The sequence below is a fragment of the Polyodon spathula genome, chromosome 17 (genome assembly GCF_017654505.1).
Source record: "Polyodon spathula isolate WHYD16114869_AA chromosome 17, ASM1765450v1, whole genome shotgun sequence".
Classification (NCBI taxonomy): domain Eukaryota; kingdom Metazoa; phylum Chordata; class Actinopteri; order Acipenseriformes; family Polyodontidae; genus Polyodon; species Polyodon spathula.
The window spans coordinates 1,685,889-1,815,000 of NC_054550.1; the positions used below are offsets into that span (position 1 = coordinate 1,685,889).

Genomic DNA, 129,112 nt, shown 5'->3' on the forward strand with positions numbered 1-129,112 from the left:
TGTTAGTTAACTGATCAGTAAAGTAAAAACCGTGACCCTTTAAATAAAGCACAACCTTTCTGGAATAGGAAAAATAAAAACTAGAATAAATACAGTAGATACAATTGATTTGTATAATTTTCCACACTGGTCTAACTCGTGGCTAATAAAGACTTTAAACTGGATACTCTTATTTTAATCATCTCATAAATCAGGAGTGGTGCCTGGTTTTAAATCATTTTAAATTGGAACAAGTGATAATAAGGAAGCGAGTTCCACAGGGATCAATCTCCGGTATGTAGCTGTTTTGTTTTATCATGGTTTATTTAAAGTGTGCATCTATAATTTAAAGCAGATTAAAACAGCACCTAATCATTTTATTAAAGAGATACTGTTGTGTTTTTTACAAGATTATAAACTACTACCCATGCTATAAAAATGTAATTTATTTTTACTAAACCATTCCACCAAGATAAGCAGTATACTATGGAAACTACGATACTACACACTGTCACCCTATATATATATAATATATATATCTATATATATTATATATATATATATATATATATATATATATATATATATATATATATATATATATATAGGTATCGCCAGGAAAGCAATCGGTCAGTGGTATATAGCCATGCACAGTCAGGTCAGCAGAGCCCAGGAAAGCAATCACTGTCCAGCCAGTCAACCATATGGATTAATTCTGAGCTGTCAATAGATCTTATATTGAGATCAGATTGGTTCAGTTGGGAAAGCAATTGGCTGCAGTTCAGAAGTTCATGCTTTCATGATTTGATTATTTAAATCTGGCTGCAAATGCAAAACATTCGTGTTTGTGAAAAATGGCAACATAAAATTACACTGCCTTTAAAAAACAAAACCTATTGGTTATAGCCTAACCCTTGTAACCCCATAGTAAAATCATAGCAGTGTGTCATAAAGCACAGGAATAGAAATGACTTCCCTTGCAGAGCACTTTGATCCATTCGTGGTTTTACTAGGACTTGAATAAGACCCCTGGGCATGTTACCTATACCCTGTGGCTAATGATGCTTCTAGTAAAACCTGGAAATGGTGACCGATATGCAATAGAAGTCTTGTTTCTATCCCTGAAAACATGGTAAAGTATAGGTAAGCTTTGTAAAGCACAAAGAGGTATAGTAAAGCACATCAAAAAAACTTCGCAAACTAGGGTAAATCATGTTAAATGCATAGTACAGCCACGGGAAAAATGTTAACAAGTGCAAATATACCATGGTAAAAGGAAAAAGATAAGCTTAACATAATCATTAATGACAGTCAGTGCTGTATAACAGAAAGCATCTCAGGTAATTATTTCTGTAATTAATGACTGTTGTTGCTAGATCAATAAAAAGCGTGACCAAGGTATTTTGAAACAGAATCTAGACACAAAACCTTTTACCATTCACGTTAACAGTGAAAGATTTATATAGAAATATTGAGAGGACAGATTTGGCAGTATGCTTCTGTATGCAAAGGAGGTGTCAAAATTATTCCAGATATGTTTTCATACCTGCAATCTCCTGCTTTGGTGTCCAACTCTTGTTGACAAGGTCATGCTTGATAGCTTCCCTCGTTAATTTAAATTGCAGGGTCTGTGTTTAAAGAGGATCTTGGTTCCTATTTGAGTTTCTGCTTTTAATTAAAGTATAGCCAGAACTGTTTTCCCCAAACTGTTTTACTTCATGCTCAGACTGTGAGCTGAACAATTAAGAAACAAAAACCACTCATTCAGAACACTTATTTGCAACTGCTTGACATCGGCAAAACCAAACAAATTAACACTCCCCTACTATGGGTTGTGACTCATATGAAATTGTATTAATCAGTTGCATATGTTTGGTTGGACCAGGCTACTCGTGGGTTGCTATCCTTCTAATGAGGAAATCAAAGACAACAGACCCTGCTGAGATTAACAGTACATTGAACAGACAATGGGGGAGGAGGTGACATTTTAGTGTTAGTGTAGAACTTTTTGTTCTACTGCATTTGACATTTCTTCCCCCACTTCAATACACTTCAGTTTAGGAAACTTTCCATGAGAAGCATTGGTGGAGAAACAGCAATGAAAATTACCTCAATTACTACTCCCACGCACACAGCTGATTACAAATAAATGATTCAGTTCTGCTCAACAGCCTTACATAAAGTAATGGTAATGTTTAGACGACTCTCGTAAGTATTATAATGTAGCTTTTACTTATTCATTCTAATTTGCCCCTTTGTCTCATTTGCCCCAAGAGCATATTGAAAACTAAAAAAGTATAGTTGCAATACCGATTCTTTATAATTTATCTTTAGCTAAAGTCTCACCAGTAAAGAATGAAGAATCAGGCCAACTCCCTGTCTGCAGAGTAACAAGGATAGCAGCAACTTTTATTGCAAGTATGCTTTATAACATTATAGATGTAGGGAAAGAGAATTTATGGAGTTTTTTTTTCAGCTGGCAGTGATAAAATAATATATCTGAACTTTAAGATTGACAAGCCAGTATTTTTGTTATAGGTGTCCCATGGGTCAGGCTTCTACCAGCTGGCAGGGAAAGTGGAACCATCAGAACGCAATGGCTTTGAAGGCTTCACAGCTGTCATAAACACACTCTAGCCTAGATGTTTCTTCAGGCATTTGAACTTCTGGTCTATATACTGTAGCTGCGACATTTATAGTACTTAGGGAGATTGTGTGGTATTGTCTTGAATCCTTGACTTTGTCCTTGAAAACGATAGCTACAGCTATGGCCTAAAGTGTTGCATCACCCTAAAAAATGAACTAATTCTGCTTCATAAAGTCCAATGAAACGTACTGATTAATGGTACGTTAACATATTGAATTATACCGCTTTGTAAAAAATTGAAAAATCTAACATGAAATACTGTATTACTATTATGGCTTCCGGTAGTTTCTTTGATTACATGATGTTAATTAAAAGATCAAAATTATATTCATATTCAAAATATATATATTTTAAATTATGTATCAATCCTAAAATTCTAGGTGATGCAAAGCTTTTGGACACAGCTGTATAGCCTACGCTTTATGATGTACAAGACCAGTTTCAGCAGGGAAAGTTCACTATCATCCCTAAATGCAATTCTGCAGGATTAAGCTACTTATAGCTATTTTATTGTCACAGTCATTGTCAATTGACACGACAATTAAAATGCTGCAGTCAAACATATTTATTTTTAATCTGTGAAACTATGAACTTCACAAGTAAAGTTGGACCCATGTTTATTTATTGCTGATTTGATTACCATGCAAATGAATATTTCTCCACATTAAAGTGTTGCCAAGATTACTTAAAAGTTCATTTGTCAGCCACCATTTCTGTATAAGCTAGATAAGGAGAAAGCCCGAAGAGGTATACAAATCCATTCGTGTTGGTTACAGAGCAACACTACTGGTTGCACTATAAACAAATCTGAATTCTACATGCATTTTAACAATCCTATTTACAGTTATCTTTCCACAATTGGCAAGCCGTGACCATTTGTTTCATGAAGTGGGAGGAGGCCAGTCTCAGTTTTCTGCTGCTCACCCAAGCCTGATAAGGGTCTTGCATAATGGATCTTTTCTAGAAGTGTAGTCAAGACTGGCATTAGAAGCACACCTGCATGCCAGCATGGACTGTGACTGAAACCTTCCCCTTTGTGTATGTGAAGGGAATAGCGGTTATTCTTGCTACTATGTTACACAAGCCATTTTGTATTGTTGCATAAGAAAGCAAATAATCCATCTGAAAATGAGGGCTTTCATTCTAAGCTACACTATATGTGTGGGTTTGCTGTAAATAGCCGTCTTTTTTTAAACAAAAGCCTATTATGATGCTGATTATTGAGCACTAGCATCGTTTTTCCATTAGCTTCCAACCAACCATGACTTCAAATGCCTCCCAAGTATCTTGATGGCTGAAGTGCTTGACTTCATTGTGCACGTCAGTGGGGTTCCAGGTATGCCAGGTCTGCATCACTGCTTCTGTGGAAAAGCTGAAGGATGCAATATGTCAATAGTCCTGTCACTGCAATACAGTAATGCTGTGTGTGTTTGTTTCGAATTTGATAAGCCTTCTCATAAGACTAATGGCAGTCAATGCATGATATTCCTAAAATGATTTTGCCAACAGTCAAGCTCGAGTTAATTTTCATCCTGGATCCATTACCGAACTCTTCAGTTTCTTAACTACATTTATAAAATTCCATTTGTGAGTAAATGCAGATTTTTTTGACTTGCATAATTTAGGTGTACTAACGTACAGTAAATTAACCTGCAAACATCTACATTAGTTTCACATAGTAGAGCAATTTCCATGGTCCAAAGAACAGGAAGTGGCATTCACAATAGAAATACAACAAACATGGCTTTTATAGAAGAAATCACAGAAAAAAAGGAAGGCAACAAAAGCCCTGGTAACCAAGGTAACAAACATGGTGTTTAAAGTCAGAATATCACTGAGATAATGTGAAAAAAAACGTACTCACAACATCACAAGACCGAACAGAGTTGGAAAATTTGATTTGGCAAATCCTTTCCACCTTCCTGTTATCAATGTACCAGTACTAATTTGTTCAGATAGTGATTGCACTTTCCAACACTCAATATAAAAAAGATTTGCAAAAAAATGTAAACCTGTTGTTTTGTATATATTTCTTCACATATCTACTTATGAAATTTAGGTAACACTTGTCTTTAAATGACTCTAATTACTGTGTATTTACATGCTAGTTACTTAGTAAATACTCAAATACAGTACATTGTTATTATGCATAGTTACAATGCACTTAACTCTAAACCTAACCCTTTTCTGATACAATTGTGTCCTTACATATATCGTGAAAAAAGACATGCATGTTAAGTGCACTGTAACTGTGTATAATAAAATTGTAGTTATGTGTAAGGACACATGTATTTACTAAATAACTACTATGTAGATACACAGTAATTACAGATGCTTAACATAGTGTTACCAAGCCATAGTGTTTCTACAATTCATCAAGTAATTACTAATCTCTTGAAGTAAAACATTGTATAAACAATTGACAGTATACAAGTGACAGTATGAGCGTGCTGATTATTTCTAGACAATAAGATAGCGCACTGTATACAACCATAATAATTACAGTCTCAACTGTAGATGGTAGGGAAATAACAAAAGAAATAACTGCCATATTGTAAGTCTACAGGGAGTCATTTTTTTAGTAGCTGGAAATACATTAAATTGCTGCTATATATATATATATATATATATATATATATATATATATATATATATATATATACACACACACACACACACACACACACACACACACACACACTGCTCTTTCACTCTGTGTTTTTTTGATTGAATATCGATTTCAATAACACAGTGGAACTTATTCACGAAGTTATATTACATCAATAAATATATGATTTTAAAAATAATAAATAAAGTCGCAATGTCACAATACAACACCATTAACATTCCCAGGACATGAGTTTAGTAATTCAACACCACAGAAGAAGAACCACTGTGCCAATTCTATTTTTGTCATTTCTTTTTAATAGTTCCTAATGTTTGCCCAGTGTTGTCCAGGAGATCATCTGCTGTTTTAACTCTCATAATATGAGAAATTCTTAGAGAAAACAGGAACACATGGTGCCCTAAACCCTGGGAGATAATATTCAGCAGCTTTCAACAGTATTCCCAACAGGTATAACAGAAGTCAACATGCATTGAGATTTCCTGTACAGACCTTCTGGCTATTTTTATTAAAATATTAGGAATAGAGGGCACACATGCCATATAAAAACATCTAGCACAGTACGTGCTTCAAAATGTTAACAATAGAGCATCTTTAAAAAGCTTGGCAGGCAGAACAGTCAACGCTGTCATCTTGTTTCAAAGGTATAAGTGAAACCCCTTAAGAAAGAAATGCTTCGGCATTCTGAATAACAGATGAATTTAAATTTTTATCATGACTGGAAGTAAATGAGCAAGGGTGCAGTATGCTACTGCAGAAAGCGATCATTCAAAAGCCCCCAACACTTGGAACCAGGATCCTAGAAACTTGTTTTGATTTAACAAACATCAATAATTACAATAACTGGTCAAGTTCATTTGAATTCGAACATACTTTTAAGACTAATCATTGTTTCAACGTACTGAAATAGAATAAAATCGGCCCATATCCTTGCTGCATAGAAATATACCTTTAAGTCCGGGGTGGATCAAGAATGTGTTTTTAAATTTAAAAACAATTTTTTTACCAGTATTTCTATATTAATGCATATGTATCTGGTACCTCATAATCAAACACTGTGCTTTATATAACTGTTGTACTCTATTGGTGAAATGACCAAGGTGATAACCTAATGTGCAGAAAAGAAAAAAAAAAATGTGCAAAATGAGTACCCCAGACTGTGTGTGTTTGAATGTGTTTGCATGCCATTAAAACTGATTCTCACACTTTGATAAGAAAGGCAAAACAAATTAGTTAGAGCAGCACAGCATTATCTCACTTTGCCATTTGATATAAAACAACTTTTAATGAGTGTTTGAGAATTTTGATCAAATGGGACCTAACATCTTTTTTTCTTTTTTTTTTTAGTCAGACTTTATTTAATTGAAGCTAAAAACTCCCCTGTCTAGATATATATGTGGAAGAAACCCTGGTCTTGATTTGATCAATTCTAAGGTATAGCGCAGGAAATTCACAAAACCTGTTTTCTCCAAAGTGCCATTAGCACCATTTGTTCCTGACAAGAGAACTACATCTGTTATTATTTCAAAATTGGAACAGCCGAACACTACCCAATAGCACTCGTACTGAATTATAATTTTCAATATATTTTTATGAGACAAATCAAATAAATCGCATGCCTATAAAAAGTCGGATTCAATAATCTGTTTCACTGTCAGAATAAAATGACCAGGTGCAAATCAATGCAGCCAGGTGGTTAACGGCTCTTATATGAGAGCACCTGGGCAGTAATCACAGCAGCCTTTTTGGGAGTAGTATATCATCTCATAATTTCCTTCCTACAGCGAAATCTGAATTTGGATGCCTAGTAATCATTCAGTTTGATCTTTCATGTGTATTAAAGGAAGAACTCAACCATATACAAGCTGACAAGTTTGGCCAGACCAGCATATTCATCTGGTAGAACAGCTGCAAGGTGAGTAGGGGGTTCTGAAATCTGTCGATTTGATAGTTTTATTCTGACAGTTTCATTTATTTGTCTTTGTTAATGTTCCCTCAGCTTTAGTGATTTGGTTGTTAACAGGTAAGAAAAAAAAAAGCTTTTAGTTTAAAAGTTTAGTTTATTATTTTGAATCTTCTAGGATGTACAGTGTTACTATACATAATAATCATATATAGAAATATACCATGCAGATTTACTCAAAGGCTGTGTGGATTTGTGTGGGGAGCAAACCTGACTTTGCTACAGTAACTTGCTACATTCTTCCACAATCACCCCATCTCCACAGCAGATTATTATTATATCTTCCAGAATCCATTACTTGCCAATTACAATTGGTTTCTTCTATCGCCCACTACCTCATTTGCTGCAGATGGCCTATATGCCCCTAGATCCATTATGTTCGCATTGTAGTATTGTTATCATGATCTGTTTTTCCTTTATTCAAGGGACTTGGCAAGGCTGTTCCCTATATTTCTTAAAATTAACACACTGTCAGAAAATATTTCTACATTTTGCATTTTGACATTCACAATATTGAAAACAACATGAGTGATGTATTGCAGTAGATATACAATCCTGCCATGATATTATCCATACTTACAGTACCACTTTGAGCTTAAGGCTTCATTTGATTGAAACGCCCAGGACAATATTAAACCCAGTGCTGTATACAGGACCTCAACCGATAAACAAAGTCATACTTGTTTGTGGGGTTTTTCCCCCCCATTAGGAGGAAGGCATAGAAAATATGTCTCTGTGTTTCAGCATGATAACCTTGAGACTTTGCTTTTAATGCTTTACTTCATTAGCAGGACAATCCCACAGTCGTAATCTACAACAATGAAAATGAAATGCTAAGAAAACGTGATTTTCCATGCAGCAGCTCTTTTCTGCCTTGAAAAGCACTTGAACATGTACATTTCAGCAAAAGAAAAGGACTGGAAATGCAGAGGGCTGCCAAAGATTAGCTGCTCATTAAAACGCTGAATGAAAAGCTAGGAATCATACTTCATTATTCTATTGAGATTCTCTTAGGTTGCTTTCTTCTTGTGACAGGTATTGAATGTGATAGCATCAGCTCACTTAAAACTAAGATCGTTAAAAACAGCTTTTAATTAGCAAGGCATTCATTTCCTCCACAACAACACATAAAAACAAAAAAAAAGATGTCATAAAGATATGGGCTGTGAAAACTAGAAGAAGAGTGTTTTATGTGCTGTTGCAAATTGGAAATGGCACCGTGGTGAATACCTGTGCGATGCCATTAGTATGCAAAAATATAAAATATGTTACCACTGTAGCATCAGCCACCTCGCATACCATTTAGCTGCCCTTTTGCTACCTTTGCTTCCTTCGATGCCACTGTAGTGCCACTACACTGCTGTAGAAGACCATTTGGTAAGAAATGGCTCCCAGTTCACAGCATCAACGTTTAAGCCCATCCAGTATTCTCGCAAGATGTTCTTACGAGGCATCCATCATTTAATTCGTGACAAAGCCACCTAGGAAGACACTGCCATTTTCTATTATTGAAAATTATGTGTATATTTCTTGGTTAATGTAATGTCTTTGTGGCAGTTTTACGAGGTCATTGCTTTGCTGTTCCTGTCACCTTGTTTAGATGCAGAATTAATTTACGGTCAGCATTGTAGCTGAGCTTCTGTTTCGGAATTAACGTGTTATGAGACACATGACCAGATCATTAGCCGCTGACTGCACGTTTGTCACTTTGCAAGTGATTAACATGTAAAATCTGTCTATTGAGACTTCCTCTGCCTAGGTATTGGTGCAGAAAACAAGTCATTAGAATCGCCTGAGTAGGTAAATGTGTACATTTTTAATTGAAAATACAATTCCCTGTATGTTTTGTTATGGTTTTACATCTTCTTGTCAGGAAGAGGAAAAAAATGATAAATTAGTGTTTATTTATTTATTTTTTCACTCACTGTAATGTATAGTTGGATAAAACTATGTTAGGTTGATTTATATAAGACACAGCTATACATTCTTTATTTATCAATACAAGATCATTGAATATATGAAAAACGGGCAAAGGTTTTGTAAAAAGTAAATTCATGATTCCGTCAATACATACAGTGTATTAGTAATAAATATCAAGGGTTACTGATGGTATCTTTTCTTTTCATAACCACAAGGAACTATGACAAACTATGTCTTTTCTTCATGAACATGACCATCAATTCTGACTCTACGTGGATTTGCTTTGTATTCATGGATCATCAGTCTAGAAATGTGGCACATATTTCATACACCTGCTTTCACAGTGCTCCTCATTGCGTGTACATTTACATGTGCCAGTGCGTTAAATTGCACACACATACATAGATTCAAAACTTCAATGTTTTTTTTTTTTTTTTAATTACACTGTAACCTGGTTTGGATTTTTGCCTCAAATGCAGGGGAAGTATAAAGCTATTTCCTAAGTAATTAATGATGACCAAAATATTTTTCATGGGTTAAAGGGGGGCCCTGTTGATGATACATACTGTACTTATAACATGATCAGCTCAATATCATCACCGTTTGTATCAAGGATGACTTCTATCAGTAGGATAACCAGTTGGATACTCACCACTTATAGATGGCATCCATCTATTTAGACAGCTCCTAAAGACCATGGCAATACAAACAAAATTGCCAAGTGGCTTTTGACCAACCTTGTATTATCGTTGGATTATTTCTCTAACCATGGCAATGTACAAAATAAGACCCAGAGACACAGTGGACCTGCAATGGTGAAGATCTTTCTGAATCTCCGAAGGATATACGAGTTAACATAGTTTGCAATTTATGTCACAGACTGTTTTCAATTAATAATACAGTAACATTTTCTACAGTACCTAAAAAAGAATTTATATTTAAAACTGCTGAAGTGAAAAATGTCACGTGAACTGACATATGGTGGAGATCAAATTTGTTTCACCTAGGGAGATAAAGGAAATAATTAGAGAGTTCCTTATTAATTCAGTCAAGGTAATTAAACTTGGATTCTTTCCACATTGTATCTATCTGCAGAAAATGTTTGTATGCAAAAAAGACCAAAGACAAAAAAAACTGGAATGACAGCATTGTAATTGGGTTTGATTGACAAGTGATCACTTTGAGACACAAGTGTATTCAGCATCTCTAAGTCTCAAAAGAGAAAGTACAATAACAAAGATCTGAACCCTTCAAACGTATCTGACTATCAATATTGCCATTTCATTAACCTTGAGCTTATGTCCAAGAATGAGCTGTTTATGGAGTATGTCAGTCACAGATGCCAATACAATGTTAATTATATGGTTCTAATTGTTCAAATTATTATCTATCAGGAATACAAATGCATAGTTTTCATGGAAGTCTATTTATTAAATACTTAATGTAAGCTGTAGTACTCTTAACTGAATCCGTTAAGTATAATGTATTCATTTGATATTTACTATTGCTTTTTTTTATAAGATTTATTTAGCTCTTTTGTTCACCCTGTTTTACTTTGCTTTTGCAAAAGGTTAGTTAATAAGTAATTAATACCTCCTTGCTAACCTTCGCTTTTTAGTTCATCAACCTTGAAGTTTGTAGCTTCTTTAATCACCATGGACACCACACTAACAAACTTCAAAAAGAAACAATAAATAAAAGAGTGACAGTTTTCTGTCTGGGAAGCATGCATGTGAAAATAAGTTAACAAGTTGTAAACACTCTGAAAAATTCACTATAGTAACCTACTTAAAACACGACAAAAAGATGAAACCTCAATATTAATTATTTAAACAGCAGTGGATACCATTATATAAGCCTGCTACAGGCAAACCTCCTTTCAGTATGGACACACACACACACACACACACACACACACATATATATATATATATATATATATATATATATATATATATGTTTTTTCTCAAAGAGCCAACTTCCCAACATTTCAGTATGTGTAACATACCTTTGTCAAGGGATAGTGAGTTTGAAAATAAACATTGAAGGTATTTATAGGCTTTTTGATGCCATGGTAACCACACATTTATTTCTCATTATATGTCTTTGTGATGTCATTCACTATATAGCTAATGGTCTACTGTTCCCTTCTATTTAAACCTGCAGGCATCATGGTATGATATTTATCCATTTATTTTCTTTTATATTGTACATTATCACATTTTTTTTTTCTAATACCACAAACTTTAGCTCATCCATGATGTGTCTGTTCCTTGTAAAATGTTGAACTATTGGTTCATTTTCTTTTTTATTTCTTCTATTTGATAGGTGGTTATGTATTATTTTATATAATGATGCACCTGTCTCCCCTACAGATTTTATTTACCAAATATACCATATACAAGGTTGCTATCCTTACATGACTGATTTTTTAAGATTGAATATTTATTCGCAAATTCTTTATTTGTGATTTCACTTTTATCTTTACCAGTGTATTTTCACACTTTACATGTGCTTTTCAGGTTTGCAATGTCCCTTAATGTTTCTATGACCCCTTTATGTTTACTGTGGACTAAAATGTCAGCTAAATTTGCACCCATCTAAAAGCTATGATCTGTGCTTGCAGAAATATTTTTTATTTTTTTTCTGAATTATGAAGTATACATAAATGCTTCAAAACCATTTTTGAAATACTGGGTAACAATTTAGAATATGTACTTATTAATGATACTCTCTTAACTATCTCTTCACTTTTCTTATAATCAAGTAAATTCCTATTGAGTTTGTCAACTTTTCTCAATTCTCTCTCAATCATTTGTTCTATATATCCTATTAAGATTTATTTTGAATTCCTTTCTGTTTTTTGTAGTCATTTTCATCTTTTTATCCTTCTACCCAGTCCTTTAGGAATTGCTATTTTAATATAAATATGATGTACATATGTAGGTACTGATGCATGTCAGTAGGTTTCAAGTGAAGATCTGTTTTAATAGATCCTTGATCAAGTTTACTCAAGGCGTCTAAGAATTCAATTTCAGAATTTGTCCACCTTAAATCCACCGAAATGTTGGGGTGGATATCATTTGCTGTACAAGAGATTCTTCTCATATATATATATTTCTATATATATATATATATATATATATATATATATATATATATATATATATATATATATATATATAAATATACACATTTTAAATTGTGGTTAATGATATCAATGAGGAGGTTACCAGCGAGGTTAATATAGTCCTTAAAAGCGACTGTATTTAGACCGGTCATTGGTTAGTTCATTAAAATATTATTAGCACAGTTTCTTTCTATATTGAGGATTCGTTTCTTCAAAGCATTATCATTGTCATTATTCTGAGTAGCAGTGGGCCTGTGGATTAATTATATAACTGAATAGTTCACTCAGGATCATTAGTTAAGTTAAAGACTTTGCTTTCTAGATTCGGTTTTAATTAGAGTACACCGTAATTGCACATGCTTTATTGTATGTCCTACAGTTGCAGATACTTCTTCAAATGGGTTTTCCACACATTTGGATTAAAGTTATTACTTTTGGAACACTTGTGCAAATAGGTATCCATGTACAAATGTAAACTGTAAAAAGTCAAGTGATGCTGGTACTATGAATTGAATCAATTATAGTAATACAGTACAGTAGTCTGGCACACAACTGTAAAAAAGAGGTGAGGGTGGTAGCTGTTTAAATGGTCCATTATTACCAATGTGTGGCATTGACAACTGCAGTGGATTATGATCAACGAGATACATTTCACATATAGCCTCAACAGATTCCCCCCATTGACAGTTCATTGAGCCACTTAACACATTGCTTGCTCTTCTTTCTAATTGTAAAAGATCCTGGAAGCAATCATTGCTGTTTCAGCAGATTCCTCCATTTTTGTGAAAAGCACTCTCAGCTGTCAAAGATACGTCAAAACAGATGCAAATGAGAAGCTACACATTTTGTTCTGTTAGCTTTATAAGAGTAAAACAGCTACACTTTGCATGTACAATTATAACCTAGTCAAGAAACTTGAAGAAATCACCAGTCCTCGAAATGTTACTTCTACCACTGAAATAATTGACACTTTCGCACTCCACGAAGGTTAGCTACAGTGTAAATCTAGTGCCAAGGATACCTGAAACTATGGTGAATAATCTCTTTTTTTTCCCTTAATTATACTTTATAGAATAGTAGCTAAATTGTAGTAAATGTAGTGCTGAGAGGTACATGTGAAGCCATCTTGAGGCAGAGAATGCAATTTAACAGTTTAAAAAAGTGGTCAAAATGTAATAATAATAAATAATAATAATAATAATAATAATAATAATAATAATAATAAAAATAAAAACAAACCTTATGTAAACAGTTGTAGCAACACATGGAAAGATATAACAATAAAATAAAAAGATCCTTATATAGCCTTATATAAGTTCCAGAGAACAGATTTGCTTTTTTATAGATTATTAACAGTAAGTTTGTGTGATTGATGATTATTGTGTGATTTACATTATTAATAGGCATTATAAGTGTAATTATTAAAAGCCATTATTAGTATAATTAATCAGCTTTGATGTAGTAATTATCGATTATTGATTATTGAATTATTAATTATTGAAACAGGAAGGAAAAACCTTAACTTAGGAAAGAATACAGAGGAATTAAGTCTCCAGTGCAATATATATAATATATCTAATATATAATATATATATTATTCTATATATTTATATATATATATATATATATATATATATATATAATGTATTACCCTACTATATAATTCAAGTTTACTTCCTTTTCATTCAATTGGCATTACTAAGTAGCTATTGAGTAATTGCATTGTTATTAATAGAAGTTAAAAGCACTACCAAAAATCCAAGATGAAGCACACCAACAGCTTAATAGAAAAATAAAAACACTCTTCAATCATGCAATGTACAGTGATATGGTTTTGCCCTATTAGCAATTACTGTATAATAAAAATATAAGCTAGCGAGAGAAGACAGCAACTATGTGAAGTACAGCTAGAATTCATTTCAGTTTGACAGCTTGCACTGGGGACACGCTCTGTTGCTGGTGTTAATGAGAGTGTGTTTCCCGCAGTTATTATGGAAAATATCAACTGGATGAGCCCTTTATAGTGGCTTCTTGAGCACAGGCTTCACTGTAATAGTTTCCTTCCCCATCACATGTGAAACAAGAACTCTGGGAGTTAACAGACAGGAAATTAAAAGGCTTCCCTATGGCTCATATGTGAAAATAATCATGAGAAATGCCTACTGACCTTAAAGGGAACTACTGTATCTCTCCCCATGCTTTTCTATAGCACACAAAATGAAAGAATACCTATAGATTGACAGGACCACCGTGACACGAAACTGCTGCTCCCACACATGTAATTAATACTTATGGTAACACAATCTCTTTTTGTAATTCCTCATAAATGACCCTAAGTCCTCTTGTGTAGATTGAGTTTCTGGGGCATCATTTATTGACATGAAGTGCATGAAGCAGCTAGCGAAGTAGTAGATTAAGAGATTTTTTTTTTTTTAACGCACAACCTGAATCTCACTAGTTTGCTTTACAAGTTAGACAGAGTGAAGACCCATTGCTGAACTGTACAAGGCACAGGGAGCCAACTATTGCAGTTAGTTTTGGTTTGATCTAATTCTGAAGGATGTATACACTACAATGCAGAAAGTATGTGGCCCAGTACATAGTGTATATGTGTTCAATTACCTTAAATGTGTTTTTCAGTGTAACCATACTCTAAGAATCATATGCCATCTTTGTACCACATTCTAAATACCAAAAAAAGGGCAGAAACAGGAGCACAATGACATTTCAGTCCTAAGTCCTATCCATTCTTGAACATTAACCTATGAATCTACTTTCCAGTACCCTGGGATTTGACACTAGAGCGTACTTAGATGTTGTATTGGCTGAAAGAGAAAATGGGATGGGATGGCAAGCACTGATAAATTGCTGATGTGGTAGATCACTGGCAGTCGTACTTTGTATTGATGGGCCATTATGGTTGCACCAATTGTCACGTCGCTTTCTGATGAACACAGTGAGGCTGAGCCTTGTGATTTATGTGGGCTAAACAGGGAATGCAAAATGAAGCCATCGTGCAGTATGTCCCCTGATATAATTTAAATAAGATTTGTGCCTGTTACTCATTTCTGCATCCTCTGCTTCCCCAGTGATTCCAAACAGAATATCTAGATGAGATACAATGATTAAAAATAATATACCATTCATAATGAACCTCTATCAATTAAAGAAAGCACTGCTCAACTAACAGAAGCATTGCAATGACATTTGTTCCCAGAAAACAGATTTGTTCTAAATCATCATTTGAAACCAACAAAGACAAATGCATCGCCATTATGCTCACAATTCAGAAGAAATAATATTTAAGAAGAAAAAATGTGTGTGCATAAAATGCCTCTGTGAGTCTGTGAGGTTAATTAGAAATTGAAATGGATCTAAATTGAATTCCCTAAAGGTTCTTAATTAAACTGTGTAACGAAATGCAGAAGTCAAATAAGCCCCCCAAATATCCTGTTTTGCATAAACTTCCCGACATAAAGCTCTGATTAATAACAACATTAATAAATGCTAAGGTTAGGGGTATACAGAGCCATCTGTCCACCTGTTTGTATTTCATTCTTGCATTTTTATATGTGCATACAGTGGATGGAATCCTTAGGATCTCTTTTTTCGTATTACTGATAGCTCTAATTCTGTATTTACAGTTGCACTGAAAACCTGACCCCTTGGATTACTAGGTTCTCATTATGCAATGCAAAAATGAGAGTCAAGACCATGCAATCACTGTGGCCCCAGAGTCCTGAGAAAGCAGTCGCAACTATATCTGATAAGATATGGAGTTGTTTATTGAAAGAGGCACGCTCAGCCTCTGGAGAAATACACACTAAATTGATTCAAATAAGTCTATTACACTCGAGGTATTGCAGTGCAATAAAAACCAAAGGGTAGGATTAGGTTTAGATAATAAGATTTGAAAAAAGCACAAAGAATAGTGATTCTCATACAATGTAACACATTGCAATATAAAAAGTTTTACAAAATATGTAGTCATCTTTTATAGAATATACTACAATAAACCCACTGGGATAACATTTGCTGTAATGTTCAAGCTGCAATAATAATACAAAAAAAATAATCAAGCAAAATATATGTAATATGAATATCAAAAATATACAGTTCAGAGGTAAGGAATTTGCTGCTCAAAACATCTGTCTAATTTCAACACATGTCACACATTGATTACCACATACTAAAATATGACATGATTTTCTTAAGTAAAAACTGAATCTACATAGTTATCAAGTGTTGCATATTGTTGGAAAAAAATGCATATTTAAATAGAGCCCCATGTCTTTAATGACACATTCTTGATATGGTATTATGCCAAAATATGACAGAATAATTATGTTTGTAAAAACTATTAACAGCCATTCAGCAGCACAGCAAAGTTTCCATTCAAATTTAAAATTCAGTTTCTGGATTGAGCAGCCTGTGAGAATGTTATTTCTGCACAGTTCACATTCTACAGGACAAGAAATAAAACAGACTTGCTGAGCAAATTGGATGAGATTACAAATGTACGCATGTAGAATGTACGCAGGTCAGCGTCTCAAAGACAATTGTCTCTAGACTGAATTCATATTAGTAAAGTAACAATCTCTGATTACAAGCAGTTAACTTGTTTAAAGGAACTAGACATGCAATTAAAGCCCTGATGTAGTTAGTAAATGTTTTATTACTATAACCAGGCAACTAAGTAATTGCCAAACACTTATGGGAATTATCTCCTGGTAAGTTTATTGAACACAGCCAACTGCTTATTAAAAATATAAATCTCAGTAAAATAACGATAGTCTCTGTAACCCCTGATGTAACATCAGATATGAAAATGTCATTACTTAGTTTCTATGTAGGTAAAGTACTTGGTGTCTAGTTAAACCAGTTTATAATTATAGTAACGCATCATATAAATGTACCTTTTCACATTTCTTCCTAGTGGGTGGATGTGTATTTAGAGGTTATAACCTTCCAGTTTTTATTTTAAAAACCAATACCAACTTTCTGTAGCTTTCAGAATGAATCACCCTGCTTAGAATGAAAAAAGAGCAAACATATTAGCTTGTGCAAGTGTGTGGGTTTAATATTACTGACCTTCATGCTTATATTGGAAAACAGAAGAATTTAGATTACCATAAGGGCTACGCTGCTGTGGTGAGTTTATGTTCATGATGGAATCTGCTGGTAAACAAATACAGCAGGGTGTGAAGCAAACACTTAGGAGATGGCTGCAAGGCATACTGGGGGTTTATTATATCCCACCAAGAATTACAGTAATCTGACTTCTGAATCTGAACTACATAAGAACATCTACCATATGCCTGCTGCTATGAGCCTTCTCATAAAGCACAGAAACAGCAAAAGAACAATAAAAAAGAGCGGAAAAACACTTAATCATAAAATTACTGAATAAACACTAGGCAACTGGGCCCAGCGGCAAATATGTTAATATCCAGGTTTATATTTGTATATAATTTGAAATGATCAGATCCATTTATCAAGCCATTTATCTGACTCATTGCCTTGTATAAATGCAAGTGTATGCCTGTTTGTTCTGTTATTTTAATGCAGGTGCTATGGCATTAAGTTATGACTATATACCCTAACTTCAATACTACAATAAAATAGCTGAAATGCATTTTATTTGGATTCATTAACACATCATAAAAAAATGGTGTTTCATTGTTCAGGCAGATTTTTCTGCCCAGTACACAATCCAAAGTGATTTCATCAGTAGCATTTAAGAGATCTCTTGAGATGCTATTTTTAATGATTGCACCTTTTGATATGCAAACCACAGTCTATTATAATATGGACTCTCATCTCTTTTATATCCACGGAAACTTCTTAATTAAGAAATTGAAGGTTGAGCTGCAAGTCCTTTTCATTTGCAGAGCAGCAAACAGACACGTCTCTTAGCATGACCTCTATTTGAAAGACAAGTCGGTTGGAAATTATGGAGAGGAAAGATGCAATAGTATGTCAGGCTTTAGCAGGTATAAAAGATTCCATATAATTTTTTTCCTGGGATTAATAAAAGCCCTTCCTTAATTAAAGTCTACTCGTATTTTTTTTTTTTTTGGATTACCATTTAATTCCAGTCTGCATTTTTGTAATGCAGCCAAGCACATTCTTATTGCAAGCCCCTCAACAGATGAATTGTGGAGCTCCAGTTGTGCCACTAGCCTGCCATAGATCGTTTTCTCTAGTGCGCATAATGCCACTTCAACTCATGCTTGATGACCGACTACAGCGGAACGCGTTGTTTCAAATTTCATACACAGAAGGTCTCTGCTTGTTTGTAATCTGACAGCATTTTAAGTATGACATGCGAGTTTGTAATAGTAGAAAGCAATACAAAAACGCGAAAACACCTGACAGGCATCTGGCACCCATCAAGGTATGCCCTGAACCTGTTGTGTCTTACATTGATGAGCAGATAACATGCAACGCAAATTCCACAGCTGTTTCAAGGCATTCTATTTAATAGGCAAACGCTGAAAATTAAAAACTAACCAAGACTTTACTGAAAGAAAAAATTCCCATGTTGCTGGCTACTGCTGGCTTAGGTTCATTTAAATGAAGTCTGGGAATAAAGGAATGCTGAGGCAGTCTCTGGAGAAAGGACTCCACTGGAAATTTGATATGTTTACTAAATCAGTTTGAAAGCATTGGTATCACATGCTGATATAAACCTTTAGGCTTGATTGTAGTGCACGGTTTAGTAGGAAATTAAGCATTGGCATGTTTTTCACAGTGGCTCAAATTAATGATGCCAGAACAGAGTACCACAGTCCATTTTAGTTGACTTTCTTTTTCTTTCTTGGAGCAAAGGAACTCCTGCTTTGAGGAGGGGCAATGCTTCATTCAGATACCTGCACAGTTTGGGTAATTACATTTTTCTGGGACTGGATGATGTGGGTTATTCTAATAAAAATATTCGAGGACAGGACGTGGTCACGATAGGCAAAATAGGACGCAAGCTACATCACAAGCTAAATTGCTTTCACCACATTTCCGATTAAAACAGACAGGACAAAAAACTAGAGACATTTATTCATAGTCCACAATGTGTATCCCACTGGGACCACATACACTACATTTGTATTCATTGCAGACAAGCTTTACTTTCAATCTCTGATTTTTTTTGTCCAGACAAAGTAGTTCAACGGTTGCTGACAGCAATGATATTTCCCTGCATAATTGCAGCTCTTGTCATTACCAGTGTGTGTTAAACCCAAAGCACACTGAACATTCACTTTAGTAAAGGGCCACATGCTTACAGATTGTACACTAGACACAAAAGCTGCCAACCTTATCTAATATGAAGCAATACCAATCTTTCTGCTGTTTCAAAATGCAAATGTTGCCATTTTCTGTGAAAACCTGTCAAAAGTCTTTCCACTGACATTTCAGACTGATAGTAATCAGATTTTGCAGGATGAAGAGTCTGCTGTAAAGGGGATGAGTATCTGCCTTTTAAACCTTGCTTTATCATCAAAAAGGGTGTTATTAGTTTGGACAATAGGAAATGCAATGTATCACACTGTTTCAGAAGAAATGCACATGTTTAGTAAAAGGCTATAGAGGGACTGAACAGATAACAATTATTATGATGGCTTCAGCTCTGAGCCCTAATCTTTTTGTTTAGATTTTTCATCTTTACATGACCTTTTCTCAAATTTTGCCAAATTCCTTTACTTTATATATATATATATATATATATATATATATATATATATATATATATATATATATATATATATATATATTCAAATTTTTTTTTCAAATATATATTTTTGGAATTGCTTTAGGAAATGCTGTTTGCCTATCACCATCTCAGCACACACAGAGGAAGAATAAAAAGCAACCATAATAACTATTGCAAAGAATCAGCTGTTTTCGTCTGCAGGCAAAAGAAACTTAGCTGTTCTCAGAAAGAATCAATTACACAAGATGCTCCTGTGGTTAAGAGTGGATTATTTTATCAAATGACCTTCAATGCAATCGTACTGTATGAGCATCCACGACAGTGTTATGAGCCACTGGTAGAATGACACCACAGTGAAGCCATTTTCATGCCCACGAAGGCCCTGGCACGCACCACTTCTACTACTCTCCCAGTGTTTCATTGAGAAACACTTCAGAAATGGACTGAAGAGACATAGCATGGAGATATATTTACAAACGTGTCGACATGGTTCTTTAGAAGAGATGGGATCTACATGATTATAACGGGAAAACCTAGCTAAACAAATATTTAAAACACACAGGAAGGCTTGTATAAAATGCACAGTCTGTTTTTCTGTGTTGTTAGAGGCTGTTACTGCCTCTTTGGGATTCTTAAACAGTTTACTGGCAACATCTCTTTCTCGTTCTCAATTACAAGATTATTTTAATAGCAGACTAGTTCCCTTATTCAAACTGTGTGGACTGTTTAAAAACAGTTCCCAAAGAAAACAACAGAAATGTGTATTGACATTTACTCTCTCTCTCTCTCTCTCTCTCTCTCTCTCTCTCTCTCTCTCTCTCTCTCTCTCTCTCTCTCTCTCTCTCTCTATATCTATATATATATATATATATATATATATATATATATATATATATATATTGCATGAACTGCTATTTGTACTATATAATTGCTTCTTAATAAGTTATATATACATTTTGGATGTATTAACAATTTCTAATCTAATTCTACATTGGCATTAATGTATCTTTTTGTCTTTTTTTAAAAAAAAATTAGAGAAGACAGAACAGAAATTTTGCTGGCCTGACATTTTGTACATTTACTGTAATTGAAGCAGCATAATATGTTTTTATATTTTACCAGTGAAATTAACTTAACTTTTCAAGTAGAGGGGCAATTACTACCTAGCAATACTAACAGTGTGAAATTGCACCTGGGTAATAAGAGCACTTATTTTGGATAAAATAAATCATCTGCTTCAGTTTGTATACAGAAGCAATAGCCTCATAAAACATCTATTTCCTGGCCAGCTGCATTTGCTTTGCTTTGCTCTGCATAATACAAGCATCACATTACTTTTAAAAGTGTTTTTACAAACTGTTCTAAACCAACGCAACATTTTTGTTTTTAACACAGTTTATGTCTAAGAAAACATCAGGACTCAAACAAAAACTAAAGACTTATTACAGTTCAAAATATTCCAAATATTACAACTTGTAACCTATCTTTTCTAATCGGCAAACATGAACTATTCTAATTAGAATCTCAATTAGCTACAGCTTTTTAATATTGCTAATATTGACCATGTCTGCAACAGTGGTTTATTGACAGAGTCCGTAGCTTCATTTAGCTGCTCTCCAGGGATCAAGAACTGAGTAGAATTTCTAATACAGAAGGGGATTCAGTGAGCTGGAAAGCATCTGAGCAATGGTACAAACACAATTTATAAAGTCTTCCTTATGGCTTATTGCTTTAGTCTCTGTTCTTCCAATAACTATGTTACTGAACCAGAGACAAAAATAAACCAGATGCTTCATCATGGCAACACATTATGGAAGTGATTCTGGAAAGATAAAGCAGTCAATTCTCCAAGTACCACTCAAACGGTCCCCGTTTTGTATGGGTAGTACAATGCTCCTCAAAAATCAAGCAACAAACAAGAATAGGGCTTATTGAAAAAACACTGCATTTTAGGTTAAAGTGACAATTTCCCAATATGTCCTATTTCATTGACACATAGTTGCTGCACCTCTCCCTCTCATGTAATATTGTGGACTTGGGCTGGGTATTACTGAGTTGTATTATTGTAATATGGGCTAGTTTCCTTTTGCGCCACAGTTTGTGATTCACGAACACTGTATCAAAAACTTGAATACTACTATACATATTTCAGCAGTTGACAGCTTTGTAATAGACTTTTAATAGTAATTGTGAACAAATTTTATAATTGCCTTTTATGTTTGTTTGGAGACATGAGTGCTATTAGCACTACCATATTATTTCCCTTAAGGCCCTCCAACAGGACAGAAGTAATTATACAGGGAAGTCTTGTAGCTTGTTTAAGGCCCTGTATTTGCATTGTGAATGAAGTAAACTAGGCATAAACTCTGTAATTGTTGCCATGATTTCACAGCTGACAAATGAGTTCTGTGTTCCATTTTAATATGCCTTGCTGGTTTCAGTGTATTTAATTGAATTGCTCTATTGGATACAATACTACAGAAAAGAAACACTATCAGTCTATGGCGGATACAGGTAGTGGACAAAAAAAATGGAAACACCTGGGTAAATGAGGGACACCAAGTATATTGAAAGCAAGGGCTTCCACACAGGTGTGGCTCAAGCTCCCAGCATGCTTAGGGTCATGTATAAAAATGCTGGACAGGCCCGGTTGCCTATAATTATGACTAGCATGGCTGCAAGACCTCACTGACTTTGAAAAAGGGGTGATTGTTGGGGCGCATTTAGCAGGAGCTTCAGTGACCAAGACAGTTCAACTTGCTGATGTTTCATGAGCAATGGTGTCTAAGGTGATGTTGTCATGGAACTCCGAGTGAAAGACGTCATCAGCAAAGGGTTACAGTGGGCGATAGTGCATACTCCAGGATTGTGATATCTATGCATTAATTCAAAGTGCAAGGCAAAACAAGCGAGCAACCACAGATCAATTGACTGCAAATTTCAACCTGGGGGCCGAGCAGCCAGTTTCATCAAAAACGGTCCGCCGAGAACTCCACAGAGTGGGATACCATAGTGGGGTTGCAGTGCACAAACCGCTCATCACACCTGGCTATGCACGTTTGCGAGTCCAGTGGTGCAAAGAGCACAGGCAATGGATGACCGAGCAGTGGAGAAATGTGATATGGTCAGATGAATCATCCTTCACCATGTTCTCAACAAAATGGTGTTTCCATTTTTTTGTCCACTACCTGTAGCATGATAGTATGAATAAGAAGGAACCTTCTAAAATTAGTTGCGGTCATTTAAAAATAAAAGTGCTTGGAATGGTTAGTTATGTGTTGAACAGTTTGTAGCTTATGATGCAATATACAATACGCTAGTACAATGCCTCATGTCTTATCCACCAAGATCTCTTGCTATTGCTCCATTTGGCATTTCCATTGTAGTGTATCACTGTATTTCTGATGGGATGGTTTGAATTGCATAAAAGTAGGTCCATGCATCCTAAGCTGAAGATGATATCTAGGCTGCACTACCCTGAATCAGAGACAAAAATCATATCCAAAAGCTTATTCAGAAACAACTGCTGTACCATTGACCATTTGGTTGAGAAGTTTAAAATTACTCAACATACTGTGAAACCATAAGCTCTGAGATGTAGTATCTGAACTTGTTTCGCTGTAAATGACCATTTTATCAAGCAAAAGAATTGGATAAGCTAACAGTGACTCAATGGAACCTGTTATGGATGGTTGCTGAAAGCCATTAAATGACCCTGTGAGACAGCTTGCATCCTGTCACTAATTGGTCCAGTTGACCTGTAACAAGAGCTGTGTTTCTCCTCATCTCTGTTGCTTTCCCAATTAAATACAGCAGAGCCCAAGACTGTTAGATGCATGATTCCTGGATCTTTCATCCATTGGTATTGCCAGCCCAGTTTTCTCAGGGTGATGTCATCAAGCAGTGACGCTTCCAGAACTCTTTGAAAAGTGCAACAAAAAGACAGCTCAGGGTTTCATTATAAATAATGGGCCACACCCCCTGTTTAGCATTTCTTTCTAAAATTCCATCTCTAAGCTATAACTTATTCCATGTCTGATGGACTGAACAGCTCACAGTGTTGGCATTTTAAAATATATCTGTGAGTGAGACCCAAAAATATTATTCAAAGGCTCCTTTGTGAGGTTGCAAATCCCAACAAGAGCCAGTCCTGTACATATGAAAAATATGCCTTAATTCCTCCCACTTCCCATCTCATAGACAGGACTTATTCACTGCTATTGAGCTGAAGTGCCAGACAAAATAAATGGAGCGCCACTGTAACTGCTGTGTGCTCCCTGCCAACCCAGACCTATCAGGGGTATGAGTCACTTGAAAATGATTGGAGGAACTTTTAAAATCTGCCATTCTCTTCTTTCACTTCAGTAATTAGCATGGATTTGTTTTGCAAGTTGTCTGCGGTTGAGCTGATGAAAACAAATTGAAAAGTACTTTTTTTTTTTTTTTAAGTACTCTTTATATTATGTGTTAGCAATTGAAGCACATTAATACACAGAGTGTTAATATTGTATCTACCATTACATTTTAATAAAGTACTTCACTTAAAACAATTAAGTTGTGGCCATTTATTGTTGAGCAATGTTGGTGAAAGAAGAAAACGTAACAGGAGTTGCAAAATTTGCATATGTAATAAAATGACCTGACATTTCTTATATCACATGCAGACTCTCATTATCTTCTGCTTTTTACAATAGGTCCAGGTGACCTTCAGAAGAAACCATTTCTTTCAGTGCTTGAATTCCATCTCCCAGCTGATCTGAAATCGCCACACTTTTTCATTATTATACTAAATAGGCGTATAGTGATTGTAGTGCAGACAGGACATGGAGAAATCAAGGGCTGTGGTCCAAAACTCCTGCATTCCTAGTTGACCAATTCTGTGTTTTTGTAAAACTTGAGTTATAGAATAGACCAAGATATTCTGTTACTTCATGTTTCTGAATGGTCAATTCACCCACTCTATTGACATGTGTAGCGAACTATGGACATAGATCACACAGACAGCTTAAAAACACATTGGTTAAATAAAGAAGCAATCAGAAGTAAAATGCTTCTTAGAACTAGAAACATGTTTGCCCGTGCGCAGACAGCGGCCCGTTTTGAACCAACAGGGAGGTGTTCTATTTCACTATTTCAATGCAGCCTTTGGCAGCTGATACTCTGCATGGGCTAAAATAATACATATTCATGGCAGGGTGTACGATCCTTGTTTCTCCTCTTGCTTTCTACATATTTTTGGAAGATTTTGACTTTAATTTCAAAAGAGTATATATATATTTTGACTCATATAGTTGAAAGCTAACACTTTTTTTTTTTTTACTTTTCACTGTGTTTTGCAGTTTAATGAAGCTTTCTTTTTTCATTATTAGCCCACCTACATGCACATAAATAAATAGGTCGTTTTCCCTCAAGGGCATTGCTTTCAAACCCACTGTGAATTATATCACATTATGCTTTCACTAATGTAAAATGCATTCATGAACCTCACAGCAGAGATGCATACTAAACATGCGTTCTATATTAAAGTTCCCATTTATGGCAACATTTTGCATTGTATAATTAAACCTATAAATTAATAATACTCATGGTGCTATATTTATTGTTGTGACCTGCCTTTGTTAAAAAAAAAAAAAAAGTGACTACCAAACACTGTACTTTTTATATACAGAATTTTAAGTCTTAATAGGAGTTTTACAAACCAAATAGATTTATAGCAGGTAGCTGTTGTATTATTAGCTGCTGTAGCTAAGGAACCTGTTTTGGAAGCTTGTCATGAATTAGGTGAGTTTTTGCTCTCGGTTCCTATCTATACAGTATATTCTTGTTCTTGAAAATGCTTGAAATGCTTGTTCTTGTTATCAAAAATGACAAAGTGACATGCCACGGAATTGTTTGTGTGTGCTCCAGACAGACAATACTGGGACTGGAGCTCCTGTTTAGAAAGACAAATGATGTGTATCCATGACAACTTTGTATATGACTAATTGAATACATACAATAAAATGAACTCCAAGACATGGATGTGTGAAGGTATGCTGTACAGGTTCACAAATAAGTTCATGCAAGGATGTAGGAAAATGAGCTAAGACCTTATATAAAAAAGCATGAGCAAGTCAATAAATCTGTACGACAGCATATGAGTAACTGCTATGAACATGGTACATTCTCAAGAAAGCACCTGGGACCTGTAACAAAGCTGCTATGAAAGCTGTTTTTGTTCTTTTGTATTGTAAAATTTAGCCATCATAGGATATTAAGTTGAGTTATCATAAGTCATTAGCAACAGTACTGATAGAATCATTGCAACTTATATCATGTTGTATTTTCTTGGCTTGTATATAAAATAGAATCCATCCTAATTTTAAAACAGACAAAACAGATGAAAGTTACGGGATTGAGAAAGGGGTAAAGGAGCAGGAAAGCCTTGTACTGTATACCTTGTATTACCTGGTATATAAACCCTGCATTTGGTGTGTACTATCCAACAGCCCCTCTTTTTGGAGAATGCATAACTAGCCAGGCTTGACAGCTCATGTGCAGGGAGCACTGCATTTGACCTTTGAGCTGGTGCACTCCAGGGATCTCATTTTGAAAACATAGTCATTTGTGACGTGTAAAGCGCTGAAACTTCCCAAGCAAATCATGTGTTTGCATATTTATGTTCTGCACAGTGCATGTCTATTTGAATCAAGCTGCGGTAGAGAAGAATCAGGTTTTAAGAATCGAGAGAGCTGGCTGAGGTCTATCTGCTGGACAGTGGCTTAACTTTTGTTTCAAAAGTGTGTTGGGGGTGCGCAGTTTCTGTAGCTGGGGCATGTGTAACACCTCCCCAGTCACGGGAGTGTAAATTGATCAATTATTCAATTAGTCGTTGCCCAATAAGCCAGATAAAGGGAAACTGGTGAAATCATTCAAAACAATAAGTGTGGCAAACAGCTATACAGTAGCTTCCGAATCCTGGAATTAAGAAACCATAGCATTAGTCTTCAAAGAGCACTGAAGCTCCACTCAGATCAAAGCCAGTGCTCTGACAGTCCGCGCTTACCCTCAGAATGCGCTCCCCTGATTGAAGTATAGCAGTAAACTATACCCTGAGAAGATTGCAGTCTATAGTATGTATACTTTTTTTTTTTTAACAAAAAATTGCTTTTTTAAAGGATTTTTAATACTATTAACCAAGTGATACTCTACGATGCGTCTGCGACATTAAAACTGCGCTAACTTTGGAAAACTGTAAACAAACTGTTAGTAATCAACAAGGGTCTATTTCTGAATAACAAAAAGTTAAATGCACAGAAATTTAAACTATAAAAGACAGACCGTATCAAATCAGACACCAAGGATATGTGAAAAGCCCTGTGTTATTACTACAAGGTAAATTTTAATTCTAACCTCTTTGTTACATATGCTGAATCTTTAGCACCACGCAGAGGCAGGTGATGGCTTGTCACAAAGAGAGAGAGAGAGAGAGAGAGAGAGAGAGAGAGAGAGAGAGAGAGAGAGAGAGAGAGAGAGAGAGAGATGGTCCTCATATACTGAGCACAACAACTCCTACGCAATAGTTTAGAAAAGGCAGAAGGTGTTTAGATTCAAAATCAGCTGTTGTCCCTTGTCTTTCTAATGCCACACTAACCATCGCATCTTATTTTTTATTTATTTATTGATAACTACATATGACTCCCTCCTCCGCGAGTAGCAAGCACCACCCAGGGCTAACGTGTGGAGATTTCACTTTTTTTTCCCCCTCCTCGCTATTCAGATGGAAGTCAGGGGAACGCAAGTCAGATGCTTTCCAATGATGTGGTACCGAATCTCTGTCAATCTCTACTACACCCAACTGGGCGGCTGCAGTCTTCTTGCGCAGATCACAAGATCTCCTTTCTGCTACCGAGACAATTGATCTGAAATAAGGCAGGTATAATAATAAGATTGATTTATTTATTTATTTTGATTGATTTATTTATTTATTTATTTATTTATGTATGTATGTATGTATGTATGTATTTATTTATTTAGTCAATAAAAACGATCAGATGTGATTTAGTAATGCTAGTACCAGTTTATGTGTGCATTTGTGTTTGTGATTTGTGTTTGTTATGGATCTGCATTTGTGTCGAATTGAGGGGGGTGTATAAATAATTCCACACAAGTTGATGGCATATTTGAAATGTAACAGATCTTAGCTGATCTTAAGTACCTTCATCAAGATAAGCAAAAGCCAGGCGACTCACTCATGCGATACTCGAGCAGCTATCTGCAGTTTTGCCAACAACAGATGAAAAAGTAGCGAACTTACCGCTGCTTTCCATAGTGGTAGGTGAAGAATTATACACGCAGATCGACCCCAGACAGTGTCTCACAGTCTTCAGAATAAACAGGAATAGCAGAAACTGTTTAAGGATTTTGCAATTCTCACACCGTACTGTGTTGTACAAGGTGGCAGCTACAGCATCGAAACATGTTGGTTAAAATGTTGTCCTTTGAAATAACAGTTTGCACAATGAATTCTACAGTTTTAAGAATACAAAAGTAGAGCCTTTCACCAAATTCATTTGTATAGCAAGGATGATACCCTTAGATTCGTTCTAACGGTAGATACTGTTCTCATTGCTGGCACAGGCTTCAATTCCTAAAAAAATACATCAATACAGCAAACTGTACTTGTAATTGGAGGTAGTTGGGAATATTTTTCAGTAGTCATCGGAACGTTTATTTCGATTCAGGCAGGGGAGACATTATGAACATTAGGTAGAAAGATTATATTTAGGCATGCTTACAATTCAAAGGTAGAACACAACACACGGTCACGATAAAGAATAAAAAAAAGCAGTTAACATACTTGAAAATGCGCATCATGAAAAAAAAAAATCAAAACACATTTGTACGTAAAAAACGCTAAAATAAAAGCCGCTTCCTTTTAAAAAATGTATAAACATTCGGTCCACTAAAGTAAGCGGCATAATCTCTGTAAGTAAGAAATCACAGTGTCCATTGTAGCACTGTTAAATTATAATGTTAAAAAATGCATGCGTTACAAGCTCTTGCAGTGTGTAAAACTAAACACATAATGCAAAATATGGATTGCTGCGTAATAGGAAAGCGTACTCCAATCAGGAGTCTATATTATCTGATCCGAAACCGGCGAACTCCACGACTTCGTCAGCCGAACCTTCATCATTGATAATGCAAGCAATTGTCTGAATCAATAATGCACAGAGCAACTACTGGGCAGCCTTTTCTCCTCAGGCGTTATTTGCCCGTGGTAATTAAAAAAAAAAAAAAAAAAAAAAAAAAAAAAACCAGAAATTAATAATGCCAAGCGTTAGTTTCATAATAGTAATACATGTTACTTTAGTTATCCTATTTAATTTGGTATGGACAGTAGCGGCAATGCGAAGGGCTAGTGTATTAACCGCTGAACCATGTCGCCCTTGGGCAGTTTATTTTTTAAAAGCATTACCCATTGAAGAATCCGACTTGCATTATCCACAGTGATGTGATTAACGCAGATCAGTGCACAAACCATCCGCACTATCTGTACTGGACTTTAGGTTCCCAGAAAACATAAAATGTTGGTCAAAAGCCAAGACCAGCAGTTTAATTTGGACTACTATTTCCTTCTTTATTTTCAATGCTGTTGTGTTAGAAATACGTCATTGTATAGTGCATTTTGTATTAACAATCTGACTGTTTGCCAGCTGCTATAAATAGCCTTTAGTTTTGCCCAATATTTCCATATTGCTGTTATCTGATGGCACCGATCTGAGCTAAATCGAATTTGAATTAATTCATAAGTAACACCAAAAGATAAGCAACATTAGTACTTGTTTATTATCATGGTAAATAGTGCCCAATGATACCCCCTTGTCAGTGAATCCCCGAACAGCTTATCCAAAAATACTTAATCAATAATTGATTAGATTATGCTCATTTATATCAAGGGAGGTGAGAGATTCACTGGCTGCTTTCAATATTTGACAGCATGGGTATGCCCTCCTTAGCCAGCAGTGTACAGTAATGTTTGTCTGTTTCACACACTCACAGGAAAGCAAGTGCCTTAGATTACTATTTGCTTTTAATTACAAAAGTATTTTAGAATTCAGTTTTGTGGTTCTTATTAATATTACATTTACAACTATGGCCAAAAGTTTAGCAACAGCCTATAAAATCAACAGATTTTGTTTCATAAAGTTGAATGAAATCTGCAGAATAATGTTCTGTTAGCATATTGAATTACATCCTGCTTTATAGTTTCCCATATACTTGACGGAAAAATGTGACTGTAAATTTCGAAATCTAACATGAAATAATGTACTACTATTAAGGCTTCCAGTAGATTTTTGCAATATAATTGTGTAGTTTCTCTGATTACATGCTGCTAAATTATATATATATATCCATCAATCAAAAAGGAGCAGGCCATGAAATAGTCCAGACAAGTAAAAAAAATGCCCGCACACTTATAAAGCTCCACATCTTTAATTTAATTTGAAAACATGAGATCAATGATTCCATCGACAACAGATCTTCATCAGGATAGGAGATAATGTTGTCTTAAAAGGACCATTAATTAGTATCCATTAGATACAGGTGAGCAAACACATTATATCAGACAAAGGCAATTTAAATCAACTGCCTTGTTACATTGTTTCAAAGGCAGGTCAACATTGTTAATAATACCCACATATAAAGATATATAAAGATCAATGTTATATAATATTTCATAACATTATTTCTCTTTAGAAATGAACAAGAGCTGTATCTTTATCAGATCGATATCACAAAAAATAACAACATAATCAACATGATAAAAAATAAATAAATTGGTAGCTGTTAACATTATATATCAACTCATTACACATAAATAATCAACAACATCACATCATAATCAAGACCTGGGAGAAAACGACAAGTGTTAATCTCAATATATTTCTCAATAAATAAATCCTCATCTCCATCCCATGTATCTATGAAATACAAGTTTAATAACCCCCCCCCCCCCCCCGAACCTGAAGATGTTCAATATCTATATATTTAAGAGATGAAAGTTATGGTTTTCTTTCAAAAAATGTGCAGCCATCGGACTTTATAAATCTTTTCTATGGATGCAACTGTGTTTACTAATCCTAATTTTTAGGCATCTCAGAGTTTTTCTCACATAGGCTAGGCCAAAAATAGCTGTACAAGTTAGAACTCAAAACATACATTTCTCTAAATGACATAATTTTATGAAGATTAACAGTCTGTGGTAAGAGCTTACTTTTAACACAAACATTATGACAGTTAATTTCTGTTATTCATCTGTGAAGTGGCATCTGTGCTTGATACCTTATAAAGGTTATAGAATGATGTAAAACCTTTTTGTAGAAACAGTTGGGCAGTTTCCATCACTTTTCATTTATGAAGTCATCACAGCAGTTGGCACAGGTTAAACATTTCTGACAGAACCGATTCTGCCTTCTTTTGGGAGAATTAGATGTGTTTTGGAGAGTCTTTGTTTCCAGTTATGCTGGATTACTGCAAAATATTAATAGACTTTCTGTGCAATGTTTATTTGTCTTTTTCTGCAATTCCTCTCCCCCCCCCATTTGCATCACAGATACCACCACAACAGATCGCAGAATCTAAATGAAGGTGTTCAGCCATGCAATGTTCCTGGAAGGCTGTTCTCCTGCTTGCCGTGGCTTCTATAGCGATTCAGTACACAGCAATCAAGACATTTACAGCCAAGCCCTTCCAGATCTGCCCAGTGCCTAATCCACAGAACTGTGGGTTAGGACAAGAAACTGATTCCTTTGACAGACTATGTGATGAGTATCCTTCCTTTACTTACAATATCACCAGGAAGACGCATATTCTAATCCTGGCTACCACCAGAAGTGGTTCTTCTTTTATTGGGCAACTGTTTAATCAACATTCCAATGTGTTTTACTTGTTTGAACCTCTTTACCACGTGCAGACAACACTAATTCCCCGGCTGTCCCACAGCAAAAACACTGCAGATAGAAGGGTCATGCTGGGTGCCAGTCGTGACCTCTTGAGAAGTCTGTACGACTGTGACTTGTACTTTCTGGAAAGCTACATTAAACCTCAACCGGTGAATCACACGACAGACAAACTCTTCAGAAGAGGAGCGAGCAAAGCCTTGTGCTCGCCGCCGGTGTGCGACGCATTCCGTCTCAGCGAGGTCAACATCGAGGAAGGGGATTGCATTAAAAAATGTGCTGCTCTAAACATTACCTTGGCCACGGATTCCTGCAAAGACCGGAGACATGTTGCCATCAAAGTAGTGAGGGTTCCGGAAATCAACGATCTTCGGGCTTTGGTGGAAGACCCTCGGCTAAACCTGAAAATTATACAGCTGGTTCGAGATCCCAGGGGGATCCTGGCCTCCAGGATCGAAACCTTCCGAGATACCTACAGACTGTGGAGGATCTGGAGGGCTAGCGGCAGGAAACCGTACAACTTGGACTTGTCCCAGCTGACGATGGTCTGTGAGGATTTCCTGAATTCCGTCTCCACTGGGCTTAGCAGACCACCTTGGCTGAAAGGGAAGTACATGGTGGTGAGGTACGAGGATCTAGCAAGGAACCCGCTCAAGAAAACAAAGGAGATCTATGAATATGTGGGAATGTCCATGGACAGTAATGTGGTACAGTGGATACAAACCAACACTCGGGGAAACAATGAGTTATCAGCCAAGCATAAATACGGGACAGTAAGGGACTCGGCAGCGAATGCTGAAAGCTGGAGGTTAAAACTCTCTTTCGACATGGTAGACTACACCCAGACCGTTTGTCAACAGATTCTAAACCAACTGGGTTACAGGATCGTAGAATCCCCAGAGGAACTTAAAAACACCTCCCTGACGTTGGTTGAGGAAAGGAATTTTTCACCATTTTTGTAATAAAGGTACTGTAGTTGTGGGATAACTATTTTTGATATATTTATAACTGTTGCCTTATTTTTCAATTTTTGCACTATAATTCCAAACCTTGAAGGCATCTTTTTGGATACCCTTATTTCATACAAACAGCACAAAAATAGATTTGGAACTGTTTAAAGTGAACTGAGCTAAAATTAAACTGGCAATGCCCCATGCTATTTACATTGTGAAAATAGACGAAACGATAACACACAGAAGCAAGCATCCACACCTTGTCTGATGTTTTATAAAAGGACCATAATGTTTACTCAACAATGAAGCAAAACTCAAGCACCATTCTCCTCTAAATGATAACTGTTTGCTGGCTGTTGCATTGACAAAAGTGAATGTCGTTGTTTGTCCATTTTTGAGTAATTGGACCAATATGGTTCTGTGACAAATGTATTAAATACCTGTGGCAGAAATGTTGAACAAACTTTAAAACATGTGCAATAAAAACCAGAATGTCGCAGTTAACCTTTAGTAGAATTTTCGTTCTATAAAGACAATTTTGAGAAAGAAAAATACCCATATATGTCTATGGTAAGCTGCAGCTACATTCCATTACAACTCTCTGGAAGTCTGATTCTGTGAACTTGAAGTATTCATGCAGTTCTCTTAGAACATTATTTGAAAAAAAAAATAAATAAAAAGCTGCAAGTGAATACATGGACACAATAGAAAATCAGCAAGAAAGTTAATTTCTGTGTGAATTCTCTTAGTAGCTAAAAAGCAACCCCTATTTTGTATTTTTATGAATTACAAAGATGTTATTTTTTTTTCACACAGCTTCTTTAATAAAAATGTAGGCCATATTCCAACTTCTATTTAACAGGTGGATTTTTCCTGTGTGCGTACATGCATGTGTCCCCCATGCAATAACAGGCTAAGTACATTGATCAGCCACAAGACAAAAAAAAAAAAAACAACAAAAACAAATACATTCCAATATAAACAGGGCAATGAAAGATAATTGTAATAACAAACGCAAACAAACAAAGCACCCCAGTCACGTCCTTTCCTGGTTTCACCTGTCATGGTTATTATAGTTATGATGTAAATGTTTTAGCCCTGCCTACTTCTTCTAAATATAAAAACAGTAAGTATCTGCTTAAATGGCTTCATTTCAGAAAAAAAACAAACAGAACAAAATGGCCTTAGTCTGCGTCTGAGCATGTTATTCTTGGCATATACAGGTATTGGATTTCATAACAAGGTTGTACAGATCTTACTGAGGTTTTGGAAGACATTTTGGGCAGTGACTATGAAAGGAAAAAAAAATAAACTAAAAACCCAGAAAGCACATATTGCTTGATACAATTTTGTTCGGGCTGTATTGTGTGTACACTTGCATCCATTTTGAAATGCCAGCTGCTATACCTGTTAAAAAGGATCTTGTTAAACAGGGTTCATTTAAGTCTTGTTTTATGTCTTTGTTGGTCCGTAATGATAAACAGTTTTATTTATTAAAGAGTACATGGTTCTGTTTTGTGACTTGTCTTTTTTTACTCCAACAGCTCGGGAATACCTAATGAAATGCATTGTGAACCTTCAATGTTAAGTATTTCTGTGTGATTTGTTTTAGGTTATGTGTACACACACACACACACACACACACATCTTTGTAAATAAAATAAAAAAAGCACTGCACACAATCTTTCTATATTGTATTTCCTGAAGCGCTTTGGTGTTTGTGTTAAAAAAAAAACGAACAAAAAAACACATTCCAAATTGTATAACAGGTTCTTAGCCCAAGTACATGGGACACAGTTGTTATTGAATAATGTGCTCCTTCTTAGGTAAGGATCATCATCAATAACCTTTCAGTGACTTAATTATAAAAAAAAATCAGGAGGATTGGGAATTTGACTCACAGTCTTGTGATATAGTAGGGTTTTTTGCCTACCAATAGTGGAACTAGATGTAAATTCTGCCGTCTTGCAAAGCCATCATTTTAATCAAGGCAGCTGTAAACACAATGGTAATAGCTTCAGTAGGATGAAAAGGTGACATCTGTAATTATTTTCACAGATGCAAATTATGTGTAAATCCTGTTTCAAGCTAGAAGCACTAATTCCTATGCTCAAATTCTAATTCACACAGCTAAGGGGGCTCCAGTCCTTGCATAAACCTTTGACAAATTACTTGCAGTTTAGGACAGGGAACACCGTGTAGGTGGTGCAATTGCACAGCAAGACAAACGCTCAGCGGTGTGAGCATAAACAAGTTTCTTATCTTAACTCCCCAGGAAGGGATTTGTTCAGGGTTTGTTGGCCCTGAAAAGATGTAGGCAATCATCTCTAAATATGGAATAGCGTGGATGCTTAGAGAGCTTCCCCCCCCCCCCCCCACTGTAAATAGTCAACTAAATAAGAATTTGTGTATCCTTAATACTAACATTGGGCACTGCTTGCTGTCTCAGTAAGCCGCCACAAACACAGAATAGATCCAAGACAGACAGAGGACCCACATGTGAGACGCAATGGAGAGCAGAGTAGGAGGGAATTCCTAGCAGTGGCCATAGCAGGTATACTGTGAACAGACTGCAATCTGGCTGATTTGCCTGCTTAAGGGATAAGCAAATCAGACAAAGTCATAACAACATAAACCTGGGTAGGGAAAGATAAAACACAGGGAGGGGAAATAAATATATTTTCTTTAAATACAAGAGGGAAATGAAAAGCAGGCAGGAAGGGAATGGAGCAATCTGGAACGTGATGCAAGAAAACAAAAAAGGGGAAGATTATGGGGAGAGGATTTTTTTTTTTTTTTTTTTTTTTTTTTACTTGGCAGGGAAAAAAAAAACAAAATAAAAAGAAAAAGAAAAGAAATAGATCAGTGGCTTGCAAAACACATCCTCAAGTTAAGCAAGAGTAAAATCAGCAACCCAGGTTTGTCAAATTGTGAAGGGTTAGATGGGACAAGAGAAAGAGGCAAGACTATTATTCTTTAGAAACCCTTATTGAAAAGGTCAGTCCCGTGAACACAGCCTTGTGTGTGCGATCCGAATACAAAACATTCTCCCTTCTCATTTCAGTCCTGAGCCACTGTACTCTGATTCCCCTGTATTGCACAAGGCCACGATTCTATACTGACTGCTTTTCCATATCCACATGAAAGCAAAAAATAACATTATCACTATTATAGTTTTATATACCATTTCAGAAAAACCTGACAAATGAGATGGCCAGTTATCCCATAAGAACCATTTCTGTCTTCATTTGGTCTAGACAAACCCAGGGTTTGGATCACTGGAACATGTATAAACAATAAAAATATAAACAAATACCAGATCATAATTGGAAATGCGACACTTCCAAAGATTGTGCATTAAAAATACAGACTTAAAGTTTATTTCATAGAATACAGTATCAGGTTTGCAAAAATAGTTATATAATTGACAAAATCTAAATGCTCTTTTAGTTTGATTTACAGTACTAGAGTTACCATTACAATATTTCCTACATTGCCTTTATGTGCAGAACAGAGAAAAAAAAAAAAAAAAAAAAAAACCCTGCAAAATCCTGGTCGAAAAAAATGCTATAGAATATATGTGTATATACTTGGCTACAGTCTCAGAAGCATGCAATATTATAATGTACATTACTAACATGCTAAACCAGTGATTTCCATTGCAAATATTACTATCTAATAAAGAAAAGTCACAGTGACTTATTTAGTGACAAAACAAATGAATAATAAAAAATAAACCAAGCATCACATTGTCACCTTTGTCGTATTTTAACAGGACTGAGAAAAGACCATGTTATAGAATAAAAGCTCTTCTAACAATACAGCTAACATTATGGAAAATGAAGATTCTTCAGTTTCAGCAAATTTTACCTCTTTTGAAAGAAAAATGTATTTATATCACTAACACTCGTGCATACCAATTTCTCCAGTTGGAATTGTATTAATTCACCCGAATGTCAAACACTTTTTTTTTTAATTAACCCCAAGGGAAATGTAGTACATTTCACCATTTAGCTGAAATACATAGGCACATTAAAATACATATATGCAAAAACAGTGTACGCATGGTTAACATGAATATTTTTCCATACCCTAAAAACTTGATGCTTTACCCGCACTTAATTATTACGTGTGGCTCTGTTCACCCCTGCGATGCTTAAACAAGTGAAAAGAAAAAACCCATAACAAAGAGAGAGAGATCTCTGGTACTATGAAAACATTTGAATGTTCTAATTGACTACATGAATATGAATATGCTGAGCAATATTACAATTAAGTTTACTAAGATTGTATACAGTGTGTTGAATGCTGTGCCTGGTCCACTTCTACTGGAATGAGGCACAGTGTTAAAAATACATTAGTAGGTACATGAAGATGCATTACATGACAAAGCAAGGTGTCTAGGGCTATAATATATATGTTCGAGGATGCCCGGCCATAAAAGGGATGCATTCTTAGATCAACAGGCACTTGTAAACCGACATATTCACAAGGTTGTTCATTACAACGCCTTGTGAACATGGGAAGGTTTTTTTCAAGGACTGTAGCTCAGTCCCTAGAACAAGGACACTGTGCATAGCATTTCCACAAGTCTCACTTCACTAGCAAGCCTGGCTGTACTGTAGATCAGAGAGCCTTGTCTAGCCCAGGGGTTTTATATTTCAATTTGGTCCGAGGTAAAAGGTCAGTTGGTGGATATTAACGTGCACGAGTTGGCAGTGTCCTACTTTACAATCTATCAAGAACTGGAATTACGACAAGGCATCCTGGGGACAGAGATGGATTAGGAACACTCTTTTCAACATCTCAAAGACCCCCCCCCCCCCCCCCCCCCCCCCCCCCGCCTGCCTGCATCAACACCCAGCCTTAGCAAAATAATTATCTGCAAACTTAGCAAAACTTATGCACTGTGTTGGGCCATTGGGTGTGTCTGCTACAGATTTTATTTTATTTTTGTTTCCATCTGAACATGCTTATAAGCAAGAAAGTAGATCTTGTTTTTTTTTATGGTGAAATGACAAGAGCACTGCAGGGGTGGACTATGTTTAAAGAAAGCTAATACATCCTGCTGGTCACTTTCTCAGTCAGTACCTATCCTGGTACTATCACTGTCAGCTTTACAGAGGTGTATCCAAAATGTAACCAAAAATAAAGAAACACAGATTACAGCACACATGACTTAATCACACTTGTCCTTCTTCTTTGGTGTGAAGGGAACTTTGCTGGCGACAGCGGAGCCCACAGCCCCAACTCCTCCAGTTACCACGGAGACGCTTCCTTTCACCAAACCGACGCCCGCTGCAGGCACGCTCGTCACTGCTGTCTTGGTGAGCTCATAGCTTTTGATGCCAACCCAGGCAACCCCACCTAGAGTGGCTCCCACAGCTCCCCGGGTCATATTGAAGAGGCCTCCCGTTACTCTCCAGATCACTCCAGACTCTGCTTTTGGGTGGTCTTTGTCAGAATCTGTAACATAAGCACACATTTATTATTTTACTTGGTGCAGAATATTGTTCCTTGTAAAACAGCTGCTTCTGAAAGCTGGTAAATACTGGTAATCATTTTGCTGAATAAAAACAAAACTATTTTGGAGTACCTGGAAATAGGAATCTTAGCCAGATGATGAAAACAAAAATATACATGCAGTGGTTAAACGCCCAAGCTGAATTAACAACGAAACAATTTCTGAAAATCCCTTTAATGTGTTACACAATACCCTACAAAGTTTACAAGAAGTGCATTACGTTCCTATTGCTGTGTCCCATGTTGTCTGTATTTGTTGGGATATGGGACAACACCAGATACAGCAAAAACGTAGTAATGTGTTTCTTGCAAACACTGAAGGGGGACCTGAAGAACATATTTAGATATACATTTCCTTACAGTCTATTGAAAGATCCCTTTTAACCTTAATGTTCTTGGGCTACTGTAAAGGAGATGTCTGAAAGGCATGCTTTACCTTGGCTGACCCAGAGAGTACAATGAATAGCCTAGCATTCACTTGCAGGCCTCTGGGGTATGAGGTATTACCGGTCTGTGTGTGCCACTGCATTTTATCAAACAGTAATTCTGTGTTGTACAGACATTACTACTCATACACACAGTTTAAAAAAATATACAGATTTACAATTTGAACCTATTACTATAACAAGATGAGATGTTAGCAACTGAAAAACAGCTTTAAAACCAGTTACTGGAATGAAAGTCTCCCAATCTCCCAATCATCAGGGCAGTATGCACAGATGATCCCCCCTTCACACAGCACACCATCTATATTCTATAAATACTGGAACGTATTTCAGAAAATAAGCATGCATTCATTAATGAGTGAGTGGAATTTAAACCTGATGAGATTCAAATGTTATCCTCTGGAAGACCTTTTTTTCTTGATGTTTACTTATCTTAGCGAGAAACAAAAATGAATGACTATTTAAGATGCCGACAACCCCCCCACCCACACAAGCCTGGATGCACAAGCCTGCTTTACAAATAGAATCATTGATTTCAGATTGTGAAGCTAGCAGTTCATCACACACACACACACCCTCCTCAATTTCCCCATCTGCAAAACTCTAAAAGTAATGATAAATGGGTTCCCTGGGAGAAGCTGCATAATGCGACATAATGTTGCATTTTCACTGTGCCTGTCTGCTATGACCACATCATACATTTATCAGCTACTTTGCCTAGCCAGGCACCATACAAGTTTAAACACTTCACATGACCTATATTAAAAAAATACATCCCCACCCCCAAACACATTTTCAGTTTCTTGACAGCTTCCAAAAAACAGCCAAGCACAGTTTCTGCATGCAAAACAGCAGCTAAGACATACTGCATCTACCACAGTTGGAATGGCCCCATTTGAAAGTAAAACTCAAAAAGGATAACAACATCTGACTCAATTAGTAAAAACATTGAATCCTAAATGATGACAATCCCTACATCACCTTGTGCACATGGCTTTAAACAATCTTATTTTTTTTTTTATTTTGGTATGCTGTTACAACTGCGAAGAAAAAACACTGCAACAGCCATAACATTCTCATACATATTTTAGTTCACAGAGAAATATGAATATTTTGTATTCCTTCTGCGTTTTACAAATAAATAAACACACGTAAGTATTTGTGTACTTTCTCTTTTTTTTTTTTTGAGTAATCGTCTTTGGAAATGTAACAGTAGCTTTGGCACCGTCTCCAGTATTGTTTTAAAACAACAATCATTTCGCACCATGGCTTGCCCAAGAACAAATCTCCTGAGGAAATGTTGATAACATATTGTAATAGGGTCAGTTATATTGAACATGCAAGTGATCAGGCAGAGGATATCAATTCCTCCAGACATGGGCTGTGATCCTGTACAGTGCTTGTGGTGACTATTACTCGTTTGAAAGATTTTGCTGGTAGGGCAGATTTATAAGCCAATCCTGTGAAACAATTTAGCTTAACTGACCTATAAAAGAACTGGGCAGATAAACACACTTTAGGGGAAAGGCATTCGGTTCTACTGCAATGTGAAAGAATTACTGTACTGTAACTAATATTTAACTCACAAGACCAGCCAATGAAATATTACAATTGTGGTTTCACTGTTTAACAAGCTTGGGAGTTCTGCCTTCGATAGATAACACAGCCGTACTGAACTGGAAAGGTCTTCCACTGCAATGTTTAGTTTGCATGCTTCAATAAAATCTATTAACAACATGTTTTCATTCAAATCAGTCCGCTTAAATGTCATGGTTTGCCTTTCACAAGCTTAGGGTGAGTACCTATTGCAGTTATCTTTTCTATAAAGTAAATGCATGATATGTGTTTGTAATTACTGTAATACTTATTATTACTTTAATAATAATAATAATAATAATAATAATAATAATAATAATAATAATAAATACAGTAATGAGGTCCCCAAGGTGATCCAAGTACATTAGGGCTTGAAAATATTGTTTCAACAATAAAAATCTAACCCAATTGAGAACCTGAGGATTGAGGAAGGTTTATTCAGAAACTGTGAAACACAGATTCAAGCACATTAACATTCTTGTTCAGTTCTGTCCTCCAATTTAATCAATGATCTGGCCTTGCACGACCAGTCTTCCTACCACGATCTCTTTCGCAGGTCAATTTTGTGCTTAAGTGCTTCGTTCACCACTTCTTTTCTCCTGTATCAAGTCTAGAAGACAGAAAAAAAGCACAACGGTATACTTGATTTATCCCGGGGAAATTGAGATTGATTTCCTCAAGGGAAGGGAATCAGTATTACAGGGTGCTTCAGAAGAATGGATGAACATCTTACTGTTGTCCGGGGGCTTTCATTTAAAAAGTAATAACGTGCTGTTCATACACAAAAGAAAGATAAAAAAAAGAAACCCTTACATCACCAGTAATACTGAAGTAGTCACTTTGAAGCTGTAGTCAAGTTTTATTTACTGCCGTTTCACAAGATCAGAGGTTGTTAACAGTACTGTCACAGAAGTTTTCAGGCATGACACGCAGATCTGAATTATTATATTTTTTTATAATACATTTTGGTCAGAATGTTAGTGGAGGAATATTCTGTAGCTTTCACCTACAAAGAAAACAAAAACAAAACTGTCCTGAACCAATTAGTTTTGCCCCTCACTAACTAAATGGGAAAGGGAAGTTATTTCATTGGAAATATCATAAATCACAAACATGTGTTAATACCTTCTTTAGATGCCGAGTCAGCAAGCTATGATGCATGTTTCAGTAACTATAGTTACTGATAACAAGGTATTTTTTGCTTGATGAATTATTTAGATACTTATGGGGGGGGGGGGGGGGGGGGTAAGTTGAGTTAATCCACAGTGACAGAGGTATTGTGTGCTACTGCCAACACCGGTAATGTCACAAATATTTAGACTCACTGTCAGTAATTATTTACTTGTCTTTTGTGCCTATCTATGTCACTATTACAGTATTTATAACAGTCTACATTTTTCGTCATATACTCCTTCATGTACTGCTCCAACAGCTTGTCTTCCTCAGGCTTCAGGCACAGAGTTGGTTGTTGTTTTACCTTTATTTTTCATCATTTTGTATCAGTAGTTGAGGCTGGAGAACTGACTGTCTGTAATTTGTGATGTGTGCAGCATTACAAAAGATGGGAGATTGGAAAAGGATACTTGTATTCAATGTTGGGGGTATCCCTCCAGGATCCAATACTCCCTGCAGGTTTTTGTGAAATGTTCTGAAAATTTCTATTGACACTGCTGATAAGATGCTGATAGCTTCTGGATGAAATCTGAGAATAGCCTCCTTCAGGCATATTGCATTCAAAATGGCATTCCTACAGACAATTATAATACTCTGAAGATGTACAGCAGGGACGATCCTTCACAGAAGGTGGCTCTCTTCCTACAATAACATTTTCTGATTGTGTTTCATTACAGTAAAACTCAGAAGAGACTAGTACAGTAACTGGAAAGGATACAAATCTACATACACTTTACCTTGCTATCTTGTAGGTTACATCTCATCATCAGTTCATGGATTGTTCCTAATAGTTCCTGAGTTTGCATGTTACACATTTTTAAGTATTCACATTTTTAACCTCAAGAAGTAATGTGCAGGGAGGAAAAAAGTATTTTGCCAGTTTTTCAAAAATGTTTTTATGATGTCTGGTTCAAGAGTCTCTGTCTAACAAAATAGAAAAATACTTAATCTATACAGAAGTAAATCCTTGATTTGAAATGAATGCATGACTGTAAAAAAACGTTTTATGCGTGAACTTTTCTAGGTCCATACAAACGGGGGAATTTTTCCCCCCCCGGGGGTATGATTTATGGGGGCCTTGACCTTTTTCCCGGGGGGGGGGGGGGGGCATGACTAATATACCGGGGGGGGGGGGGGGGGGGGGGCATGACTAATATACCCCGTACGTACCGGTGCGTCTGTACCAGTGGCACAATGGGATTACTACAGCCATGGTTATGACTCTCAGGATTTTTTCAGGATTTACAGCATTCAGGATATAGCTGCATCACGGGCCCGAGTTAGTTCAGGGATTGCAGCGATGAGTCAGGTTGAATAACAACTGGATTTTTCAAGCATTTTTCCATTGGACAACAAGTTTTCAAAAATGTGTGCAGGTTATAATTTGAAAATTGTGGTACTGCACCTATTACCTAACCCACTGCTGCATGACAAACTCTACCCCTTCGCTCTCACCATCTGATTTTCCTCACAATGTGCCCTTTTGTTAACCTGAAAATATTTTAATGCACACTAGCATTTGAAAACACAAATAGATGACCACAATGGATGCTTATTACAAAAATATGCAAAATTATTTAAATTTAGGAAAGTTTTAAGAATAGTGACAAACTTTGGTAGTTTAATTGAACTGATAAGTCTACCATACAACACCTCTTATTTAGTGACCAGCAGAGTGGTGTGTTGTGTGCACTGTGGTGACATGCTTTCTAAAATACATAATCCACAGCCGTTTGTTGTTGCAGAGTTTTATAAAACTGAACCACAACTTCCTACAGTTGAATGTCAAAAAGCCACTTTACCCAAACGGGATCCCAACATCAAATGGCACTTGAGTGCTCATAGCTATGTCCATTTCAGGGCTCCAACAGCCTGGTTTTCCATCTTTGTGGTATTTCATGACTGTCTTTATCTGAGGCTTGTTTAATGTGATACTTTGTTTGCTGGCCAGCCCAAAATCAAACAGATACTAGGGTTCGGAATTCTGCTGTCCAAATTCTGATAACAAGCCTAGTCTTTACTTGTTGACCCATGCATTGAAGCTCTTAGTTAGAATGCTGTGCCAAGAATTATGGATCACAAAATGTGTCTGTTGGGTTGCCATCAGAGTACCCTCTGACTGCTCCTCTTGGGCTGCCAAAAGCCTAATCTTCAAACCAGCAAGAATTCTCAACAGTCAAAAACAACAAGGCATGGCACCCACAGGGCAATCATGAACAGAAAGAGTCTGGTGCACGGTAGGAAATGTTTTCTTTTTCTTTTTGTCAAACTCGCATATAAAAGGATTACTTATCTGGTTATTAATAAGACCTTAATATACAGTGTTCTATAGAAGTTCACAATCTGGATTTTGTATGTCCTCATTCATGACATGAAACTTTAAGACAAGGCCTCCTATAGATTTTTCAGATTGCATTTGGGTATAATCAGATACACCGCTGATTTAAAAATAAATTAAAAAAAAAAAAAAATTCAAATATTTACAATACGTGAGGACCTTTTCTACAGTGCACAGGTCACAATGAAATGAAAAAGGGAACTTCATGGTTACTGTTATGTTAATTTCGTCAGAGATTACATTTTCGTACATCATAGCATTAATAGACCTGCATGTTATGGAATATTCAGCCCTCACCTTTGCAATGCCAGGATTGGTTTCAGTGCACTTCCTTGTCATTAAGGAATTCTCAGATTTTGCACCTGAATAAAATACCTACAGGCAGAGGTGTCATTGTGCCAGCATTAGATATTTATTATTTTTAAAAAGAAAGGCATTCCATTTTGGTTTAATGCTTTCATAAATGGAAATTCTGAATGGAATTAATTTAAAACACATGCCTTTTGTCCTTAGAGCTTGTTCTGTGATATCTTTTTTTTTTTTTTTTTTGCAAACTGTGGTCCACACAAAAATTACTTTTATATTAAAATTCACGGTAAAAGGAAATTGGAATCCTCATGAGATTATTTATTTAGGAACAATTTATCTGAACTTTTATAATTTGTCATTCCAGTTACTATTTTTTTCGTAATAAACACTTGTTTTTATCGATTTACAGCTAGAAAATGGATTGCACCTCACAATAAAAGTGTGAAATGAATGTGAGTTATTACATCTTCACAGCTACATCGATAATAACTCAGTATTTATTAGGGTATAATACAATGTGATTTCACACTAGGCCAGGCTGTGATAGAACACCTACCTCTTATCAATAGCCAGGTCTTGCATGAATGCTCTGTGATTTTATGGGACGAATAACAATATGCAGGTACAGAAAACAAAAAAAAGGTTACGCCCACCATTTCAGCATGTTGAACATATTACTCATAAGAAATTTAATGTTACTAAAAAAAGATGAACAAACCTGCCAAAGTCCAGTTCAAGGGAGAATGTATTTGTTATTTAAAAAGCAGAATAAAAGTTGTATTTGAAAATACCCACAATTCGTTTAAAATCGTTTGATCCTAATGTTGGTGGATCTAACCACCTTTGAAAGTAAGTAAAATGCCAGGTTTGGCACAATTTTAGATCTGCCACTGTTTACAGCAATTGAACAGACCCAGATATATTGGGGGAGTTGGTCAAGAAAACAAGAGAATATAAATGTATGTATGTATGTATGTATAAGGAGGCCTAGCATACCATTCTGCATATGGCTGTGCATGCACAATCTGTGTTTAAACCAGAAGAGAAATAATCTATTTTTGTGAGGTTTAATGAACCATTACATAATTGCTGATAAAAGTGAGCCATTATTTTTAAATATTCTCTGAGGCAAATTGCTGGATATAAATAAAATAAATACATTTAAAAAAACACATTCCCAAAATGCAAGGCGATTATCATGATTAAAGCAAATGGATTTCCTGCCTGTTTTATGTTTGAATCACACAGGGAGTTTTCTTTGCAGTAGAAAGTACATTTATTTATTTTATTTACTATGTGTTTTTCATCGATCCTTTAAGTTTGTTTTTTTCCCCCTATTTATTCACCTTTTAATAAGGTATGTACGTAAGGGGCCCGAAAAAAGACACAAAACAGTTAATATTATTGATTGACAAAAATATTCCAGGGGAAGGTTACAAACAATAATTTTTTTTTTTTTTTAATAAAATGATTTATCCTTTAATCAATCTTGTGTATGAGCCACCTGTAGTACTGCAGTAAACAGACAACAATGGGCAATCCCACTTTTCTATAACAAGCGTCAGGGAAACTGTTTTGTGGAAAAAGGAAACACTTGAACAGTAGAAAATGATATCTTCTTCTGTGTTGAGGATGTGTGTGAGGAGCTCAATCAATTTAAACAAGGGTTGGAAAATGGCAAAAAATGGCACTGAGGAATCATAAGGATTTGTTTTATTATTATACAAACAATTATTTGCAACTGCTGAATTGCTAGTGCTGCTGCTGTGATTTCCATTCTCTTGTATGTATAGTTTATCTCTGTCCATGCTCATCATCAAGTTCCTGCTTTTATCTTTACAGTACATCACAAGCATGACCCCGGAGCAGTTGTATGACAGTCCCATTTGTTATCTCCGCTGCTGTGCAATGCATCTTCCTGACAGCAGACAAATAGAGCAAGACACAAAAGACATAGTCGGGGTCCTGTTTAACAATTCAAATCCAACAAGGTCTCACTCCTCTTCTTAATTATTAAAGGCATCATTAAGAATGGTAAATGTTAAGGTGATGACTCTTGTTCTTTCAAGCTTCACTCTGCTGTAGTCTATCTGCTTGGTTCCATTTATATAAAAAATACTAGAGGTGTTCAGTCCTGCTGAGGAGGTGCTAATTATTGATTCTTACACAATAACCTCAGATAATTGCAACACTCTTTTCAACCCTTTTAAAAGGACTACTACTGGGCTATCCAAAAACTCCCAAAACACCTGGTCATTGAAGGGTTAAGGGTCTTCTCACTAAAACTTACCAAAGGTTTTTTAATAGTTTGGTACCCCAATGATAATTTCAAGCTATCACTTTGGTTTTCCCATTGTCGACTGTAGACAATAGTATTTCTAATGCATATATGTGAGTGTGTGTGTGTGTATATTTTTTTAAATTAATTTTACACTTTTTTTACACCTTGAGGATTCTAAGATCCTCATGACAGCAATTTATTCAAATGATTACAACACCATTTGTTTTCAAGTCTAGTTTCATTTTAACATGAGGTACAACTGTATCATACCCTATAAAAAAAGCAACATATCATCTTTGAACCCTTTGGAATGAAGTACATGGACTTCCTACCGTATTTCTATTTGATAAACAGCAACGAATCCATGTTTGCTTGGCGCTATCACGGGTTACACAAAACAAGGCTACAGTTAAAAAACGCACCGAAAAAAATGGAAGAAAGCAATCAAAATCTACACTGAACTTTGTGCCCACTTGGAAAATAAAGAGGTGTTGATTACTTCAAAACACACAAACTGGGTCACTTCCCTGGGTCAAGGTCGACTATGAGAAGCAAGCATCGAGATATGAATAAGCTCCCTGGTAAAAAGTTTCCTACTCTCTTGGGAGAATGATAATTTGCAATACAAGTGTGCTTACTGAAAATGGAGAATGACTGTCACCAAGTTTTAGCCATAAAATAAACCTCTGACAGCTCATCTATCAACCAATGACAACAATGTGAAAAGTGCTGCTATTGTTTTACAGCTGTAACACTGCAGATCAAAATCCAACCGTTTATTTCTCGAATCTAAATCCCTTTTGGTTGGCCAAGAGGAAAAAGAGGTAAGAAATTAATTTAACAAATTTGATTAGCACTCCTTTAATGTCATGTTATAAACTATTGTTATTTGTGTATCATTTATTAAAAACATTTTTACAGGTAAAAGCACCTTTCCTGTGCTGCAGCCTCCAAGAATAAAACAATAAAAAGATTGTGACGCACTGTGTATAACTTTGCCATGGCTGTCACCGAAAGCCATTCTCAAAATACATCAAAATAAAAACATAAAGTAGATGATTTTCTGCTCTGCTGCTGCAACATTTATCACTGGATTTGCGCTGCCTCTACTGGGAAGCCCATACAGAGGAAGACTGGCGCTGAGCCTCCCCACGGAGCTCGTGAAAGTGTAATTGCAACGAGCACAAACAAATGTTTGTGGTGTAGGCCTGGCTCATAAGTCAACTGTAATAGCTCCTGACTTGAGCTATGTGACCAAGGAGACGGACAGAGCATCTCCGTGCCTGTACTGCTAACAGGTGAAATGAGCCCCTGATGAATACGGGCCTGCCTTCTGGAGTACAAAAGGTGATTGAGATATGTGCTAACGGGATGTCATCAATTAACTCCCACTGTCTTACTCGATGCCTTTCACCCCATAGGAAGTGCTCTCACCAACCGGGCAAGGGTAATATGAATACCAATGGCCATAATTACAATCATTAAGGAAATGCATCAAGTCTGTTATTAATGATCTTTTCTGCAAAAAAACTGGGGGCCCCCCATGCCGAGAGAATGCATGTCCGAGTGCGTTACTTGGGTTACAAGAACCCGCAGAACATGAATTAAATGAGGGACTACAAGACAGACACACCAGCTAATCTGACATTGCTTGCTTGTCGAATGAGGATTTGCCATTTTCTCCAGTAAAGTTTTACAACAAAAAATGTTGTAAAACTAGTGACATTAGTTTTCAACTAAAAATCCATAAACACGACCCATTCTCTCTGCTGCTGTGATACCCCACTGCTATCCCATATATAATTACCAGTAGATAGAAGACATTCGTGCTTCTTCAAGCCTCTTATTCAAAAGGTAAATCTTGCAGTAGCCTACATTGCCTTTAAACCAACCCCAGAGATTCACTTTCAGGAGCCCTAAATAACAAGCTGTGATTGTACAGAAACAACAGAATGTCTCCAGAACATACTGTAGGTAAATGTTTAGGATGTAGTCTTTTAAACATTATTGTAAAATCTTTATATAGGACAACATATGTAACTAACATATATTATAGCCTGCCAAGCATGTAAATATACTGTGTTCTGGAGACATGCAGGAGCAGTAGCTAAAGTGTTACAATACTTCCCTTACATACTGTAAATTAATAACCAATTGTAATTTATTTTCTACTAAAAAACTACAGTACTGTACATTGTACATTTAAAATATGAATACAACTATCCCCAATATTGCTGGTGACATACTGAAACAAATCAGCTCTTTTGTCTCTACTGTATTTCATTAAGAAGCAGTCAGAAAATATATATATATATATATATATATATATATATATATATATATATTATACATTATATATATAATCATTAATGCAGTTAGTGCCTCCCGGGTGTTGGAGAGGGTCATTGAGTCACTCTTGAGCTGCAATACCCCGAAGCGTGGAACAAAATGAAAATTTCAATAACACCGGTGTCAGCTCCCAGTACGATTCAGCCCCAAGCCCCCTTCGTGTTCCCAGTGATCATCAGTCAAGGCTGGTTAGGGAAGAGCAGGGAGGTATACAGAGGGAATACAGTTCTTTGGGAGTTGCTTGTTGACTAAGGAGAAAAAAATGCATGTTCATCATTCATTTTGACAAGTCACCACCTCCTCTATGTGGAAAATCAGAACTTCTAATGCAGATATCTACCCTGGTGACTACTTGGATCAACTGGGGGAAAAACAGGCAGTATGAAAAAAAAAAAAAATGATGTCAAATTATAAATGCAGCAATGCAGGAATACCTTCACAAAGAAAATGGCTGGGTGAAAAAGTGTTACTTTATAACAGAAGATTCTTAAAAAATGTTTAATAAAAAGCTATATATATATATATATATATATATATATATATATATATATATATATATACACACAACATATATATCTATCTATCTATCTATCTATCTATCCACTACAAGTAAAGATGAACTTCAACACAATAACTTGACTACAGACCCCAAAAGTTTCAGATCTTATAAAAAGGAGAAAACACAATGATGTAATACAAATGTAAAGGCTGCACAACATTATCTGTATTCCAGTTTCATTGCATACTATTTAATTGAAGAACATGGTTCCAGCATCTTGCCGACTACAGTAAAGGGTAGTAATAGCACTACCAGATGTTTGTAGTGCTTGCTTTTGAAATTTGCATTAGTTCATGTGTCTGTATGTCTGAAGAATAAGTATGAAGCATATAACTGCAGATGAACCGCTAAAATCAGGGAACTTTCTGGAGCCTCTGAATCAGCAAGAAGGTGATTGGAAGAAGAAACTGTAAAAGTGGAGAAAAATGCCAACATAAACTTCTGTCAACTATACAAATACTGATTCATAGCAAGAACTCCCTAACTCTACATTTTGGTACATACATTTATGAATTAAACAGCAGAAAGACATCCGCTTACGTTAAAAATATTTTTTGTAATATATTTTAATGTAAATCCACATGCATGCATGTACTGTACACAGTCGTTAGATCTTCAACAGAGACACTGACAGGAATATATTCCAGACATGCAGCGTATAATATCAGTGAAATGGAATGGTGGTCCACAGTATGGTCCCAGATAGAGAGCAAAGTATTTAAAAGCCGGTCTGAATTTTAAGTGTTTGCGTTTGTACTACCAAATGCTCTGAGGATACCTGGGTGGCTTCAAACTGACATGTTGTAGATAGTCATCTATGTAAGGTTTCCTGCCCTTAATTATTAATATTCTCCATGCAAGTATAAATATGTTCCAGTTTGACTAATTCCAATTTTTTTTTTGAAATAAAAAAATACATATATGCACTCTTCGACCGTACTTTATCTACCAAGCATCTTCAAAAGGTCAATTCATTTCACATTGACAAGTATATGCCACTTGTTTTTTTTCTCAAATGCAAGCTGCAGAACAATGACATTTCAAGAATCAAGAAAAAAGTTAAAATATTCATATAAATCTATTCATATCAGTTAAAATATTTCTGTGGACTGCGGAAATGTCATTCTCATGCAGTAGTTATAAGTTGCTGCTAATGGATTTTCCACTCTATATATGAGAATACTCACTCCCCCCAACCTTTTGCTGTGTCGGCACGAGGCTGCAATAATACATGTAATTGCATTCATTTATTCCATGTGAAACTGCAACATCAAGAATACTAAAAAGACCTGGATGTACAATATGAAAAACAAATGCGGGTTAAATAGGTTAGTGCCAGTTGCAACAAACATTAGATACACATTCATGGGTATAAGCAGCTGGGATTTTAAACAATACAACAAAGTTTTTTTTTTTTTTTTTTTTTTTGCGGGGGTGCTATCTTTTAATAGGATGAGCTGAATATCTTATAAAAGCTTTCAAGACCACCAAGGTCACCTATTCATGAGAGAAGTAATGTATTCATATACAGATTTGTCTGCTCCTGTTAAAATCCCACTGTTGTATATTACATGTGGAGCAGTTGGGCTTCTTCTACATTTAAGAAGAAAACTATAAACTAATGAATTCTCCGAGACAAGAGCGAAACGTATTGATTGACTGAAAGCAAAAGGCAACTACTGTGAGCATAAAATGGTTTTCAATAGCCCTACTAACACTGAAAGACTATCCCTACTGTTTACTGAACGATCCATAAGGTACAAAACAGATATTAAAATGTATTACATTCCATATAAAAGAAAGTGAGGGCCACAAAAAAGCAGACATTGTGAATCAACACAGCTGTAAAATAGATGAATTAGATTTCTAGAGATGTTAATAATAATAATAATAATAATAATAATAATAATAATAATAGATGTCAATTATAGTTGAAAGCTAATGTATTCTTCTGTACACAAAAAATATCTGCCTCATTTAAACTCCTGTACAAAGCAAGTTTTTTTTTTTTTTTTGCCTTTAATCTGACTTAATCTAAACATGTTGGTAATTTGCCATTGCAGTACTATATGAGACATTGAAAGATGATGACTTCTGAAGCACACAATACACCCAGAATGTTCTTCCGCTTACTATAGATTCTTATAGCGTGCACAGTATGAATAAAAGGTGAATACATTCCAGTAGAATTCTATTGCACTGGTGACATTTTGACAGTGAAAATAACAGTGATGAAAACTCAATACTGCTAATGTTATAAATATTCAAAAAGTAGGTCCCAAATGGATGAAATCCAACATTCAAGCTAACTGAATGCTATTCTACTAAATTACATTTGCTGGTGCTTTACAGTTAAGAATTGCAAATTTATGGAATAACATTTTTTAAATTCCAAATCCATCTGCAGAGTGCGGCCAGGTGTTGATTGATTGATTGACTGATTGATAGTCAATCAGCCCTGGCCACATCCTGGGAGCAGCAGGATGTACCCCCTGTCTTTGCATCATGACAGCATAGCTTGGGTGCACTGATTTATTCAGTGTTCTTTAACTGTTTATTCTGCCTTCCTGCTGCTAGTCACCCTTGACTGCAACACTACACATACAGTACTACAGCACAAAACTCTTATCTAATGTCCGACAAATAGCACATAGCTTTGTTTACTACAGTAAATAAGATCTACTGTAAGTTTACAATACCAGTTCATTGGAAAATGCATGTGTAACTCCAGCCAGTCAATAGCATGCAGTAATGTTCATGCTAAGGCCCTTGGTGATTCAGGTAGGGTACGTTTGCCATTTTGAGGATTAATGTACTACTATGGAGCAACCCACAGTACTGACTACTGTACTTGAGCAAATATTTCTCCCATTATTGCTGTAATCAATACAGCACGTATATACTGATCACTTTCTTGTACATTTCTGCCCTTGTTGCACACAATCAATAATGTGGCTTATGGTATTCTAGCAGATAATGTGATAAACACACTTACATGCCCAGGGGTGAGTGTTGGGGGTTTGTACCATTATTAATCACTGAGGGACCTTGTTAAATGAAGTACCTGCTTTTGTGTTAGTTCACTGGGTGTTTTATTGGTCACATTAGTGCGAGCACAGAGAATGGCAGAGGAAGCAAAACAGAGCTGGGCTTCTTTGAGCAGTATGTCCCCTCTGTAAAGTAGGGCTTGGATTTCATTTTTCATTAGCAGTACAAAAGGCAGTAGCTGTAAAACAACACATTTCAGCACAGCAGATACAGTAAGCAGGTGTTACTGGTCCACAGGTACAATCTGCATGACTTCAAATACTTCAACAGAGGGTATATATAAATTAAATGTATCATTTAAAAACCATGTATATAGTATAACATTCTAAATGCAACCCCCAAAAAGAAGATTGACTTCATGTTCAAATTAAAATTAGGTCTGAAAACAGCTGGAAACAGAAACTAGAATATTTACCTTTTTCTGTGTGGCCACAAGGACCTCCAGTCATACAATACAGATCCTGGGGAGACTGAGGTCGCTTGCCTGCCTGAAGGCCAATAATAGCTTTATGCCAATTTATTTCTCTCGGGCAGGACACATTAGGTGATAAACCAAAGAGCAGAGCTTGCTTTCTCCTAACCATTTTGATGTGCAGGGGAGATTATCAGTCAGGGTAGATGTTACTGGTCACAGCAATAAGCTGCAGGGGGGGATTGGCCAAAATAAAACGTATCTTAGGACATCCCGGGCAGCTGCAGCAAGGCTGCAATGAAGTCACACACGGCAAGAGATAAATTGCAAAAACCGCCCTTTGAAGTCCCAGAGACTGTCTGTCTGCACGGAGGCTCATGGCGATAAAAATTCAACACGCAAAATGCTAAAGGCAGGAGAAAAGGAACAAAACCGGGCAAAGCTGGACCATCTGCAAACCAGATTGATGTGAAAAGGGTTTTTGAATGTCAATTTCAAGAAGATGCTTTTGTTAAACTTTAGTATTATTTTATTTTTTAATTGCAGCCATAAAACTTAATCCGATGGAGGCTTTTTTATTATTATTATTATTATTATTATTATTATTATTATTATTATTATTATTATAACAACAACAACAACAACAACAACAACAACAAACAATAATATCATCATCATCCTAATAATAAATTACTGTTTTGTAACCATTCAGCGTTATAAATGATAGCAGGTTTTCCATTTTTAAAGCTGAGGGGTTCTTTAACTCTTTCTTCAAATTCAACGGAGTCCAATTCAGCACACAGGCTTTAGTGCACAAAACTTCGTCTATAGGCTTCAGGGAACAGTGCAAGGCTAATATGGTTCCACACCTCACTTATCAATCAGTCTTGACCAGTTTTTAGAAAACCTTTCTATTCAAATGGTTAGTGAGCATGATGATGACCTAAACAGAATTGACAATATGACTTATCATCAGTCTTGACCACTCGTACTAGATATTTATTATTCTAGTTATATATTATTAATCATAATATAATAATAATATAATAATAATATAATAATAATAATACATACATACATACATACATACAGTAATGAGTTTAAACAGGTAAGAAATTCAATATTAGGAAAATGTAGATGATGTGATGTATGCCTTTAAAATCAATAGGTAAACACAAGTATATTTTATATCCTAGCTTTATGCTATGCAATCTAATACATGAGAGAACAGGACAGAAGATGATATAAGGCATGTATACAATGTGTATTTATTAAGCAGCAGAGGTCATAATTTTCACATCCTCAGCAACAGCAGGTAGCTTGCAAAATACTTCCAATTCACTTCTTGCTTGTGAAGAGATGACCCTTTTACTGTAGCTCATTTAGAACGTTAAACACTATATAATACCCATAACCCTGCCGCTGCTTTGCTTCACCTATATGCTTTAGAGTATCTATTCTGTGTGACTCCCAAATTTAATATATTATATATGGAAAATGATACAGTAATGTACACCATGCCCTAATTCCTGCACCAATTCTGAGATCAATCAGTGAACGAGCATTATTTCTCAGCTCCTGTATCAATTTCTATTTTCAATTGAAACCACGTCCTACTTTTTATTTGTTTGTCATTGTGAATAGACTTCCTTGTCTATTAATTTTGGTGACCTGAAAAGTTATTTTGCTTTTGTTAAGTAATCCTTTTGAATCTGTGTCTTTAGCAGTATGCGTTTGTCCAGTTCCAATGAAGTGTATTAAAAGCTTCCTTAAACGTCTTTGATTTCAAACGTTGTAACAGTTCAATGGATAGGTAATCACAACGCTATCATAGTAGAAATATTTTTTCCCAAATACAGTAACAGCTAGAAGCAATTAAATGATGGTCCCCTTGTTATGGCCATTGTGATAGATCAATTTCCACTACCTAGCCATTACCTACCCTTGGGGCATGATCTGTACTTTACATTCTGTAAGAGATCAAGTAACAGCAAGACTTTCAGATTCCAAAAAACAATGCAACTTTTATCAATACTTCCAGTAAGCCACCCCCTCTCTCAGTGCTACTGCTGGCCTCAGATGGAATACTTCCTCACTAAACTAAGATTTTGCACATGAGACTTTCTTCCTTTATCTAGAAATCTAAAGCAAACATGCTCCTACTTTGTGAAATACTCTGGCATGCTATTTGAGTCTTTGCTCAGTTGTGAAGAATAATTTTCCTGATCTTCCCCCTGGTTTATTCAAATACGGTTTAACACATACTCTTGAAATGAAATACCATTATTTTACTGTACTGAATATTAAACCGGTATCAAAATCTTATTTTCTTTTTTCATAAAGATTTTATTCAGCTTTTCCTTAGAATTGCTTCTGCAGTGCTCAGGTAACTGTTTTCCGTACTGTCAATGCTCCATCCGCTTTCAATTCTTTCAGGAAAACTGAGTCTTGGATACGAAAGTACCTACTGCAAACCCTCTATTAATGTCTGTAAGATCTGCTGTGTCCATTGTGACTGCAACAGTTATCAGTGTCTGTTATATGTTAGGGACAGATTTACACAAAGGCGTGTGAATACAATATAGATATTTTTAACAAGATCGGAAAACAGTTGGTGTCATTTATTAGTGAAAGCTTTTTTTTTTTTTTTTTGGAAGCAATATGTTAAGCCCTGAATGAAAATTACAGAAGAAAAAGAAAAGTAATTTGAAAAGGGTGCACGGTTGCAAATGTTGAGGTAAAATTATTACCTTGCAAAAGGGTGAAAAGCAAGACTGTATTCATTACTCTCAAAGAGGAGAATATCTATCCCATGCTGCCACCCAGGGATATTTACATCTGCCAACTCAGACATGTTTGCTGCATTTTCCTTCAGGAAATCGGTAGAATTATGCTGTTTTAAATCTAATTTAAGATTTGCTGAGCACTTGGTGCACTCGACGGCAATTTAATAAAGTCAGAGATTTAGAATAAAAAAAAAGTTAGCAGCTTTTATCTACATTATAGAACACTTTCTGTAGATGCATTTTTTTCTTGAGCAGTTGTCACTGACGTGGTTTCCGATTGAGAGGTTACATACTGTACTTCTGCATCAAACAAAGCAACAAGCATGATAGTTGTATTGCTTTAACTCTTAAGAAGAGTATTTACAGTATATACACATTAAAAATGTCACTTAAGTGCTGAATCCTTTGTAAAAAAGAACAATATGCAAGATTTTTACACTGACAAAAGGCGTTCAACCAATACAAAATAATTATATTAAAATAAAATATTATAGGGTTTTGTTGTTTGATATTTAATAAACAGTAGTAGTTTGTTTTTTGTTGTTTTTTTAACAAATGCAATCTAACAATCTACTCTGATTCATGCTGTACATCTACAGTAGAACCAAAAGGAAGTGATTAGCTCCCCTTTAGGGATATGATCAGGCAGATAAGCAATTCAGGCAAAGCAAGTCTGCACTCTTGTCATTTAGAATTAGCTAATTAAAATGACTTCTTTAGCACATCAAATCAAGCATACAATGATGCAACAAATGCCTTTTCAACACAACGGACGAATGCCTGCATCTATGCTAAAGATCTACAATCTTTTATAAAGCCGTGCTGTCTTCAACACCCCAAGTGATGTAATTACTGTATTTGCAGGAGAATGAAATGGGGCAAGTCTGTTTGCATGTGTGTATGGGGGGAGCTTGTGTCTCTATAGTTGAAACTACATTTGCAGAATATAACTAAATAAACAGCTTATACACTGCAGCTTTAAATTTAGCTCAACAGCAAACCTGCTTGAAGAGGTGGTGTCACAGTAAATACATCACCCCTGTGAGCAGTGGGCAGAATTGTAGAAGGCCATTGGAGAAACTTCAAATAATGTTCTGCCACTGCAGGAGCTATTCCCTCCTGCTAGATACATCAGATATTTCTGCTGCTTTGGATCACAGCTTGGTAGGCATTGATGTGATCTAAATGCATAGCTTTCTTGTGCTAGTTCAGCACATTAGTCCATTTTTTTTTTTCCTTTGGAAAAAAAAGTCGCTATAGGAAAAATAGCGAGATCAAGAAAGGGCTACCCTTTCAAAACACTAAAGGGAAGCTCATTTGGGATTTTTACAAGGACAATGATTTTTAAGTACATGACAGATAGCATATATCCAAGGTGTATTCCAAAGAGTCTGTGGGTTTTTTTGTTTGTTTTTCCCCCCCCAGTGCTTTTTCTAACCGATGTAAAAGCATAGTATTTCAGACTTAGGCAGTAACTGTTAGGATAATGCTTCATGTTACTGTTGCTGCTGTAAAGAGACCATTTTGTTGTGTAAGATCTGGGGAGCTAGTGTATATCTGTTTTTCATTCAATAACCCACCAAAAATTTCTAACCTAAAAATGGTCTTGACAAAAGTCTGCAGCAATAATTCCTCAATATTGGAGCCAATTCAGAAAGGAAATAAGATTGCACAGCGATTTGAGCATTCCAAGATTCACAAGAGAATATATTTAGTCAGCTTGTTGTTACTTAGTCAGCTAGCTTGTTACTTACACAAAGTGGCTAAATAATCTCAAAGTAAAGCCTGGAGTGGATCAAACTGATATGCAATAGGAGTCTTCGTTCAATCCCTACAAATTAAAAACATCTACATAACTGTGGAAGAAATAGTGCATAAAATGACATTAATGAAAAAGGTCTCTGCATATTGATGGGGCACTATATATAGCAGACATGAGTCAGCAGGGGCTGCTAACAACAAAGTCATGGACATGGCAAAATATACAGTATTAGAAAATACTTCCAACAAGGCTACTGCAGCATGCATGCATTTGTATTGATGAGCAAAGGCCTTGGTAAACAACAAGTAGTTGTTCTCAAAACACTCAAACACATGATCATAAGCCCTTAGGGGTACAATGACCAATTTCTTAAATCGAACAGGCAACAAATGACAATAAAATAAAGACGCCCTTACGCCAAGCCTTTTAAAAAAGCATTATATATTTTTTTGTTCGTTTTGCTCCTTCCAAGGTCGTTGTGTGGTTGGTGATAGTTCTGCAACCTAACCCTACCCCTAATCCACCCCTGCAGGAATGTTTTGTTAAGGACTGTCTCTGTGAAGTCCATTTTAATCAACTAAATCAAGTGTGAAGTTCATATGTGAACCTTTTTTTTTTCAAAACTTTTACAAGGGGTTGAAGTGCATTCCATTTTTTTAAATTATTATTATTTTATTTTTTACAAAGTTTTTTGTTACAGTTATAAACTCTTAAAAACAACAATAGAGATTAGGAGATATATTAGTGGACAGTGAAGTATTTTTGCCAAATATGTATGCACTGCAATACAGTTACTATGCATATCTAGTTACGTCCTTCTTTTTAAATATCCTGTTGTCCTACTTAGTAAGATCGCAATCAGTACATTTAATGCAAGTTATATAACATCAAAAAGCTGTTTATCTTGTCAAAAGTAACAAAAGATTCAGGACATCATATTTGTTTGTATAGACAGGAGAAACAGATTTGTGCTAATAAAACTAAAAGGATTTAAAAGTGATCACGATATAGACTTTACCACAAAAGGGCAAAACACCGTAATGCAATTGTAATACACCCAGAAAACACAGAATAAGACAAGCAGCATGCGTCGAGTCCACCACATCTTAAATTGGGAATTTGTAAATATATAAAACTGGACATGTAAAGGCTGTTTTTAAATAAGATCCAAGTAAGTCTCTATGGTCTTGTATAATTATTTTGGGTTATTATTTTTTGATTATTTGGGTATGAAGTAAATGAAAAAGACACAAAACAGCAAATTAAATCAATCCATGCTTGTATCTTTATTTTCTTTCACTTTACAAAGTACTCTTCCATTGGCATCTAACTTGGGGGGGGGGGGGGGGGGGGGGGGGGGGGGGGGGGGGGGGGGAACGGGGGGGGGGGGGGGGGGGGGGGGGGGGGGGAGGACAGGACCTAATCTCTTCAGCAAAATAAAGCTTATCTTTGAACAATCAAATCGTGAAGGGCTACTTCAGATTCTTATAGTGGTCTTCATGACAGACAACAATTGCTCTTGGTCCCTAAACACAGACACAGCCGGTGAAATCAAGGCCAAGTTCTGGCAGACTGATTGTTATCTGCTGTTCGCATAATGCATACCCAGCAGTTTTGAAAGACAGACATATTCCTTGGTCAAACAGAATGTGCGTTTCGCTTTCCCGATTTCCCTCTTATCTTTCTAAATATGTGCTAGCGTTAAAGGACAGCCTTAAATTCACTTGGACTTGTTTCATCATGCTGCAATGCCTTTCACTAAGTTGCTTGGAAGGTTCCAGCATACTAGAAATCCCCAAGTGGTTTTAAAGATTGGACCTTCTTTCTTTAAGCAAACAGTGCCTGAATGACACTGATCATGAAATGTACTTTTTATGCAAGAATAAGCAATCAACAGAAATACTACAGCACTGATAAAAAAAAAAAAAGTGCAGCTCGGTGAATTTACTGCAACAATAGTAACAGTCAATGCTATCTATACCCAAGCACAAGCTCAGTCTGCAGGCTTGTAATCGAGAAATGCCAGCCACATGTCACTCTTCAGCTTCCTGCACTTGTCAATAATTGACATTCCATCTGCAAATTTCCAGTACAGTTGACCAGTTATCCTTAATTCTTTGAAGCTGTACTGGATTACTTATCAATATTTTAATTTATTTTTCTTTGTGGGATTCATAAGTTTACAAAATGGTACTTTTTGGAACTACAACTCTTGTTTTAATCCCCCTGTCACTAAAACCTAACTTCCCTTAGGCTGAGTGACACTAAAGATGACATACACGGCAGGAGTCGGCTACATTGCTTGTGGGTCATGACAGGATCCTTATCTATGGGGATTTTCACCCATCAGGTTTTCTTGCTCTTCAGAACAACCTGCCATTTCATGTAAGGTTTATGCCCAGGGATTTATAAGTAGGATATCCATCCCCATATCTTTTTCTGTGCCTGACACAATCAGTATTACTGGTATGTTTGTGGAATAAATAACAAGTTCAGAGATCTAGTGGGTTGAGGACCTTGAAGAACACTACAATAGAGCTCTGAAGACACTGTTACGAGGTTTCTGAATACTAAAACTGGTCTACTTTGTATAACATTTTTCTCCAAATATAACAGGCATGCTTCTTTTTAAAATGTCTGTTACTTGAAATAGAATTTAAAAATACAGATGTATTTCTCCACTCTACTTTATCATAAAGGCCTTAAAGATAATAGTAGCGCCCACAAAAAAATAAACAAGTACTTTTAGCATACTCTGTTATTGTAAACAGCAAATCTCATTACCTCAGACAAGACTATAACACAGTAACAGTGTAACTGGACTGACCTGGTGACCAAACCTTTGAATGAGACCTCAACATGTTGGCATGTGTTTCAAAGATCACAAAAACAGAAAAGTACAGTAACTGTTTCAACAGTTTTAGATGTCAGGGTTAATTTAAGGTACAAAGAACTGAGCGGTTGTTCAAATGGTTTCTTCTTAAAATACATTTGAGAGTGACTCAAGTATCACAAGGAAACTGACAAGTTGGATGCCCAGATCCTGCCTGAATACATTTTAAACCCTTTTTTGTGCAACTCAATACAAAAATAAAAAAGCTACCATAATTGTATTTGTATGATACATGTCCCTCGTACCTTAAATGGTTAAACACTCAGTTTAAAAAAAAAAAAAAAAAAAAAAAAAAGATTTCTGTATTCTGAAGCAATATTAAGCACAATATTGTACATGACAAATGTAACTTTTTTAATTCTAGGTTAGTGCTTTACTGAACTATGTACTGGATAACTTTATAATGAAGATTAAGCTAGGTACAGTACTATACGTAAAGGCCGAAATGGCTTCAGTTAACTGCTGCGCTGCTGTCTTATTTCAGCAAATGGATACTGAAGGGAAAAGGGCAGATAGCCGGGCAAGGATGTCAACTGACTGACCTAAACATGCTTTAGAAACAATGTTCAATGTTTAGCGAGCCAAAGTGAAGTGCAGCTGGCAGCTGACATACACCTACATGGTCTGTGACTTAAAGCGACACTTGGATTATGGTGTTGGTTCTCCAACAAGTAAAGGTAAATTGTCTTCAGCTGTCAGTTTGGATGAGTTTTGCTTGATTGGGTTTAACACTTTCAACGTACCAGACATGTGTAGGAGGTCTAAGATGACTCCACTTAGAACTGCCTCCCACCATAGTGGTATGGTGGTCTTTTTTACATTATTTTGTATTTTTATTGTTTTTATGTTTAACGCTACTGAACTCTTTCTATACAGAGTCAATTTAAAAGTACACCAGTTAATAACCGGGATTTTACAATCTCTCTCTCTCTCTCTCTCTCTCTTTGGTGTTTTAGTAGGGGCAGGGGCGGGCATCTTTTGTGTTCTTTTCTAATACATGAACAACACTGAGAGACATCACATTTACCATCCTTCATTGTCAACAAAACTACAGTCAGCTCCAATAAAGGTTTCACAGATTTCAGGCTGGGATTGCTTTGTGGGGTCCATAGTTGCCGCATTCACCTGCATCGCTAGCCCAGCTAACGGCAATTACATCTGTGGTTGCGCTGCTCAGGTGCCTTGGACACAGTGAGAGATGTCAAGTTAGAAGCACACGCAGTACGACCTGTCATTGATACAACACACCACTTGCTGAGGGACCACCTGTTTCTTCCTGGGTGGGGGTTCAAAGACTGCTAACTGAAATAAGAAACACACAATTCAAGATGCCTGAATAATCTTATTGTTAAAACTCTTTGTAGACATGATCAAAGATAGGCTTCCTAACACATCTTTGCTAATGCATCTTAACCTTGTCACCATATCTGGGATTCAACCCGAATTTTTTCAATGCTGCCAGTTGCGCCAAACTAAACCGTTCCAGCTGAAGAGTAATTTCGCATTGAACTACACTATCATACAAGACACTTTCCCAAGCAAATATACAAGAACTAATATTGACGAATTGAGAACATTCAATTAATGTATTACTGTCATTAATAAGTCCCAATTAATTTCTCAAAACTGGCCACAGCTAACTAACTAATAGGAAGCCACAGGTTTGTCAGTGATAACATATACACGTTCCTTTATTACTGTACTGATGACAGAGCCACCCTACTACATGAAACATTGCTGAGCCTCGTTTTGCTTTGCTCATTGTTTTTTCCTACTGCATTGATACTGCAGGGTTCAAATTATTTATTATAAATTGTAGCTCTCACAACAGAACAGCAACTCCACCTCACACATGCAGGGCCCATTGGCAACAGCTTGTTTAAATACAGAAAAAAGAGGCTTTATAACAGCAATTATCACCTTTCTCAATAATATACCACAGAAAATAACCTGATTCCCCAAGGAAAGAGCTAGCAATACATGCACTGATTGTACTGTACATCAGTAAGAGATGCACACATTTACAGTACGAAGGTTAGGCTAGCTTTCCCTTTGCAACACAAATAGAAAGGTAATTTGACAGTGTATTATTACACAGTGTACAGCTAGCCATCTGAACGATTGTTCTGAAAAATAGCAATTCAGTTTTCATAAAACAGTCTAATTACTAGATAAGATTATACAAAAAAAATTAAAAGGTGAATAGCATTCAGTATGTAAAAATAACGCTTTTTTCACCTTTTTCCTATTATAATAAATGTGCATTTGGCTTTATTCTTTGACAGTAAAAAATACATTTTCAGAAAACAACCCTTTATAAAAGAAAACGCATAAAAAGCTTAACATTGCTGTAATGTACATAAAATAACATTTATTTGAAAAGAAAATGGACCCAGACCTCTCTTAAGCGAAAAGGCTGCCATAAATGCAAATGCTGGAGGCTTTGAATGCACTAGTTGAGACTAGAAAATGAATTCATATTTCAACCAGAACTAGACTTACAATCAACAAAATCAGAGAAAAATAAAGGATTTTTGTGCTAAACATCAGTTTTCTAATATTGAACGTACCTTTTATAACATACATTAATTCTGAAAGAAATAGGTGTGTGTGTGTGGAAAAACTACAAATTACAGTCATTAACCTAATGTTCTGGTAATCTCTGACTCACTGCTCTCCAGCAGTTAAATGAGAACACAAGCTTCTTTTAAATGCTGTGTCCCAGGGATTTGCATAATGATTAGGAATCCAAATATTTTATATATTTTTAGTTGCCTGAACATTACACTAATATTGCATCCTAAAAGTCTATCAACACAATGAAATATACATCACAAAAAAGTTGTAATACCCTTGAAAAGACAAACTAGTCATAAATGTATTATTTTAATAATCAAAAGAACTGCTCTGAGCCCATCTCAGCTTATATGCTTCTTTCAAGCCATGCTGTACTTTAACATAACTCAGGGTTAATTTGATCAACCAACACCCCTTTGCTATAAACCACATCTCGTTTTTTTTTGAGCATTTTACAGTAGCAGATAATTGCCTTCAGGTAATCCTAGGATACCACTTATAGGTGGTTATTCCAATATAAGGTGATTCCACAGTATTGCAAATAGCTCTAAAAAAATTGACTCTGTTAAAAGCAATGACTACTTGAATTTTGCAATGTATTATACAGTATTAAATATAAGCCTACATAAACCATATCCCATACTGTACATCAGTGGAAAAGCACCCCCACATGTTGTATTTGCTGCCAGTATTCAACTATTTGCTGCTTCTTAAATATTTATTAAGTCACAGGGACTTAAGAAACGTGTCAACTGCTTCAGTATCTCTCTGAAAAATCAAACCCCTGATGCATTCCTGGAAACACAACCCAGGTCAAATATCTGCTAAGTGCTGTTAGAACGACAGATGGCTTACAATATAATAATTTTCCCTCATGCCTGACCAATGCAACCAGAAACAGATTTTGTACTAAAAGTTAATTTCTGTGTTTGTGTGTATATACCACCCACTCGATATATATTGCGGGTGTCGGGGTCCAATATAAATCCACTATATATCGAGGGCTGCGGTATAGACAAACCAATAGAAAAACAAACAGGCTAACTAATAAATACTGTACAACCACTCCCTCGATTTATCGGGTGCGTCAGGGTCCAGTATAAATCCTCTACGCAACCTGCTTTTTCTCATTTTTCGTCTAAAAAGCAGGACATCGTTTTAATTCGTACAGCGGAGGGTAATTGCTTCTCATCAACTTCAGTCTCCAATTAATTTCATGAGTCTTCCTCTTGTTTCTCAAATGCACAAACCCACTGCATTAAAAGAATCCATTCCCCACAACACAGCAGGCTTGTTGCTAGGGAGCTGACGTTGCTGCCACATGTGATGAACTCGTTGGCTAAAATAAAAATCACTTCAGCAAGTGGATATTTAATTTGCTTTGTGTTATTATGCAATATGTGTGTATATGATAACAGTACGATATTAATGCTTTGTTTTTGATTGTTTTGTACATTGTTGATTGTGATGTGCAGTACGAAATAAAATGAACAGTAATTCTAAGTGCCTATGTAGATTGCAGCTAAGGCATCCGCAGTTGGACAGTAAAAATTAGGAGCCAACTACAGGACCGCGATATATCTGAAACCGTAGTATAGCGAGGGGTGATATAAAGACTGTGTGTGTGTGTGTTTATATAAAAAACACACACACAATACTTTATAGTCTGTCATTGAAAAACTACTTCTTTTGGATCCAACAAAAATATCCAGTGTTAATAGAATAGATCCTTTTATTTTTTAAAACTCCCAAATATTTCACGTGTCTTTCTTATTTCACAATCTGTCTTTTGACACCTCTGAAGTTCCATCTGCATGGAAATCAGTATTTATTATAGAATTATTATGAAGAAGCTCTGATCTAAAGTAGAATAAACCAATATCTAATAGATGTGCTTGTTAAGAAAGCCCAAATACATTGTCAATAAATCAACCAAGCCATTATTACTGATACATCAACAGCATGTTTCTGGGAATCACCTTGCTTAGGATAACCCTTCTTACCTTCTCATCTCCAGACTTCTCGAATTGTGTGCACTGTATTCAAGCTGAATATAGTTGTTGAATACAGTGGTAAACCAGTGACAGAGTGTGAATTCAAATACACAAGGCACAATGCTGAAGTTAATAACTGACAGCCAGGAATAAAGTATCAATCAAGGAATCAGGTACAATGGGTGGGTAAAAGCATAAAGCTTTGTGTATTTCTAGTTCATGGGAGTTTAGGCATGATGCTAGTTGTCTCAGTAAACTTTATGGCTCAATTTCTTTATTAACAGCAGGGGCGAATGAGTAATGGTAGAATGGTAGACCTGTATTTATGACTCTCATTAGGAAAATGGCACATCGCAAATCAATTGTCAAGGATCCTGCTAAGCCAAAGCTGCTAATTAGTACATCATTAGAAAGTGAATTTATCACTACAGCTTTGAGCTCACGTTAACCCTAGCCATGTCACTTCCACAACAGCAGGCAAAATTCAAAATGCAATTACAGTATTTCTATATGTTCTCAATATTTCTTGCATTCCCTTTGCTGAATAATTCCTGTGATCTGAAACCAAGTTCTTAAGACCAGTGCTTATTCAAAGTATACAGAGTACCTATCAAACGCTGTCTTTCAACTCGCCGAACCACTTGAGATTTGATTATCAAACGCAGCTCTGTAACGCCAAAAGAGACAGATTGAAAGGGGCCATATCTACAGTAAAACAAAGCCAGCAAATACTGACATTTTCAATGCAACAGTTTTAGTAGCAAGAAAGTTTATAGATTCTATAAGACCACCAGCCAACTGTCTCCATTTGAAACAAGTACTTGTTCAGAAGAGTCCTTCCTTAAAGCTGTCATAAGATTATTATTTTTTCAAACGTGCCTGCTATATATTATTCATCTTCTTGTAATGTATTGCTGACTCTTAGCAACAGCAATAGTTTCTTAGTATTTTGCATGCAGTAACTATATGTCAGAAAACTGAAATTCCCTGTAAGCTATATCATTAATCTTAGAAATATATCTGTTGTTTTAAAACAGACTTCAAGATGTAATACAAATATTTACATGAAATGTTTTTCAGCTATTTTCATTTGCCTCAGGACAAGCGACTGGGATCAACCTGGAAAATCATGTTAATCTGTATTTCTAATTAAAGACAATGTGTTAAAATGCCACTGTAGCTGGGAGGAATATGTGCTGGTATGAGGCCTGCTGGATCTGGAATAAAGGGTCGCTCTATAGAAAAGGAACTAAACACATTAAATAGATTTCTCCTAATGGCAGTCAGGCTGTGATTTGAATGCCTATTTTCAATTGTCACCATAGTAACATTAACAGGTATCATAATACTGTGCACAGCATTGTATTTCCTATGAAATCTGCATGACAGGTTGCATTGTAATTTAAATGTGAAACGAAGAGAACAGACCCATTATACAATATTCTGCCTCGCACTGATTTCTGGCTTTCTCTGTGTCTGACAACTAGAATGAAAACATACTTTAAAATTGAAAACAGCAGCATTTTAAGCAAGCCAATTTTTAAAGTAGGCTTCATTTTCATTACGTTAAAAGTTAAATGGGTAATAAAGTCTTTAAAAAAAAAAAAAAAAAAAAAAAAAAAAACCTTTGCGCAACAGATTCTCAAATTCTTTCCCAATTTGCCTTAGAACATGTTATTTTCCACAATGTATTTACATTTATCCTGCCATTACAACATCATCAATTACCTTCCTGTGCGGCAGGTGTTAGGATGAAAGACTGGTGAGGTCCTAAGACTACATTGTACTGTATTGCACTGTCATCATATTGAAGTCATCAACTAAATGGAAAACTAACACCATTTGTTAAGATGATAGTACTGTGATATATGTCGTTTTAATATAGATATCAGATATTGCCCCTTTTCATTATTTGCATTCCTTCATTCTTGTGTTTTGTTTTCACAAAGATTGTTTGGTTATTAAATTGATGCAGAGTTATGTTCGCTCATGCAAATGCCTTGTCAGACTCAAAGACTGAAATATTTGCGCCTCACGGTTTCCAGTGTCAATATCCATCCCAGGCATCAGGATTAACAGGCAGAACACAGAGCTTTCACATGTCAGTATTTGGACTAGCTGTATTTCAATTAAAGGTTTCATTGGGTGTATACAATTCTGTTAGTGACGTAACAGTATTTAAAAAAAAAAAAAAAAAAGAAGAATACTTACTGCAAGTTCTCTGCAGATTACAGTTTTTGTCCATACTGATGGAAATTGTTCAACTCAAAAGATGCCATAACACAGTATCTGTTTCCCAACAGAGTACATGTTCAGAAAAACGGCACGGCAGCATGAAAGCCTTAAAGGAATCCATTAAACTCAAGTCTACCCTTCCTGAGTCTGTCATAGCGCTGTAGTTCTCTAATTGGGCCCATGTAACAGAGCATGCATTTCAAACAATCTAGAAGCACCTTGTCTCAAAGGATCAAGCCTTTTTGTCACTGCCCCTATTTTTCCTTTACTCTTTTGAAAAACATTTTTGTGGTGTCCATGGGCCTCTACTGCTTGCCCTCACATCATAATGTAGCAGAGAGGAAATCTGAACTAATGAACTGGCCTAATTTACAGATTCATCCAAATGGCACAGTCTCCAAACTGATCTGTCACTGTTCACATGGAAAACGTAGAGATAGATTGCCTCTCCTTTACAAACAGAAACAGTGAAAAAGGAAGATTCTTCAAATCCATTCCTGGTTTACTATGACTTTAATAAGACACACATGAGCTTGTTGTATACTGTGGCTAATCACGCTTGTATTAACACCTGGAATGGGTGAAACCATTATGCAATAGGAACCTTATTTCCATCCCTGGTGTTTTCCAATATACCCCAGAAGAGACTCTAAGTGGATAAGAAAGACAACCTAATTCCAGAGATCTTTACATAACTACCTTAAATTTCTCCTTCATTTGAAGATTTTGTTTTGTCTGGTAATCATTTACCCTCCATTTCCCAACCCAAGAGTAGTTATATTGTTTTATTTACTGTTATGCCCCCCCCCTTTACAATCCAATATGACACTAATTAAAAGATAGAAAAATCACATTTGACTAGATTTAGTGAAGATGAATAATATATAACAGAATGCATTACACATAAGATATTCATGACCACTGGGCCTGATGCATTATGTATACATACTTTAATTTTTTTTTTTTTTTTTTTTTTTTTTTTTTTTTATAAATAAAACAGCTGCATGAGGAATCAGTTAAATCCAAAACCTAGTTCTATTGCAGGCATACCTATACCTGTATTGTAATGAGAGATTACAGTTATACTTATTTGATAAATATAACCACTAAGTTATTTATTCAACACTAAGTTATAAACTACAGCATCACAGGTCATTGCAAAGCAAGGAAGAGCCATGTAAACTAGATTACTGTGCACAGGCCCCACGATAAAGAAAACAAATTCTTAAACTTAAAAGACCCTGTATCATTAAACATGTTTCTTAATATTCAAATTCAAAAAAGCACAGCTACTTTAATACTGTACTATTTATAACCGGTGACTCTGGCATGGTTTAGGGTCATCACTCAATAACTACAGACTCACTTAGTTACATGCCAATAATATTCCACTCCAAATTGGTATTAATCAGCTTAAAATCTATAAAAATGATTAAACATGTCAATGTGGCACTGAGCAACTGAACGTGTTGATTTACTATAATTGTATCGGGGCATACTGTGGTTTACCTTTTGTTTAAAATAAATAAGGTCCAAAGCTATCTATCCTTTTGATTGACAGCTCTGGAATTTGATTTTGACAGAGTTGGACTGACTGACAGTATGAATGACTGACTAAATGACTTTATCTGCCACCCTGTTAAACCCTACAAATGTGAGCTGGGAATAGAATTGCATTGCTATATAATAAAGTTCTAATATCTTAGCCTGTGTACAGGAGGGTGTTCAAAATCACAGATCGACCAGAGAACTCCCACAGTACATACCAACAGCAAACCTGAACTGATCTAAAGCGAACTCCTAATGTCATCCCACGCATAGAACAACTGTTATGTTTCATTTCATTTTTGCAATTTATAGCAAGTTCTTGTTAGGATGACAACCCCTCAGCTGTGTTGAGGTGCTTTTTCTTGAATTCAGAATCACTCTTCAGGTCTAGTTATCTGCACAGACAGATGGCTAAATCATCCAGTGTATTTGTACAGCTATGTATTGGCAGAAACAAAAAAAGGAAACTTGATCCAAAGTAGCTGAACACTAGATGGCGCTGGATCTTTATAAAATCTGGAATGTGAACACTGGTGAAAAACCCTGGGTAAGTTGGTTTTGACAACTATAATAAGCTGGGCATCTTTATTCAAACTAAGAGACAATCATCAGCTATTACAAGTCTCAATGGACAGGTATTAATTATTACATTATTAAAGCCCTGTGCCAGCCATTACATTTCTAATTAACAAGCTCTGGGATACCCTTTATAATGACTTATTTCAATGCAACTGATGCCTGACTGAATAATGTTTGAAGACTCAGGAATTATTCAAGTAAACTAATAAGAACGAATACCACATTAACGTATTAAGCTAATAAAAAAAAAAAAAATCCAATTAGTTAGTATACTGTATAATTGCAGTCCTTATATAGTATACTAAAAACTTGGCAGTCATGGTCATAGCAGAGTAAACTGTAAATGGTTTAGTTAAACATTCATCAGCTAGTTTCATATATCCCGATTAGCAATCATCTTGGACTATCCAATTTTACAGCACGTTAAGGCCGGCGAAATATATCTATTAGTGCAAAATACAGTCTGACCAACAAAGGCTTTTCTTCACCATTCTTAATGCAAAGAGAATAAAGCTGAATAAAGCTACATTTAACGTTAAGAAAGGGGCTTTCATTAGGTTTTGAAATGAGATCAGCATTTACATTACCTTTCAGGTGGTGTCATCTTCAAAAGACTACTAGCTACTGTATTAAAGGTATTTTGGGACCATTATAAAACTGTAAGGAGAAAAGGTTAGAGATGTCAATCTGGAATAACCATTATTCGTTTATATTCTTTAAAATTAAGTAAAAACTCAGATGAAGAGGTTTCAGTGTGGGGCCCCCAAGTAGTTTGTTTTATGTGTCAGCATAGATTCAGCAGAGGGGATACAGCGTAGACAAAGAATATTCACCACTTTTACAGGAATAACTCAATGTTCAGATTTAAATGCAGAACATACAAATCACTTGGCAACATTGTGAAGCAGCTATGCAAAAGGACAGCCTTATTCAAGTATCATTTTACAGAGAAATGTATTTTGGGAAAATCATGGCCTATACGAATTCAGCATTTTACAAATGATGTGACCAACATCTACTGCAGGCTAACTTCTCAGGCTAGATGCAAGGCTCTTTCATAGGGATTTTCATTTCACTGACAACATTAGGGGGCAGGAATGTCAATAACAATGACCAGAGTGATGTAGCTATGTATGTTTGCAGCGTGGAAAGACACCAGTGCGAATTAAGGACTAGCAATAAAACATGTAATGCATCAATAGTATTACCCTCGAATACAGTAACTTGCAAATGCCTTTTGCTGTGCATTGCTCTAAGCATCAATAAGCAGCAATGCAATCCAGCAACTTGCAAACATTTGTGAATACTGTCACTCCCTTCCCTTGATAAATAGACAATATAGTAATGCAACTTCAATATGAAAAAAAGGAAGCATAAAACCAAGTTTGAACAAAACTGACATAACTTCAATTGAATTATTATTATTATTATTATTATTATGATGATGATTTTAAATCACTGCTGAGATCACTAACTCAGGACTGTACTGTGGCATTTGTAACTTTTCCATCAAAGGTTTTAAATCAAACCTGTACCAATGTAACATTAGCTACACCTCTTACTGGAATACCTGCCAAACTGAATAGCCATTATTTATACTCTAGTCCCATCCAGGTGTACTTACAAGCATTCAGTGATCAGTACTTTTCCATTCTTTTCTCCAAAAGGCTTGTTTTTTTTCTCTCTGGCTTATGACTAAGACTTAAGAATTGTCTTCCCAGGAAACACACACATTTCTTGCCTAAAGCTTTGTTAATCTTTTGCACCATCCTTGCGGAAAAAAAAGAAAAGAAAAAGAAGAGAGTGGTAGGTAATTATATTAAATAACATATTCTGTCCCAGAGGATTATGCAGTACTGAAGAAAATATGTTGAAAATGGAAACAGGCAGCCAAGGGGAGAATAGGCTATTATGCGTGCTCTATTGTCACTTTATACATTTTCAGTCGACCAACTAATTTTATTGTATAATTTTTTTTAATCACTCCTCCTATTATCTCCCAAATTTATGCATCCATAATTTTCAAAAGAAGACCTTGGGGTCTGTCTGTCACAAGATGATTGATTATAAAAGTTGCCAAATAATTACACTTATAGTGAGTGGAAGCCATTTGTTGATACTGTAGCTGAACTTTCCGAGTTAAGGAATTAGCTGAGCACAGATATTCCCTTTGTAGTTGTCATATTATGAAATAACCAAGAAGCACCAAAATTGTAGCAACAACAACAAATACTTTAAAAAAAAAAGGTTGTTTGCAATGGACCTTAGACTTCAGAACTTAAAAATGTAGTTTTATTTTGCATGGTGCATTGTGGGATTGAAATTGAGAGGCAGCTTTGAAGCACAATGCTAACTGGGCCCCAATCTGCACCACACAAACTGAAATTCTAATGGGTAAACAATCAATGATATAATTATGATAGGGGTCCATTACATAACAAGAGAAAAGCATTACATTTAAAACATGTTAAAATTTCTCAAATAAGTGAAGAAATGCAACACTAAACTGTCATCAGTGGCACGATGCCCAACATATTTCATAAGTTTTTGAAGATCCTGGGATATGCTTACTTTAAATGTTAATTAATTTGATTTATTTTGATACCAAGCACTGTCCTTCACCGACTCTGGGAAAGGGAAGGAATCCTTCTTTAAATTGCACAAAGTACATTTTTGGGATGCATTTGTTTTAAAACGAGTTCATGCATGTGTCGTGTGAGTCCTATTAGTTCTGCTGACAAAGGGTGAAAAACACAAAGGAATTCTTGGCAGCCTAACTAGACTAACTACAGTAAATGTGTTGGTTGACAGTGCTCAATTGTGACACATGTGCTTCTGATCTTTTTCTGCCAAGGATTTTGCTAAATATTTAATTTTAAACCAAAGCTAAATTAAGCCTAGAATCAAGCTGTTGGCTCTATAGCTGGGGTCGTCTTTTTTTATAAATCACAGAAAAAGATAATCCGTGCCTGCCAGGCAGAAATAGTTCATCTATTTAGAAATAATTAAAATCAAACTGCTTTCAATTCCCAAACGTTTCTGGAAGCGAAAAAGAGAACTACATGATAAGGTACAAACGGCCATGAATTGTAAGGGAAGGAATTAACTAACTTCATGCCTTACTTGAATGACTAAATCTGTGCCCCTCCATCCATTAGGTATCTTTAATGCTGTAGTGTGTGGTGCAGGTTCAACAGGCATTGCAAATTAAATACCAGATCAGTGTGATAATATGTCGCTAAATTGCTACTGCACCACAAGTCCCTGTACAAGTAAAATCAAAATTAATGTACTGTGCAAAAGATACAGATAAAGATTGCCTATGCTGGTCTGAGGACAGAATAAGAAACTAGTAATAAGACACTAAAAAAAGATGATTCTTTATAGGATAGAAATATATCACAAGACAAAAAAAGAAAGTGTTTCTTTCAGCTCTTTGTGAACTTTTATAAGTTTTAAGATAGCAAAAATTGTACATAAAAAAAAAAAAATCTGAAAAGCTACAAAACGACAGTAGGAAACAGCTTTCAGTGGCTAAATTCCAAAATCAAGGCACCACACTCTTCGACAGGCATGAAGTTGGTATGCAAAGCCCTGAACCCTCCATAGTATCACTGCTGCTGTTTCCTCTTTTGAGGATCCCTGGCCATGTTGCACTAGCGAATGTATGACTATCTGTAAAAACACACACACACAAACAACAGCAGAGTATTAGGGACATCTTTACCCCTGGCTGACATTGCTCAAACTCTGTAGTGATAAAGATTTTCCATGTTCTTAAAAAATATATATTATTTTTACCCACTGGCAGGCAGATACATCAGAAACAAGCGCCCACTGACAGGTATAATGTAAAAGGCAAGACTTGCTGTTTTAAATTAACTTCATGGAAACCTGAGGAAGCCTAACATCTTCTGGAAGGTCATCAGGGAATTGAACAGCCCTTGTTTATCTAACTCCTCCCAGGAATTATTTATTGAGGGCAGCGTTATAAAGATCGTTCCATCTATGTTGACTTCTTTAAAAACATGAGGTCTTTGTTTTGTGCTGTAAGTAATCTTCCATGACCTTGTAGATCAGTTGATGTATGTTTCTCTATAAAGGGAAGCGATACATAAAAGACCTTGAACCACTTACAATAGATGAAACAAAACAAACATAAAAGGGCTGCCGGCACTAATGCTCTGCAGTTCAGCAATTTCTGTGAACATTAAGTGACTAAAAGGGCAAAGTAAGATATTTCCCAGTTTTTTCTCCTGTACTGAAGAATTGTCCTGTTTGCATTGATATAATTATAAGAACGGTTAAAACCAATTAGATTACTCGCTTTAAAATAAAAAAAGTCCCCAATACAAAATAAAAGCTCTCAGAATGGCTCCATAACTCTCACCCTCTGCCTCAGCCATCTCCTCTTGGATGCACTCACATCATCTTAAACTCAACATCACCAAGTCAAATCTCTGGGTCACCCTTGACCCCACCGTCTCCTACTCTCAGCACATCTCTACTCTGGCACGCTCCTGACGCTTTTTCCTCAGGACATACGCAGAATTCACCCCTTCCTCACTGACTACTCCACGGAGCTCCTAGTTCAAGCCCTTGTACTGTCCTGCCTTGACTACTGCATCTCCCCCCTGGCCGCCCCCTCCCCGCCTCTACTATCCGTCCACTCCAGCTCATCCAAAACTCTGCTGCTCACCTCATCTTTTCCCTTCCTCGTTTCTCCCACGCTACCCCGCTGCTCAACGCTCTGCACTGGCTCCGTATCATTGCTCGCATCCAATTCAAAATTCTTATACTCGTCTATCGCTGTCTTGACCTTTCTGCTCCCTCCTATCTCCAGATCATTTCTCCCTACTTCCCCTCTCGCCCCCTCCGCTCCTCCACCACAGGCAGATTAGCTGTACCACCCTCCGCTCACCCCGCTTCCGCACCTTCTCCACCCTTGACCCTTGGTGGAACGACCTACCCACGGATATCAGGAATGCTCAGTCCCTGACCACCTTCCGGCTCCTTCGCAAGACACACCTGTTTAGACAGCATCTGTAAACCTCACAACTCTCGACTATACTGGACTAAATGGAACCCAATTGTACCAGTACTTGACTTGCATCAGCTTGTACCTCCACTGAACTGCTCCATACCTTGCCGTATTCTACTACTGTTCTTAATTATAACTACGTCTTGTATCCTTCCTGTATCCTGTATGCTTTTAGTGGAACTTGCTTGAAAATGTAAGTATTTACTGCATTCTTTATTTTGCTCTTGACAATAACAGTATGGCAAGATATAGAAACAAATGTTGTGTACAAATGAAGCTGTATTTTTGTAGATAATGCTTTTATACTGGTTAAAGGGTGATCTACTAGTTGGTGGAGGGAGGTCTATTTTGAAGCATGACACTTGTCTGTTGTTTAGAAATCAGAATTGGTAAGTGACTGTTAATACCAACATTTTAGTGAGACAGTATAAATAAAACTTATTTTCACTGCACTGGATTCATTGTTCTAAACTCACCCACTAGTGTCTACTCATTATTGTCAAAATGGAGATTGCATTATTTGTGGCTCACACATTATATTTTCAGTTTTGTTTTTTTGTATTTCTGAAGGGAAGACTTGTGTCAGACATCAGTTTCTAGAGAATATTCACTCTTCAGGGACACTCTCTCTCTCCCTCCCTCTAGATATATACTGGGAAAGTAGTCTTGCAGCAACTGTACAAAATAAAACTGGACTCCAGAGTGTTAATCTGTGCTAGGTCTCATCTTACGGTCTCTCGAGACAAGATGTTGGAACATTAATCTTGAAAAGGTCAAGTGATTACAAACCTCCTCATAATGACTTTGGCTGCTTTACGGTACAGTTAGCCAGGGGGTGCTTTTATTCTAAGGATATTTACCCTGTCTGTGCTGATCAGCTTGGTTTTCTGTGACGCTGAGATATCCTGTAGAAGTGTGACTTTGTCCTGTGTTATCCAAGCACTTTTGTTGTTGTTGTTGTTTCATTTGTTTTTCTTTTGTTATGCAGCACTCTAAACTGCAGAAATATAATGTTTTTGCTTTGCAGTTCCTGTGATAACTCCTCGTATAAGACAGGACATGATCTGAAATTAGAGTTAAACCCTGCTAAGATACACTTTTCACAGGTCACAAAATGCAAAAGAAATCCTGGTGGGACAGGAAAAAAAAAAACATTCTGTTCCACAAACAAACCATATCAATTGATTAGCTACCAAAAGAAATCTGGGACATGTATTCGAGTTTACTGCTGGGTAACAAAGAAAGACAAACAAGTTTGTCTAGGTGGCTGGTGTACCATTCTGTTAAATACATAAATAAATACTGTATGCTTTAAAATAATTACATATGAATTTCTCGAACCTTTTAATGTTACTGGGTTTGAATTGGAACTTAAAACAACCAACTCTGTTTACTGCAGATTCCAAATGATGAACCTTATTAAATACAGTCTGAATGGCCATGCAAGCCCTTATTGACAACCTAATGCTGTCACGAAGCATCAACTGCAGTAATAAAAGACAAGTTCTGACAATTTCAATTCTGATTTACTCGCATCAACTGCAGTAATAAAAGACAAGTTCTGACAATTTCAATTCTGATTTACTCGCTGCACATGGATGTACAGTCTCCATTACCATTTCAAAATACACAAATAATCTCCTAATAACCAAGGGAAGCATCCAAAAAGGCTGAATTTACTACTTTTTTTTGTAAATAAAAAAGAAAAGCAACTTGACAATTATGACATTTTGTCTGTCCCTCAAAAGACAGAGACGTCTTGAATAAAACTCTATGAAGGAACAGATGCCTACACAGCATTTTCTATTTTAAATAACACTGGAGTACAGATAAAGCAGTTTTGCTTGGCCAGTTTTGTAATCCACTTTACAAGTAAAACAAAAAAGAATGACCAAAAGAAAATAATTTCTACTCTGCAGCCTAGCAGCAAAGAACAGGGGTGCATTTTCACTTGTTCCAAGGGTCCTGTTAAGAAGTGTTGAGACTTGAGACTTCTTTATTGTTCTCCAAAGGAGTCAACAGATTCAAATCAGCCCAATTAAAACTACCAACTAGTTTAATTGCTAGAACACCATTCTGGCTTTAGTATGAATAAATGTGCATGCTGGGAGGCAAGTATTATACCACTGTGGCTATTATCTTTTTGAGGATATTCGTCACTAAAAAACAGTGGTCCCTTAGTCACGCTTTACGAGATTTATTTATAGATGCAATGAGATTCTTAGAAATATGTTTGCATCTTAGACGTGTATATCCAATGTGTCCCAAAATCAATGGAGAGGGGTTTCATCTTTTAAATCCCTTTTGTGTAGCTTTCTTGGTCGCTGGTGGCCCACCACAAAGCGGCCGCAGAAGATAAAAAGATTTAAAACAAATCTACGCTGGACTTAATGCTATGCATTTTAAGAATTTAACAGCTCCGACCAAAAAGGTAATTGTCAATTAATAAGGCCATCGACCGAGGGGAAAAAAAAAAAAGAAAATCAATACAGCTAACCATTATTGTGTTCCTTATCTCCACTGAGGGTTGAATTTGAGCCTGTGAGGCTAAAGAAGTGTGCCAACCCCCTCCTGTAATATATAGCTGTGATATAGTAAAGCTGCAATGACTGGTTCCACTGCATCGATTTTAAGGGCAAGTCAACTGGTACCATACAGTAACACCACCACCACTGGGACCTGCGTATAGAAGAGGAAGAGCAGAATAATTAAATTGTATCCAGGGAAATACAACAATATCAGCACTCAAAAACATTCACAACTGCTTTAATTGCTACAGCCAGGAAAGAAACAAAAGAGGCAGAGAAGATGCCTGCAGTGCTGAAAGCAGCGGTTTCAACGCCCAACTCTGGCCCACCCGCTTTGCTTCTTACACATTTATTTGTAATAATATCAGACGCTCCCTTGGCAGCTACGGCGTTGAGATGCGGTAGTCTTTCAAGTTAACGTCCAAGTAAAAACAGATGGGCTGATTTGCATGATCCGTTTTTTAAGTAGTCCCAGGTACAATTAGTATTGTTATGTATTTGCATACCCGCAGCTTATGAATACAGAAACCTAGACAACAGTTTCTTAGATTCATTTTCCTTAGAAACTGCAGGCACTGAAGGAGTTAAGCTCTCTGTGGCACAGGCTGCTAACTGTACATTTTTACAGCACACAAGAATTACAGCAGGCTCTGACATACCTTCAGACTGAAATTCTGATCAGAGAAGCGTGGGGCAATGTGCTCTCCTTTGGCTCCACTGTCACTTTTTGACAACCCTATTAAAAGCTCAAGATGTTTCTCGGTAACCAATGCTCTGAGCTCATTCCAGCTCATGATATAGAAGTTATACGTAGCTTAGAATGTGAGGCTTTGAATATCACTACAGAGAATGCATTCTGACTGAACTCTACCTGTTAAAATGGCATCTGCAGTTCAAACACAAAACAACGTACCAAAATAAACAACATTACGCTAAAAATATCATTGCAAAAGACAAGACTCACAAAATAGCCCACATTTTCAGGAAAAGGGGTGAAGTTCAATACATACACAGTTTTATAGATGCAAACAGTATGCTACAAGATGTCTTGCTATCTTCATCACAAATGTCTTTGTGTCCTATCATGCCACAATAAACTAAAGATGCAAGTCTGACTTGCACCCACAAACATTTTAGCTCTCAAACGTATCTCCCGAGGCAGTATCATGGAAATGCTAATGCACTGCATATTACATATTATATTAGACAAAGTTGACGGCCCTATATTATCAAGGGGGATGTTCCTTATAAAGTGGCCACATCCTGATTTACTTGGTTAAAATCCAAGTGTAACTCCCAGCAGATGTTACCGACAGCTGTCATAATACCTGATGACATGGAAAGTATTTTTATATTTAGAGCCCGGTTATAGAACACTTTCTATTGATTATCACATGCACAGATTGTTATCTAGTCAATGTGGCACTGTCAACACTACTGCCTCAGCAGCAAACATACAGTTATGTTTATTGGACCATAACAGGAAAGAAAAAAAAAAAAAAATGGTGAGAATCAAGGAATCATTTTTACACTGATTTTCTTGGAGTCATCATTGCTTAACATATTTGGATTTGCTTAATTGCTTCTGAAATCTAACAAGGAATGAATGAATGAATGAATGAATAAATGAATGGAGTTTTGTATAGCCCATAACTTCCAATCAGCTCCTGAGAGCATCAGCTGGTAGCTACTGTACACAGAGTAAGTGTTGTTCAGAGTGAAGACCTACAACACTATGTAACACAATTTTTGTTCCTGGGTAGTAAGTGTTATTTCCTAATTGCTTATGCCTCAAAAGTATAGAAAATGGCTATTATTCCCCACAAACTTTGCTTTTCTGACCAGGACAGTGATATTTCAAAATACTACGGGCAAATGTGTGTCTTTTCGTTCACATGAAGTCAGAAAAAAACAACATATGAATCCAAATTAACATGTATTTATACTAAAGTAATACAAAAATGACTACAAAAGATTTAGAAGTGAGTAGTTTTTCGAGATTTACGATTATACTGTAAATACACTCTAAATACAGTATAATCGTAAATCTCAAAACTACTCACTTCTAAATCTTTTGTAGTCATTTTTGTATTACTTTAGTATAAATACATGTTAATTTGGATTCATATGTTGTTTTTTTCTGACTTCATGTGAACGAAAAGACACACATTTGCCCGTTTTCCCATTGGAAATAGTGATATTTTGAAATATCACTGTCCTGGTCACAAAAGCAAAGTTTGTGGGGAATAATAGCCATTTTCTATACTTTTGAGGCATAAGCAATTAGGAAATAACACTTACTACCCAGGAACAAATAAATAAATAAATAATTGTTACACAGTGCAATCAAATCACAGCTGATGGAGCCTTGAGGTGCTTCTGATTTTCTTTCTTTTTGTTTTTGTCTCTAAGCAATACTGAGAAGCTGTACTTTTGATCTGTCACAAAGTAGTGTTGTACATGAAGATCATTGGTTGCATCTATTGATTGCACCTACAGGTACAGTACAGCGTAGGAATAATATAGGTGCAGGCATGCTGTGTCATGTACCCTCTGTTATAGTCGTAGTGTTAGTTCTGCACATCCCTTCAGTCTAGATCGCCTGATCAAAATGCTTACAATAAAGTTGAAAACTGCTAGCTCGTTTTCCACATGGTAATATACTGTAGTCCAACATGATCTTTAAAAAGGCCGACAGACATGGCCTTTTTTATCTGTTAAACTGAAGATGAATTTTCAGACTCAATTACAAGTTTTAAGCTTTCCTGCCACCTAGTGGTTGCTGTTTGTAAAAGCTGCTCCAGGGTTGCAGAAAAGGTCTGCAAGATAAAGGGTGAACCTGCGCACCACTACTGAAAAATGTTGGGGGACACTCCCCGAATAAGTGAGCAGTTTGGATTAGACTAATTTCTTCTGAACAGTAAAAAATAGCATTTAAGCATTATACACTGAAATACATACAGCCTGTGAGGAGCACAAATCTTGCATTACCGCATCTAATGTTACATTAAGCAGGTCAAGATTCATGCTTTGTGGCCTGGGAAACCAGCAGACAGTGTTTCTAATTATTATCTCTCTCTTCTTTTTTTATACAACCATTAACTGTTTCACTCGTACGCTCCTTTAGTTTTGACTTCCGTTTGACAATGAGGCCCCCTGCTGGAAATGAAATGTCATGTACATGCGTAACCAAGTTCTGTCACCACTAAGACTTTAACTACACTGTCTTACCTGCCATTACTATAACTGTATTTCCACTAGTCAAGTTATAATTAACTGAAGTTCTCAGACTCTTTTCAGGGCACTGATGAGATACTTACAGTCTAGGACTCCTCGTAGGCTCAGGGGAGCTAACATTTGTGTTGTTGTAAAGATTAAACCGAAAGGCTGTAAAATTATGCAAAGCAAAATGACAGGGGACTTGTGAGTGATCTGTTTATCCACTTTTCATTTGTTCTACCCTATTCGAATGTTGCCTCACTCGCAGCAGCCTACTTACCAATCAGGAGGACTAAAGACCAAGAGCTAGCCTCCACTGTTGCTGACAGCAACGAAGCGACTGATGTTACCAAGCTAGTGAACCGTGAGGGCCCCTTCTGAGAGATCTGTGATGCTCCAGTGCATGAAAATCTACTCTGGCCTTCTGCTGTGTGTGATCTGTGTGACTGCAATGGAAGAAGCTGCATGTGGATAGTGCTGTCTGACCAGTCAAACAAAAAAAAACAAGGTTATTTTTGAGACTGTTTGATAAATATGTGATACGTCTGATGAGCGCTGTATTATCCTTTCTGAAGGGTTAAACCTCAGGAGTTTTGATTAGTAAAGAAAATGAAACGATGCAGGACTGACTCCTGTTTCATTACACCGACTCCCACACTGCATTGGACTGTACATGTAATCTCCCATGCTCTTTAATGCAAATGCTAGTTGTGCGTTTCCTATTGATCATTATTGTCTGTCTGCTTTTATCTGGCGTCAGGGAAGACTGTAGCTTTGAAACTAGTTCACAGAAACAGAACAGATTTTATTTTTTTAAACAGGTTATGTGGTCTATTGGTTAAAGAAATAGGCTTGTAACCAGGCAGTACCTGGTTCAAATCCCAGCTCAACCACTGACTCGTTGTGTGACCCCGAGCAAGTCACTTAACCTCCTTGTGCTGCATCTTTGGGGTGAGACGTTGTTGTAAGTAACTCTGCAGCTGATGCATAGTTCACACACCCTAGTCTCGTATTTGTAAAGTGCGTTGTGATGGTGGTCCACAATAAAAGGTGCTATATAAAAATAAAGATTATTGTTATCATTATTATTACTATTAATGTGTGGCTTTTATGCAGAAAGTGCCATCAGGGTCTTGTTATATAGCCCAGAGGTGCGCTGGGTTTGACAGAGGGATACAGAATGAAAGAGAGTTTTACAGTCAATGAAAACTTTGTGGCAATATTATCCACATTTAAAAATCACATACAGTATACATTAACTTAAGTGGTGGTAAAAAAAAAAAAAATCATAGACCACTAGCAGCCTTGTAGTATATTCTTTATTAAGTTTTAACAGTCCTAAGCAATAAAATTTTGCAAGAAATGAAATAAAACTTGTTTTTAACAATTTGTTTTTTAAATAATATTTGTTCTTTATTTTTCAAATTTATTGTGGTCGTTATTTTACACAACAGTTATTAGAGCAACTGAAAACTGAAAGTGTTGAGAAGAATTGAGAAGTAGTACATACACAATGCCATTATACATGGTAATTTTATCATTGTGAATTAGAGCCTTTTGCATTTGGGGCACCTCAGTATAATACACATCTATAACTCGGTTTAGTCAGATCAGGTTGAATTGCTTGTATATAGGATGTACACAATATGGGTCACTTAATTGCAAAGTGGAATTCTCATTATACACCAGAAGTTAAAAAGGAGATACAAAACCAGTCCAGAGCAAAACCAGTAGAGTTCTGTACAGTACCTTCTGGTGGCTCTTCCCTGAGATAAGGTGGCACCTCTTCATTGTTTGTGTTGTCTATTTCTGAACTTGCATCTTCCAGTGTGTCCGATTCGGTGTTGGGTCCCTACAGAGAAACAAAAAGGAGGTGAGCTATAAAAAGGGTCACACTTCGGATGATAACGCTCCTGCTCACACACACACTGTCATTACAACACCTCTATGAAATCTCGGTTCGTTGAAGGTTTGTAATGATACAAGGATGACCCAAATCCATTCTCCTCTCATGCGATTTCGGAATGGATAGAGTGAGTGCTACAATGAAATGACCCCAGCAGTGAACTAATCTATCACATGCGAAATTCATTTGTGACAAACTGGCTGGAGAAGAAAACCTTAACCGATACTTAACAACAGGTACTGTGATGGGCATAAACAAAATCTGGCAGTATTCTCATTTCTGAATGTCCATATCTGCTTTGAGACCAAACCTGATGTCTTAATGATTAATTTTGGTGGGTTCATTACCTTGGAAACAAATGGGAGACCCTTTGAAAGTTTATTGCAATGAAAATAACTTGTTATGAGCTAATCATATTTTTGTAATATTGTGTGGGTCTATTTTATCAAATGGTTACATATCTAAATGTCTCTTGAATAAAGTTTCACGAGGAAGCAGGTCTGTATTTTGGGAGTATTTTACACATTTTATCGTCACTCGTCACAGAACTAGCTTCTGGACAGGGGTGCGCACACACTGGTCTGCAATGGTTTTGAGGAAGGTCCGATATCAAACACTGCTTTTAACTTCAGACAAGCTATGCTTAAAGGTCCGTTTGGATTTCTATAAACAAAAACGTTACAAAGTTACAACATTAAACCAGAATACTATAAAAACAATTGTTCGTTTGCTACAGTAACGAGCTGTCAACTAGAACGTTCTAGAGATATAGGCCTACATTAACTACCCCCACCCCCCTCCCCCCAAAAAAAAAAAACTAAATGCTAATTTACTTTCTAGTGTAATTTATTCTGAAATTAGGCTGTTTACGATTAACATTATTTACTGTTAAGTAAAACACATCGTAATGTATGCAACTGCAAAGACTGAATAAACGTTAATGTCCATATATGGACAAGAGGTACAAAACGGAAACTGCAAATCATGCACAACAAATAAATGCAATATTAACGTAGGCCTCGTCATACATCTTTAACAATGATGCATGCGCTTTTCATTACTTCCAGAAATAACACACTCGCTCACTGTAAACAGCATCAGCAATTTACAAATGCGGATTAGAGCCATGCAGCGGATAACATCTCACCATTAACACGATATCGGCGAGTTAACACATAAAAAAAAAAAAAAAAAAAAAAAAACGTATTAGAAAATAACACTCTAAATCAATATTAATGATGGGGGTACCTAACAATTATGACATTACAACCTTAATTTCAGCAACAACAACAACAACAAACCCACCCTCAACTCACCTTCATCGCTGCAGCTATTATTGCAACAACGCACGGGTATCAGCGATGACTCGATTTTTTTTAAGCAAAGACTGACAGCGAATGCCAATATATTTAATATATAAAAAAAAAAAAAAATCTTATTTGTTTGTTTGAGCTGCTTAAAAATATTTGAGCATTAAGCTCTGCGGTGTTGCTGCTCTGCTTAAATGTAAGCGGACGTGACGTTTGAATGTTTATATTAAAATTGGCTTCAGGCTGTGTTTACAAGTTATATCCGCAAGAGGGCAGCCGCTCCTTACTTTCAGGACTAGCCGTAAACACACCGTACAGTTTTATATTAAGTCTTTCCACAGTTGTAAAGTTTGCAGTTTCTGGTTTCAAGTACATTTTCATTAACTTTATTTTAGCCGTATGCATTTCAGACCTCAAAAGCGAAGCATATTAACTGTAATATTACGTTAGGTCTGTATATCTATACATTTGCACAGTCATTTTGCGCATTACCATGCTTTTCCCTTTATATTTAATATCTATGAGATGTTTGCATTTATTTTGTATATTGTTGTGGCCCTAGACCGACTAATAACACCTATCTGTTGCTAGACTGCTAGCTCTCTCATTATCTATCGATTTAATTTAACCTGATATGTTGTCGGTCAGATTCCCATGGATAAAATGACTCGGCTTTCGAAATAACCTATTCCACATCCCCTGACAGTATAGCCTGGAAATTTGTGTTATACAGGATCAGTGGTGGGAAAAGTTATGTCATTATAAAGGCTGGTGTACAGTGATATACTGTATATACTACATTGCCAACACTTATCAACAAAATTACCAACTGCCCTGAATTAGTTTCTCATGTCTATATCTTTTAAATTCAGTGAGCAACAGTACAGTTCCCCATCAAAGTTCCCCATGATGTTTTTTTTTTTTTTTTTTTGTTCTGTAACAGCCCCTTCCCTTGTAAGGAACATTTTCTCAATTAATACCTAGCCTTATCATAAAATGATATTATTGTATTGTAGAAGTCTCATTATATCTGCTTCTAGATCACATGGTTTAATTTATATGCTCATTTATTAATTAAGCTAATTATTTACAAAGTAATTACTAAAAAATTGCAGCTAGGGAGGATTAACATAAAGTACATATATATATAGAATATTTTAATGAAGTAGAAATTGCTTCTTTATTATTATTATTATTATTATTATTATTATTATTATTATTATTATTATTATTATTATTATTATTATTATTATTAAAATTATAATAGTAATTAGAATAAAACATGCTTAATAACCCTATGGTTCCCCAATGCATTTTTCTTTAAATATCCTGATGTATTACAGTTTCGCAAACGACACAATATAAATCATATCCGTGGTAGCAGAAATCAACATTACACAAATAAATGAAATGGTGGATAATGCATGCCTGATTCAATTAATTCAGTGAAGCTTGTCCACTGTTGGGTATTAGGAAAGAATCTGCAATGTATTCAAAGTTAACACAGTTTCATCTATCTAAAAGACAGAACAGAGCACGGGATACAAAATTCCATCTACTCTATTTAGCAATGTATATACACTTTTGTACAATAGCCTATCTGTATGCATAAACGTGTTTTAATTTTTCTTTTGGGCCACAAAAAAGCAATGTGCTTCTCTCTACACATCCCCAGTTTGAAAAATGTTTATAAAAGGGTTCAAAGATCAACGTTCTTCACTAATACAAGATCTGTCTCAATTGTGTTAATGACTCAATGATGTTTTCTGTTTTCCAGCCCTGCTGATGTGATTAACATGGAAAAAACATTGCCCCCATTTATTATTCTTTTGGTTTGATTGCTCTCCAGACCGATAACGTTGAACCACAACAGAGTAAAGCATACTAACTTGGAAGTAAAAGAAACGTGAACTATTTCTTTGCTAAGGGTTTTGTAGGCAGATGGGTCACTAAGCTATAGTACAAAGTGAAATCCTGCATTTCTGATGCTACTGTTAGAAGCATTTCACACATGTTTCTGCAATTCATAGAGACTGCTTTACGTAAGTATGGCAGAGATATGCATGGAATATTTATTTTGAGCCACTTCTGGTTTTTAAAGCGGGTGTTCACTTCTCTCCAGAGAGATTTACTAAATCATCTGTGAAAAGAAGTGATGAAAAATCACCCAGAAGAACTGGATTTCAGGTGCAGGAATTTCAACTACATACTGATAATTCGTCTGTGTGTTTTTTGTTTGTTTGTTTGTTTTTTTAAGGATTGTTCATTTTTTGACAATAAGAAAAACAAACACGATTGAACATTTCTGTTACAAGACTGAAAAAAACAGGAATGTAATCCAAGGACCATTCTAAAGTTGCTTATATCCAGTTTTGTAACAAAAAATTGTGTTTCGTTATTCTTCTTTCAGAAATGGTGCTAGTGGCAGTTTGAAGTAAAAGGCTTTGCAAATTTCCCCCCACAATTAAATATACTTACTATTATTTTAAAATAAGAATACAAAACATATTTGATCTTACTTTGTGTTCACAGTATAGAGAGCAAGATACTTCAGATACTAGTCTATAGCCTAAATATACTGTTATTTATTTATAAATAGTTAATCAAGTGACAGATCATCGCTGGCAAGGGATTCTGGGTCATCCCTTGTGGGCCTAAAATATACGACGTCTTCACCTTATATTATCTATATAAGCTTGTTTTATGTGAGTTGGTAAACAAGAGAGAAGATTCGAAACACAAACTTAACATACCACGTATTGCATCGCTGCGTCTCTTGTCTCCGTGCATTTCAGCACCAAGGACAGAGAAAGAGCGCGCGGTGGGACCGTCGCAGCAGCACACTCACGCGTGGAAGAGGAGGTCAGTGTAAGCGACCTACAGGAAATGTATAAAAAGTTTCTGGTAGAATATCCACGCTGGGCGTTGTTTTTGCACGAGTTTAAACAGTTGTTTTGCAATGGATGCGAGCGGCGAATCGTACCGCTATGTGGAAAGCATGTTCATAGCATTTGATAAAAAACGGGGTGAGAAATAATTTTTTGTACTGCAAATGACCATGTGGTTGAATAGTTGTACAACTGTTTTTGTAAAAAGAAATTGCAACACGTATATTTGCCCTTTGGCCTATTGATTGCGACCTTTATCTTATACATGTAGATTATTGCTTTATTTTATAAATCTGGATCAGGGCCATTGAGCATTGTAAACTTGCTCTTTGTAGATTTGATTGACTTTTTGTGACAGAATAGGCTACACAGTGATGTGTCGTCGATTTATTTCATATTTCCCTTAATTTTCAATGCAGGGTAACAATCGATGTTTTGTAATGTGTAGCCGTACTGATGACCCTGTCCATAAAACTGTATAGGACCCCATGAATATGCCGGCACAGCAATGGCTTATGAATAATATCCTGAATCTCGTATTGAGAGTGAAACATGAACTGAGATGGCCCTTCCAAGTCTATGATAAAGATAGCAATGGATGCGTGGACAAGGCTGAGCTACTGGAAAGTATCAAGGTAAAGCTATTGCTATAAGGCACTGAAACAATGGGCTCTATTCACTAAACTTTAAAACCGCTTTAGCAAATGTTTTGTTAACTTCTTAAGACAGCCATCCACTGCTACTGAAATCCTCACATACTGCAGCACACATATAGTGTTTCATGCATCCACTAGGGGCACCGTTTTTTGCGGGGGACAGGTGCTTACACACTGGTTTACCAATTGTCCTTGGAGAATCAACATGAGTCTGGCGGGCTTTAAACTTTTAAGTTTTAAAAAGTCGCAGGATGTAATGGCTGAAACAGAAAATAATACAACTTGAATCCACACAACAAGAAAACATATTATTTAAGATAACTCTGTTATCTCAATTCGCACACCAAGTTGTTGTTTTAGGAAACACACACAAAACAAAACAAAACAACAAAACAAAAAAAAAAAAAAAACTACAAGAAACGTTGTATTTTTCAAAGTATTAATGATCTGTTTTTTGAACTTGACAGTACACTTTGTGACTTAGGTTCACAGTGTTTGTACTTATAACAATAGATTGTAACATGCTTTTAAAATTTATACCATGTGTTTTTAATGGGTAACCGTGGTTTTAACAATGCTATACCATACCTAGATTTCAAGGTACTCAAATGTATGTGATATTCATAAAACATTTCTAGACACCCCTGACTTTTCTTGGTGCAGGTATTTTGCAAGCACGTCGAGCCACTCCCCTGACGTTTTGACGTTCAGCCTTGCCTATGCGTGGCGTGGCTCGTCAGCGTGTTCCTCAGCTGTTTGTCCACCTGACCAAAATGGCTGTCGGCTGAAGGATAATGGTTCTCTGCGAACCCAGGAATTTTGAAAACATCAAAAGAAAATATGAATTAGATCGCATTTGCAGACTGATATTCTTGTAAAGCTCTAAACATCACACAGGTCGAGATATAATCAGGTAGGACAACCGGTTAAGATGTTTGCAATATTTTGTTTACGAGGCTGAGCACGGACATCGCCTAAATAAGACGTAAAGCTAAATAAACAATGCGGAGACTTGCATTTAAAAATATAAACATATGTATTTCCTTCACTGCTTTTAATTGTTGCATTAGTTAAACATCTGTATGATATTGTATTATATGTATTTGTTGTTGTGAACAAGTATGGTAAATATAGACAATGTTTGCATACATAGACGCATTAGGTGTTGTGTAGTTTAAATGTCTTGCACTAGTGTATTTCGCTTAAGTTTAGGTCTGTATTTACATTTGAGAACGCGTACATGATATATTTAGAATAGATATACAGATACATCTGGATTTTCCTTGGCTTGACAGAAGTAGTATTTTCGTTTTCGATGATCTGATCGTACTGTTCTCTATTTTGTTATTCAGTACGTTTATCCCCAAGGCCTAGCCCGTGCAGGCTGGCAGAGTTCTGGACTATGTTAATCATATTTCAAAACCATATCCTTTGGCTTTCATGGAACTATACCACAGTATAATTTAAGCGGAAACCATACGGTGTTTAATTGGATGACTTGCATGTATAGTCAAACCTGCTGGTTTAAATCTTTATACAAAAAAAAAATAAAAATAAAAAATAAACACAACCACTAGACGGATGGTGTCCTGCCAGCTTTGCTGCGAGTATAGCAAATGTGCGAATCATTAAAGTCTTTAATCATTCACCCACTGTGTGTTTTTGATTTGACGTGTGTCCTGGTTTCTGTGTTCTCATTTATGTGGATTTTTAGGAGCCCGGTTAATACCATGTGGAAGTGGTACTCGGGAGACGGATCAGGCCCTGCCCAAGGAGTAAGTACTTCTGTTTCTGATGGAAAAACAGTGGTCATTTGTGACAGATTTGGAAGATATTACCCATTCAAGCACATGTATAATTGCATGTGAGTTAGGCCGCCTTATTTCATAAAGCTATTTTTTCACTTTTAATCAAACCCATTTGATTGCATGCAGATAGATGCCAGCATTGGTCACAGAGTGTTATTGCATCAATGGTAATTTCAGTGTTAACGTTGATGTTTGTTAAATATTGGTACATCTGTACTGTATCGCTACACTAATTGCTAGTAAATGAAATATCTGTGTATTAACTACACTGGTTCTTAGCTGCAGTCATTTTCTTGTTATGCTAATCCTCAGGCTCCAGACTCCCAGGAAGGGATGAACCACAAGTCAATGGCTGATGTATGTGAACAGCTGGCACAGACAGAACAACTAGTTGTACAGCTAAAAGAACTGATCCGGGAAAAAGATAATGCCCTCCGTACCAAAGATGAACAGATTAAGGTACTAAATACAAAGTGGTTTACTGTTTTTCTGCAGGCGCCAAAATTCTTTTAACCATTTCATTACATTATCTGTGTAACAACTAAAATTAAGGATACAAAAAATGAATACAAATGTACCTCCGGGAACCTTAAATTGAAATCAAGTGACACAATGAGGATTCGTCTAATGAAAGTTGTAGTTATTTTGTTTTAAGTTGAGATGGTGAAGGTTTTTAATTTTTTTTTTTTTGTAGTCGGAAAAAGAAGCATGTGAAGCCAAACTTTCTAAAGTAAAACTCCAAAATAAAGCCAAAGTCAACTCCTTAAATTCTCAGCTGGATGAACTAAAGAAACAGTTGACACCATCAGGAACAAAAGAAGCAACGGCTGGTCTGAAGAAGGTGGTCTTTTTCTTATGTTTCTTTCTTGTTACAAAAATACCTATTTGAGACAGAAATATCTATTTTTGTTTTATAGGAGATGTTGCATTATAGTATCTATGCCAAGATAAATAAACAACGAATAGCATTGTAGAAATTCTTATGCCACTACCTTTGATAACCTCCAAGCTTGACTGTGTATATGGCGCTGTAGGACTGAATGTTTGCATAATTTGAAGATTTTGCTGTCTGTTTATTGAATTAAAAATGCTAAATGCTTTCAAATGATTTAAACCCAAGCTTCTGGAAACCTCTCTGTAAATCCTTACTAAATATTGTTTTGTGGGGTGGGGTCTGATGCTTTTAGATGACACTTGAAACAAGACTTGTTAAGGGTTACATTTTGTGAGGCTAACAATTTGAAACATTTTGCTGTAGACAACTGGAGATGGTAATCAGGAGAATGCAGCAGCAAGCCGTGGAAAAATCCTAGTGCTTAAGAAGAGAGTGGAAGAACTGGAATCACAACTTTCCCAATGTAAGGCAGAGTTGAAAAACAAGGTAAATCTCAAGTACATTGTGGGCCGCCTTAAACCCTGTGTTCCATTGATAAACGAACATTTGAATAAATCAGGGATGGGTTATTACACTGGTACTCAAAAGGTGTGGAATTATTGTAATAATAAAGGTTCCAATTCATTAACCATTGACATGTAGGTAATAAGTAGTTTTTATTTTCCTACAGAATGCAGAGATTGAGACTCAGAGACAGCGTGGCTCAGAGATGGATGCCATGCTTGCAGAGAAAGATAAGAAACTTTCTGAAAAAGAGGCTTACATCATTGACCTCCAACTGATAGCTTCAGGAGAGAACCCTGCTAGAGCATTGTCTACACCAGCAGAAGAGCCAAAGGTGATTGCCCATGTAGAGTAAGACAGTTAAATAGATTTAGTAGACAATTTCGTTTGACCTGTATGTGTGGCCCACAGCAGTGTTCATGTTTGCAGTAATACTACAACATACAGATATGGACAGGTTTGTAAAGACAGCATTGGAACTCACTTTCCCTCCTTCCTCTTTTGAGAATTTGTATTTGAAAGCATTCACCAACACCTTTTCTTTTCTACTTGAGTTATTTCTTATAGTCTTATACTTGTTCGTTCTACAGGTTCAGATGACAGAGAAAGACACTCCGTTGCAAGACCTTCAAACGCTTGTCAAGAATCTTACAAAGAAAGTGGAGGAAAGTGAGGAGAAATACAGCATTCTAAAGGAGCAGTCAGAAAGTCTGAAGGAACTTCTTGTTACGGAAAAGAAACAGTTTGAGGGGAAAGAAAATATGTACAAGGAAAATGTATGGGTTTTAATGCTTCTATATGAGTTTTGTGTTTAGTAAACAATTTTTGCACTGTATTCAACACTTTTTTGAGTTTATTTCCTATGCATGTTGCCTGCATGTCATAAAATGTTTTGCAGTGAGTGGAATTTAATACAATGCTTTATCACTTCTGTTTGTTTTAGATCCAGACATTCAAAGATATTATTATGGAAAAAGAAAATAATCTTGTTGAACAATACCAGAAGCATGAACATGAGCTCTTTAAGCTGGCAGCAAAATCCGATGCTAGTGCTGAACTGGAACAGGTATAACTCATAATTATTATATTCCAATTCATTGTAATGAATACAAGAAATGTAGCAGCTTGAACATTAGCAGTGATGTACTGTAATTATATTTCTCTAGCTCTTTTAGGTTATATATTAAAAACCTTGGTGTTGTATACGTCCTATATCGCACAATATTCAGCTTGATGCCTGTGGAAACTTCCTTACAATAAAGTAAGGGTCTAGTTAATGATGCCGCCAGTGTTTATCTCTTTACGTGTTACAAGAAAAACGATTTTTTCAAGAGGGGGGAAGCTGATTGGTTTTAATTGGCCCTTGCTAGTTGCTGAAGACCCTCAAACAGAAACTACATGAAAAGGAGGAAGTGCTGCTTGGAAGAACCCAGGTTGTAGATGTGTTGCAGAGGGAGCTGGATACCAGGGATCAGCAAATTAAGGTAGTGGTTTCAAATGAACGGTCGAGTTGTCGTATTTTCATTCAGCTAAAAGTGAGGCTGAGGAGTGTTGAGCTAGGGGTGCAATATTTGTTTATATTATTATCAGAATAGCCATATTCTCTCTTTTTGACATTCTCAGTTCATACATTGTAGTATGGTCAGAGCTGAGCTGTGAGCAACAAGAGAGAGGCTGCTTATTCTTGTGATAAATGCTTATATACATTAACTGCAAATGAGTATTTCTTATTGGTAGTTGGTATAATCAGTTAGATAATGTCTCTATTACTGGTTCTTTAACTGTTCACTGAGACTTATTATAGCTTATTAGAGTAAAACTTTATACTGTTAAGGTGCTGTGTAATTTTATTTATTTAGGAACTTAATGAAAAAATGAAGCGTCTTCAAGTAGAAAAAGACAACATGCAATCCAAGCTAGATGCTGAAAAGCATGTAATGAGAGCCCAGCTGAGAGACCTGATGCAGAAACACGAGACAGAGCTGAAACATGTCAGGGAGAAGCATGAAACCGAACTGTCTGAGAAAGACCAGGCTTACCTGCAGCTCCAGAAAGAACTGGAAGAGGTTAGAAATCACACTGAAGCTGCTGGGGCACTGGCCACGGACAGCACTGTGGATGCTGGTAGCAATCCGAGGATTGCACAGTTGGAAGGTGTGTTGTGTTTCTCTGAAAGATCATAATGTTTTATTGCACCTTTACGATTTCCTTCAATAGCATAGCATGGTGGATAATTTGTTATTCATGCTAAAAAGCCAGAAATAGTTTAGATTAGAAAATATGTTGTTATTACCTTACCTGTTGAACTGGCTTTTTTTTTTTTTTTTTTGCACTCCAGTGTTCTGTTTCTTGTTGGTGCATTCTTTCAGTTTGATCTGTCTGAGGAAGTCAACCGTTTCACTTTTAATGATGTGTTTTAAATGATTTCAACAGTACAAGCAAAGCTGAAAACTGAGGAGGCCAGCAAATCTGAAGCCAAGTTCCTCAAAATGAAAGCATGGTCCAAATCCAGGATCAAACAGCTGGAGGATGAACTCAGAAAAGCTCAGGTGAGTAAAGGCAATTCATTCCTTTTGGTTTGTTTGTCTATGAGAATAAAATCAAAACTGCAAACTGCGTTCCTTTATTTGTCAGCATTTGCTTTACTGTAGCCTTGCGACGTGCCACTTTTTATCAAGCTGCCTTCAGTGATCTTATTCATCTTTTAATGTTACTGCAAAAGCAATCCTTAATTCATTCTTGTCAATTATGTGCCTGCCTAAAATAGTAAAGAAAGCAATATTGTATTGATTGTAGCAAACTGAACACAGGCCTTGTTAAGGTATTCAATATCACAGCAAGTTATAAGTTTGCATCCCAGACCTACTTTGTGTATGGGATTTCTAGGTGTCAGTTTTCCAAAAGCTGTTGATCTCTCATGGCTAATATGAACAGCTAACTAACATTCAATGTCTATTTTATTTTTATTTTTTTTGTAGTATGGAACCACAAGCTTAGATAATACTGCCTTAAAAAACAGAGTTGCTGAGCTTGAAGGTGAAAGAGAAGAGATTCTGCAGAAACTGGAACAGTATGAAGAACTAAAGACACTAAATGGTATTTTTTTTTTTTTTTTTTTTTTTTTTTTTTTTAAAGACCTGCTTTTGAAAGATATTCACTAGTAGCACATGGAAATAATATTTTATCTTGACTGTCTTTTTTTTTTTTTTTGGTGCTACAGATGAGCTAGTGGCTAAGCTTGAGATATATGAAGAACAGCAAAGAAAGATGCAAGCTGACCTGGAACAAGTTACTAAGAGAGCAGCTTCTCAGGTCTGAATAAAAATATAGTAATTTTGATAAAGATCCCTTTCAGTGATTCTGGAAGGCTGTGTCTTTGGAAATGAGTACCTGCACATAATTCAAACTTGGCATATTCATTTGTTACAAGAAGTTAATCCACAGGTTTTGAGCTAATGATTTAACGCTATATCTTTGGGCAAACGCTTGTCCTGGTTTGGTAAAGCCAGGGACATTTGTTATGAGAAGTAGATCTTAACTCCACCGCCTCCTGAAGACCCATCTGTTTAGACTGCACTTGTAGATCTCTTCCTCTACTGCTCCTGTTATGCACTGGACTTGCCTGATCTGTGCACTAAGTTACTAGATCCTCCACTATTGCATTACTATGTCATTGTAGATATTGTTGCATCCTAGTTCATAATGTATTTCAGTAGTATTATTTGCACTTATTATCAACTACAGTATTTAGATATTTAGCTTACGTTATAACCCTTTACTGCCCTGTAACACATGCAATCGAGTTGGATAAAGGCGTTTGTTTAGTAAATGATGATGGTAAATGATATATTGTACAGACACACTGTAATATGCTTTTTGTTGTTGTTTTCCTTGTCTGGTGAAATACCGTTCTGTCTGTGTTTTGGTTGTAGACCAGTGAATCCGGCAGTGCAGACGAGCTGCAGAGCCATGTGCTGGAGTGGCAGGATATGGTGTCTGATGCCGAGGGTGTTCGTGACCAGGCCAGGGAGGAGAAAGCTGCAATGGCTTTACGAATGACACATATAGAAGAGGAGAGGGAAGGTAAATTAGCTGGGAATTTACTTTCCCATCTCATTAATTTTTCAACTAGATCCTATTGATTTTCTAAAATGTGTGCTTAAGAGAGTGAATATGAATGGCCTATGTTCTCTAATAATTAGAAAGCCCAGGTAAGGATATGAAAGGACGCTCTCATCATTCTGTCTTGCTGAGATTATCCATTTACCAGACTCAAGCTATTAGTAATCAGTGTCTTGAATGCTATGCTATCTCAGCCAATCACATTAAACTGAACTTCTTTTGAGATGAAAATATTTCATGTATTTAGTAGCATTTTTCTTCATTGGTTTTGAACAGTTTGTGCATTGTTTATTAGGTTGAGCACGCTGTGTTTTTTTGTGTTTACTATTATTTTTTATTATTATTTTTTGTATCTTTCTGCCATAACTCCTGCCGAGCATTCAGTGCCCCTGCCCCCTCCACTCCTACTCCACACTGTGATTTGGCCAGCCACTGAGAACAGTTTCCCATCAGTTTTGTGCATGCAGGTCTCTGTAACTGACAGCACTGTACTGCTTATGATTTCCCAGGTCACAGTTCACCAGAGGGTAAATTACCAGCAGTACAGCAATGTCAGTTACTGTAGTCTTGTCTGTTTGTTTCTATATACTGCATGTCAACACTAATGTTTGATTTCATTGCCATTTCTAACCCCACTCTCATTAACAATGCCTCTGCTTACTCCATCTAGACTTAAGGCAGCTCCACAGCTTCTGATATCAGGTTGATTTTAATTGAATACTGTTTCTGGCTTCAGCTTTTAAAGGCCATAATGCATGCTGATATGTTTACACTTTAGCTAACTGCAGATTTACCAAAGATTTAAGAAAATAACTAATGTTGTTGAGAAATAAAGATACCACAGATCACGTGAGACTCCGAAAAGCCATTATATCCTCACTGTTAAATGGTAACTGATAAGACTCCCATTGCACAGCAGTTTGAGACTCCAGGCTTCACAGCAAGTTTTATTGGCTAGTTTAAGTAGGCTTTTGTTAGTTCAGACATAAAGTGATTAATTGGCATGTTTAAAAATGTGCTCAGCATGCCGCCATCTTATTATTTTTTTTTGTCAGAAGACCATGCATAATACACGATAGTAGCATATTACATGAAATAGTAGCAGCAACACAGCAGTTTATCAGGCTTAAAGAGCATGGAAAGCAAGAGAGAACAAAAGCTGGGAGAGTTTTCCAAAGAGTCGAAGCTAAACGACCTGAGCTTGCGGGCAGGGACATTGGGACATGCATTCTAAAGTAGGGCAAACTTTTTAATGTGTGCAATTTAAGATACTATGAAACTTGGAAAAGTGTCAGGGAATCGATAGTTGCAAATGTTATTTAAGCAGAAAAGTAGAACTGCCTCCTTGTCTACATACAAAATCATTGTAAATCACATTTTTTCTTTGCTTTGCATATAACTTTTAGTTTTTATATGCCAACAGCAAGTCTCTGAATTTCTATTTTTTAAATCACAAAACAGATGGGAATGTACTTTGTTTTATCGTTATATTATATATCGTTAAATTTATTTTCCTAAAATTTTCTACAAAATCACAAATATTTAAGAACAATGTAATTCAAGATTAAAGTGTGTTGCAAATTTGCAGTGTCATATTTTCTTTGTGACTTCTCCATGGAAATAACATTAATAAGAAAACTAACTACAATAAGCACAGCCATGTTTTTCTTAATGGCAATTCTATTTATTTATGCATTCTACTTATTGTAGTCGGCAATATTGGCAAGTAGATATTTATAATTAGCGATGTTATCATCCAGATTATTAACTACATTAGTTATTGTCAAGAAGTAAATAAATCTTACATTTGCATTTGAAAACCATTCAAAGAAGATTCAGTTATTAAAAATATTTTGGACTTCAGCTCTGTACACTTACTAACTCTTGTAGTATTTCTGTACTTCAATTTTGGTGTCAAAGTTCAATCTTGTATTTTGCTTCGGGGAAGTCACAAAGTCTGTGGTGCTGAGTGTTTCCAGAATTGTCACAGAGTTGTGAGTCTGGCCGTGTTTTTCTCGTGAGTCTGTCCGTGTTTACGTGTTGCTTACGCTCTGTGCTGTGAGTCTGAATGAAATTGCTTTCCTGTGGCACAAAACTGATTGAGGATGACTGGTTCTTTCCTGGCTGCTCCGATCCAGCCCTAGTCACTCGGCAGCAGGAGTTGGAGGAGGAGCTGGCGCAAGCTCGAGGGCTCAGACCTAAAAGAGGCAAGCAGAAGCAGACTGCCAACAGCACTCACAATCTGCAGGTAGGAGAAGTTCAAATGTAACATGTTAGTAAAGGGTTGCTTTGTGATTCTAAAAACCTATTCTAATGCTGATGACAAATGGTAAAGTATACTTCTCAAAGTTTCTCACAGAAAGTATTATACTTAAGTACCACAATTATATCATTCAGCAACAAAGAAGTTATTTCAATCAGTACAATTTTTATTACATATTATCTATTACACACGGTTAAACTAAATTGTCTTTTTCTGTTATTTTGTGACATATTAAGGGACAGTAACATGGCACTGAAAGATGCAACTAAAAGACACGCATGAAGAATTACATTCTTAATTTTTTTGATGTGTAGGAAAGACCTTGAGTTCTATCCAAGCTGTTACTCTCCATGGACATTTTGCAGAGTAATGTTGGGAAGGAATTTAATATTATTGTGTGTGTTTCGTGTTTGCCGAATGTTTTTCGTTTGCTTACCCCTGTTGCTTTGCTCCCAGGAGGATTATGAATTTGATGGAAAACAAGCTTATCAGGATCCCAACAACACTTCAGACAGCAGTGATTTTGCTGATGGAGAGAACATGGGAGGTTGGTGGCCAGAGTTCTCTTCTGACAATACAGGTGTGATACCTACTAGACAGTTTATTAAAGCATGCACAATGTTTTGTTCTATGTGGATTTTTATTTTTTAATTTATTATTTATATAACCCATTTTTGTGGAGTTTCTAACCCTTATGGGCCTGGTTCTGTACTTTTTTAATTTTTGGTTGACCATTTCTTTTTGTTTTTTTAGAAAGTATTTTAAAGCATGTGCGTGCTGGATGAACTGCCTAGTTTGGGTTGATTATTGCTTGGTCCCTGTTTACGAATGGGTCTGTGCCAATACTCGTGTTTATTATTATATGGTAATCCATGGTCCATAATTGGTAAGATGCATGTTTTTGATATTCTTGTAGGATTAAGAACACTTAGTTAAGGGTTTTTGAGTCTGAAGAGAAGGCACAAATGTGGCTTTAAAACAAATTCTATTGAAGTCTTAATAAAGCTATAGAGAACTGAAAAAAAAAAAATATATATATATTAAGGATACTTGCAACTATATTTAGAATTAAATGTAGTACGTATTTTGGAAAAAAATGGCGCGTTTTAGAAATGTAATGCAATGCTATGTAATGTTGCTTTATAATGGCTTTTGCCAACAAAAAAATTATTTAGGCAGTGCATTAAAATGTACGTCGCTTTCTACATAATTCTAGTCGATAAAAGAAGTAGAACATGTCAAGAACTTTTGTTAATAAACATAGTTACCTGCTTCCTTCATTGTTAGTGGACAGTGTATAAAATGTCCCTGCCACACATTTTGAGTTTTTTTTTAAATACATAAACATGATGCATCACTTACATTTGTTACAAGTATTATAATGTAAAGCAATACATGTGCATGTCCCTGACTGTGTTGCTGTGCTTCGTTAATTATGCAGGACTCAGGTCTGTGGTTGAAGAGCTGGAATTGGAGAGGAACCAGCTCCAAGAGCAGATCTTGACACTTGAAGAACGATGTCAGCATCTTGAGGACAGGTTACAGCTTCAAGCAAGAATAGAGTCACTACAGGTAAGCACGTTCTTCATTGCTTCACATTTTGTGCAAATTTGAAATCGCGCAGAAGCATTTGATAATATAATTTTTTGAGGTTTTAAATCCATCAAGATTTTAGAAAGGGCAAACAATGTGTTGCATAATTGGAATGATTTAGAATAATTTGCATACAAATTGTGTGGTATTTACTTTATTTAAAATAGTTTAATAATAAATAGATTAAAAAAGAAAGAAAAAAGACCATTTGTAAGATAAGAATAGAGAAAACAGCTGAACAAAATGTGGGTTTTTTCTTATGCAAATTAGGATCTTGTAACAAAGCCTTTTAACACAGGTGGTGTTTGATGTAGATGAAGAGGGGCAGCCATTGAGGGTTACCCAGGTGTGTGTTACCCCTGTGTGCTGGCAAACACAGCCTCTAGAGGTGACAGCTGAGTTTTGCCATGTTGTTTGTCACACACATCGTCTGGTTTGGTTTCCACGTACATGTGGGTTTATCGCTCCCTGCTGGCAGTGAATTATATGGTTTTGTTGTGTTTACACCGTGGAAGGGATCTTAATCTAACAACAATTCTTTGTAAAACTAATTTCATTGAGGTAAAAGGAGCTTACAACCTATGTCAATTCACCAGTTTGGCCAAGTTTAAAAAAAAAAAAAAAAAAAAAAAAGGTAAACTTAACACCTGTGATCGATATAAGAATTGGCTTTCTTCTAGAAGCAATTGAATGAAAAAAAATCAATACATTTAAGAAAAAAATGGTGGTAGGTTCCTTTTATGCCATGTGGGTGTGTTTTGATTAACTAAATTTTACAAATAGAAATGTACACTTATGCTTGGGATAGTCTGAACAAGGAAATACAGTACAACTAACTAAATTGAAGATAACTTTTAGTTTCATTTGGGCTAATATTTATCAGACAACTGGGATAAGTGTGTGTGTTTACAGTTTAGTGGCCCAAGATCTGTTAATTTAATAGATGGGTTTGAGCTTCTATCAATGTGATGGTGTATTTTTTGTATTTATTTTTTTAATGCAGAATGAAAATGAACGTCTACAGGGCCAACTAACTAATCTGCGCAGTCAGCATAACAGAGACACTGAGAAACATCAGGTGCTGATTTCCAGTCTGAATGAACAGCTAAAAGGGTAAGAAATGAAACCAAAGTAATAAACAAGATAATTTAGCAAATAAAGTGTGTGGATTATTTTTTTTGGGGGGGTGGGGTAGCATTTTCAAACAATTCAGTATTTTTATTTTTTAATTTGTTTTTGTACAAATATAAAAAGTACTTATTTATGTTTGTAATAGATTTGTTATCTGTTTATTGTTCGGTTTACACAACAATACAACATCAAAGGAGACTTTTTTTTTTTTTTTAACATATGTATAATTTAGATTTAGTGACAGGGAAGAAATTCTTGAATCTTCACTGATTGAGAAGGAGCAGACACTGGTGGGAAACTCTGAAAAGCTTGAACAAATCAAAAACCTCAGAGACTCTTTGAAGGAGAAGGAGGTGCAAAACAAAGAACTCACTGACAAGCTTCTGCAAGCTGAGCAAAATGTAAGGATGTAAAATGCAACCACAGGCAAATGTATTTTATTGGGGGGCAGGGGTGTATGACTTCTTGTCTTAAATAAAATATGCATATGATTTATTTTGAAAATACAACTTAACATTATTTGTATGCTAAAGAAAGTTCCTAAAAGTATTATGGTTGGAGCAACAGTTTTGTTTTGAAGTTTATTCATTTGGGTTTTTACTTTCAGGTGGCTGAATTTACAGGGAAGTGTTGTACTTATGAAAAACAGTGTTCTGAACTGAAGACTTCTGTTGCAGACCTTACACATAGATTGAGCGCTGCCAAGGAAAAGGTAACTTTTTACAAATACTAGATTTTATTGTATCATTCTGGTGGGACCTTGTGTATTTTGATGTGTTTCTTTTTTTTTTTTCCTTTTGAAACTTGTAGACTCAAAAGCAAGATGTTGCCATTGAAATGCTTCAGCGTGACTTAGATCAGACTAATGATGAACTTGACAAATTAAATTCCACCCATTTGGAAGAACGTGCTCTGCTGATTCACAACCTTCAAAGCTGTGAGAGAGAGATTGATAATCTTAAAGATGTTCTCTTGGAGAGAGACAAAGAAATCGCTGCCCTTTCCAACAGCATGACTGAGTACCTTGATCAGGTTTTGCAGCTGAAACAACAAATTAAATACAAAGAGGAGCAGGTGGGTGGAATGGAGACTGCTTTGGTGAAGGCAGAGAGGCAGGCTCAAATAATAAGAGAGTCCCAGTCTTCAGATGAGGAGACCATGAACACCAAGCTTGCCTCTCTTGTGGAGGAACTGAAAGAGATGGAGATGGAACTGAGCAATACTAGAGAGCAAAATAAAGCTAAATGCAGTGAGGTTGAAGAACTTTTAAAACAAGTTCATGTTGGTAACGAGATTACTCAGAACCTTCGAACTGATATTCAAAAGCTGAATGTTACTCATCGCACTCATCTTGCAGAATGTGAGACTCAGTTATCTTTTCTGAAAGAGCAGGTTACTGCATCATCTCGGAGATTGCAGGAGGTAGATACCAAAAACCTTGAGGAGACAAATAAGCTGGCTGCTCAGCTTGAAGAAACAAATACTGCTTACAAGAATCTGAAAACCCTGCTGCAGGAAAAAGAGAAAAAAGAGCAGAGTTTTGAAACTGAACTGAAATCTTTTAAGGATGAATGCAACAAGCTGCTTACTGAGGCAGCAAGAAAAGATGAAGAGCTTCTCATATTATCCAAACAACTTGCAGAACAAGTGGAACACCAAGAAATGGTCAAAAGGGCAGTGCATGAAAACCTGGAGACTATATCCTGTCTGGAGGAAAAACTTAAGGTTGCTCAGCAGGAGGCAGAAGAAACTAAACTGAAACTAAGTCAAAAGTTGCAGATCAAAGAGACAGAATGTATACAACTCAAAGAACAGCTTGAGGTCAAATCTGAATCTGTTTTGAAACTAGAAACAGAAATTAAGACTCTCAACAATAAAAATGACCAACTCCAGACCATTGTTGAGGAAAAGGACAATGAAATTTTGGTTCAAACAAAGCTTGCTGCTGATTTAAATGAAAAGGCTGCTAATGTTCAGGGAGTAAATCAGAATCTGCAGTGTCGAGTGAACCAGCTTACTAATGAGAGTGAAAAGCTAAAGAGAGAGCTATCTGACCAGGAGAGTTTGAAATCAAAGCAGCAAGATCTTGTTAGTGAGTTACAGGGTAGGATATCTGCAAATGAGGTGCACATTTCAGAGTATGAAAAGACTGTTGCAGTGATGCAGAAAGAAAAAGAATTACTGACCTCAAAGACTGAGGATCTTGTTAAGCTCTTAGAGCAAAATCAAAATGTGGTTGCTGAAAAGTTGTTGGATAAAACAAGTGAGTGTAATACTCTTGCAAAACTGCTTTCTGAGAACCAAGAATTGATTACACATTTGCAAGACCAAGTACAGCTTCTAACTTCTCAGGTAGACCAGTTAAAATGCAACATTGCTGAAAAGGAACAAGCAATTATTGATAAAGTTACTAAATGTGAAAATCTACAAAGCCAGCTCGGGCAACTGCAGGAAACTCTGCCTATGCTTCAAGAACAGAATCATACATTACAATCGATGCTGGTTGAAAAGGACTTGTTACTACAGGAGAAAGTTACTGAATGTTATTCCTTGCAGAAACAAATAAACAAGCAAAATGAGTCTGTTGTAAATTTACAAAATGAAGTAGATTCTCTAAAAGATGAAGGCAAGAAACTTACCCAGAGTTTGGAAGAAAAAGAAGTAGCCCTGAAAAGTAGAATCTGTGAATGTAATGACCTGTTTGATCAGATAAAAAGAAATAATGAAGCAATTACGGTACTAAGCAGTCAAATTGATGTCATGAATGAAGAATCTGTGAAACTGAAATCTGAGAATGAGGATCTTAAAACCACTTTGAATAATCGGAATGTTGATTACAGCAAACTTTATGAACAGGCAACTCTGAGCCAAACTGAAGCCGCAGAGTTGCAGAGCCAGGTCCAAATATTAAACGCAGAAATTCAGGACACAAAAGCAGACATATTAGGAAAGTTGAACGAAATTGCTGTGTTCCAGTCAGAGTTATCTAAAAAAGAGGAATGTATAGTTTTATTAAACAAACAGTTGGACAACATGAATACTAATGCAGAGAGCTTAAATATAAGTTTACAAGAGAAAACAGAATCTTTGAATCGGCAAGACCTATTGATAAAGCAGTTGCAGACAAAGTACATGGAAGAGGAAGGTCAGCTGTCTGAGAATATGGCAGTAATTGCTCAGCTTCAAACGCAAGGTCAGGATATGCAGAAAGCACTGCAGCAAAAAGAAAAGACCCTGAAAATGCAACAAAAAGAAATTAAACAGCTTAAGGATAAGGCAGAAGAATCTGAGGTGTTAAAATCACAACTTAATGCATACCTGGAGATGATAACTGATCTCGAGAGGCAACTTAGAAGTATGACTGAGAGGTCTGATCAGTTACAATACAGCATGACCGAAAAAGAGGCACTGCTGAAAAAAAAAGTTGATGATTATGTTAGCTTAAAGGCCCAGTTTTCTGATCTGGAAGATGCTGCATCTCAGCTCAGAGTTCAGTTGGAGCAAGTAACCACCGAGTCAGATGCACTGAAAGTTGCTGTTAAAGAAAAGGAGTCAAATCTGAAACAGACTGAAGAGAGTTCACTGGTTCAAAGGGAGGAGTTGATTTCAAAATATCAGGGTAAACAGACTGAATGCGAGAGTCTTAAAGACCAGCTCTCAACCCTACAACAGACTGCTTCAGGGCTGAATGAACACATCACCGCTCAACGCTCTGAAATAAACCAACTGAATGAAACAATCTTGAAAACAGAGACTTATATTGTGGAGCAAACCAAGGCAATGCAGGAACTGCAAGAACAAGCAGAGGAAGCAAAACTTTTCAAATCTCAGTTAATGGAAAGCACAGAATTAATATCTCAACTACAAAGCCAAGTGCAAAAGCTAATCTCAGAATCTAAAATGTTAGATAAATCAGCTGGGGAAAAACAGACGGCCTTCTCTAATCTACAAGAGCAATACACAACACAAACCGAGCAGCTACGGGAAATCAGTTCAGCTCTTTCACAGAAAAGTGAAGAGATATCTAGTCTTCACAGATTGATAAGTGAAAAGGATGACATTATAAAGGCTATAGAAAACACTTCAAGCACACTTAAAAATGAAGTGGAACAGCTCAAGGTTGAACTGGAGAAGAACAAGGTTTCATATGCTGATCTGCAGCAAAAGGATAATGCTTTGGCTGCTGAGATAGAGGTACTAAAAGCAGAAAACCTTGAAGCTGTGGCCCAGTTGAACATGGCAAACCAGGCTGTGGAACAAAGAGAACTTGTTGTACAGTCCCTAAATAGCAAATATGCTGAACAATTACAAAATATAGAAAGCTTACATTTAGAAATTCTGTCTTTGAATGAAAAGAATTCAAACATGAATAAAGAAATGCAGTTAATGACTCACAGCTTACAACAGCAGCTGGATTCAGCGCTTAGAGAAAAATTGGTTCTGAAACAAGACATTGACAGAACCATTGCAGAGAAAGAGGAACTTATCAACAACTACAGCGACCAACTGCAGAAAAAGAAAGATGAATTGCAGACATGTGAGCAAGTGGTGGCTAATCTGAACGAAGCAGGGGAACGATTGAAGAATGAAAAGGAACAACTTCAAATGCAGGTTAGTGCCAAAGGTGAAGAAGTCACCGGATTGAAATTAGAAATACAGAAAATAGAACAAACACTAATGGATTCAGAAAAGGAATGGTTGGCTGATAGGGATAATCAGAAAAACAGTCTTCTAACTGAGCAGTTGAGGAGTTTAGCAAATGAGATGAAGTCAAAAGATGTTAAAATCCAAGCACTGCAACAGGACCTAGATAACATGCAGGAAAAGTTTGCTGAAGTGTCTTCTGCACTTAAAATGAGCTCTAATGAACTAACAGAAAAGAACATGGTGGTAGCAGACCTGAGTCAGCACATTGCAGAAAATCAAATTAAACTAGAAGAAATGTGTTTAGTGGTTCAGAAAAAAGATTTATTAGCGAGACAGATTCTGTCAGAGAGGGAAAAAGAAATTAAAAACTTGCAGACTGAAAAACTGTCCAGTCAACATGATCTTTCAGAATTCTCTCAATCAATGTCTGAAAAACTGTTGGCTTTTGAAGAAGAAAAGTTCGCTTTACAGGCGGCAATGAAACAGTTAAAATTAAAGCATCAGTCTAAAGTGGATTCCCTGAAGCAAGAATTAGACAGAAACACTGAGGTATGGCAGCAAAAAGTGTCTGAAATGTCAGAAAAAGACAAATACATTCAGGACGAAAGGAAGCAAGTATGTTTATTACAGCAACAAGTAACGAACCTGCAAGAACAACTGGATATTTCTACAGATAAAGTAAATTCTACAGTTAAGGAGGGTACACAACATCTTAATGATTTGCTCATAAAGGAAGGCCAGATACAAAGTTTGACACTTCAGGTAAATCAACAGAAAGAATTGCTTACCTCAATAAGTCAGCAGCTGAGGGAGAAGGACTTATCTGTCACTCAGGTTATGGAGTCTGCATCTAATGAAATGCTAAAGCACAGAGAGGAAAAGAATAGTTTGATTGTGCAACTAGAACACCTTGAAAAAAAACATAGTTGCTCTACCAAGGAACTTGAAAGCCTGTACCAGCAGCTTGAAGAATACAAGAACACACTGTCACATTCTCAAGCCCTTGTCCAATCAAAAGATGTTGAGAATCAAGGTTTAATTAGTGAAAATGAGCAGCTGAAAGTACAGCATGACAAACTTGCCAAAGAGAAGGACCTATTGAAAAGGAAACTTCAAGCTGCTCTGTTGGTAAGAAAGGAACTGATTAAGAAGATGGAGGAGTTTGAGAAGAAAAGTCAAGATGATTTTTATAAGGATAAAGAAACAGCAGATCTGCAAAACATAGTACAAGAGTTAACCTCACAAGTAACTCAGGCTCAGACAAGAGGCAAAGAACAGGAATCTCATTTAGAACTTCTAAAACAACAAATTCTACAGAAAGAAGCTGACATTAATGAGTTTGCTCGGAGCCTTTCCACCAAAGCAACCCTTGTAGGTCACTTGGAAGATAACATACGGCACCTGGAAATAACAGTACTTGAGAGAGAGACTAGTCTTGCTGATGCACTGAAGGCTGTCATGGAAAAGGATGCTGTTATTGAGGCTCTTCAGTGTAGTTCAAAAGAAAATGAGAAATCCTTTGATAATGAACGTTGTGAGCTTAAACAAGAGAAAGAGCTTTTACAAAAGAAACTGCATGCAGCACTTTTAGCCAGAAGAGAAGCTATAAAGAAGGCTCAAGAAAAAGAGAGAAACCTAAGAGCGGAATCCACACAACAAAAGGAAGAATTTGACAAGCTTTTAAGAGAATGTTCTCAACAGGCTGAAGAACTGAGAACTACCAAGGAACAACTAACCACTATTCAGCAAGACTACTGTTGCAAATTAAAAGAATTTGAGAATAACCGGGAGGTCATAGATGGACTGCAGAGTCAGCTGAATTCCATTAATGCTCTTCTTGAAGAAAAAGAGAAATCCCTGCAGGAGGTAAAGATGCAACTGGAAGAGCTGGAAAACAAAACATGTAGTGCCTTACGTGACCATGATCAGGGAAATACCCTTAAAATTAAAATGTCAGATATGACTTCTGAGTTAGAAAATAATGCCAATTCCCAAAAAACACTTGAAGATGATTCAAAAGAACTTGCACGAGAGATTGAACAAGTAAGATCAGAACTTGAAAAGGCGAACATAAAGATCACTGAGAAGACTGAAGAACTATTAATTCTGCAACAGACTGTTAACATTGCACAGCAACAGCACCAGCAGGAAAAGCAGGTGCTAATAGACGAGTGCATTGAATTGCAGGACCAGTTGAGAAAAACCCAGAGTGACGTTGAATATTTTACAATGTCCCTTGAGGACATTAAAAAAGAAAAAGATTCCCAGTCTGAAGCATTTAACAATAGCAATAAGATGCTTCTTGAGGCGAACAACGAGTTGAAGGAAGAACTTGAAAAAGTACATTCCTTGATTGCTGAAAAGTCTGATGAATGCAAGGCCATGAAGAATACTCTTGCTGAAATGCAGCACCAGTTCGAACTGGAGAAAGTTCGTATAAAAGCTGAATCTGAGCAAATGGAGAGCCGCTGGAAGCAGTCCAAAGCTAAAACCGAAAGCTACAAGTTACACCTGGAAAAAATAGAGAAAGAAAAGGAAGATATCTTTTGTTCATTGGAAAAGTTCAGAGAAGAAAGTGTCACCCTGCAAGAAAAACTGGATGAATCAAACCGACTAAAAGAAGAATTTTCTGAAAAAGTATACTCGTTGCAATCTGCTGCTGCCCAGCATGAAGAAAAGCTATTTCTGTTGCAGTCACAAACTGAAAAGCTGCAGGTAATACTTGAAGAAAAAGAAAATGCTATTCTGTCTCTCAAATCAAGTATTTCTGAAAAAGAAGAGCTTCTAGCAGCACTGGAGTTGCAAATGCAGAAGGAGCTTCACCTTCATGAAGTGGAGAGGGGAAGGGTGAAAACAGAAATACATGAACTGCATCGAAAGGCAGCAGACATGTCTCATCTAAGCAAGGAGCAATCCGATGTGAGCAAATCTAATGAACAGATCACTAGAAAGCTCCAAGCAGCTTTAATATCTCGTAAAGAAGCTTTAAAAGAGAACAAATCTCTCAAGGACAAAATTCAGACATTATGTTCTGAAAAGGAAGAATTAATCCGTATGTCTTCTAGTCTTGAGAAATCTTTGGCTGATATGAAAAACCAGCAGGGGGACTTGAAAGTTTCTATCACAGCCCTAAGTGATGAAAAAGAAATCCTTATTTCAGAAGTAGACAAAATTCTAAGTGATAACCATAGCCTCAGTGCTGCATGTGAAAGTCTTAAACATACAATTGAAAATATAACGCAACAGAAGCAAGCATTCTCATGCCAATTGGAATCATTGAAAGATTCCGAAACAGAAGAATTGTCAGAATGGAAGTCCAAGCACAAAGAGTTAAAGCAAGAGTATGAATCTCTTCTGCAAGCCTATGAAAACATCAGCAGTGAAATGGATAAGATGAGGCAGTTGGTTGAGACAACCAGAAAAGAGAAGCAGGAGGTGCTTTCAAAGAGATGCAGACTTGAAACTGAGAAAGAAGTGTTAGAGAAGCAGTTAAACGAAGCTAAAGAGGAACAAGAAAAACAAAAAGAAAAAATGAGAAAATTTGCAAAACTAAAACAACAAAAGATCCAAGAACTAGAGGAAGAGAATGAAAAAATTAAGAATGATCAGTTGAAAATGGCTGAAAAGAAGCAAGGAACTGTCAAAGAACTGGCTCTAAAGAAAACAGAGCTAGAAGAGGAGAATAAAGAGTTACAAGAAATATGTGAAAAACTCAGAAAAAAACTAAATGAGATTCAGAGTGAAAAATCTAGTCTGCTTAGTGATGTTGAAGCAACTAGATCCTCTTTAGAAAAGCTTCAAGTTGAAACTAAAGCTCAATCTGACCTACAAATCAAAATAAATGAGGCTCTCGGTTTAAAAGATTTGTTGGCTGCCGAACTTGAATCTCAGAAAGCAGACATTGTAGCCAAAGTTGAAGTTATTAAAACACTACAGCAAGAAAAATTATCACTGTCTGAACAAGTGACTGAATTAGAAAGGCAACACAAAGTAGAACTGGATAAGAGGGATAACACTATAGCAAAACTTGATAGTGAAATTAATAGTAATCTGCAAGAGACCATAAGTCTCAATGAGAAGGTGAGGATTTTGGACGATGACAAGTCCCTTCTTCAAGAAGAACTTGAAAATGTGCAGGAGATTTCAGAAAAAGTAAAAAATGAGAACGAGTATTTAGAGACGGTGCTGCTTAAGAGTGCTGAAAGGCTCGACCTGCTGACTGACACGGTCAGCACCCTGCGTATGCAAAATAATCTGTTATCTACTCAGTTGAGTGAGATCAAGGAAGAAAAACATGGCCTGATCAGGGAGAAAGAAGGGCAGCAGGTTAAACTGGTGAGGGAGTTTGAGGAGAAACTGAGGGCTGCTCAAAGAGGGAAAGAGGGATCTAAAAGTGTGACCAAGGAATTGCAGGAACTGTTAAGAGAAAAACATCAGGAAATCAACCAGATGCAAAAGGATTGCATTCAATATCAGGAGTTGATATTGGACTTGGAAAAATCTCTTAAATTGTCTCAGTCAGAGCGTGATGCAACAGAAAAGGAACTGAAGAGTGTGAATGAAAAGGTTTCCAAGTTTGATGACGAAATAGGTAATCTCTACAAAGAGATAACCTCATATAAAGAGCTACTAAGTGAGGCTAAAAAACAGTCAGAAAGAGTTCTGTCTGAAAATGATAGATTAAAAGAAGAACTGGTACAAAAGGAGGCGCAAGCAGAGCTTCAAAAGATGAACAGAAAGAAAGAGTTGGAACAGGTCAATGAACAACAGAAAGCTCTCTATAAAAACAAGCTAATGAAAATTGAGGAAAGAATAAATGTTCTTCAGAGGGAGAAAGAGAGAAATCGAGAGGAGGTCCTTCAGTTAAAGAGTGATATTGAGTCTAGGGACTTGCTTACTAAGAAACTTGAGAAAGAGGCGAATACAAACTTGTCCAAGTTGGCAGCCTTTTCTCATACTATGTCATCCCTTCAAAATAACGGAGACAGTGTTGCAGATGAGACAAAGCAATGGGAATTAAGATTTCAAGCGGCAATTGAAGACAAGGAAAAACAATGTCTAGATCAAAAACTTGCAGTACTTCAGCTTACAGAGGAAATGAAAATAAAGGATGTGCAGATTCGTGAGTTTCAGCACAAGTCCTCAAAACTGGAAGTGGCCTTTGATGAAACAGAGTCCAGGTATAAAGCTGCGTATATAGATTTTCAGAAAGAAAAGGCACTATTGATTGCAACCAGCAGAGAACTTTCACAGAATTTTGAAATGTTAAAAGTAAGATTCGAAGAACAGAAAGATCATGTTCAAAAACTAGAAGAGGATAAAAAGGCACTTCAACACCAACTAGCTGAAAGTGAAGACTCTGCTGTCCAAATGAAAGCAGAGCTGCTGACACTGGAGAAAAGGGTTACTGACACAGATTCTGAACTTCAGCTTAGCCAGTCAATCAGTGATACATTACAAGTCGATCTTGAGAAACAGGAAGCTATAGCCAAGAAGCTAAAGTCACTCCTTGTCAACAAAGATACTGAGATTTCCATGCTGCTTTCGTCTAAATGTGGAGAAATGTCTGGCTATCTAGCAGAGATACAGAATCAGAACAGAATTCAGATTGCTAGTTATGAGGTGCGTTTAAGTGCTCTTTATGATGAAAAGGAAAAGAGAGACAAGGCATTCAGAGGGCTGGAAAACAGAATTAAAAATCTTCAAGTGAAATATGAGAAGTCAGTTCAGGAGAAAGAACAAATGGCTGCAAAAATGGTAAACTTAAAAAATGCATTGACCTCTTCACAAAGTGACAGAGATGGTTTACTGTCTGAATACAAGGTTCTAGAGGAATGGTATCAAAGTGTTGCTAATGAGAAAGCCATTTTAAGTCAAGAGGAAGAAACTGAAAGCAAAACATCGAAGCAGGAAATTAAGACTCTCCTTCATCAAATGGATGATCTCAATTCTGAAAACGCCCTGCTTAAAGCACAACTAATACGATATAGAGAGGACCTTAACCAAGTCTTATCTCTAAAGGACAACCAGCTAAAACAACTTCTGAAAAAACAACTGGATTCAATTAAAAACCTTGAACATGGAAAGGCTGTTGTTGAGAAACAGTATCAGGGTGCCTTAAGTGACCTTGAGCAAAAGATTGAGATAATAAAGTCTTTAGAATCTGAGAAAGAAAAATTAGGAATTCAGGTTCAGGAACTTGAAGCCATTATAACCACAATGACCAAGGAGAAATTAGAAATGAATGAGACCAAGGTGATTGCTGATCTGCAGGAGAAAATTGTAGCCAAGACCACAGAATGTAACGAGTTGAAACAAAACCTGGATGCACAAAAAGCCACCACTAATGAACTTAAAATAAAAGTTAAAAAAATTGAAAAGGACACAGACAAGATATTGTCAGCTGCAGAAGCAAAGTATAACAAAGAACTTTCAGCTTTTGAACGGGATGTTGACCTCATGAGAAATGTATCGGAGACAGCAGAAGAAAGAGTTGCAGAAATTTCAAGAGACCTGATGCAGGCAGAACAGACCATTTTGGAAGCCAAGACCCTAAACAAGGAATTGAAATCTCAAAATGAGTCTTTTGGAAAAGCAATGGCTGCTTTGCAGAATGATAGAGACAAACTCATTGAAGACTTTAAGCACTTGCAAGTGAAGTATGATGATGAACTGAAAACTGCATCAGGCAAAGTCAACAAACTTGAATTTCAGCTCAGTGATGCTACATCTGAATTGAACGCTTTGGTAAAAGAAAGAGCGGTTTTGATGCGGACACTCTCTGCCTTTGAAAGTGACAATACTTATAATCAGCTGATGGTTCAAATAGAAGATCTGCGCAAGGCAGTGGCGGATAGAGATATTGAAATTAAGAGATTTTCCTCTGAAAAGGAGACTTACACCCGACAGATGACTGCTTTTTCCAAATCGATGGCCAGTCTTCAGGATGACAGAGACAGGCTGTTGCAAGAACTGGGCAGATCAAAACGAGTTTATGAGTCCAGACAGGGGGCAGCTTCACCTGTGAACAATGCCACTGATCTGAATAACTGTACTGCACTCCAGGCAGATAATGGCAGGCTGGTAAGTGTGTTGACAGCACTACAAAACTCAGTTTGCAATTATTATAATAATACATGGTGAATGATAATTTTACTATAAACTTCAGTGTTTTACAGTATTATACACAGTGGTGGCATGAGACCTATGTATGATTAAATTAGGTGATGGATCAAATCCCACGTATAATCCTGAACTCCAATTTTTTAAAACAAACTACCGCACATGTACATGAACACAACAAAACACAGTCAAATACAAAAACAAACGACAGTGGCCTGCAGATTTGTTAAAAACCTGTTTGGTTTTCAGTTAGAAGAGATCACTAGCCTGAGGTCTGAACGTATGGAGTTATCACAGATGAAAAGTAAAGCTGCTGAACTTCAAAAGGCCCTGCAGCAAGCTGATGCCTTCAGACTGCAAACCGAGCAAGACGTTGGGGCGTACCAGACAGAGCTTGCAGAGCTAAGGTTAGTTACCAGTGAAACTAATTGAGCTTCATTTTCAAACTACCAAGTCCACATATTTTTCCGGTTTTGTAGCTAAATTACAGCAAGTGCTACATTGTTTTTATGCAGGTGCTTTCCCTAAACCCTCTGGGGATTTTAATGCAGCCTAACATTTAGGCACCTTGAAATATAATTTCTTTGATGTTGATAAGACTTGAGTGAATTTGAATTAGATGTGTGACTTGTTATAAGGGCTGCTTAATTTTACATAAATTTGTTCCATCATAAAATGAATCCTAACTACTGAGATTATTTCAGAAAGGCTGCATTGCACATTATATGGAGTTTATGTCTCGAGTCTCATTGCCTGGGAACAAGACATTATCTAACTTTCAGTTCTTGTGGCAATACATGTGACCTGAGCTCGACTATTAAGTAAAAGTCACAGCACACCATGAATGCTGTTAGATTAAGCACATTTTAAATGATGCTTTTAATGCTACAGAGAATTATGGGAGAGCTTCTTTTTAGTGTCTTCTTCACAATCTGTTGATCAGTATTCCTGGGAAAGATCCCATTGCATCAATACATTTAATGCAATGTGAGTCTTATATCATCCCTGCTGTTTTGATATGTTGTATTCTCAAAGCTGAATTGCAATGAATCACTTGTTCTTGTCAACCGTAGGCAGCTGATTTTGATGATTTACAGATGAATGTTGCTTGAAGTTGGCTTATGTGATGAGTGCCCTTACTAAACCACAAAGGCTTTGGTTAAGTAGCACATTATTATTAAAGCACAGTTTTGGGAACCGATAGTTTTAAAAGATAAGTTTAAATTTAATCTTGAAGACTAAAGTATTTTTTTTAGTTTTCTTCTTTTGCTTATTTAAATCGATGTCACTTTGTACTGTCTAATTATGTGCAAAAGCAATTGTTATTTTAATGACTTGACCTTTACTTCGGTTAGCACTGGTCACAGTCCACCACTAATCCTTTTATTCCCATTTGTAAACATGCTATTTAAATAAGTTCTCGTTCACCTTTTAAGTGTTACATTGTATGAGATGAATACATGTGTACAAAAATGTATCACTATTCCTTTCAAGGCAGTCTTTCAGAATTTGTAATATTTGAATTGCTTCATTCTGTAACTGGGTGCTTAGCACACTGCCATTGCTATGCTTAGTGTGAGTAATTTTAAGGTGCTGGTATTTTGGGTGTTAAGTGTTGGTAGTTTATCCAATAGTGCAGCCAGTGACCTATATGGTACCCTTTCTAGGAAGCATAGCACTATCCCCATTAACAGTTCATTGCAATGTCAATTGTTGTTGTTGTTTTGTGTCATCTTTGTCTTTTAGAACTGAGAAGAACCTGCTTCTCGCAGAGTCACGGTCCCTAAAGGAACAGTTCTTGAAATTGGTTGCAGACAAAGACAGAGAGATTTCTGAACTGCAGAAACTCTACCCTGAAGAATCCAAGAAATCCAGTGGTGTTTATCCCACGGAGGTAAAGGAAATGCTTTAACAGTGTTTTTAAGCTATTGTTTTGTAACTTGGTTAAAACCACTAATTGTAGTCTTTCACAATTGAAAATAAAATGTTAAGCATGACAGTCTTTTGATCTTGCGTTTGATTGATTGATTTATTTTTTTGCAGACAGAGCGTGTTACTTTGGTGGCAAATGAGGATTCCTCAGATCATGTACAGCTTCTATTAACAGAACGCATCCAGCTTCAGAGCGACTTGCAGCGATGCCTACAAGAGATTCACCAGAGAGACCTGAGCTTTCAGCAGCTGAACAGCAAGGTATGAAAGGGATTTTAAAGTCATTTTTGGTCCCCATTGTTTTATTTCACATTAAAGCATCCAATTATTCATATTTTTCAGAGCAATATGTATTGCATTTATAGCACAACTTCAGCCGAACAGATGTCTTCTTAACTGTCCTTACATTATTTTTAACTTTCCAGATGATGCAGACCATAGAAGAGAAAACTAACCTGACAACCCAGCTGAAAGCTGTTACTCAGACTCTGCGTGATACTCAGTTGCATCACAATGAGCTGCAGAACCGATGCTACTGGCTGGAGAGGCAACTGCAGACACGGCCTATACAAGCTTCCTTCCAGGGCCACGTACAAGTGAGTAAAACACATGCGTTTAAATATTTCCTTTTCACACGTTTCCTTGCGGACTATTTACTGTTAACAAAGTTACATTTTATTTTGCTACAGAAAACTCAGTCTATTTTTTGCCATTTGATTGTCTGTCTCGAATCATGTTGATCTCGTGATCTACCCCTCCTTCTATGCACCGGACTTGCCTGACCTAAGCACCACGTTACTGGATCCTCAGCTAATACACTGTTGCACCACCGTCATTGTAGATGTAACTTGTTGTAATCTTAACTTGTTACATCCTAGTTCATATTGTATTCGTGTAGTATTATTGCACTTACTGTAAACTATTCTGTATTTAAATATTAAGCTTGCATTATAACCCTGTACTGTCCTCTAGCACCTGTAAGTCGACTTGGATAAAGGCGTCTGCTAAATAATCTTAATAACTATTTATTTCTGTCCAGGGAGAAGTGGCTACAGAGGTTCCTCCAGGAGCACCACAAGAGCGAGCCAGTGCTGTAGTAGATCTAGAAAGCTTGGAAGTCGGTGAGCTGAGGAAAAGGTGAGATTTGTGCCTGTTTCATTTAAAGGGGGGCCACTTACAGCAGACCCCAAACTGTTTAATTTAAAGCAGCTGTTCTGTAGGCAAAACACCTGTGCACCGTTGCAATTCCAACTGGTTTGCTCCTCTTTTTGGACAGGCTCACAGATACAGAGCAGCTGTACAATGCCACCCAACAAGAGCTTTCCCAGCTGGCAGAGTCTCTCTCTGAGGAGCAGGCGAGGCGAGAAGCAGCAGAGGAGGCTTTAGGGCTGGCTGAAGAGAGAGTTCAAAGGCAAGTCTGCAGGTTAACAATTGAGCACGAGGCATCGCCAAGTAACATGCCTTCAGATTGATAGAATTTTTTTTAACTTGGATGAGATTCCCCTGAGTTCAGTCATTTCCGTGAGGTCTTCTAAGGGTAGAAGTAGCACACAATACTTAAAAAATAAACAAACAAACAATAGTTTGCATTACACATGGAAAATGAATAAAAACTGCAACAAACTGTTTAACCAGCAAGTCATTATTTCAAAGATGCAAGATCCTGCTTCACTAAGTAAACGTTTCAGAATGATGATGGTCATTATACAGCAACTTCTGATTAATTTTGTTGCATGTTTTTCCTTTTTTAGTTTTGATGCAAGCAGTTCCAGATCTGCTGCGAGAGAGTATAGTATTCAACTGGAATCAGATGATGAGCGTGAGGCACTAATAATAGACCCCACTGAACATGTAGTAGTACGCAAGGTGAGAAATACGAATACCTTTTTTTATTCTGTTCATTGAAGCTTACTTACAGTAAATGCATTTATAAGATATTTAGAAGGTGTGTAACTTTAGGAGTGTTTGACAATGCAGGAGATTGAAATCGAGGGCTGTTCAGTTGTTGGCACAATGCTTTTCAACTTTTTGAGCATTATGTTTTTGGGTCATTTTTTAAGTCAAACAAATATAATGAATGCCAAAGAACTGCAGTAGGGTTAAACCAGGTGTGTGTTTCTCTGCTACATTGATTTGTGTTTAATTTTGATTTTGTTTCGTCACCCAGATGAAAGGAGGAGCACTTTCTGTCAAGAGGTGGCTGCGTGGACGTAGTCTGTATTGCTCCAAGCTGCTGACGTCCAGAGCAAAATCTCGCTACCTTTTCCTCACTTACCTGTTGGCATTACATGTTGCTGTCTTCATGTGCCTGACCGGAATTCTGTAAACACTAACCAGCAAAAACCCTGAAATCAAGGCAATTTTCTAAGATAGTTGTGCCATAATGCATTTACATGTTGTTTAAGCTATGCACTGATAACTGCTATTATATTTATTCATAATAAAATAATTTGACAGGGCATCCAAAAAGAGTATATTGTTTAAGGGTTTATATATATATTAGATTATATCCCCATGGTCAAGTTTCACAGAGTCTGATTAGCACTAATCTTGCATAACCTAATATTACCTTTAGTCTCAAGATTGGGGGTAATCAAGGTCTGTGAAATCAGCCGCATATGTTACAAAGTTAACTTCATATATATTTAGTATCAGAATTGTTTACATCATAAATCACTTTTAAGAGTACATATATGCTGTAAGCTTGTTGCAGCTTGTGGTATATAATATTTTAATGATCTGTATATATTGTGTGATTGCAGAAAATCTAAGGTAACACTAAGTACTGCTGATATATTTTCAATAGGGGTTTTATTTAAAAAAAATAAAAATAAACAATGGTAGCTACACTGTTTTGTTGGAAAAAATGTTCCTCCACCTTTTGATTATTGCAAGAGGCTTGAAGTGTGCAATATAGTTTGGCAATGTATTTGCTTTCATGTAATTATAAGATTAATTTTAATAAACTTGAAAACAGCAAAGGTTCTCGTTCATTTGTCCTTTCTTTCACATACACATTTATAGCTGATAGGTTTCTGCTTCCTGGATTAGGATCCTGTTGAACGTTTTCATCTTGGCACTGTATATTTTAATAGCACTTGAATGATAAATAGCTCTAACAATAGATGAGCTATGTGTTGCTGTCTAAATAAGAGGCTTTTTGCCCTTTCAAATGTATTAAAAAAAAAAAACATTCACTATACTGTAGCATCTCTTAATATCCCACTAACTGACAGTTGTTGATCGCTGCTGCTTTGAATTTTCTTTACATGTGTTTAAATATCTGGTATGAAGCCAAAGTGTGCAGTTTTTTTTTAATCTCCTTTGTATAAAGATTTTAATTTAGTGACTTGCACTACTAAATATTGTCCAATTTCCACCTTTTTTCTTTCAAAGTAGGCTTGTCGTTTGGATAAACATGATTACCTAAAATACAAAAATATCTCAACTACTTTTTACAGTCAGGCGACACTGCTTGTTGAGTGTGTGATACATTGCCAGTTATTTTTAGCCTGCTGCAAGATATTGAAATGCCTTTCTATGACAATGCAAGCAAACCCATTTTTCCTCAATAGGCCACATGCACACGGTGCAATAAATTATCTTGTAACATTAAACCTGTAAAGGTTGTGGACAACCTATTTAGTGGGAAAGTTTCCAAGTTACCAAGAAATCCTTTCCTAATTTATCAAAGGTGACTTTTCCTAAAAAGGTATGACGTGTACAAGTTATTCCAGGGATGCAATCCCACAAATGCTATAAATATGAAAAGCAGGTGAGACCAGTCCACTCTATCAAAGGGAGCTCGAGAAAACTAACTGCATTTCCTGGGTAAGTGTAACCCTGATAATAGTCACTTGTATTTTACAGCTTGGGAGCCTGTGCAGTGCATTGGAGTGGACAGAATTCCTTCAACTTCTGCATTCTAAACTCAATTACTTTGGTTTGACTACAGGTATATTAATATTTACAATATTTAGCCTTTTACAAATTCTGTTAGATATATGGATTTTCCTTCCCAGGTCGGAGGTGGTTATAGAAACAAATTGCTGAGTTCGAGAGGACAGACATTTATATTGACTGGAGTTTAAAAAAAAAAAAAAAAAAAAAAAAAAAAAAAACTTTAAATTTTTTTTTTATGATTTTTTTAAAACTTCAAAATACACGCACTGAATCGGTAAGACAAATTTTAGAAACAAGTAAACAGCATATGGAGCATATGCCATTAATATATTATTTAGCTATTATACGGTTTAAATGCAATTATATGGAATTTACAAGAGTTTTTATACTTTCAGAAAATCTCTACAGCAAAATTTATAAATGAAACATTGAGCTGTTGAGTTTTATTTAGCTAATGATTTTGTGTGTGTTTATATATATACATATATATATATATATATATATATATATATATATATATATATATATATATATATATAAAGGGAATGTGAATTTATTGTCGCTTAAGTGGTCTCTTTTTAACCTGTGTGAGTTGTGCCGGCAGGCCCAGCAGTGTGAAAGGCAATGTGTGACGAGGAAGAGACACAAGCCCTGGTCTGTGACAATGGGTCGGGACTCTGCAAGGCAGGATTCGCCGGGGATGATGCCCCCAGAGCTGTCTTCCCATCCATAGTGGGCCGTCCCCGGCACCAGGTCAGTTTCTGCATGCATGATTTATACAGTATTGCAGGCTTTGATGGGCCGCAGTGAGCTAAATACGTATATTAGAGGTCTTCCCTGCCAGTTTAGTGTTTACGCAGCAACATCATCCATCAGAGATGTGTTTATTTGCACAATTTGGGACAGGTGGTTATAATTAGATAAATAGCTGCCTAATATCTGAAGAACAAATGGACCTGGGAGTGCTCAGCCAGCGATGAATATAGATGAGTAGTTTCTTTACTGTTTCAGTGGGAGAGTTCATAAGCGATAGCAGATGGTTTCACTTTGAATTAAGTTTAATGTCCCAATAATATTCCCACTATGTTGTTCTCCAGGAGACATGCACTAGTGTTGCTTAAATATTAAACTACCCTAGTTATATTTTGGTTTTGATAATGAAGCCATGCTGAAAAATAATAAAAAGCATATCCCTCCAGTAAAAATGGCAATAATGTAACTCACAGAAATGCAGCTTAAATGTCTTTAAGCTTGATTTCTTTTTTCACATTTGTTCAGGGTGTCATGGTCGGTATGGGACAAAAAGACAGCTATGTAGGAGATGAGGCACAGAGCAAGAGAGGTATTCTAACTCTGAAATACCCCATAGAACACGGCATCATCACCAACTGGGACGACATGGAGAAGGTGACCCACAGGATTCCAAATGCTTTATTCTGTGCACTTATATATTGCATGCAGCCTTTGATAATTCTGTTTCTTTCACAAAGATCTGGCACCATTCCTTCTACAATGAGCTCCGTGTGGCCCCAGAAGAGCACCCTGTATTACTCACTGAGGCACCCTTAAACCCCAAAGCCAACAGAGAAAAAATGACACAGGTAAAAAGCCATTATTTTAACCAGAAGGCCAAACCATTTATTGACAATTAACTTTCCATCTTCAATGTGTACTGTATTGTCACTGTAAACCTGTCTTCATAGATCATGTTTGAGACTTTCAATGTCCCTGCGATGTATGTAGCAATCCAGGCCGTGCTTTCTCTCTATGCTTCTGGCCGTACCACTGGTAAGTGATGTCACATGACAAAGACAACAATGATCTTTTCACTCTGAAATTGTCAACGGAAAGGCTTGAGTGCTGTTTTCTGTACTGCGTTGTCTTTCCATGCAGGTATCGTGCTGGACTCTGGGGATGGCGTTACTCACAACGTCCCCGTCTATGAGGGTTATGCTCTTCCCCATGCTATCATGAGGCTGGACCTGGCTGGCAGAGACCTGACGGACTACCTCATGAAAATTCTCACCGAGAGAGGCTACTCTTTTGTTACCACTGGTAAGCATCCTCTGTAACATTCAACAAAGCTTCAGGAGAGATGATGCTGGACATGTGATGTAATCATCCTACAATGGTGGTTTATTAGCGCTTCAACCCAAGAACCTCCTGATAATCTTGTTTCAGGTCTTTCTTTCAGTTTTTTTTTTTTTTTTTTACCTAATCGTTTTTTTCTGAGTTTCAGACTATTTGTCAATTAAGGTATTGCTGAATGGTAGCTAAGGCCACTTTAATAGTAACCAAAGGCATGTAGTGTTGCATATCCACCAGTGACAAGATTGAGGTACTTTATATAACACTTATAACCTGCAAATGAAATTGCAATGAATGACTAACAAAGGCTTTGTAAGTGGCACTTGGGCAGTGTGTGATTTAAGCAAGAATGTGAATCTGAAAAAAATGAAAAGGGCTCCCCCTGTTGGTGATATAAGGGAAATACCTGCATTACATTGAAACTGTAATACTACACTATTTCAAACAAGTTCTTTTGGAGGGTCTGATATTTCAGCAGTTATAACAGTGTATACAGTACAGGGGTATGAAAGTATAACTAACGCATATGTCTGATACACTGTTACAGTAAGTCTGGATTAAGTACTTTGTTTTGTTGGCTGTTCATATGTGGCAATGCAATGTCTGTTTCAGAGGTTAGTGCATTTAGGTAAATGGATTGCTACTCATGTGTCAACGTCTTTCTTCGTCCTGCAGCTGAGCGTGAGATTGTGCGGGACATCAAGGAGAAGCTCTGCTATGTGGCCTTGGACTTTGAAAACGAAATGGCAACGGCAGCATCCTCCTCCTCTCTGGAAAAAAGCTATGAACTACCCGATGGCCAGGTCATCACCATAGGAAACGAGAGGTTCAGGTGCCCAGAGACCCTCTTCCAGCCTTCTTTCATTGGTCAGTGACAGTGTTGCGTTTAAAATCTACAATGTAAGCGTGATGGAAAATGGGTGTACTGCCATCTAGAGGTGCTTGTGCAGAAGACACCCTTTATCAAGGTTGTTCAGAGAAAGAAACATAATGCGATGCATGACAAGGAAATTCAGGCTTTCAGGCTGCTGTTGTCTTTTTTTGTCATTTTGAAATACCACACATCATTGTGCCACTAGCTACGATTATACTTATTTAAAAGTACACTTCTGTTTTAAATCTATATTTTTGACCAGATTGCACAGTCATTTTAAAAGCAATACAGTTCCGTCTGCTTTGTATAACTACTAAGTAAGAAGTAATATTTTTTGTCAAACAGGTATGGAATCTGCAGGCATTCATGAAACCACTTACAACGGCATAATGAAATGTGATATTGATATTCGCAAGGATCTCTACGCCAACAACGTGCTGTCTGGCGGAACCACCATGTACCCTGGCATAGGGGACCGAATGCAAAAAGAGATCACAGCTTTGGCACCAAGTACTATGAAGATCAAGGTATGAACTAGCAAACTGGTTGTGGAATGTTGGACCGACTGCATTTAAATGTGAGCCCTATTTAGTTAATGCATGCTACATATTCTAGTTCTATATGGTGATCACATGTGGTGTATATTTAGCAAAGAGACAGCTGTTCCAACTATGGGGAACCTAAAAATAAAAAACAAACAAATGGGACATACCAAATGAATCACATTATTTGCAGTGTGAAACAATACCCAGAGTTGGTTCTTACCTATTATCCTATAATAATACTTTACCTTATGTAACCTTAGTTATAGAGGTCATGACTAGAGTTGTGGTATTTTTGCCGTGGAACAAATGTATAATATTCCATTGCAGAAGGATTCAATAGGGGGTTGGGGTCTGTCCCGATAGCCCTATGTTAATTAGCATACCATAGATCTGGGGCCATCCACCATGAAAGAAGAGATGCAAGCTCAGTATGAATCAATTATAGAAAAGACTGGGCTATCCCAGACTGTTCCAGCACTTCAATAGGAAGCTGATATTCAAAGCAATCAAAGTGCTTTCTTTGCATTGAATGACAGAACCATCAGCTGGCTGACCTGGGGCTGAATAGATGTATTTTATTTATGAACCACTGCATTCATTTATATCTCCTTGGGATATATTGTGGCTTCATTTTCCTCTTTTGTATGTCTATTTATTCAAATAGAATTAAGTGCACACTATGTCAAACTACTGCAACAGTGATGTCTTCAAATCTTTTTAATAAAACACATGCAGGCTAATTTTAACTAATTTGGTCCCTATTATCTCTACCTTTCAACAAACCCTTTAATTTTTTTTTAAATACCACAAAAGCCTTTATAATAATATCCTGACATTACACTGAACAAAATTAAATGGATTCTCCAGGCACCTGGGTTGCAAGAGCCAATGTCTTTGAGTCCTAACCAAAGTCTATTCTGCGTTGTAGATGATAGCTCCCCCAGAGAGGAAGTACTCAGTGTGGATCGGCGGCTCCATTCTGGCCTCTCTGTCTACCTTCCAGCAGATGTGGATCAGCAAAGATGAATACGAAGAAGCCGGCCCCTCCATTGTCCATCGCAAATGTTTCTAAACTGACTGGCCTGCAAGACCAAGCATTCCAATACCTTAGTCTTGCCTCTGTGGAAGCTGCTGTGTCTAATAGCTTTTCAGGCTGTGCATGGTTATCTGGTATTGTCAATACAGGAGGTGTAAACCCTGTTGTTTTCCAGTAGGCATCACACTATTGTATTGCATTAATAAAATACAGTTTTCCTGATAAAGGTGTTGTCGACTTTTTGACTGTGCCCTTTTGACTAAAAAAGATACAGCCCACACTAGTGGAAGTTCTATTGCACTGTTTAAATATAATGGTTCTATGTACAGTCAGAGGAACTTGCTAATTAAAGAGAGACAATTCTTCTTACTGCTACAATAATACCACTAAAAGAGGTTTCAATGCAGGAGGGAAATGAGGGAATATAATTTATGAATTTCTTGGGTTGGGAAAAAAATCCTTGTTTCCTTCTAGAAGGGGTTACTTCTGAAAAGTATGTAATGGAATTAAGACTAGAAGAATCCTCACATGCCTCACAGCTTCTGTAATTTAAATATGGTATTTCTGAGCTATGCTGAAGGGGTATTTATAAATATGCTGTTCTGAACCAAAGCATTGTTTCAACATCCCTGCTGGTTTCCTATGAGCCATGCACTTTTATCATTCCTTTTGGCACCATGGCTATCAGTTTCAAGCCTTCTACCTTCATATAACTGCAAAACCGGCATTTGTTTTAGCTGTCATGTAACAGGTGCCAGTAATGCCAGTGTAATTATGTAGAAAGTAATATATTGTTTCCTAATCAATTCATAGCGAATTCAAATGCATCATAATGCTATGATTCCACTTAAACAATTGCCCACTGAGCAGCTAAACTGGACCTAAACAATATATTATCACTCAGCACACACAATTACATCCCCTTAACTGTATATGGCTGTTTATATATTCCTCAAAATATATGAATTAGTGTGGCCCATTGCCGTTCTCCTGGGATTCTAGGAAATGCTGCTGTATTATAGTAACATGTCCCACAGCTACCCAACTTACTGCTTATTTATCAGCATGGAGATAAATGAAAGTGACAAGCAATTGCAACTGATGTTTATTCAGTTTTAAATGTGTCTAAATAAAACCAAGTTCTCAAAAGATTGCATCTCATTGTGGCCAAAGCAGTAAATCAAACAAGCAATCTGATTCCCAAGTCTGTATTTGCACTTGACTTTCATTTGGATTAATCTTTTACTGGACCACTTCAATTTGGTACGGTATGTTTCAAGGTCTGACTACATTACTGAAACGCAAGGGGTTGATTCTTACCTCTTTTTAAGAGATCATTGCATTGCATTCCTTTGATGATGCCTTGGGTGATCTAAAAATGAATACACATTGATATACAGTACATATTTATGTTATAAAATGACAAATGCTTTTTTAAAACATATTTTTAGGTAAAAGAGAACATAGCCTTGGGCAGCCTGTAGAGTGCAAGCGAGTTAGGAGCAAAGATTGCTAAAGCTCTCTTAAGAAATGGAGAGCATGATTGTGTTCACTCACCATTACAGGTCCTTGTGTAACCATTCTGCATGCATTGCATTCTTTAGATTTACAGCTAAAAGTTTTGCATCACCCGATAGATTTAACTGATATTGTAGTTTCTTTGATAACATGATGTTAAATAAAATATCTCAGTTATGTTCATATGATGATGCAAAACTTTTGGCCATAACTGTATATCTAAAACTGCTGCCATTACTGCTTAATCATTGGTCATTACAGCCATGTTACAACAGTGGGAAACACATACTGTCTCTTCCAGACCGGTTTTTACACAGATTTGAGAAACGTTTTGGATTAGTGTTATGTGGTGCCCTGGAAGATTCAACACATTATTCTGCATTCCACATGGTTCCCTCTATTTTCAAGCAGTTCACTGAGTGTTTATCTCCACCTAAACATCTCTGACCCATTCGTTTGACCTCTGGTATGTCTCTCAGCAGAGACACCGCTGTGATTCGACACTTACAACCTCTAAACACACACACACACACAGACACACACACACACACACACACCAGGTGTGAAACACAATTATGTTTTTTAGGCCAATTAGTCTCACAGGCCCAGTGGAAATCCTATAACAATTTGTCTATACAGTAGTGTGTGTCCTAGGTGTGAGATTGATTCCTTAGATTGATAAACGACAAAAGGGATTCAAGCAAACCAAGATTAGTTCATATCTATAATCCCATACTAAGAATATTTACATAAAGGGTTGTTAAGGTATTTCTAAAATATACAGGAAGGGTGGCAGCGATATCCGAAACAGACTTTTCCCAATAACTGTTATTATGACTTTCAACCCAGACTCAAATGACTGGACTGGGAGAAAAGGTGCTCATTGCTCCTGTTTGTGAACCATGAACTGAGTATCATTCATGCAATCAGTGGGACTTTCCCAGGTGATTGAAACTCTAAATTCCACCTCTATTGCTCATTACTGTTGCAGGCAGCAGAACCAGCTCTGCAGCAATTCTTTCAGTAACCACAAGGTGGCAAAGTTGAACCGTGAAGAAAAATGATAGTCTTATAATATCTGAATCTGGTTATAAGCAGTGAAGGAGCAATTAAACCAAACTCATTGTTGGACATGAAGCATTCTGAAAAGAATTGAGTTCACAGTGCATAGTCCCTGGATATTTACTGGAATATCTGTATATCCTAAAAGCCCATCTGCTTCACAGCTTGACCCCCCCCCCCTTTGGTTCAACCAGTACTGCAGTGATACCTAAGACGCACAAGGTATTGATTGTAATCACCTATAACTGAAATTGTTGTATGGTGTCTTCGAAATAGAAACAAATAGTCAGCTGTACCCTTTGTCATTTTTACTTTGCAAAGTAGCTGCCTAAATGACAGCATCTGACAGCCTACAAATCAGCACACTTTGTTTTACACTTTCTACAGGCGCCATAAAACATTCCACAGATTTGATTTTAGACAGATACATGGTCTCATGATGCTAGAAACAGCTGCTGTATCTAATGGGGGGATAATTTTACTAATGTGCTGGATTGAATAATCACGAGGGATGGTTAGGGTGACCGAACACAACGATATATCATAACACTAGTATGTATACAGGTGTACATTCAGCCTGTGCAGATCATAACTTCAGACCTTCTTCCAGAACAATATATACATTTCATTTCAGATGTGGATACATAAAAGTGTACTAGTCTCTAAATATTTCATAGTGAAAACATGGCCTAATAAAGTACTACTGTACAGACCCTCTAATAACATCCCAAGCACACTATAACCTATGTTATATTTAAAGGTAGGCTATAAACCATTTTATAATCCAGGACTGGCAATGGAATGTGAGACAAGCAATGTAATTGGTCGAGCAAGATACCAACTGTCCATATACTGGAAGGATACGGACAGTTGGAGCCTTGTCACATATTTGAAATTACTGCCGCTGCCTCACAGAATTTAAAGTACCATATTGTTTACAGTTACAAATGTACAGTAACTATCAAAATGAGTGAGCAGTTATCAGCAAAAAAAAAAAAAAAAAAAAAAAAAAATCCCACAAGTAGAAAGAAGAACAATTAAATGAACTGGACGATAGCAAAGCAGAAAAAATACCAACAAAACAAAAAACGCTGTTTTTATACACCCTGACGGTCACTTCAAATAATGTCTTTCTAGCGTTTTGTAAACGCTAAAGAAAAACACAAAAAGACACTTCTGCACATTATCCACCGTCTCTGACACAGGAGTTGAAAATCAGAGACGTAATTTTACTCCCCCGTCTTGCACTCGCAGAAAAAAAAAAAAAGATTCAGTGCCGTCTCAACTGCGCCTCCTGGTGGATCTTTTCAATGGCAATGTGCAATTCAACACGTTAAAATATTTACCTGGATTATAAATGCAATAAGGCCCTTCAGGGTGTTCATATATATAAAATATCCAGACTTCTTGGGAGTTGGAGGCACCTGACTTTGTCTCTTGCCACACAACACTCCATGGGATCCTACATTCGATGTATACGGACACCCGGTCGGGCCTTATTGCATACTAGTTTATTGCATTAAATAGCAATTACATTTGTAGGTCATAAATTAAAATTTAAACTGGTAGATGGCATGTTTGTTTTAAATATTTCAACTGGGCATAGGCTAATGAGTGGCATGCATAGTGTAAGATAACCCAGTCTTTTTCAAAGGTTGGAACAGGAAACGAGGCCAGTGCAATCTAGGCCAGAAAGAAGATACTTTAACTGCAAGTTCACCAGCGTCTTTTGCAGATCCTAACCAGATTTGTATGGTTTAGCCAAGAACAAAGCAACGTAGGATCCAGCTGGTCACTCTTATGAAAAAACAAACTTATATTTTAAAATATATTGAACACATATGAAACATATATGTTTCATTTGTGAATCTATATATTTAAAATGTAAGAATGAAAGAAATGTAAATATAAGAAATATTGCAAATATCTATTCTTTCTGTCTTATTCCAATATATTTATTTTAATATTTATAATTCATGTATAAGGTGTTTATGAGCAAAGTACATCATGCAAACTGCAGTATACTGAAAACCCCTGAAGCCAATGGAAAGGGGGTAGGTATGGTATATCAGGTTTGTTGCATATGATAGCTCTCTTTTTATTAAAATAAGAAAGAAATGTGAGGGCTAAGGTGACATCCATCATTTGTATGCCACTTTACCACATTGGCCTCTTCACCTCTGTTCGGGGTTGCTGTCTTTTCAAAGTCAAAATGCTGAATATTTGTTCCAGTCTGACCAATAGGCCCCCAGTTTATAAGATTTGGAGTTTCCAAGCCTCATTATAACGTCTTGTTTCCAGACCTGGTCATGGACTGAATTGGGGAATCATAAATTGAAAAATAAGCCATAGAGGTTGCTGATGAAGTGTGGTACAAGAACTTAATGTTTCCCTCTGTGTGCTCTGCTTTAATCTAGTGCTGGCAGGATCCTGTCTGTATGAATTATGAAAGCTTTGCAAAATATTACTGCACATACTAAGATAAAGGTTGGCAATAATGTAGCAGTGTATGGTCTTAGACCTGGCAATGGTTTGAAAATAATAGTATTAATATAAAGGAAACACATGATCCTACAGTAAGGGAAGCACAAAAAAATATATTATACTGTTTACATTTCCAATAATAATTGGAGCTGAAGTGAAACTTTCACCTTTTTTTCATCTTTAATGGAAACTAGAATGAAAACAACATAAATAAATATAGCCTGTCATGTCATGAAAATCTTGATGTTTCAGCTGAGATGTATTTTAATTAAATACCTGTGTTACGAGAATGCTATTTATGAATTTCCTGTTTGCATCAGTATCATCATGATCAAATTAATTAGCTTAAACTTCAAATGTTATACCATCTACCCTTGACCCTGGCAAACCACTCCTCCACCTATTCATATCACAGCTGCACTTTCCAAGTCCCTAGCGCTACCATCCCAGTATCTCTCAATTTCCATCATACATGGCATTCCACATGTCCTGCAGAGTTCAATCCGACTCTTCTCAGCTGAGTTTCCAACTATAGGCTGCAGATGTATTTCACTGAGCATTGCGGAGAACATTTTTCTTGTGCCTGCTTGAAGCGCACTTCAAGGGTATGATATCAAACTTAGTCCTGCAGCTGCTGCTGACCCACTTTCTAGTCAAAGATCCAAAGACAAATGAAGGTGGAACCATCAGGGAGGAGGGCATCGTGATTAATTGGCTTTCTCTACCTGTCCCAAGAAACCAGGAGCAGAAACGAAACTGGGACACCTCTTGCTCTTGCTCGCGCGCATGCGCTCTCTCTCAAAATAGTGAAGCCATCTGGTTCCTCTGTTTGAAACCTGCCATGCATCTGACATATTTAGAAAAGTTATTTAACAATGCCACATGCAATTGATTAATAATAAGGTCAACCACATTTTGCATAAGGATATCACTTCACTTTATTACCCCCTATAATTTAAGGGTCTCTAACAGCATATTCTCCCTCTCAATCCAACTCATTAGTTTGAAGGACTGCCACAGGGGAGGCATGAATTTTAAGTAATATGTTTTTTCAGAAGACTTGTGGTCTTGCGCCAAGTACCTGTACTGATTTATTTGAAAGGTTTCTCTCTTGGAGACTTATGAAAACAATATGATGCAACTATAATGTCCCTAGTCAGGAAATCCCAGAACAGTATGTTCAAAAGTTCAGGGTTCAATCTTTTTTTTTTTCTAACAGACTTACAAGAAAGTGGTCACCCTGATCCTTATAGGTAATGTCTTTTTTAAGTCTGCATGTTTCTCCAGCATCCAAAGGAAAGCAAATGTGTCTCATTAGCTAACATACACTGTTAATTATTCCTATTGTATTATATGGTGCTAAGATACAGCTGTAAGCCATCGAAAGCAGTTTCCCAATTGTATACAGTACAGAGAAAGACAACACCTGTATTTGTATATGTCCCTTAATCAGTTTGAACTAGTTATTTTCTTACGTTTTTAGCAGACTTACATGATTCAGTTCATTACTGTGACATTCACAGTTCTTTTTTTTTTTTTCTTTCAGCTTGTATACTTTGTCTGTCCCCCTGCCAGCATAAGATCTAACATCGTTTCTGGCTCTGGTCACATCTACATGATAAGTTTAATAGTTTTTTTTTATTATTCCAAACAATGGGCATTTCTAATTCAGTACTGGATAAATGAGGATAAGCAGCTGTAGTTCTGGTTCCCATGGTGATTTCGTTTTTCAAAACAAGCAGGATTTCTGCCAATTTTGAACAGGGAGCCAGGGAGCCTAGAGCACTCATGTACTGTAAGGGTTGCATACATTTGTGGAGGAATTCTCCTTTCAGTTACAGATCATTTAACCAAGAATACATCATTGGAATAGACAGGATGTGATGGGGCTGCTCCTCCTGGGATAGTGGTTTTGTCCTGCACATTGTAACTTAGTACAGTACAGTGCACACTGTAGGCATTGCCATATAATTAACTTTCAATAACGATACATAGCATTTTCAAATTAGTACTGAAACCCATTGAGTGATGCTATGTATCTTTATTAAAATCTGGGTACATTCTTCAAAATGTAGGTTTAGTAAACTACATGTAGTTCCCTATTCAGGGAAATAACATTTAAATGAGCAGAGGGTGTCAGTAGTTATGAGATCACTGTACATTTCTTATGCAGCTTTATTTTATAAGAAACTCCAAGCTCCACAGTATGATGTGTGTTACATTTTAACCAACCTACAATAAAACCAACCTTCTATTTAATATTGCATTATTGTTTCTAACCTTAAAGTGCTTCTGAAAAATGTTATATTCATTCCTCATAAGTTGGTGAAGCTAAATAAATGGAAATGTATTCTGAAATTTTGCTATAATAATCTTTATAATGAAATAAGTGTCTCTAGTAATCTTAAAAGATTTTTTTTAGTCCATTTCTCCAAATTTATTTTTCTATATGTTATTTTAAATGTCATATGAGTGTACACTTTATTACAGACAATACATTCCATTCCATTAGCCTTATGAGTAAGTGCAATCAGGAAAGCTCAGTGAAATGCAATCCCTTGGCTGATTTCTTGGTGTTTCGTTCTATCTTCATCAGCTGTTACAGACTGTCAAGCTGTTTTTTTCTTTTTTTTTTTTTTGGGGGGGGGGGGGGGTTGTCTGTGAAAAAGAGGGGAAGTCTTCGTTCCTGATTCACTGTTACAATGTAAAAAAATAAACCAGCTCTGAAAAACTGCGATTTCACAAACTGTAACAACTT

At 36.5% G+C, this 129,112-nt stretch overlaps 4 protein-coding genes across 5 annotated transcripts; 3 read left to right on the top strand and 1 right to left on the bottom strand.

Moving 5' to 3' along the window:
• The first annotated feature begins 27,521 nt into the window (after window positions 1-27,521).
• LOC121330202 (carbohydrate sulfotransferase 1-like) lies at window positions 27,522-34,381 on the top strand. The gene is made up of 2 exons (XM_041276544.1): window positions 27,522-27,888; window positions 31,573-34,381. Exon 2 carries the CDS (start codon window positions 31,618-31,620, stop codon window positions 32,878-32,880), a length of 1,263 nt encoding a protein of 420 aa, XP_041132478.1. The 5' UTR covers window positions 27,522-27,888; window positions 31,573-31,617; the 3' UTR covers window positions 32,881-34,381.
• Window positions 34,382-37,810: 3,429 nt separating this feature from the next.
• Window positions 37,811-83,488, bottom strand: LOC121330204 (transmembrane protein 263-like). The gene is made up of 3 exons (XM_041276545.1): window positions 83,290-83,488; window positions 81,817-81,919; window positions 37,811-38,337 (listed from the first exon to the last, which is right to left on the bottom strand). The coding sequence occupies exons 1-3, from the start codon at window positions 83,293-83,295 to the stop codon at window positions 38,051-38,053; spliced, it is 396 nt and encodes a 131-aa protein (XP_041132479.1). The 5' UTR covers window positions 83,296-83,488; the 3' UTR covers window positions 37,811-38,050.
• Window positions 83,489-87,596: 4,108 nt separating this feature from the next.
• Window positions 87,597-115,825, top strand: LOC121330385 (golgin subfamily B member 1-like). Its single transcript, XM_041276866.1, has 29 exons — window positions 87,597-87,740; window positions 88,542-88,602; window positions 88,948-89,094; window positions 89,330-89,476; window positions 89,894-90,016; window positions 90,201-90,368; window positions 90,625-90,810; window positions 90,978-91,100; window positions 91,405-91,518; window positions 91,894-92,188; window positions 92,468-92,583; window positions 93,013-93,130; window positions 93,255-93,346; window positions 93,967-94,117; window positions 96,295-96,404; window positions 96,876-96,999; window positions 97,861-97,991; window positions 99,016-99,125; window positions 99,376-99,544; window positions 99,751-99,855; window positions 99,954-110,873; window positions 111,162-111,319; window positions 112,659-112,806; window positions 112,956-113,105; window positions 113,270-113,440; window positions 113,884-113,981; window positions 114,121-114,255; window positions 114,596-114,710; window positions 115,012-115,825. The coding sequence occupies exons 2-29, from the start codon at window positions 88,558-88,560 to the stop codon at window positions 115,168-115,170; spliced, it is 14,628 nt and encodes a 4,875-aa protein (XP_041132800.1). The 5' UTR covers window positions 87,597-87,740; window positions 88,542-88,557; the 3' UTR covers window positions 115,171-115,825.
• Window positions 115,826-116,569: 744 nt separating this feature from the next.
• On the top strand, window positions 116,570-121,512 carry LOC121329947 (actin, aortic smooth muscle-like). 2 transcript variants are annotated; one of them, XM_041276054.1, is made up of 9 exons: window positions 116,570-116,675; window positions 117,352-117,500; window positions 118,026-118,154; window positions 118,238-118,348; window positions 118,451-118,535; window positions 118,641-118,802; window positions 119,511-119,702; window positions 120,055-120,236; window positions 121,183-121,512. In XM_041276054.1, exons 2-9 carry the CDS (start codon window positions 117,372-117,374, stop codon window positions 121,324-121,326), a joined length of 1,134 nt encoding a protein of 377 aa, XP_041131988.1. In that variant the 5' UTR covers window positions 116,570-116,675; window positions 117,352-117,371; the 3' UTR covers window positions 121,327-121,512. The 2 variants fall into 2 exon arrangements, with proteins under 2 accessions (XP_041131988.1, XP_041131989.1); XM_041276055.1 differs by lacking the exon at window positions 116,570-116,675 and adding an exon at window positions 116,728-116,799.
• The last annotated feature ends 7,600 nt before the right edge of the window (window positions 121,513-129,112 follow it).

Coding starts and splice junctions, on each gene's coding strand:
- LOC121330202 (XM_041276544.1), top strand. CDS start 31,618: ATGCAATGTTCCTGGAAGGCTGTTCTCCTGCTTGCCGTGGCTTCTATA.
- LOC121330204 (XM_041276545.1), bottom strand. Junction 38,338..81,816: donor CAGGGAAGAGCCACCAGAAG/GTACTGTACAGA, acceptor CTTATGTTACAG/ATTCTGACAAAGACCACCCA.
- LOC121330385 (XM_041276866.1), top strand. CDS start 88,558: ATGTGGAAGTGGTACTCGGGAGACGGATCAGGCCCTGCCCAAGGA. Junction 88,603..88,947: donor GATCAGGCCCTGCCCAAGGA/GTAAGTACTTCT, acceptor GCTAATCCTCAG/GCTCCAGACTCCCAGGAAGG. Junction 99,126..99,375: donor CTGAATGAACAGCTAAAAGG/GTAAGAAATGAA, acceptor TGTATAATTTAG/ATTTAGTGACAGGGAAGAAA.
- LOC121329947 (XM_041276054.1), top strand. CDS start 117,372: ATGTGTGACGAGGAAGAGACACAAGCCCTGGTCTGTGACAATGGGTCG. Junction 118,155..118,237: donor ACTGGGACGACATGGAGAAG/GTGACCCACAGG, acceptor TCTTTCACAAAG/ATCTGGCACCATTCCTTCTA. Junction 118,349..118,450: donor ACAGAGAAAAAATGACACAG/GTAAAAAGCCAT, acceptor CTGTCTTCATAG/ATCATGTTTGAGACTTTCAA.